General features: G+C 42.1%; 1 protein-coding gene and 1 non-coding gene across 2 annotated transcripts; both read right to left on the bottom strand.

Moving 5' to 3' along the window:
- Nucleotides 1–11,923: 11,923 nt before the first annotated feature.
- Nucleotides 11,924–92,134, bottom strand: Pawr (pro-apoptotic WT1 regulator). Its single transcript, XM_055626107.1, has 6 exons — nucleotides 91,564–92,134; nucleotides 45,348–45,479; nucleotides 37,083–37,117; nucleotides 21,893–22,040; nucleotides 19,311–19,415; nucleotides 11,924–17,835 (listed from the first exon to the last, which is right to left on the bottom strand). The coding sequence occupies exons 1-6, from the start codon at nucleotides 92,059–92,061 to the stop codon at nucleotides 17,749–17,751; spliced, it is 1,005 nt and encodes a 334-aa protein (XP_055482082.1). The 5' UTR covers nucleotides 92,062–92,134; the 3' UTR covers nucleotides 11,924–17,748.
- Nucleotides 29,736–29,876, bottom strand: LOC129690564 (small nucleolar RNA SNORA48). Its single transcript, XR_008722317.1, has one exon. It is a non-coding gene; the product is annotated as a small nucleolar RNA SNORA48 (small nucleolar RNA).
- Nucleotides 92,135–113,173: the final 21,039 nt, after the last annotated feature.

Here is a 113,173-nt window from a genome sequence, read left to right as displayed (position 1 = left end):
TATCTATCTATCTATCTATCTATCTATCTATCTATCTATCTATCTATTTATTTATTTTTATCTTTTACTTTTTTAAACCAGCTCTGCCACTTTTTATGTATTCATACTTGAGAAACAATAAGACAGTTAAAGATAAAAAAAAGTGGGATGGGAAGTGGGGGGCAGCTGTGAAAAGCAAAAAAGCAACACCTGGATAAGCCCCAACCCCACAGAACTACTGATACAGTGAGCATTGGCCACACAAACGTCTGTTTCAGAGCTTAGAAAGTGGAAGTCCATCACTCTGGAGAGTCTCAGGGCCTAAGCGCAAGGAATCAGATGGCGTTAGAATAAAACCTTACCCTCATGGGAGATTTTTACAGCCAGCGTTTTGAAACTGAGATAAGAAGAATGCATCCGTTGATTTATAAAAAGGGAGGAGATGCACAAGGAAACTCCATCAGCGTGGCAAAACATCTACACACACACACACACACACACAAACTGCCTGGGAGGGTTGGAGGTGTGCCTAAGAGCAGCAGTGCCCGACTAGTGTGAACAAGGTCACGGGTTCAGAGTACTGTAAGACAGCCCGAGGTATCCGCAATGCTAGTGTTCCATCCACCATGTCACACGTACCCGCCCAGTCTTCCACAACTCTCCCCTCTGAACCCTGACAAACGCCAGACCCTTATGTCTTGTTGGTGCTTTGTGCTCATTCACCTGTGTCCATCACTAATGACTTAAGCTTGTTGTAGACGGATGCTGGCATTCATTCAGACGTTGCTTTGGACATCCAACGTGGTGCCCTAACCTGAGGCAGTGGAGTTCATATGAGTGACTTTCAAACTCTAGGCACATTAGACATTACCGGATTTTGTTAAAAGGTCCCTCGACAAATACTAGTTACTGTATCCAAGTAACTAATTCCAATGGTTAATAAACATTCATTAAGGACCTTATAGGTATTTAATGCCCTTTTATAGATAAAGAAAGAAAAGCCGTGAGTATACAGAGCAACGTTGCAAAAATGTATAATGCATCATGCAGGGTTTCTAAAGGACAGTGAATCGAAGTGAAACTCATAGCTATTGTTCACTGTTCACTGACCATCCTACAAGGTTCTTCCCCACACCCAGTAGCTCTGGAGTCCACCTGAAAAAAGGTAGAACTTGAGAAAGGGTGTTCTGGCTTTATTTCTAGAAAGCACATCCCCTTTTAAGGGCTAGCCTTTTTTCTTTCTTTCCTTTGTTCTTCTTCCTTTTTAAAGGCAGGGTGTCACTATGTTGCCATGATACTCCTTAGTTCCGGGCAAGCTGGCCTTGAACTCACAGAGGCCTCTGCCTCCTGAGTGCTGGGGTTTAAAGCATGCACCACCATGCCTAGCTCACTGAACATTTAGTTTCCTTTTTGTAAGTATCTATTTTATGTGAATTAGTGTTTTGCCTGCATCTATGTTTGTGTGAAGGTGTCAGATTCCCCTGGAACTGGATTTAGAGACAGTTGTGAGTTGCCATGTGGGTGCTGGGAACTGAACCTCAGTTCTTTTTGGATGAGCAGCCAGTGCTCTTAGCTACTGAGTCATCTCACCAGCCTGAACATTTATTCTAAAGGAACTACACATATATAGCATTTCCTATAGAAACCACACACACACACATAAACAAACAAACAAACACGTATGTATGTATGTATGTATGTATGTATGTATGTATGTATGTATGTATGTGGGTAGGGGAGGTTAGCCTGGGATTCATTATTTGCTGAGGACAACCTTGAACTCAAGATCCTCCTGCTTCTTGCTGGGATTATAGGTGGATGCTACTATTCCCGTTTATGAAGGTACTGGCCACTAAGGGGTTAGACCTAGGTTTTCACACATGTATCCTACCAACTCAGCTATATCCCCAGCCCAGAAATCATTTTCTGTGGCAGTGGCTCAGCTGGCCACATTACAGCTGTTCAAAAAGAGGCAGGCAGATTGCTATGAGTTCAACGCCAGCCAAGTCTACAAAGGCTATCCAGGAGAGCCCGGGCTACACAGAGAAACCCTGTCTTGAAAAACAAAAACAAAAAACAAACAAACAAAAGATTGAATACCTGTTTTTCTCTTAATTTCACTAATCAGGGATGGAGGAAGTCCTAGTATTTGTAAACTAAAGTTAAGTAAGAGATTAAATTTTATTTTATTTCATAAAAATCACAAGTAAATCCAGCATGTTTGAGATGAAAAGAGTTAGTGTGTAACTCAGCTATATTCTTAAGCTGTATAAGGAAGGTGTGAAAATGGACAATATGAAACCCAGAATGTTTGAAGAATGCAGCACAGAGGATTTATCCTGTGTCTCATTTCAATAGTGCAAAATCTACATTCCAGTTAGATCCTTTTTCTAGGTCACAGGGCAAACACTACTTTCAAACTTGCCCAATTCAGCAGCAAATACAACTTGTTCTGAACTTTTTTATGTATCGTGTGGCCTTCTGCAACAAGGACAGATCTTTCCTCGTGCCAAACTTCTGCCATTGTTTTTCTTCAGTCTTGTACTTGTCCATTAAAACAATAAAATACAGGAATAAACTCATCCAGGAACCATGTCTTGCTTTGATCTGCTTTCAGGACACACTGATTGCTAGTAACAAACAAACCAACGAAAAGCCCCAAGTAAAGAAAGAAATTGTCTTGTTACTGCCCCACCTGGATCCAAGCTAATTCACCTGTTACTTTAGTTTCCATAAGCCTGTCAGCTAATGACATAGCCCTGGGATACATTTGCTTCCTAGTCCAAGCAGAGAGGCTTCTCAAGAGGGTAGAAGACCCAGATTGTACCTAGGGAATCTGTGGGAAAGAATAAGGTAAAAGGGAGGATGCTGGGAGATGTGCAAGTAAATTAGCTAGAGGCTTTTTCTTCTTCTTCTTTTTTTTTTTTTTTTTCAGACAGGGTTTCTCTGTGTAGCCCTGGCTGTCCTGGAACTCATTCTGTAAACCAGGCTGGCCTCAAACACACGGAGATCTGCCTGCCTCTGCCTGCAGAGTGCTGGGATTAAAGGCACACATGCCACCATCTCCCAGCTTCTGTTGAGTCTCTCAGGACAGGCTTTTCCTAAGGAAGCAGAAACAAAAGACCAAATGGCAGTTTACTTTCTGCAGTCGCTTCTTTATGCTTATTTTTCATTTCTGGAAAAAGGGCCATTGTAATATCCTCAACTTCTCTACTGGTACAGGCCACACCACGATGTTACATCACTTCGCTATTTCATTCTTCACATTGAAGATGAAACTATAAAGCAACCTGCGCACGGTCACACAGCTGAAGTGGTGCGCCTGGGATTTGGATTCACGTTGGTCTGAATGAAAAGTTGGTACCCAAGGTGTCTAAACTAGGACCAACATATCATGAAGCAACACATTACTGAAGAATCATAAATGTGGCACTCAGACACAGCACGGTGGCTCACCAGAAACTGAGTGCCTTTTTCTGTGTTAGTCTTCCTGACTAGTACAAATCCTAGCTGAACTTTTTCAGTGCTTGCCTCAAAAGCTCGATTCTAAAGAATTCTCCTTCCGTAGTGTATATGTGTGCATGCATGTGAGACAGAGACAGAGATAGAGACAAAGAGAGACAGAGTTAACATTAGGTGTCCTTCATCAGGCACAAGTGTCCTATTTCTTTGAGTCCACCTGTCAGTTCCAGGTGACAGTTGTATTGATGAAAGGACAAGAGGGACTCTCATACTTAAACATTTTTTTCCAATGGTAACAAATGTAAACCAGTTTCTAAAGGGGGCAATGGATAAAATGGTTAAAACCAGGGCAAACTTCCCACTCTGCTCAACAATACTTTTTATAGTATTTTTAAATCTTTTGCTTTCCTTTTAAACAGGAAATTTTGTTTTGTTTTGTTTTCAAAGCAGGGTCCCTCTACATAGCTCTGGCTGTCCTGGAACTCACTATGTAGACCACGCTGGTCTCAAACTCAGAGAGATCCACAAGCCTCTTGCTGCCAGAGTGGTGGAATTAAAGGTTCTGAACCTGGCAGAAAACAGGATTTGGTTTTACCATCATGTGACTTTTTAAGGTGAACAACCCCCTCTCTCAGTTCTCATTCCTCATCCTCAAAGAGCCACATCTTTAATTTTGAACATGTTACAACTGAATCCCTTAAAACCAAGAAGAGGACGTTCTTATGTCTCCCAAAGAAGGGGAAGAAAAATTTCAGTTGTTTTCAAAACATTCTAAGTTTGTAAGTAAATCCTACAAACTTCATCTAAAGCTTTCAAAATGTTCCCCCACCCCCACTCTGGTGAAAAAGAAACCCAAAGACAAGAATGACAAGAAAAGAATAAAGTGTCTGCTGTACTCAGTTACAAAAGAAAAGAAAGTAAAAGGAGGATTTCAACCATGGTAAGATTTTTGAAGTAACCAGATACAAAGCTTGTCAAGGTCTCTCCTTAGTTCCAGTTCAGCTGCAAAGCTCAAACAGATAGAAAAGTGTAAGAAACACTTTTACTTCACAATAGTGGCTGTGGGAATTTTGTGAACTATACAAACACAGATATTTGGACGCTTATTGCAAAATTAAGAATGTTCTGAAACTATCCTAGTTCTTGAGATGATCAGAATGTACTAAAAAATGTGGGACTCTGACCTCTACTGAGACCTTAAAAAGCAACGGTCATTAAAAATAAGACAGCTGGGCAAAAGTAAAATTCATGTCACAAATTAAATTAATGGAAACATGATTTTGTTCTCCAAATTCCTATTCCCTCTCAGTTTCTCAAGATTGGGGCATTCTGGTTATTTCCAAACATTAAGACTATCAGGACAGCCTGGCTTGATGGCGCATGCCTTTAGTCCCAGCACTCAGGGAGGCAGAGACAGGCTTGGTGATTTCAAGGCCAGCCTGGTCTACAAATGGAGTCCAGGACAGGCAAGGCTACACACAGAGAAACCTTGTCCTGAAAAACAAAACAAAACAAACAAACAAACAAACAAACAAAAGACTATCAGCAACTTCTTACAGCACAAACCACAGCCCGGGAGGAGAACTAATGTGGTCTCCATAACTGACTTGAGTGCTCACCATTCAGAAAAGACCAAAGGACTTACTGTGAGAAACAAGCCCTCTTATCCCCAGGTTAGGACTCTTTCACTGCGACAATAAGTTATAAAATGGCACGAGCTACGATTTTTTGTTGGTGTTGTTTACTCCTAAGTAACTGAACTGAACCTACCACAAAGAAGGCATGACAGTGGATATCTATGAACCAATCTAAGATATAAAGGGCAAGAATTCTAGACTGGAGTTGGTTTTCAAATCAGTAAAAAAAAAAAAAAAAAAAATACAGTGGCCCTTCCTCCTCCCTCTTCTCTATGCAGAGGTCCTAAGTAGTAGAGAGATGGGTTTGCCAGTTGTCATTGCCAAGCGCTCCCCTAGGAAAACTGCCAGTAACTAGGTTTTATGCTGAGCCCCTAAGAGACCCTTGATTCATGAACCATCACAGCAAAGGCTCAACCTGCTCCCGTCAGCAGACACTCCTGCCTCACAAACGGAAGTGAAAAGTTACCAGTGCCTGTACTCCATGTATGTGTTTGCGTGCACACACTGAAAGGAGACCTTGCTATGAAGTGTGGAATCTCTAGTAAAACCTACGGGTTTGGGTCAAGTTTTAATGAGGACAGCACACTTCGGCATCGTGTGTGTGTTCGTGTGCTGGTGTGCATGCCCAAGCATATGCAGCCCCGAGACTGACATCAACTGTTTTCCTCAATCCTTCTCTAGCAATTTTTGAGTCATTTCTCTCACTGAACCTGGAGCTCAGTGGCTGATGTAGGCAGGTCACCTCAAGTCCCAGATTCTCCTCTTTCTGCCTCCCCAGTCCCACTTTCCCGAGCACATTGCCATGCTGGGCTGGGTTTCCTTTCCTTCCTTCCTTCCCTCCTTCCTTCCTTCCTTCCTCCCTCCCTCCCTCTCTATTTTTTCCTTCCTTTCCTTTCCCCCCCAAGGCAGGGTTTCTCTGTGTAGCCTTGGCTGTCCTGAAACTCACCATGTAGACCAGGCTGGCCTCAAACTCATAGAGATATGCCTGCCTCTACCTCTCTAATGCTGGATTAAAGTCATGCTTGGCTTTCTATGTGGGCTCTGGGGATTCAAATTGAGGTCTCCATGTTTTCACAGATCCACTTTTTCTTTAAACTGTAGTTTCAATTTTTATATACTTTGATGTCTTTTCATATGTAACTCAGTTATCTATACATTTTTACAGTTATGTGGCTACATCCTAATTTACACACTTTATAAAATGCTTTTAACTTTATAAACACAGCAAACACAAAACCCTCAACATTTATGACCAATCCCTTGATGTTTGCAATACACTTGGATATACATTTTCAAAGAAAAGTCACGCTAATCCTAAGAATGAGAAAATAAATGCAAAATTGCCAAAAGATAAACCAAACCAAAACAACAACAAAACACACTTTGGATATTTACTTGAATTTTTTAAAATTATAGTAAAAAAAAAGTACAAGCTAGAAAATGTTTCAATATCATCTACATTTCACAGCTAAAAACAACATTAATACTACGTGGCGTTCACACCCGACCCCTCAGAGGGCTAGTGAGGTTTTCATTCTTTATGACAGGAGCAGTTCTCCATGCCATAGCCTCAAATTGAAATGTACGCGATGAAGCTGGACCAGCCTATGCCAGAAAACAAGAACACTAACTAGAACTGGAGGGATAAAGTAGTTCACTCGAAAGCTGCCACTGGCTCAGGATCAGACAGTTTGGACATAAAAATGACCATGGCCAATTAAAAGCACAAAAACAAGTAAAACAAAGTTGTGACTTACCTTTGATGGTTGCTGAGACCCCGGTCCACCATGATTATAAAATTGATAAATAGTGGGGCTGGAGAGATGGCTCTGCAGTTAAGGGCATTGGCTGCTTTTCCCAAAGGATCAGGGTTTGATTCCCAGCACCCTTGTGGATACTCACAACCATCTGTAACTCAGTACAGGGATCAGATGCCCTTTTCTGGCCTCCACAAGCACCTGGTACACAAGCGGTATGTGGACATACATGCAGGGAAATCACCCATAACACATAATTTTTTAAATAAAAACTCAACAAGACCTTATTTTGTTGTATTTTGGGAAACGAACTAGTACACCCACACACTCACAGGATTGTTTTATGGTGACAGTTTCACTGTGTTGCCCACTATCTAGGCCTTAAGAGCAAGATCGTCCATCCTCTCTCTTCAGTGCTGTGATTATAGGCATGTGCCATGATGTTGAGCTGAAAACTTATTTTAAGAGTTCTAACTAGATGCCAGCACTCAAAAGGCAGAGGAAGGGGGTTCTCTGTGAGTGCCATGCCAGCCAGGGCTATATAGTGTGTACCCCATACCCTTAAAAAAATGTACATACTAAAGTAAATGGAAAGACAGAATTAGAAAACCCCTTCACAAAACCTGGTAACCATCTGTTTCTTGAAAACACTGGAGCATTAGGCTGCAGCTAGGGATGAATCTTTAATCTCAGCGGCTGGAGCAGGCTGAGGAAGAATTGCTCGCTGAAGGCCTGCCTGGGACTTCCAGGCCAGCCAGGGCAACTTACTTGCCTAGCCTAGCATATGTGAGGTCTTAGGTTCAATTCCAAGAAAGACAGGAAAGAAGGGTGGGAGGAAGGGAGGATGGATTAACGAAGAATTCATAACCGAGCAGCCAAGCTGGTAGCATTTGAGTAAGCAGTCTTTATATCATGAAACAACAAGCAGAAATTGTGGCTTCTCATGGCACTCAATGGGGAATGCAAGCTTTCTCCTCAGTCTATCAACTTACAGAAACAAGAGGGTAGTGGAAAGATTCAAACAGTCCCATCCTGATGGGGGCTGGGGAAGGGGGGAATGCTACAGAGCAAATCACCCAATCCCTTCCATTTAAAAAGCGGTGTTAAATAGGATGTGGAACTAATTAGCAGGCTAAAAAGACTGAGCTATACCAAGTACAATGGCTGCTTCTCAAAATACATCCTTACCAGAATAAGTCAACAGGCCAAAGGATCCTTTTTCTTTATTCCTTCCGTATCTGGAGGAAATCTGAACATACAGTATTCGATTGTGGGACGGCCCACGACAGTGAAGTTGAGGAAGGAGAATTGCTTTGAGGTGTGTAGCTAACTGAAGGCTGGCTGTGCTCTGAATTCAGGATGGCCTTCAGCTGAGAGCAGGCTTCTCTTAGGCTATCAATGAACAAAGCAGGAACTCTACAGCAGGCCCACTGCACCAGGCCCGAGGCCCCTCAATGACAAGCACCTTCAGCTGGAGTGCTCTTCATCAGCTTTAAGAACATCTCTGCAGAACGTCGATCATTCCCCTCTTGCCTTCACCTCCTCAACCTTCTCTAGCTTCCTCATTTCCTGAGAAAAGTTTTCTTCTAGGAAGTCTGACATGACTGTTTCTCTGAGAACCCCACCAAAATACATACTAAAAATATATACTCACTTCAGTGCCATGACAATGCTGTGGTTATTATTTCTCACTATAGGAGAGCTGTAAGAACATATTTATAGGAAAGTAAGACTTTAAAACACCACAGGAAAAGTGGTTGGGTGGTAAAATAACACCAGTCAGATACTGAGATTTCCTGTACTTTGTGCGATACCTAAAGGAAGACGTGGTCAATCTTGGAAACTGCTGAAGATGTCAAAATGAAGAGACATTTGAGAAATGGTCACAGCCAGGAAGAACCCAAGACGTAAAGAACTGAGTGTGATTTGCAGTTGGACTAGCTCTTGGCACATGCACGTACAGACACCAGGGAAACAATGAAGAAACGGGAACTGAGTGATGTATTAAGACTGATTCATTGTGAGCAATGTACAATATAAAATGTAAGGTGCAACATGGGACAGACACAGGCCATCTAAGAATTCTCCGTATTACTGTAATTTTGTAAAGCTCAACATGTCCTAAAACTTTTTTTTTTCCTTTTTCTTTTTTAATTTTTAATTGTTAGTGCTAGGATAAATCTCTAATCCCAGCATTTGCAGGGCAGAGGCAGCTGGATCTCTGTAAATTCAATGCCACCCTAATCTTATATGAGTTCCAGACTAGCTAGCGATTATACATGGTAAGAGCCTCTAGAAACATGTTTTTTTTTTAATTAAAAGCTTATTTTAAAAAATCATGTTTAAGAAACTAATGGCCCAAATTGAGTGTCTATCTGTACTCACTAGAATGCCAACTGTGTGTCACCAGTAAGCCATTAGCTAGAAAGTGTCATTTAATTTTCTGAACTCACAAGAAAAGTTGAAAAGCTTTAGACTCCCCAAGCCCCACCCCCGCCAAGTGCTTGCAATGTACATGCAAAACACAAAACCCAGCACCCTGAGGCATATATTTAAAACTTGATGTTGCAATCGAGTTTTAAAATCTGATACAAATGTGCGATTGATACTTAAACACCCTTTAGGAAATAACTGTTAAGAAAGAGAACAACCAAGATTATGTTGCCTGATTTTTTGGACTTGTGAACCGAAACTACTCTGAAGCAGTGCATCAAGCTGCCAGTGTGAGGAGGGCCTACTGATAGTGTCTTTATCAGTGAGAGCAACAAAGATCAAAATTCACATTATACTCTTTAGACAGTAAGTCTAAAACAAAGCAAATAACAAGAAGAGATAGAAATCTCTGCATTGATTAAAAAATAGCAGTGACTTAAAACTTTTCACAAGCAGGATTACCTGAAGTCTTTGTTATTAGACAAATCACCTGGCTTTCCCCCCCAAATTTCTCAAATTCAGGTGTTAGGTGGGGCCAAAGACTTTTGTATTCCTATCAGGTTCCCAAGTGAAATGGATGCCGGTGCTGTGAGAAACACTGAGAACACAGGCCAAACACTTGGCAGGGCCGTGATTACAGCCCCGTAGGAAGTCCAGGTGTTTACAGATTGCAAAGTCTTGTAGTCAAACGCAAGGAGTTTTGTGATGTCTGGGAATCATGGGTTTCGAAGAACCAAACAAAACAGTCTCTAAAGCAAGGAACGCACCGCAGGGGACAAAACAGTCTCTACAGCACAGACCGCACTTCGGGGGGACACACCCGTCTCCTTAGTCATCAGAAACTGAAGCATATGATCTTGGAAAGGGCTACAAGCGGAGGCATCCCAGGCCGCCTGGGAGCATCAGCGATTTTAAGGTCCCGCTTATTCATTCCATGAAGACGCCCGCTGACCTCACCGATGGCAGCTGCTGAACCTGAATTTGAGTGGCATTATCAGACTTTATGTCAGTATTGTTCGCCATCCTTGGACATCTGCTCACAAAGCCCTCAACAGCCTACAGAAGGCTGAGCTTTCCAGTTCTGATACCAGCTAATGAGTGTTTTCTTATCAAAAGCGATTTTCTGATTCTTCTGTGTGGATCTCTTTGCCACTGACAAGACAGCTTTTGTTTAGGCTTTTTCACTAGAAAAACAGTCAATGAAACCTGATGCCTTCCTATTCTTTTTTTTTTTTTTCAACAATTTCCTTTTATAAAGTTAAAAAACCGATGACAGCTTCTACCTCTGGTTAACGGCAGCAGAGAGCTGAGACTTTAAATGGAGACCAACATTTCTTTGGCTAGAAGAAGCCTGTAACATAAGTACGTGCATATCCCACAGTATGTCTAAGAAAGAGTAGCGACTGACTTATTGACAGCATGCTTTAACATGACCAAAAAAAAGAAAAAAAAAAGACATTATAACAGCTATAACACAAAAGCTCATTTTTCCTTTTTTACTGGATGCCTATCTTAATCCCAGCACTCTGGAGGCAGGTGGAAGCAGAGGCAGGTGAATTTCTGTGAGTTCCAGGCCAGCCTGGTCTGCAAAATGAGTGCTGGGACAGCCAAGGCTACACAGAGAAACCCCGTTTCTGAAAGTCACGTTAATTTTTCCATGCTGCACCCCTAACACAGAGTGCCTTTCTCTTTGTTTAAAGGTGTTATTAACAACGGCTGGGAAGCTCACTGTAGCATATATGAGGCACATACACACCCATTATGACTCAAAATTTTCTAAAGTATATTTGGTCCAAGATTAAGAAAAAGTTTCACTTTCTAGCTTTCTTTTTATCCTGTTAGACATTATATATAATATATATATATATATATATATATATATATATATATATATATATATAATTAAAGGCTGTAAAGATCTTCACCAGCCCTATGTGAAGATCTAATGTTAAATATTCTTTTCTGAGAGGCAACTGATAATAAAATGTGCAGATGCAGAAGAGGAGGCATAAGGCCAGGGAACCGAGGAACTATCAGCTCAGCAGCTGACTAAACATAATGCATGCACACCTGCACACAGAGCAAATCGCACACTAAAAAGCACAGAGTTTTGGTGAAACCAACAATAAAGGTTTCCATTTCAATTAAGATTATGAGACCTTTGAATTTGGAGGAGGGCAGAGGGCTGCATGGGAGGGTTTGGAAGGAGGAAAGAGAGAAATGTAATTATATTATAATCTCAAAACAATGGAGATCTTGCAAAAACCTTTTCACTGGGTGTGCTAATTAAAAGCATACCTTCTTACGAAAGAACTTGAGATGTTAGCAAAATACTCTTGCCGGGATGCCTGTGGACTTGCTAGAGATGGACGGTGTTTCAGAGATTACTTAAGTACAGTCCTCCGGGAGGGAAGGCTGATTAGCTTGTGCAGGTGTCCACAGACTGACACCTTAGCTAAAAGGTTATGTAAAGCATTTGCTGAAAAAACAAAGACTAGATTTTTACACCCCCAAAACCTGTTATCTGTTTTAAGCTAATTGAGACCTGAAATTCTTTGAATAACCCAATTGGGTTAGTAACAGTTCCAACTCTGAATCAAGAGACTGTTTCTATAGTTTTAAAACACAAAGAAAAGGGGAAAGAAATAACCAGTATTGAAAAGATGAAAACATGCTTTTTATTGAAGATTCATTTTTTTCCATGCAAAGCTTATTGTAAGAGTGAATCTATTACATTGAGTTCACTCTTCCATGATGGAAGCCCAAACAATGGGATGGACCAAACCTATTTACACAACACTGTGTCCAATTATTTAATCCAGATAATTTTCATTAATGTTTGGGTTCAGTTGATCTTAATCAAACTGTAAGTCTTAGTTGTCTTGTGACTTCTACTGGTAGCATGCCCACTTGCTTCTTAAATTTAGAGAAAAAAAATAACAAGCAAATAAAACCCTCGAAGAATGAAACCAAATTTTTAAAGGACTAAGTTGACAAACAAAAACCATACACACAATTTGGCATGCAGAGAAAAAACAAAACAGGGCAGTCAATCATTGTCCACCAAGTGACTGTCATTGCCATTTTAATTACCAGAATGTCTACCGACAACTGATCCGAAGGTTTGACAGATGGCATGCTCAAAAGCACAGCAGTGACCAATATCGAATACAGAAATACTAATTTGAACATAACCAACAATTCAATTTGAATATAACCAACAACTGTGTATATGACATGCATTAAACTCTTTATTTTATTACATTTCTTTTCTTCTTTTTTCAAGACAGAGTTTTTCTGTGTGGCTCTGGCTGTCCTGAAACCATGTAGACCAGGCTGGCCTCAAACTCACAGAGATCCCCCTGCCTCTGCATCCTGAGTGCTGGGATTAAAGACCACCACCTGGTCTTTACGACATTTCATAATTATCACTTCCTAATGCATACTTACACAAAAAGATAGTAAGATACTTTCTGGTATTCGCCAGCTCTTCCCTTTACCGCTCAGAAATGTTGCAGCAAATGAAACAGTACCTATTAACTAGACCTAACAGTCAAGGGCAGGATAGGAATGAGACCTGCTTTGGAATCACCTATGCAGATTCAGCCGTTCAGCTCCCTCGAGCTGACCTTCACGCTCCTGGCATACGCTACTTAGACTACACATGGAAGAGTCAGCAGATGGTCACCTAAGTTTCTGCTTGAAATAGGTAAGAAAGTTTAGTACAAAGAGGCTCACGTAACTATTTGAGTTGCACTATGTTAGGAGATATAGCTAAGCCAAAACCAACGAAACACGCACAAAACAAACAAAAAAACCTCACAAGGCTAAGGCAGGAGGATGATGACTTTGAGGCTGGCCTGGATGACAAAATGAGTCTCAAGCCAGGTTAGGCTACAATGGGAGACCTTCTTAAAAACTCAAAATAGAAGACTAAAACAGGCTCAGGTTTTCTTGACCAACGATTCAAGTCTTATTATTTCCGTTTAGTGTGAGGGTGTCTGTGTGTCTGTGTGTGTGTATGCATGTGCACCACATTACAAATGTAGATGTCAGAGTGACAGCTTGTGAGAGTCGGGTCTCCTTCCCCCGTGTGGGTTCTGAAGTCTGAAGCCTGGCGTTCAGACTTGTGAGGAAGCGTGTTGACTAGGTGGGCTGTGGAATGCCCAGCTGCTTCAAGTCTTTAAGCACAGATGGGAACTATCACCGTGTCCACATGGAACACAGTGGGCACCACGGGGGCGGGGGGTGTCGCTCGGGAGTGCCTGGGCAGGGATTGGCCAGCAAACAGCTGTTCAGTAGGGTTCTGTTTTCAGTTTGATGGAACAAAACCGCATCACACCGTGTTCAGGTAAATACTCTAAGTTAAAATTTGCATCCACAGGATGTCCTGTGGAGTACACACAGAGCTCGGTGGTGCTGTGCTTACCTCGGTTTTGGGTTCAGTTCTCAGTACCGCAAGAAGTAAGAAATATCTTTCATCTTAAAGATGAAAACAAGATGCCCTTTAGTTTCAGGTACAAAAACAGAGCCACAAAATCTGGGCCTAGGGGTCTTTTCTGAGACTGATAATGCAACCAGGGACCATGCATGAAGATAACCTAGAACTCATACACAGATGTAGCCCATGGCAGCTCAATCTCCAAGTGAGTTCCCTAGTAAGGGGAATAGGGAGGGACTGTCTCTGACATGAACTCAGTGGCTGGATCTTTGACCACCACTCCCTGATAACGGAGCAGCCTGACCAGGCCACAGAGGAAGACAATGCAGCCAGTCCTGATGAGACCTGATAGGCTGGGATCAGATGGAAGGGGAGAAGGATCTCTCCTATCAGGGGACTGGGGAAAGGGCATGGGAGGCAAAGAGGGAGGGAGGGTGGGATTGGGCTGCAGCTGGGATACAAAATGAAAAAATTGTAGTAAATTTTTAAAAATAAAAAAAAAATAATCTTACTATCACCCAAAAAATAAGAGAGGCTGACCTTTGCTGGCACACACCAGGATGTGGATGCTTGACACTAATTGTAACTTACAGAAAGCTTGCTTGGACCTTTAAACATTGGTTCTGTCTCACTTTCCATATTCCCTCTAAGGCAAAGCTGGTGCACCTGGGTTCATATACTGCAATAAAAATACATGGCTAAATCCTAGAGGAAATTAATAAAAATTATGAATACTTATTAAGTAAGTGCCACCTTTCTGGCTAGGTATCTGAAACTTATTGTCACTGGTTGAAGTCTGCTGAGGAGGAGTGGGAGGGAGGGGGGCCTGCCACTGTATTCCTGAAAGTTGTTCAGGCTACCAGATCACTTCTCCAATCCCAGGACTCTGGACAAAGTCTTTTTTCTTTTCATCTTGTGATGTTAAAGATGCTGATGTTTTTACTACACTGATCTGTTCTGCTTAAACACGGAAAAAAAATGGACTCAAATGTTTACATTTTAGTTTCTAATTTGAAAACTCCAGATTACTCCAGAAAACAGACCACATACAACCGAGGTAGATTTGTGTTGTTGTTTTTAAATCTTAAGAATGCATCCTATCACTATTCAATTTTTTTTAATTACTATGGGATAAAAAGACTACATTGCTTCATGTTTGGTGTTTAATTCGTACATCTGAAATTACTTGAATAAATGTAACAGTTCTAATCTATTATTTAATGTCTCTCTCAGATTAACTGAAAAAACCTAGCCCATCCCCTTTCCTTCTTTTCTAATGCAAGCGCAATATAACAAAACTACCAGGAAATCTAGAATGAAGTCAAGATTACTACAGCAATTTTCAGTTAATTCTCATCAGCACTGGGAAGGCACACCATGTTCATTTGGGGTGATAACAAAATTTTTTTAAAAGTGTCACAAATCTATCAGGACTTTGTGTATGGCTTACTATGCCACAAATTACCAGGAGACTTGAGAAATACTGAGTGACAGAACTAAAATTCACAAATCTTTGTACCTTAAAGACACTAGTCAAGGCTTCTCGATCACTGCACATATACTAAAGATATCTGTTACAAACTCCCCTGAACACTTATTTTTTCACTTTTGGAAACAAGGAACCCTAGCCGGGGCTGGCTTTGAGCTCACAATCTTACTGCCTCTGCATTCTAAGCTATGGCATTGCAGATTGTGCCTGGCTCCAAATTCCAATTTACTGATGAGCAAAAACTGCTCTTAGTATTGTTTAACATTTTTATAAAAGTTGAGTTTAAGAATGAATTTAAAAGGAGAACTGTAGTTGACCCTGTTGTTTTCAACAGTGTGTAAAAGTCCGTCTGTGAAATAAATCCATATTTTAAGGAGTTGGGGAAAGGGCTCCAATGACATGGCCCACGAACCGCCAGGCTCCTGTGACAAGTGCACCTGCTAGTATTATTTAAGAAAGAAAAAACATGCTGAAAGTCCTCCACATTATCTGAATGGGAGGAACTTCAAAACAGCTCAGTTTTTTAAAAAAACGTTCATAGCTGATGTAATTTTTAGAAAGTGAAATTAAATGTACCCTTATATACAAATTAAAAAGAAAATTCAAACTATCTTATTGAAAAATCAATATACTAATGTATTTTAGGGTTGGATGCTGACAGCATTTTTACAACCTCTAAAGGTAAGTACGGAATGAGGCGCTGGGGATGCTTCCGCCAGACATCTAAAAGAGAAGAGGACCTCATAGCCAGGGGCGACAGAGTCGGTCGGCTAAGACCTTCACGTGGGCTGCCGACCACTGCTGGGGAGGCCGGGTGAACCGCTAAGTTAAAGCGGGAAGTTAAAGCGGGAGGTGGGGGACAGTGAGTCCCAGCTCCAGTGACTTCGTGGGAAACAGCAGCCCTGACTCTCAAGCCAAGTGATTTAGAATCAGCAGCTGAGAAACTGTCTGGCTTCTGGAAACCAAGGTCTAAACCATGCTTCTCTGGGAGCTCCAGCAGGAATTCTATTTACTTTCCTCAAGTGATTATGAACGGTCAATCCCAGAATTTCTGAGGTGAGGAGTTGGGGAGACGCTCGTGGCGAATAAAGACACCTGTGGGAAGACAGTATCGGTGTGTGTGACGCTACTCCACACCTGCCCCACCTGTCTCATCGCCCCTGTTCTTCCAGCAGAGGATAAACGAATGGGTTTGGTAAGTGGAGTAAAAACAGCTGGGAGGGAACCCAATAGGGTTTTACTATGTTCAAGTTCGGAACACTGGTGGACAGGCTGTCAGCATGTCCGCCTTAAATTCACCTGTCCGGACTGGAGATGAGCTATCCAGTTGCTCAGAATGCCTGCTGGGTTTAGTCCCAGCACCATTACAAGGAGGAACCAAAAAGGGAAAGAGATTCAACTGTAAGGCATCCATGTTTGGGGGCGGGGGGTTCTTAATATGAAAATATAACACAAAACAATCCTAAATACTAAGGACACTTAACAGAAGACAACTTTATTTTATAAATCTTCAAATATGGTTGCTTTAAAATTTTCAGTGTTGGGAAGAAGTAGCCCTTGGATATGTGACTATTCTCTCATGAGAAAAAAGGCATCCCAGTGCTTCGCCCACTCAGGAATTAGCTGGGATTATTCTGTGTTACCTCTGCTTACATGTGCTAACATATATATATATATATATATATATACACACACACATTTTTTAAGCATGAAAAAGATTTTGGTTCTGATTTTGAAGCACATGATATTAAAAGCATCAATTTTCTTCTTCAACACTGAAAGTGTACACAACTTGAGGACTGAAGAATAAACAAATTTTTAAATATCCCATATTTACTAATAAACCCTAGAGCAATAAAAAAGTACCTACATAAGAAACTATACATTAACTGTTTTTCAGAAATAATCGAAAAATTTTAATATTGAAACACAAAATAGTAAATTTTCACTTACTATAACACAGTTCAAGTATTCTCTTGAGTTTATATTTAGCCAACTAGACCATATTAAGTAACTCTGTAAAATAGCTTTCCTTTGAAAGATTATTGCTATACAAAATAGTGTGCCTATTACTACTCAAAATCATTAGAGTGTGGAAAGAACAGATGACAGCACACAGGTCTTTCTGAGTAAGTATTAACAACAGAAGGCTGCACACATTAGTAATAAGGCATTTGTAGGCAATTCCTGCAAGTATTTGAATTCATGTAAACAAAGACTATGCATATTCCTTTAGGGAGAATTCGTACTAAGATAGATAAAATATATGCAAATGGTTGTTACTTTGAACCATACATTATTTGAATATAACACAAAACCAAGAGGCACTGCCTATCATTTTAAAAACTAAAAATGTTACTTATCTGTGAAATACAAGGTTGATACTTTTTAAAACAATGAAGAAGAGTAATTTTGAAAAGAAATATCCATGTGTTTTCTAGAAATAAATATACAGTTATCGCAATGTATTGAAGCACAGGAGCGTTGTCTTAGCCTTGACATTCAATCAGTAGTTTCAAACAGATTTTTCCACACCGAGCCTTGAATCTTCTACCTTGTCAGCTGCCCAACAACTTTCAAAAGAGTTTTATTTTCCTGCTTTAGTTGTTCATTTTCATCTTCTATGTCATCAAGGTCCTGAGGGCAGGAAGAAAATAATACTTTAAAAATGCTGAAAAATACTGTAAAGGAGAACTGAAATAGTAAAACACAAAGATTTACTCAATTATCTCTGAAGTGGTAAGTTCTAAAAATTACATGCCCTAACATTGCTTGAATAGGCCACTTCTGAAATTAAACAAAAAACAAACAAACCCAAAAAAGCAAGAAGTCAAAGTTTTAAAATTTCAAATCTATACAGAGAGAGAGAGAGAGAGAGAGAGCGCAATGGGTTCTCTGGTTAGAATTCTAGTCAAAAATGCATAGCCTTATAGTTAGTACTAAAACCATAATAGCTTTTGATCACATGAAGGAAAAGCACACATGTATAGACTTAACTTTGCAGTTTATAATATTGAGCTTTGACAAAGTCTACCTGTGTCTCATATGACACAGAACCCCAGCATTGATGTGAGCTTACACTCTGCTCTTGGACTATAAGGCAGACGACCAAAACTTGAGCAAAGTCAGAATTTGCACTTATTCACAGACTGGATGATGCTAAGAAACCAATCTGTTCAAACTGGTGTAAAAATGAGGTTCCTAAAATTACTACAACTTAGATCTGCCTACATTTAAAATTAAGTGATAAAATACATTTGTGTATTATTACCAAACTATACACATGATAAAGGTTCCTAAAATTTAAAGTGTTAATTTAGTCATGGATCATGGATCATGACTAAATTATAAACTGGGAAGGCAGAGGTTTTCTGATTATTCTGAATGCTCCCGGTGCCTGAGACAGCACAAACACATCATGGACATCGAAAGTATTTGTCCAGCCTCTTATACTGAATTCCAGCACAAACAAAGACATGCTTATCCCAGGATCAAGATGAAAAACTACAAAAGACCCAACTCAAATACTGGCTCCGCCAACTACCACAAGCAACTTTGAGCAAGTTAAACGGGGTGTCCTCATCTATAACTCAGGTATTGCCCTTGAGGCAGAGGCTCTGCCCTTGGGGCAGAGGCTGGCACAAGGAAGTCCTTTGGAGTCTCATTTAGTCTCAAATGAGACTAAACCCAGGGCACTGCACAAGCTAGGCAAGCACTTCACCATTTAATTATTTGGTGGTTTGAGTTAAGATGGATTAGGGGGCTGAAGCGAACTTTTCTTGCCTCCATCTTAGGTAAGATCCCGTAAAAAGCAGAACAATGGGATCTTTTCTCCTCACAGCCACCTTAGTAGATTACTCTGGCTTCCGGCACAAAGTAAATTCTGGGGTTGAACAGAAAAAGGAACAGCTCCCAAATGAACACTGCAGAGCTTGGGACCTCAACCCAGAGCCAGAAATGTTAAGTATCACAGGAAGAAGCGGAGGGTCTCACCATTAATAACTGTCTGATTAACCAAACCGTACAAGGCAACACACAAAGTCTTCAGCCTCACGTGCCTTCACCCAATTAGCAAAAGAAGAACCCCGGGATAGGAATGCAGAAATACTTACTCTATTCAACAAATCAATCTCTTCCTTGAGTTTTCCAATCATTTCTTCTTTATCTTGCATCAGCCTCACGAGTCTAAGGTTTTCTTGCCTTTCTCTTACTACTTCCTGGTAAATAAAATCACACAGCATTAACAGGGAACCAGCTGATTACATAGTTTAAAATGGCAGACACCTGTCAGTAACAGTGAGATTCCACCAGAGATTAGCAGGGTCTCTTCCACGCATATCTGACTCTGAAGACTTGATGGTGACAATGACATGTACGTACGTGTACACACACACACACCAACTTTGTAAAGGAAGAAGAGAATCTACATAATTTTTTAAAGAGCAAAAATGAAAACTTGTGAATTTTGTGAATGAACAAGGAAAAGGTGTATTTGCTGCTGCTGCTCCTGCTGTTTTCTTTTAAAAGAGATGGTATTTCCTCGGCATGGTGGACCATACTTAGTGCGGCAGTCTGGGGCAAGAGGATAACTTGAGCTTAGGGGTTCAAAGCTAACTGCAGCACCATAACAAGATCCTGTCGGGGGAGGAAGAGGTATTTCCTTTAGTGGTGAAGGCATTGATAAGATGCCCATAAACAACCCCAATAGAACTCGCAGAAGTGGGGCTAGTTGGAAAAAGGATTAATGGAAGTGGCAGGGAGAGATGAGGATGGACATGCAGAATACATATCTACACATATGAAATGTCATAGCGAAGCCTGTTAGTATATATAATCAGTGCACTCTAACAGAAAGAAGCAGTTAGGAGATGGGTAAAGCACACCAGGGTGTACTTATATGGAACTTAAAAAAGGGGAGAAGGAAGTGGGGAATCCCCATCTTGCTCCTCTTCTCTGCTTCCTGCCAGAGGTGAACATCCCTTCCCTCACGCCCTTGCTTCAGCAGACCAGAAACAACAGGATCGGCTGTAATTCGAAAACCACGAGCCACGATAAATCTCCAAAAGAGAAAAACAAACAACAACAAACCCTTACAAAGCATCTTACTCAAAGAACAGTCAGACCTGGAAAATACTGTACTGCGGTACCTAGTCTCATAAAGACGGAAATCACACATTCCCTCCCACTTACAGACTCCAACTTCCAATGTATGCAAACGGAGGTATGAGAGTTGGCACAGGTTAAGAAACCAGGTATGGGATCACTAGAGAGCAAGAAGTGTTAAAAAAAAAAAAATAGGGGAAGATGACATGTGACAAGAAAGAAGAAAAGATACTGGGAATGATGGGGATACAAGGAAGGAAGAATAAGGAAGAAAAGTGAAAAAAAAACAAAACAAAAAACAAATTTTGATTGAAAAACACCATAACAAAATATGATACTTTGTGAGCTAATAACAATGCCTTTTTTTTGTTTTGTTTTGTTTTTGTTTTGAGACAGGGATTCTCTTGTGTAGCCTTGGCTGTCTAGGACTCGATTTGTAGACCAGGCTGGCCTCAAACTCACAGATATCCACCTGCCTCTGCCTCTTGGAGTGCTGGGCGTGTGCCATCATGCCCATCTATTTATTTAAAAACAAACAAACAAATCTTAATTTAGACATTCTTGAATTTAGGACCTCCAGCATGGTGTTTTGTACACAGCTATAATCCTAGCTCTTGTGGGGTGGAGACTAGCAGCTCAGGTCCATGATCATCTTCAGTTACCTGGACTGTATGAGATTTGGCCTCAGTACACCAGTAACAGATAAAAGACTCCAAGGGCTTCCTTGAAGAGCTGGAATGGGCTCTAGAAGGACTCGCTTTTCTCCCAGCCCTCAGAGGATGGAGCAGGCTACCCACAGCCATCAAAGGCTGCCAGCAACTCCACCCAGAAACCTCCCGGAGCCTTGTGGAGAAACTTGTTAAAAACTAATGTGTATTCTCTAAGCCTTTAAATTTAAGTAATGGTTCCAATCAGAAACAGGGGTTAAAGCTTAAATGCAACCTAACAAAACAAAACAAAACTTTGTGTAAGCAGTAAATTAAAAGCTAATCGCTGTAGCACAGAGAATAACTTCCATTTACTAAAACAAAACATATTTCAACCAATTCAGTCAGCACCAGTAATCGGTTTCAGGTGTGTCTGTGGGAGAGCCTATGGTTTAGTTCTACTGCAATGTTAATCTGAATTGTCAGAACATCTCTAAGCAAGGTTATCCTCTTCCTACATGAGAATGGCTCAAGCACCAGATATGGACCCAACTCAGAATCGCTATAAGGTCTAAATCAACAGTGTGTTCAGACAATGTAGCACAGGGAAGTACAGCCCAACAGCGCAGACATCTAAGCACTCAAGACACTGCTCTTCATACTGCAAGAAAGACTTGACAGGACAGGAATGGCTACTGGATTGACAAGTTCAAGAATTCAGCTCATTCCTCACGTTTTGCCATCACAAGTGGACAGAAAAGCACTGAGGAAATGGGGGTATACCTAATCAAGAGTATCTAGGAGCTGGTGCAGAAGGAGCCAAAGTTGCTCCTCGAGTAGAGCCAGGCCTCTCCTGCCCAGATACCCCCTCCCTTTCTACTTGGGAGACTGAGAGAAAATGCCAAGAAGTGTTAATTTTATTTTGACTAATTTACAATTCATACCTTTTCAAGATCTTCGATTCTCTTTTCCAAGGTGCTACTGGAGGCGAAGTTTCCTGCCGAATTTGCATCTCGGCTCTGCCTGCTGAACCCACTTCTGTCCATGCGGGGATATCTACTTGAGACTTCATCTTCTGGGGCACTGCTTGTGCTGTGAAAATAAAAGTGAACATTTCATAAACATCTGCCACACTCTAAAAGAAAGATGCCAAGGCTGTTTTTCTCTTTCGTCTGATTAACAGTCTTTGAGGACACACAAAACTGCAGAATTTAACCCTTATTCAAACACAATGGGAAAAGAAACCATAAAGGCACATTGATTCTTTCAGCTAATTCCAAGCTGGCTGTCAGTGTCAGGCAGAGTTCTAGGTTCTGAAGATGTTGAGAGCAACCACCAACAGGGACTGTCCTTTCAACTGGGAATGCCAACAGATATAATACAGTAAAGTGGCCATCACTTCTCAGTCTCAGGCAGACATAATAGGGACTGGAACATGATCTCCTAGACCATCTGTGGTGAAAATTCACTTCTCTTCAATTTTTTTCCTTTTTTTTTTTTTTTTTTAATAGTCAGGTGGTGGTGGTACACACCTTCAATCCCAGCTCTTGGGAGCAGAGGCAGGCAGATCTCTGATTTTGAGGCCAGCCTGGTCTACAGAGTGAGTTCCAGGACAGCCAAGGCTACACAGAGAAACACTATCTGGGAAAAAAAAAAAAAAAAAGAAAGAAAAGAAAAGCTTTTTATTTTCAGAGTTCAATGTTTCATTAAATTCCAAAACATAACATCAATATAATTTTAACTGAAAAAAGTAAAGAACTGATAAACTCGCAAAATTGTAACTGAAAGTGTGCTAATATAGGCAACTACTTCCACTCTGGTAACTTATTCATACTGCAAACTTCACCAGCACTTCCTCAAATTCAACACTAGCTTACAGCAGATTAATAGCACTGTCAATATTTAATGTATTCAATGTAACAGCTGTTGCTCTGCACTCTGTGTTATCTCCTACTACATAAAAATCACCCCCAAACTTTATGGCTTAAGGTAGTGCACACTTACTGACTCAAAGTTTCTGCTGTTGGAGAATTCAGAAGCAGCTTAGAGAGTAATTAAGGCTATGGGTCTCCTGTGAGAGTTTCTGAGAGCTACAGTCACCTGAAGGCTTGACTGAGCTGGAGAGTCGGCCTGCAAGCCCACTCAAGCATCTGTGGGCAAAAGTATTCAGTGCCTCCCAGCTGTCAGCCAGAGGCCTCAGTTCCTCCACTGGGCTACTTAACACATGGCAGCAGGCTTCCAGAGAGATTACAGTTTAGAAATCAGACCAGAGGCTGAAGTGTCTGCCACAACCCAGTCTCAAGGTGGCAAGCCATCACACCTGCATCCTTTTGCTACCTGTAAAAGATCACCCTAGTGAAACACTGAGAGGGAGTTACAGAAGGCTTAAGTAACGGGGAGGGAGGGCTCATCAGGGGCCACCTTGAAGGCTGGCTACTGCATTCGGTGATTCATCTATATTAGATCACAGGAATGCTATCTGTCTCAATAGCACTTAGAAACTAGTCTCATAGAAGCAAGTTGACAAAATTATTTTAAAGCAGCTGCAGAAAGCTCAGCATAATCATTTTAAAGCACATTGACTGAGCCTGACATTGGTGATGCACACCCTTAATCCCTGCATGTGGAAGGCAGAGTCAGGCAGGTCTCTGTGAGTTTGATGCCAGCTTTGTCTACAGAGTTCCAGGACAGTCAGGACTACACAGAGAAAACTTGTCTCAAAAAACAAACAAACAAACAAACAAAGCAAACAAAAAACCAAAAATCCAACCCCACCTCCTCAAACAAAACAAACAAAAAACATTAATTGAAAATCTATAAATTATGCTTTTAAAATTTTGTATTTTCAATCTTTCATTAGTGGCCACTAGAAATATCTTATATGCAAAATTATTGTGAAATCTAAAGTAGCTATGGTAGATTGATTGTAATTGGCTCCCAAAGACACACAGGGAATGTCATTATTAGGAGGTGTGGCCTTGATGGAGTAGGTGTGGCCTTGTTGGAGGAAGTGTGTCACTGTGGAGGCTGGTTGTGAGGTCTCATATATGCTCAAGTCATGCCCAGTGACACAGTTTCCTGCTGCCTGCCGACCAAGATGTAGAACTCTCAGCTCCTTCTCCCACACCATGTGGATACTGCCATGCTTCCCATCGTGACAATAATGGACTAAACTTCTAAAACTGTAAGCCTGCCCCAATTAAATGTTTTTCTTTATAAGAGCTGCCATGGTCATGCTGTCTCTTCACAGTAATAAAATCCTAAAATAGTAGCTTTTAAAGGAAAAATGGATTCCTAATTTATGAACTTCCCACTCAGATATTTTCATTCTATTTGGCCTTATACCATCCAATGGTAATTTTCAAACATGCAATACCATGACAACCATTTACTTCATTGATCATTCTAACTTTATTATGAACCCACGAAGGTGAGCTATAGGAACTTCACCATATAATTACTACCATTTTTTTTTGTTCTTTGATCTTATCTGCCATTGAAAAACATCTGACATTCCTTCCTTGCACAAAAGGTTAAAATAATTAAAAAAGAGAGAAGTATCTGTGTGTGGAGGGGAGGTACTCGCTAGCAGCCAAGTAAGTCTAAGGCACATACTTATAAAGTGGGCCACCAAAATACTTTCTTATCTTGCAAAAACACCCAAAGTTCACCTGAAGTTCAAATACTTCTGACTGAAATTTTTCCTTTGAAAGCCAACCTATAACCACTTAGCATACAAGAGTCGATTAGCCTGGATGATAAGATCAAGCCCCAGCTAACATTTTTCAGGAATTTCAGATTTAAAGCATTAGCATTTTAGTCCTCTGTGCCTTTAGTGAACTACTGTGCTGAATGTTCAGCTGATGGAGCTTAGCTGACCCAGCAATACATTCTCCAACAAAAAGCTTACATTCGGATGCAAGCTCCCGTATCAGTTTAAAGACCACACTAGGAGCAGGGCTATGCTACAGTACTTAAACTTAAATTGAGAAGAATAAGGTACAGAGTACAGAGAGCAGCTGAGAAGGGCAGCCCAAAAAGGCTACGACATAAAAATGTAAACAGAAGATGGTAAGAGGACAGAAAACCAAGCAGAAAACTGGAAAGCTATTTCATACAGTTCAAACTAATTCAAACTCAAAATCATTCTCCATTTTTTTATTAGCACACCCATATTGGAATGGGTGTTCACTTAACCATTATTTTATGGGATTTATGATCATAGAAATGTAGTAAACATCTGTTTTGCCAAAATATAGTATACAAAGAATTGAAAGAGCCTAAAATTTGTTTTACTTACTTATGCTACAATATTCATTCTTACAGAAAATGACTATTTAAAAAACTTTAAAAATGGGGAATATGCTTTATTCTGAGAATTTATTTTAATACCTCATGATATAGAAATTCAAAGAATGATCCATTTATATATCTGTCTTTAATGGTTATCACAGAGATGTAAAATCTGAAAGATGATGAAGAAGTTTACTTTTTTTTCTCTTCTCGAGACAGGGTTTCCTTTGTAGCCGTGGCTGTCCTGAACTCACTTTGTAGACCAGGCTGGCCTTGAACTCACAGAAATCCGCCTGCCTCTGCCTCCCTAAGTGCTGGGACTATAAAGGTGTGTACCTCTGTTCTCATATAAGAAGTAAAAGATCTCAAAATAGTTTTTAGTCTATGAGAACAGACTTGACTTTGTACATCTTACGAGATGAACAACCATGTGGTCATATTTGCACTTAGCAAATTTGCTCATGTTTTCTCCACAAAGTTCCTAACCTCGGACTTACTTATTTTGTGATCATTACCTAAAGTAAATAATTTTTTTAAGATTTATTTATTTATTTGTTATGTATACAATGTTGTGTTTGCATGTACACCTGCACGCCCGAAGAAGGCTCCAGATCTCATTATAGATGGTCGTCAGCCACCACGTGGTTGCTGGGAATTGAACTCATGACCTCTGGAAGAGCAGCCAGTGCTCTTAACCTCTGAGCCATCTCTCCAGCCCCCTAAAGTAGATAATTTATAAACCCATTAAACAGTCTAGTTTCAATATTGTGCAAGAGGGACAAAGTGAACAAAGGCTATTGCTTTCTGGATACCTTTAGTGTTAAGTGGCCGTGAGACAAGGGGTCAAGAAGGAATGCCTAAATAACCATGCACAGCGATGGCTACCAAATAGCCATGTCTGCTCCCCACCCTCAGAGAAAAGGTAAACATAACCAAGATGGGGGTGAACATCTGTAATCCCAGCTCCTCAAGGAGGCTGAGGTTGGAGGACCTACTCGGGCCCTGGAGTCTGAGTCCAGCCTAGGAAACATAACAGAACACCATCTCAAAGCAACAAATAAATACATTTATTGAAAGTAACAGAGATTGTAATAATGAACACCTGCACGCTGACAGATACTCTTGTGTACAAAACCTACTTGGGAAACCACTGACACATGTAGCAGGAACTGGGAATACAGTGTGGCAGTTAGATGCCCCGCCCCACATGTGTAAGGCCCTTAGTTCAATGTCCAGCATCCAAACCAAGTAAGGCAGGAAAGGGAATAGAATGCCTTTTACAAAACATATTACAAAACAGCAAAGACAGCACAGCGGCCAGCAGTTAGGTTAGGCTACCGTAATTATCCAAGTAGGATATGGTAGGGCAATAAAAAGACTTCAGTTAATCTCAATAAGGATTGCATAACCAGGTAAAGATGAGATAATGACACGAAAATGAATAATAAAGCAGTTCTAGGATGTTTGAGGCCCTGGGTTCACACCGTGTCTAACTCTAGTGTCAGCAAGAATAAACATTCATGCACTACTGACACCTACCGTGTAACATTCATGTTTGAACACCCTGAGCTTAGCACTCAGCAATCTCACATCTAACAGTTGCTGGCTACTTTTTCTAGCACATAAGACAAGACAGAAAGAAAATAATTTCTAAGAGACTCGACTACTAATCAATGTAATAAAGGAGGAAGAACAAGGGTAGCTGAGACAGGAAGAAATCCAAGGCAGGGCTCTCACAAGGAAGTCACGCTGAGATACAAAGGAACACTGAAACCAGCTTAGAGGGTCCTTTAGAGGCTCTTTATTTTATTTTACTTTTATTTACACATTTATTTATTACAATTTATTCACTTTGTATCTCCGTTGCAGCCCCTTCTCTCGTCTTCTCCCAGTCCTACCCTCCCTCTCTCTTTTCCCCCTATGCCCTTTCCCTAGTCCCCTGATAGGGGAGGATCTCCTCCCCTCTTTATAGGCTTTTTTAAAGTCCAGATTTTCTGTAGCAACAAGAGATATCCAGGGAGAAATGACAACAGCTTGGACAAAACACTAAAATATGAATGTCTCCCAGTGGTTCCAGAATTGCTCAAGGAACAGCTTAAAAGAATGTGTTGGACAGACTGTCCTCCTCACAGGAAAATCACAGCATCTCAGGGAGATCGACAGAGGGAGTGTGAAAGCTCAGTGAGAGACAAGAAATCCAGAGACCTGGATGGCATTGTGTAGTGTAAAACACTGCATTATAAATGTGACTCCTGCCCCAAGCTAACTCCGTGGTCTGCGACTATCGCCATGTACTACTGCCCTAACAATGAGATGGGTACCTCAGTCCTCACTGGCTCTGAATCTATTTTGAACAATGGTCCAATGTCTCTGATTGTGTTGACTCAGAAGGAACTCACTTTGGACCTCTCTCCCACCTCCTAGAGACCACATTGCCATATAACATGTAGCAATCTGAAAAACAGAGCCACTGACCTAGGGAACAGTAGCCACTGCGTGACATCATCCCTAGAGTCTCACGAATGTTTAACATGTTCGCACAGAAAGCTCCAATTTCATGAACATGGCCAGATCAGTTGTAAAACCGTGACCTTATAGCACAAGTCTACACACAGCACTGTTCTCAGGTGCCCTGGCATGCTCAGGCCTAAAACGCTATCTTCCCAACCTCCTACTTGGTGCTTCAACTGAAGCTGCAGTCATCAGCATTCTTCTGAGAGGCCTAATAAGCCTAGCGCAGGCCTACTGGCCTATGAGTGCCATAGTGGATACTGACACCAGATGCCTCACCATTACTTTTCTTAACTTTTTATTGATTCTTTGTGAGTTTCACATCATGCACTCCAGTCCTGCTCATCTCCCCATCACCTCATATCCATCCTTTGCCCTTGCAACCTCCTCTCCCCAGCACACACACACACACACACACACACACACACACACACACACACACCAAACAAAGCATAGAAAACAAGTCATCATGGAAGGTGTAGTGTGTCACAGTGTGTCCCACAGTAAATCACTCTGTCCATGCATCTTCACTTGCAAATGTTCATTTCAATGAGTCATTAGTTTGGTTTGAGATCTCTGGCTTCTGTGACACCATCAGTATTGGATCCTCACTAAGTCTCCCCTGCAGGTATCCTACTGTCCTCTGTCACAGAGATCCTGCAGCTTTGCATCAGCAGGACTGGCCCTTTCAAATGTCCCAACCTTCCACTGATTTTTGGGGAAGCCAACTCAGAGCCCTGGATCTGGGCCTGGGTGGTAGCTGAGCTGGCCAGCCGGTCGGCTCTCCCTTATTTGCACGCATCACCAGGGCTAGCTCTCCAGCATGCTAGAGCGAGGCCGATGCCACCAAGGGCAGGAGGGAAGAGTCAGCTCTCTTGCTCTCATGCCCTCAAAGCCAGCTCAGTCGAGGTGCTGGGCCCACCCTCCCAAGTCCTGCAGCCTGTGAGGGGCTGTGCCAGCACTGTGCTCTCACACACTCAGGGCTGGCTTACCCACACCTTCACCATCAGGACCAGCTCCACCATGTTGCCCAGATGAGGTACAGGGCCCACTATCCCAAGCGCTATAGTTAGGGGGCCAGGCCAACTCCCCCAACTACCAAAGGTAGTGAGGAGGAGAAGGGGAGGGCCTTACCCCTGCAACCAAACCACCTCCCAGAAGGTAAATGATGGGGGCCAGCTTTCCATGTTCTCGCTCTCAGGCCTGCTCACCTGCACTCATGACCCTGTGAGCAGCTTTCCCCACTGCCAGTGGTGGCAAAGGATGGGGGCAATCACCTCTGTGCCTGCCACCCCACAGCAGACAAGTGGTAGGGTCAGCTTTCCCACACTCACGCCCTCTACAGGGCCAGCTCTCTAGAGTGCCACATCCAGTGAGGGGTTGGGCCAGTTCTGCACACTCCCTGCACATCCACATGGTCCCTGGTGGCTGTCCCGACCAGAGATGTTCTCAAGTCCTCTGGTGGTAAGACCTACACCTACCCCTGCCGCTGCATAGCCCCAGACCTAGTCATGGTCCCACCAGCTTGGGGTAGGACCTCACCATGGCCCCAGGTGTGGGTCTGGCCACTCACAACAGGCTACTTCTTTCCACCCTCGCGTCTCCAGTTCCATCTCTCTTTATAATGCTCAAGTTGCTCCACTTCTCTTTTTCTCCCATCTGTCCACCACACACTCACACACTGTGGTGGCTCCACTGCAGGCTGGCCCCTGGGTGACATGCTCTGGCAAGAAGGTGTCTACAGCCCACCTGTGCTGTGAGCCAGGGGGCAAGTCTGTGGGTGTCATGGCATTCCACAGGTCTCTGCCTTCCTCCTCCTGCTCTGCGCTGCACTGCACTGTGTTGCTGCTCTGTGTGGTGGTAGGTGGGGCAGAGGGCAGGCCTGGGCGTCCTTCCCCTCCTGCACCGCATGGCATGGTGGAACTCGGGTCTTTATCAACCTCCTCCTGTGCTGCACTGCCTGGACTTGCTTTGTTTTGCCTTTTAAATGCCCTGGGCATGAAACAGCGCTGGCTGCCAAGCCAGGCCTCAAGCTAGGATGAACAAAGGACTGCCATCTGTTCTGCCCGACTGATGTAAGAACACCACCACCACCAAGTGTCTCTTTGCCCATTGCCAGGGGGACCACCGTTACTTCTGACCACTGCTACTCAGCATCCTGAAGCATTACAGATCACACTGACAGAGGGCTTGGTGCCATCAGCATCTACTTCTGCAAGGTCCTAGATATACTCCTCTGTAACTGTCTTCCTTAGCATCATGGCTGCTGCCACTACTATCAACATTCACTTTTGCATGCCACTCTGTAAACAGCATCCTAGCCTTGCAGCTAGATCACTGTCATCAGTACCTGTCTTTCAGCAGGGCCGGTGGTCCCTCACTCCTGGTACCCATGTCCATCACAAAGGCACACTACTGCCACCACAAATACCTATGGTTTACACAGCCCAGACAACGATGACTATAACTGAAAGAAAGATCATATGGAGTCCAGACCTCTGCACTGATAGCCGATGCCATGGCATCTATATAAAATGACACCTACAATTTACGTAAAGGAAAATGTCTTCCTCTGGAAAACCTACTGCTCAAAATTGAAAGAAGACAGTGCAGCAGCTGTACAGACAACACAGCAACACAAGAGACATAAAAAGGCAAGGGAACATACATCCAATAGAGCAATAGTATAGAATAACTCTAGAATATCAGTGTGGGCATAACCCTTTGGGGTCAAAGGGCTCTTTCACAGGAGTCACAGTTCAGATATCCTGCACATCAGATAGTCACAGTACAATACCGAAGAGTAGCAAATTTACTGCTCTAAAGTAGAAATGAAATAATTTTATGGTTGGGGGTCATCACCACTTGAGGGGCGTAGCATTAGGAAGGTTAAGAAACAGTTTTCTAGAAGATCCCAACATGAAAGAAATCTATTAAGTCCTTGAAAAAAAAAATCAAAACAATGATCCTAAGGAAACCAAGTGAGATACAACAGAATCTAAGTACATAATCCAACACATGAAAGGTCTAGCCATGGCATCAATGAGAAATTCCAGAGATAAGAAACAAGCAGAAACTGAGAAATGGAATCATTAAATCAATAAAAGGGTCACAGGACTAAAAGAAAGGCAAGAATGTGAAAACAAAATAAAAGGATGAGGACAGGGAGATTAAAAGGGTGGTAGAGATAACGAAAAGACAAGGGTGGGTGTGTATATATATATATATACACACACACATACACACACACATATATACATATGTATATATGTATATATATATATGTATATATGTATATGTATATATATATATATATATATAATGTTATATGCCTGAAACTATCAAAGAACTTTGATTAATACAAAAGAAAAATAAATGCTGCATAGGTACATAAAAGTGCAATAAAAAGAACAAGCTCATGTCCCTTGTGGAGAAATGAAAGATATGTCAGATGAAATGTGCAGTAAGCCAGGCAACAGAGGGTGATTTCTGAGGACACCGGAGAATAGTGGTCACTGAACACTAGGAAGGGAGGAGACATGGAGGTTCCATAATGCACACAAATACAGTCACATAAAGGAATTAGCTACGTTGTTCTGATCACAGCAGGGGAACTCAGTCCACAACAGTGTATGACATACTGTAGAATAAATGAGTGCAGAGGTCCCTAAACTAGGCAGATGACAAGCAGAAGGGATGCATATTCCACTGTGCGCAGGTAGTGAGTTATTACATCACTCCACTAATATGAACAAATAAACATCGACTGAAAACAACAAAACCAAGTTTTAGGCGTTTCACTTATGAGTGTAAGAGCCCTGAATGTTAACAACGTCAATAAATAAATAAAACCCTGTGCATATGTGAAAGCAAAGAATGACTGCTGAAAAGTTAAACCAGCTCTTTGACCCTCATACACACTAGATTTGAAAGAAATGATGCCATAATCAGGAAGGGCTGTGTGCTTCTTGATTTTGTTGCCAAATTTAGCTGTTTATCCTAACACAGAAATGTTTTCAACCTATTTTGTAGGCCGGATATGCACAATGGAAAATATTCAGAATAAAAAATTGTTTTATGCACTCCAAAAGGTTTGTGATGTTCTAGTTAGGAATGTTAACACAAACCTAAGATCCAAAGACAAAATTGTCTAATCTCAGCCACAGAGATATTAAATATGATGTTCAGTAAAGGGAAAGTAATAAGCAGTATTATAAAAAATAAATACCACCCTTTACTGGAAGTTTTTCCCTTCTGGGAATTTTCACATCTTCTGTGGAAAGATGAGAGGCCACTGCTATGTTCAGGAAAATAACACTGTTATTCTAAAGCTATCATGAGAATGAGATTGGTAGCATTAAGAGATTACAGTCAGAGGAATTTTCCACTAATACAGACATTTTAAAGCTCAGCAATGAGATGAAATACAAGACTCATGGGTAAAATCCTATTAAACAATGGGTATCAAACATTCAGAGGTGTTAGACAGATCATGACCTTCCTAAGTATACTGCTGGACTCCAAACTCCCAGGCTTTCCCCACCCTGCTGTGTCTTTTCCTTTAAATGCAAGCACACACAACTAAAACTCAAAATCAGCACCCAGGCTCTTTATTAACACTGTGACACATACTTAGTGTAAGAAAACTGGGAAGGTTTTATTTATTTATTTTTAATGTGCATTGGTGTTTACCTGTTTATATGTCTGTGTGTGTCTGATCTCCTGGAACTGTAGTTACAGACAGTTGTGAGCTGCCATGTGAGTGCTGGGAATTGAACCGGGTCCTCTGGAAGAACAGTCAGTGCTTCTAACTGCTGAGCCATCTCTCCAGCCTCTACAGGCAAGATCTTAAAAAGAAATTGCTTTCCTCTGCAGGACTACAGACCCATCTCAAAGTACTGATTGTCTTTCCATTTATTTATTTATTTGTTTGTTTGCTTAAAGGTTTTGTCAGGTTTCATCTACCCCCGTGCTCATGGTGACTGCTGGCTTATAGAGGAGCAGAATGTGAGATAACCTGCACAGTGCCAACTAAGGATGCCACTAAGGTCCATTTGTTCCTACATCTCTTCATTAGTCTTGAAATGCATACATTTGAGAGTGGTTCAGTGGTCACCAGTACTTGTTCTTGTAGAGGACCCACACTCAGTTCCCAGCATCCACGCGGCAGCTCATAGTCATCTTAGTCCAGTTCTGTGGGGGTCTCATGCCCTCTCCTGACCTGTGCTGGCACCAGACATGCATATGGTACACACACAGGCACACACAAAGCAAAAAATTTAAATCTAAAACAAGTGTTTGTTCAGGGTATCTCAGATCAAGCACATTCGTGTTATATAAGAGCACTCTTCCCACACAAAGGCAAAGATTTAGTTCACTAAGCCATGCACCCAGAGGGTAAGCCTCCGGCACTGCAATGTATACTTGCAAAAACCAGTACCCAATACAAAACCGCTCAACAAAGACAGAAGGATTATAGAGAACATGGAGCTAAGGACATAATCTCAAAAACTACTTTCAGTGACATATTAAATGGAAGGGAGGGAAAAGTGAAGAGAAACATAACCAATGTCATAAACATGTTAAATATTCAAGAAATACATAAATATGGCATTTTGTCATAAAAAGAGGAAGTGTGTTTCTGAAAGCTGACATCACAAGAAATTTGTGTAGCTCGCACTTGATTGTGGAGTGTGAGGAGGAGGGGGGTGGGGAAGGAGAGGTAGCCCCCCTCCCCCCCGGAAAGCAGGCTGCTATTCACACTGGGTTGGCTGATGGCTGTGGGCAGTACACACCTGTACGCTCCCACGTAGCTGAAGGTGGCTGTCATTTCACGTGCCCATGAAATGTGAGATCAGAGGACATTTGTCCCCGAATGCATCAATCGGAACAAGCCACCTCTCCAAAGCAGGCCTTACATCAGAGCTGACTCAGAAGAGAATGTCAGGAAAAAGAATCATGTGCCCACTCTGCTCAGATACAAAAGAAACAGTGGCTTCCCGAAGCAGAAGCAATGGGTTTTCTGTGTGTTCATGTGCTGTCTGTGTTGAAGAGGCAGAGCTGAGGCAGCTGAGAGCAGCCACCATTTATCAGCAGGCATCCGTGTTACACAGAGGAACTGACCGGATGCAGAACTGCACATCTACTGTTGCCCATAGGAGATGAAAAACCATTTAGAAACTTACAATAAAAAAATTTAAAAATTGGCAGTAGTGTTTGGTTTACAGGATAGGATTGTGTTTGATTAATACTAATTTTCCATACTTATCACATTCGTTAAGAAATAAGCATTTCTTTTAAAAGGCAGAAAAGGGGGCCCATAAGATGGTTCAGTGGGCAAAACCTCTCACCATTCCTGCCTGCATGGAGTTGCACCTCAGCATCCCACAGAAAGGCGGAAGGAGAATTCCTCTGTGATGTCGCACACGCCTGGCAACCTGACCTTAACCCTGGAGCCCTAAGAAAGGTGGAGGGACAGCCAATGCTACGGAGATGTGCTCTGACCCACATGGAGAAGGATTGTCAAAATTAGTTCACATCACAAAAGAGCTAAGCCTACATTGGCCACACTTATGAAAGCCCCCAGGGAGTCACCCCATAACAGCAAAGTGTCACTACCTGTTGACTGTGTTCCAAGTGTGACACAACCTAGAAAATCCCACCTTCTCTTTCTCCAAATTGTTTTCAGTGTACTAGAAACCTAATCAAGTAAACACTAGTGACAGAATCACACACTGGAAAAACAAACCCCAACACCTGCCTTTGATCCATCTTTCCTAAACTGAGTATCAAAAACGGCACTGTCCTCATGGCCAAACAGTTGAAATTTAAAATATAAAGACAGTGAGTATGTGCGGGACTTTCTGGACCAATGAGAGCCCACTGCACTTTAGGAGCACCACGTGGCTAGCCTGCTGCTTCAATGAGCTAAAAAAAAAAACAAAACAAAAAACCCTGCATTCTTGACATTAGTTAGAGAAAAGAGCACATGGGGTCAGAGATTTGAAAGCCCCAGAAACTTCTCAGAGTTACTGCCAAGTGTGTGCATATACAAGTCACTTAGTTTATAGAAAATACTGCCAAACATGTGATACAATGTTTTGTCTTTTAGGCCATTCCTCATTTTTGTCATCCCCATTTGTCAAGAGACACCCTCATCAAGAAACACCCATTTCTGATCGCTGCTACAGCTTGCTGACAGACTAGTGAAAGTAATGAACTGTTGACAGACTATATGAGATAGTCCAGTGAGATAAAAAATGGATAATTTCAGATGCGAGTCTAGGCTTCCACTGTATTAAAATATACTCATTTGAACAGATTCCCACTGTTAGGTCATGCTAGCCTCAAACTCAGCGTTCCTGCTTGTCCTCTCAGGTGTGCTGGCTGTTTAAAAGTATTCTTAGTAATATTAAACAGGGTTGAATCTTTGAAAGCCGAAAACTGCTTCAGGCTACAAAAATGAAAGTATAAGCAGATGAACGTGTCACAAGAAAAACAGTGGTTTCAAATCTCAAGAGTAAAAAATACATACCATGGGAAACAATTTCTAACTTAAGACAATGCTAATTTTCTAACAGTTTTGGAAAGGAATGTTTATTTTTGTTGCTATTTTAATTGTGTGTGTGCATGCATGTCTGCCTGAGTGTGTGCACCTAAGCGCGTGTGCTTGCGCGTGTGCAGTGCCTACAGAGGCCAGAAGACAACGATGGAGCTAGAGCCACCAGCAGTTGTGAGCTGCCTGTTAGGAATCAAACTCGAATCCTCCACAAAAGCAGTCAGTCCTCTATCTAAACTGCTGGGCCATCTCTCCAGTGAGAATTTACAGAAATTAAAAAAAAAAAAAATTAAGTATTCTCTCATTGAATCCAATTCCAGGACACAAATATAAAAGTACTGTTTATAATATAAACTTTGATTAGAATTAAATATGTATAACACAGTTGATAAATAACCGAATTTTAACTTTGTTTACCAAACAGCAACGAAAAATGATGGCTGTTTGTTTTGTTTTGTTTTTTTTAATTTGAAAATATGCCACAAGAGTCGGTGCAGCACGCCTTTAATCCCAGCACTGGGAGGCAGAGGCAGGTAGATCTCTGAGTTTGAGGCCAGCCTGGGCTACAGAGAAACTCTGTCTGAAAAACCGAAACCGAAACCAAACCACCACCACCACCCCCCCACCACCCCCAAAAAAAAGGTCAAGTCAAAGCTAATTTGGCCATGGTTTCTGGCAAAAGAAAATTTATTGTGTTGGATTAATCTAGTCATGGTAAACAGACTAGTTCACCATATTAAAGAAGTGTTGTTCTGTCACACACACCTACAAATTAAGCAGACAGGAAAATGAAAGCAGCAGCAAACATGGGTTCTTTCTACGGATCAGATGTTAGGTGCCCTTGTTTAGCCCCTGCCACACTGGCCCTCTCACCTTTCCCCTAACCACAGATCCCACCAAAGAGAAAAACACAATTATATTGTACTTGTGCTTGCTTGGTAGTAAAGCTGAGATTCTTAGTAGTAAATATTGTAACAGTAATTAATTAGGCTCACATGGGGCCATAGGGATGGACACCCTCACAGTGCGGTTAGTGCCCTTCTAAGAAGGGTAGAGAATTTGCTGACAAAAACCCACAGCAAAATGAGCATCTCCAAACCAGGTCTTAGAGACCGCCCTTCATACCACCACCAGCACCACCGCTGCACCAGGCAGCTGGCTCTAGTTTTCAACTTCAAGCCTCTAGAGACTTGAAAAAAATAACCTTTTTGTTTAACCCAAGTAGTTTATAGCATTTTGTCATTACATGTGGTCTCCTTGTATTGTCAGTGTAAAAACTACATGGAAGAAAATCAATTCTAAGTTTCTGTTTCAGACCTGGGAGGACTCAGTGCAGACAGTTTTCAAAGGCTCTGGAATCGGTCAGAAACAAGCTGTGGCTGACACATGCTGCACCTCTGTCTTAGAAATTCCTAGCTGTTTTTTTTTTTTTTTTAAATATTTATTTAGTTATGTATTTTACACATATGGGTGTTTTGTCTGCATGTATATGCACCAGAAGAGGGCACTGGATCCCATGGGACTACAGTCAAAGACAGTTGTGAGCCAACATATGGTTGCTGGGAATTGAACTCAGGACATCTGGAAGAGCAGCCAGGGCTCTTATCTACTGACCCATCTCTCCAGCCCTGGGAGCTTCTTTTTAAAAACACATTATTAAGGTTCTGGTTTCTTGCTTTTGGAAAGTGCCTGGAAGCAGGTCCAGCCAGTTAAGTCAACATTGAGACAGGCACTGTCCTCAAGCCTGTAAGGTGTAACACAAAGCTTCTTACCTTTTGTATCTGCCTGGGACTGTTCTCGAAGGGTCCTGGAAAGTAAAATACGAGAAATCAGCTGTGCGAGCGTGCGTCACTACACAACCACAGGCTTTGGAAAAACAAAACAGTCACTGCCAAAGAACTATGCGGAACAACTGCACTTAAGAACACGTCACACCAATGATCAAACAAAAAGGACCTGTATCTGGTTTTCCAGCCCAAACCAACCATGTTTTAAAGTTTAATAGTGAAATATTTTGGTTGTGAGTTTAGCCTTTAATGGCTGAGCGATTTTTCCAGCCCAAAGTATTTTAAAAGTTAGAAAACAGACATGAGGTATAACATAAGCATTCAAAAACCATAATAGTCAGAGTTTCTTTTTTTCTTTTAGTTATGGTTTCAAATAAACAAGGCTGGCCTGGAACTAGCTGGGGCCCTGAGGACAGCTGTGACCGTCTGATCTCCCTGCCTCCATCTGAGTGCAGGGATTATGTATGTGCACCATCACACCCTGATTACGGCAGGAGATTGGCCCCAGTGATTGGAGCACACTAGCTAAGCACCTTCCTACCGCTTCAACCTGCTAATCACTGTCTTATACTATCTCCCTGTCTTTATTATGCTCCCGATAAAACAAAGCTAAACAAACCAACAAACAAAAATGATAACAACACCAGGGTGGCGTACGCCTGTAATCCCAGCACCCAGAAGGCAGAGGCAGGAGGATCTACAAACAAATATGGGTGGAGAGATGGCTCAGCTCAGAGCACCGGCTCCTCCTGCAGAGCCAGAGTTCAAATCCCAGCCCAGTTCTTAGGGCCAGGGCACCCTCTTCTGGCTTCTGTACTTACAAAGATACACACATACACATAAACAATAAAAGACAAAGTTAAAGAAACCTATCACTCACCACATACACACAGAGATTAATGATTTTTAAGAGTACAGCTAAAAATAAAAAGAGAGCAAAGTACATATTACTGTGATGATCCTAAGCTATAAAAATAAAGAGAAAGACAGACAGACTCCTGAAAGTTAATATTAACTTCAAAGGTGGAAAAGTACTGTGCAAATAAGTAGGCAGTAATTGTGATAAGTCTGGGTTCCTCAGATACGTTTTTAGTTTCATCTTAACAAAACATCAAATTTAAGTGATGAGCCCCTTTAAAACGGATAATAGTGTTAAACCTAAGAAGATTATATAATTAAAGAATTTCTGGTCTAGTTAAAATGAAAGAATGAGTCACTTTATAAGATGACCAGTTGTATAGCAGAACACTAGCGACTGATTGCAGCTAACTGCATAGTGACCTGGGCAACAGTCCAGAAAACGGTTCAGGAGGAAGGACTAAGCCACCTTCCAACCAGACATGCCACTCGGCAGTTGAGACTAGGGGTTTGGGTTTCTTCTAGTGCCTTAACAGGAAGCAGAAGACATGCCCACTGTATTGTGGAACTGCATGACAGGAGTGAGCACAGCAGGCTTACAATGTAAAGTTGGTGGAAGTTTAAAAAGCTAACTGAGACATAAAATCTTTATCAACTTCTCCCACATGAGCTAACTATTCCCAATAGTTCCCCACTAAGCATCGAAAACCACTAAAAGATAATACCCTTATCGAAATATTCCATTTTTATTCCTTATTTGTTAAGTAAAAGCCGACCTTCTGGAAGCCTGCCCTTGCCCCTAAATCTAGAGAAATCACTTTCTTAGCAATCTGATGGATGTTATGGGAAAGAAAAATAAAACCAATGAAGGCAACAAAATCCCAAGCCCTGACAACAAGAATGTTATCAAAGAGGAAAAAGAGCCAGGTGACAGGATCCTGGAGTATCTGGGCGGGCCTGACCCCAGGAACTGAGTTCAGTACTACTTCTGGGGGCGTCTCCTGTGACAGCCACTGGGAAGACGTTGTCACTCGCCTGGGTATCAGCTGGTCGTAATGCAGAGAGAGCAACAAAACCTTGGCAAACAAATATTATGACATTTCTTCACCCTTTGTCCTTAAAAAGGCATCCACTAAAATGAAGGTCGGTGTTTGCTTTTCTGTAGTAATTTAGCAAAATAGATTCTCTATTTATAAAAGCAAGCTTATCTCCAGAGAATAACAGGAAAAAAACAAGGTTTATAAACTCTAGCTACTCATACTCCAGCACAACATGATTCTTTTATAAGGGGGAGAATATTCACTGTTCCTCCACATACAGATGGAATTCTACACAAATATAACCTCCCTTCCTTACAATTTCCTAGCTAGAAAATTCATTTCCATGACCACAAAAATTCCAATGCAGAGGAGCTTACTAACTGTATAATTATTAGAGAACCTCATTAATAACCACAAGTGATTACTGCTGAACTCGACAGGTCCACTTTATCTGTGACCTGCCCTTCCTGGGCTAGTGTTTCTCCGATCTTATTTCACATACGCTTCCCATCTGTTTACACAGCACAGGCCCTCGACTGCATCTCACCTGTGAGGACTGTGTTCAGAGATTTCCTTACTGACTGTTCTATGTTCCAACGAGGCAAAACAAGCTGGTGCTTTGCCAACATTTTCCAAGCTCTGCCCAGGTACTTCCCCTTCCCTTGCAAGGAAAAATAGGCTTGAAATGTGTTGTGTAACAGACCTGGGGTTTTCAAAGGATCTTGTAGCGTGGAACCTGGGACTTCCAAAACCAGGATCAAGCACAGATGTACTTTCTACAAGCATGCAGAAGACCTTCTCTGCTCTCTCTCTCTCTCTCTCTCTCTCTCTTTTCACATTTGAACTTCCTATAAGTAAACAGGCCACAACCCAAATTGTTGGCCATGTCATCAATTTATCTTCCAGTGGGTTGGGATGGGAAAGGTTGGGAAAGACCACAAAGGGCTTTCTAACTGGGGGAGAGTCACAGGCAGTTACAGCAGCAAGCGATTTTGAATTTGACTCCTCTGCTCTGCCTTGGGACAGGACTGCTGGAGCAACCAGAAGAAATTTAATGAGGCCTGAAAATGAGCAAAGTGGGCACTCAGTGTACCTTGTTCTTAGAAAACAACAACGTATTCAAGAAATGGTTTTATAAGAAGAAATGTTTTCTGTGAGTCCTTGTAACTTTTCAATACATTAAGACTAAGTAAAAATTGCTAATGCTCATTCAGGAGATGACACTGAGGACAGACAGATCCTGCAAGTAACTTAGACAATATGCAACAGGTTACTTTTTTATTCCTTTTTAATCTTGGAAATGATTTGTGCATCTTCAACACAAAAGTTTTTCTCTATAAATTTATTCAAAGAAAACAACTCAAAACAAATGGCTTAATACATACAGTTGTTATTATTGTTACTTACAAGAGTAAAAGATTTTAACCATTGATGATTACCATTAATGGCTAATTTGTGTTAACTGAAAAGAAAATTTTATGCTACTGAATAAGTTGTGTTTTAAGGAAAGGTCCATGCTTCCCTGGCTGGCTTGTCACTTAGAATATAATAGAGGCTGGCTCCTAATCTGTGCTAGAATTGCCAACACGTGCAGCCACACTCTGGAAACAAAAGTTTTGAATATAAGAAAAATGTTCATACTATAACATCTACAAGGGCATTTCAGAAAAAGCTCCAAACACAGGCAAGGTAGTGCACACAGAGGCAGGCAGAGCTCCAAGTTTGAGGACATCCTGTTTACAGAGTAAGTTCCAGAACAGCCATGGCTACACAGAGAAACCCTGTCTTGAAAAGCCAAAGGAAGGAAAAATTCAAACATACACACAATCCAGCAATTCCAGTGTTGGGATTTTATCACACATGTGCAAAGTAATATCTTTGGGGCTTCCCAATACTGCAATGTTTTCTTATTACAGCAATAAACAAACAACCTTAATAACCAAAATTAGCTTAAAATATTAGTGTGCTTATAAAATGGAAAATTCTGCATCTGTGAAAAATAATACTCAAGCTCCTACTGGACTGTTGCATAAGTCTGTGTACAGTACCAAGTGAGAAAGTTATGGTGGAAAACAGCCTGGGTAAAATACTGCAAGGACGACGGTGTGTTCGTCCGCCTTTCATTACTGTGACAAAATACCTGGCAAACAATTTCAAAGGGAGTCAGACTTAAGCTCCTTCCCAGTTCCCGAGGTTCTGGCCCATGGCTGGCTGGCTCCTTTGCTATAGGCCTGTGGTGGAGCAGAGCTTCGTGGGAAGAAGGCACCACTGCTTACTTCATAAGGATTGAAGATGGGCCACAGACCCACTTTCGGACTAAGAACTATAGCCTAATAATGCCATCAAATTATGTCTCCACCAACGAAATCATCCTTTGATGAAGTTAGCGTTACAACTAAACACTGCTGTGGGACAGACAGACAGGCAGAGACAGCTCTCGTTGTGTGGATTAGTTCTAAAGCTATATGTAGCTGCTTCCAGGAAGGCAGCCAGGCAGTTGGCAACCTTTTACCATGCACTTAGGATTTTGGATTTTGTGCCACATGATCACCCACCTTTGAAAAATTAAAAGAGTAAGATTCAAGAGTTCACAGAAAACAGCAGACCATAAACGAGTTAATCAGCTACAAAGTGTTTCTTTTTATGCTCTATTATTGTCTAAATTTAATTTAATCACAAAAGTTTTACTTAAGAAGCAAGCATGACCACATTTAAAAGCTGTACGAAGGCACAGCTAAAAAAAATAAGAGGGGCTGGAGAGATGGCTCAGAGGTTAACAGCACTGGGTCCTCTTCTTAGAGGTCCTGAGTTCAATTCCCAGCAACCACATGGTGGCTCACAACCATCTATAATGAGATCTGGTGCCCTCTTCTGTCATGCAGGTGTATATGCAAGCAGAACATTATATATATATATATATAATAAGTAAATCTTAAAACAAAACAAAACAACCCAACAGTCTGTTTAAAAAAAAAAAAGAAAGAAAAAGAGTTTGAATCTTCATTTTCTATTAGCATTGTGTGTATTACATCAAAAATTTAAACCAGAACTAAAATACTCTAACCACCCACAAAGCCAAGCCAAACTCACATTGGCCTTTGCAGTCTTCACTCTTAAAGACCTATATCCCTGAGTGGCTCAGATCTGTAGACAATGCTAGGATGTGGCCTTTCTTTCTGTCCTACTAAACTAAAACAACTAATGATGCTAAGACTGCTCCCTTCTCCATCCTTCCTCTCCCACACAACTCCTCTAGATTTTGGTGCTGTGAGTATCTATCCTTTTGGAGCAACAGGCACTGCAAACTGAGATTGTAGCTCAGAGAGATGTCAACTATGTGAACAGAACATCTCCGGTTCCCACTGCCACCTCTGATGAAGCCATTAGGGAGGCCCACGAGAGGACTTAGCTTCACTCTCATGCTAAGCAACCGGCCTGGCAAAATACACTTGAAGCCAAGGTCACAGCCAGTGGCCAACCTTTAATCCTAATTACTAATAAAACAGACAGACAGGAACTGAAGAAATGAAGAGCAGGTCTGGGAAGACCTCAGAATAGTTAAATAATGACAGATGCATCAGGGCAGCAAGCTCTGGAAGACCAGCTCTGCTGAGCTATAAGTCCATGTTAGCGTGCGCACAGGAAATAATTGGACTACAACAGACAGAGCCTTTTCATATTGAAAGAAATCAGCCTTTGTCTAAAGACACTGTGATATTATTACACTGTTAGTATGGCTTTGTTCTTAAAGTGCCCAGAGTAAGCTGAAGGGCAAGAACTGAAACCAAGTCTAGACTTTCAATTAAAATGGTATATTTTCTCCACTGCTGTAAATTAAACCTTCATTGTGTGGGAAGTCATCATTGAAAGAGTACCAAGTTAATTTCAATTTTGTTAAACAAAAAAGCACAAAGATACTTGTAGATGATGACCGATCACAAACAGTTGAGAGAAATAGCGCTATTAGCATTATAGGGGGCTGTAGGCATACGGTTACTGTATAATTCAAATGCTGGCTTCTGTACTGACCCCCTTCCCCGACCTCTTATCTGGTTGTAATCCTTGTTCTGAGAATCTCCTGTCTCAATGTTTTGTAAACACTGCTCCCCAATTGTCTCCTGATATGCCAATAAAGCATCTTACAGCCAATCGCTGAGCAGGGTAAAGAAAAAGGCTGGACTTCCTGCCAGCCAGGGGAGGAAGAGTTAGAGGAGGAAGTAGGGTATTCTGCCACCAGCAGAGGTCCAGGAGATGTCACAAGAGAGGAGCTGGAGGAGGAAAGCAATAAAGTGCAAACAATCTCTGGGATTTACTCTGGATGAAGCAAGATTAGTTTAGAGAGTTAAGAATAGAGTACTAACTGCTCAGCTAATGTGCTATGAAGCTTATTAAAATTAAATTTTTTTTCTATTTTCCACAGAGCCATGATGATCATTACTCACAGTAAGGGATGAGAGGTCAAGACGGAGCATATTACGCTATGGATCTATGTCAGTAACTTCAGCATTAGAGAAGACAGAGATGTTCCTAACCACTTCAAAATAATCTGCCTCCCTCTGTCAAATTGTCTTCATAATGTTGCAAAAAATAGCAAACAGGAAAAAGAAATTGCAAATAGGTATATATTTAATCTTTTCATCAAGTATAGAAATGAATATACTTTCATTAAGTATAGAAATGTGCGTAGTCCTCCAAAATGCCTTTTAAAGTCACATCACAATATAATGAATTTAGAAAACCAAGATGAGGGGCTGGGGACATAGCTCAGTCAGTAGATTACTTGTCTACCCAGCACAATGGCCTGAATTCATTTTCCAGCAAAGCTGGGGGTGGTGGTGCACAGCAGCAATCCTACCACTCAGCCGTCAGAGAAAAGAGGATCTGAGGTTCAAGGTCATTCTTGCTACAAGGGAAGGGAGGGGAAAGGAAAGAACAGGAAGGGAAGGGAGGAAAAGGGAGAGTAGGGGGAGAGGAGAGAAAGTAAGTCTGAAAAGACATGATCTTTTAGGATGCAAACCGTACGTGGTGACAGCACTGGGAAGGTAGAGACAGGAGGGTCACAACTTTGAGGCCAACTTGAGGATACAGAGCAAGTTCAAGGCTAGCCTAGGCTACAGAACAAGACTTCTCTCAAAAAGAAAAGCATGGGTGTGGTGGTATGCCCTTATAATGGCAGTTCCAGTGAGGCACAGACAGGCTTGTCCCCAGCCTGCCTCACCAGTCAGCCTAGCTTACTTGTCAAGTACCAGGACACTAAAAGACCTTGTTTCAAAAAGAAGTAGACAGCGTCTGAGGGATGATGTCTCAGCTGAGTTCTAACATCTGTCCTGTGCATGTAGTGTGGAGAGAGAAATAGACGAAATGGGGAGAGAGGAAGGAGAGGGAAGAGAACAAGAGGAAGGGAGAGAAGGCAGGGGAGTTGAAAGGTAGGCAGGCAGACTTAAAATGTCACAGAAATAACAACCTTCAGACAAATTATATCAATAATATTTGAAAACACACTTAACTCATTCTAGAGATGAGAGACACATCAGGGCAGTGGACTCTGTCCTCAGAAGCATGCAAAAAATATTCTACAGATGATTGGGTTCATAGTCAAAAGGGAGAAACTAAAGTGAAACTGAGGTTTTATTTTCTAAAGTACTTTTTGGAAAGTATGGTTTTTTTTATGGTTTATTTTTATTTTACATGCATTTGTGTTTTGTTTCTATGTGTATCTTTGTGAGGGTGTTGGACCCCCTGGAACTAGAGTTACAGACAGTTGTGAGCGGCCATGTGGCTGCTGGGAATTGAACCTAAGTCCTCTCGAAGAGCAGCCAGTGCTCTTAACTGCTGAGCCATCTCTCCAGCCCTCCAAAAGTATACAGACAATGCAAGTGTTTCTGGGAACTCTTAACATGACACTATTCCCAACACTGCATCATGTCTAAACAGTTGATCGGAGAAAGCAGGTCACCTTTTTATTCTATGCGGTTATGATCCAAAAGTCTACAACAGAAAGGGACACTCACCTCAACAATTTAACTCTTACTTCTTAGTAATAAGAAAGTTATTATTTTTCTTGGTTATTTTTACAACTGATGTTATTACCTAAACTCAGTCAGTCAGTCTCAGTCAGTCGGTTAGTCAGTCAGTCAGTCAGCCAGCCAGTCAGTCAGTCTTGCTCAGGGACTAAGAGCCAAACAATGATCAAGTCTAGAAGTATTTGGATAGAAAAGATTTGGTGGCTAAACCCACAGGAAATGATTGAGTCAGCCTGATACTACTAAAATGAGACTGGAAAACTATTAAAAGCAATTTAGAAGACTGTTGTTCAAATAGCCAGTGGCTTCCTGGTCATTTTAAGGCTTACCTGAGACAGGTAGGAAGCGCCTGGATCTAAGAGGCTCGCAGCTTCGTTCTGGATGGTGTTCTGTTGGGTGAGGGCATCTTCTCGCTTCCGTTCTTTCTGTCCTGCTTCGTCATCTTCATACTCATCTAAGCACTGAAAGAAAGAACAGTCTCCAGTTCAGTCCCCATCTAAGCAATAGAATGCTTTAATTGTACGTAAAAGCACATCTGCTGTTTTAAGAAACTGTATGTGATCACACATAAGTTTAGAAAATAAAGACGTCCCTTTTCAGCAATACATACATTCCATTCCTAAGAATTAAATTCTCTGCTAAAATCCAACACCTCTATATTCTCACCCATGGCAGCGTATCTCTTCTCAAAGTTCTATTTACTAATAACAAGTTTCTCAAGGAGATGGCTCATTCATTCTCTACCATACATTCAACATGGAAACCCACTATGGCCTTAAACACAGCACTCTGCAGAGGGCAACTCTATATACAAGCATGGAATTTATAGCTCAGTAAGGAAGGTGTGCAAGCGCGCATGCGTGCATGTGTGTGTCTGTGTGTGTGCTAGTGATAAGGTCATTTTCTACCTTCACGCTGCCTCGGGGAATATAAAGAAATAATATTTTCATATGGGAGTTAAGAAAGGCTCTGGAACAGCTAGTAATTTAAAGATGGGTATAATTGGAAGCACATATCTGGACAAACGGAATTTCATATGGTGAGAACAGCATACTGAAGACGCTTACTAGAGGGTTACCAAAGAGCTGAATCAACAGCAGCAGTTATCTATCTCCAAACCTGCCACAAGGAAACAAAATCCTATGTTATTTTGGCCCTGGTTATGAGCTACTCACAGCATACACCTAACCCACATGCTGACCCAGTTGGGTTCTCTGTGAGATCCAGAAAAACATCTCTACAGGCATTATCCACAAAGACACTGACTGAAGTCCAGGACGGCAGGGAGGACACTAGGACCTACCTGCAAGATCAGAACAGGGCACTGTGCAAACAGGAAGGGCAGCTTCGAGGTGTGGAGCTTGTCAAAGACAATTAAAAAACAAGGTGGACAGTGAGAGACGTGGGAAGGCATCTATCTAGACACAGAGGAGTCTGGCAACAGACCAGAAGGGCAAACAGAAGGAGCAAGCAGGCTGAGGTGGCAGAGCATGTTCAGACCCTTCTAGAAAACAGCAGAGTGTGCTTACACGGGTGTGACTGAGCTGCGGCTCAGCCAACCAGCTGCTGAGAACTTGGGTGAGGAAAATTATGGTTGTGTGCTACTGTTGTTGCTGTGAGTCTAAACTGCTCTTGACTCCAAGCCAGGAGACCAGTGGCTTCTGCTAGGAGCCACAGGTTTGACTTACATAGGGTAAAATTTCAGCCCCACAGCTCTTGAGGAGAGGACTGGAAAGGCATAAATTCTTATCTCCAAAGAGACACAGACAATAAATAAACTGAGAAGTCTGAACTGAAAGCTGTTACAGGACTTGGAACATCAATATATGACCAAAGCTGGCTTGGGAGGTGGAGGTGGGAGGGGCCTAAGAATAGCAATTAAGTCCAAATTAACAGGAAGAGAGAATAAAAGTAGAAAAGATAGTTAACAAAATTGATAATTTGAATTCAGAAAATAAAATACAAATCCTAAGCAAATAAAAAGCATAATCAACAAAAAGAAATCCAAGAAATGGCACAAAATTGCCCACTAATCCTAATGGGAAAAAGACTCCCTTAGGAGCTTAAGGGTAGAAAGCCTTTCTTAAACCAAGAGAGACAATGTCCAAGAGTCAAATCAGGACAGTGATGTCTTCTGCCATGGTTGTTCTGGAACTACTGGGTAACAAACCAACTTGAGACTACAGGGCTCAACTGTTACAAAGGAAGCAACTATCACCATTTTATTTATGACTCTTTAAAACTGTAAACTAAAAAATATTTATCATTAAAGTTCCTTAAGACGTCTTTTCGATAAGCAGGAGGAATAAATACCTTCCCGATACAACAGCAATGGAACGGAAGCAATGCCAACCCTTCAATGCACAGGGGAGACTAAGAAGCAAGAACAAAAGATCCAGGGAAAGGGCGGGGCAGTTTAGTCCCAACAGAAGCAGGTGGATATCTAAGAGTGTGAGGCCAGCCTGGTCTACATAATGAGTTCCAGGACAGCCAGGGAAATCCTGTCTCAAAAATTAAAACAAATCAAGCAAGCAACAACAACAAAAAGATCCAGGGAGAATGAGTTGTCATCTGTGGTCTGTTCTGTTAGCAATGACTAGGCTCACTCCCAGGGTCTAAACAGCAGAAGTCCCTTGGTGCTAAGATATATCATACAGCATCAGGAGTTTAAAACCAGAATTCTAAACCACAAGCCTGGACAGATAGGAAGCCAGAGTCGGGGCAGGTAGCCATGAACTCTCTCAACACCGGATGTTCTTTGGTTCATGTTTATTTCCATTTTCTGAGACCCAGCACCTCAATTACCTTTTCCTTTGCATCCCTCCTTTAATTACGGAAGACCCCACCCCCCAGGCAAATTAAAAACAAAAGTGAAAAATGCAGTACATGTTTGAAAGTAAACCACCATGATGAGGCAAACTGAGACACCAAGTAAAGTAACTCACATTGAAACCCTGCATTTCTTCCTATGGCACAGCTGCCTAGGCACCCATTCCATCCCATCGTACCCAGCATCTCTGTAGGAGAATGTACCTTACCTTACAGGCTTGCTGGCTGCCAGCCTAGCTTTGGGATCCCTGAGGAATACTGTCTCAAAGGAACAAGGTGGAGAATGACACAGAGGACGTAAGTGAACCTTCTTCTTGGCCTCTGTGTCCCTCCCCACACCACCATGTACAAGTGCCACACACAGCAAACAAATACAAATAAAATTTCACTCTTCCCCCTTACACCACCTTCTCTACCCCTGAAGTCTCTTGAATCTGCGACAAGTACTCCAGCCGTGGTCAGTCTCCCGTCACCAGGTCTCAGGGCTAACCTCTACCAGGTCCTCCAAACAAGCTATCCTGAGGAAGCTCTATCACATTTTTCAACAAAATAATAAAAACAAGATGACATTTCCCCTAATTATTAAATCAGTCATCGTGCATTATAAACAACAACAACAACAACAACAAAAAAAAAAACACCTTTAACTATAGAAATGAAGGAGAAAATAAAATCTTCCTCCGCTTAAACTCTCAGGCTGGCAATGGGAGCCCTGCTTGGTCGTGAGCTTGCCCCTGCGCAGCAGACGCTGACTACAGGCAGCTGATCCACTCTGCCTGTGTATGACTGTAAGCTAATCTAGCCCTATCTTGCAAGCTTCGGGTATATCTGCAACTCTCACATCTCTTAAAATGTTAGCAACTTCCATCCCAAAAACCTTACAGGTTGGCTGGCGACGACGGCAAGAGTGAAGACTACTGGTAGGACTACTCTTTCACCTCTTTCTAAACCCTTAGGAAAATAATAGTTTCAGTGAGCCTCAGTTAGTAGGGTGAGCTTCCGTCACAATTTTACTCGCTTTGGGAATCTCCTTAACATCTTCACTTTCTTAGCATCTAAGAGTTTCTTCATATACTGTAAGGATAGGAAATTTGTGTACTTGGTAAGGATCTTTTTCTAGTTTACTGTGATTAACCTCTGTGACATTTTCTCATGTAGTTTTACGCTAAGGTTTCCAACTTAAAGATCTAATCAGTCACGTATTTCCTAGTTCTTGCTGTCACATTCATAAATTATTACATAATGAGCTTGGAATGTCCTGGTCTCTTTTCTCAACAATGACAAACTGTCTCGCCATGAACACTGATGGCTCCCACCAGAGCCCAGCACATTTCAGGTTCACCCAGGTGACCTACATTTACCTCCTCACCTTCCATTCAAAATGATTTTTTCAAGAGGGACACAATGGTGCACACCTTTGATCCCAGCACGTGGGAGGTAGAGGCAGGAGGATCTCTTTGTAAGTTCAAGGCCAGCCTGGTTTATGGAGTGAGTTCTAGGACGGCCAGAGCTACATAGTGAGATCCTGTCTGGGAAGAAAAAATGCTATCTTTATCATGTATTTTTGGATGAGTATGTTTTTCACTTATTCTGTTTTTCTGACCTCTCTACATTAATGTACAAGGGACCCTCCTTTTACCATTGTGAGTTAATGACATCCAGTAACCTCTGCCAGCACCATTCTTTCTCATTCATCGCTAAATCTTCTCTAGTCAACTTATTCTTTCCATTTGAATTCCGTATCTTTCATTTAATAAATAAATTATTCAGAGAAAAATTCTGGATAACACTTGTTGGGGTGTAAACTTGTAAATGGGGGCCACATCTTTGCCTCCTAAAGAGGGTTGTGGCTACCTAAGAAAATCAAAGTTCCAAGGGGTAGACCTTCCACAAATACACACTGAGAACAGAAAAACACTAACAGCAACATGGTAACAAGACAACACCTGCTCTTCATTAACACAGTATAAAGTTTAACAATAGGAAACTGAGGGAGCACGGTAGAGGACTTGCAATACTGATGGGACACAAAGTAAGCAGAGGGGCCAGAGGGACTTAAGAAAGGTGAAACACCTTGTTCTTTAAAAGAATCCAAATAGATTAACTCAGGCACATAAAGCAGAGAGCTCTAGCAGTAGTCTCTGTTGCCTGCAATGAATACAGCCTTCTGTGATGAGCAGAAACAGAATAAGGTTAACATACATGGGAAGCTTAGGATAAGGGCAAAAGGATGAAAATGAATTAAATAAAAATGTGGAAGGATTTCCTGTAGAAGGATTTTAATTTAGACCATAGCTGCTCTGGTAGATCACTTTCAAAGACCTTCTGGGTCTGTATGATCTGCTGGAATACAAACATGTCTTTAGTACAGGAGACAGGCAAGAAGATCTGAGTTCAAGGCAGCCTGGTATCAAACAAATATCAGTAAAGAAAAGCTGAGGTCCCAGCGTGAGTCAATCCCAAACAATGAAGGTAAAGATAGTTTGTAGAAGGAAGCACCCAAGTTTGAAAGTGATGTAGACAAGAGAAGAGGGGGAGAAAGAGGGAGGAAGAAGGAGAGAAGGAGGAAGGGGAAAAAGGAGGAAGGGAGAGAGGAGGCAGTTTTACTGGGACAATAACAGAGAGATAGGTTGCAGAGAAAGAACTCAGGTGAAGACTGAATGAGCCAGAGATAAGGGGCCAGAGGATAGAGCAAAATGATGGAGTTAGTTTGAGGCCAAGCAGACCAATTCAGGGACTGAGAGAGAAGCCAGATTGAATAAGTCAGCTGGGAGAGGAGTTTGAGCCAGAACAGCTGAGTTGAACAAGCCATCTATGAGCTCAGAAAGAACAAGAAAGGGTGAGTTTAGGCAGTAAGTCCCAGAGGCTGAAAACATTCTAGGCCTAGGTTAGATGGTATGGAGGCTAGATGCTTCCAGGACTAGGCGTACGTTAGCAGAAGGAGAAAGTAAGCTTCCAAGACATCAACTGAAGCAGGTGAATAAAAGTTACTTTTATAATTTCCAAATAAGTCCTGAAGGTCTGGGACAATAAATGTCAATCAGTGACAATTAGTGACAATCAATGTCACTAATCTATAGTGTTTCTAGTTGGCTGTTACTAGATTTTATTAGTGCTATGAGTGCAATTTTCCATTGAAAATGATTCAGATTCATATTTTCCACAAGCTTGCTTATTTGTTCATCTATCTATCTATCTATCTATCTATCTATCTATCTATCTATCTATCTATCTATCATTTATTATCTGTTCATTTTTGAGGCAGGATCTTGCCACGTAGCCCAGGCTAGCCTTGAATTAGCAATCAATCTTCCTGCTTCAGCCTCCTGAGTGCTGGTATCACAGACATGCATTATCAGGCCCAATTGTCTTCTTATTTTTGGAATGAATGTGGAAGAAGGTCACTGCATATCTTTTCACTGTTCAGACAGGTTACTCAGAAGCAAGTCTCAACAGGCAGGATATTAACTATGCAATTATAGTTGAACATATTTTTATTAACGGCATTTTCCAGCAACATCTGACTTTTCCCCCACTGGCATTTCTTTCTCCTTCTAAGTTACTAAATGTAATCAAGATTCTAGAACAGTGCTAGTTTTAGGTGAAAACTCTTTCCCCAGTGTTACATACTTCATAGGCTGTGCGTTATCACCCACAACAAACATTCCAACCAAAACAGACTTGTCTCAGTGCTTTCCAGTTGGGAGGTAAGTAAGCCTGGGTATTTGCAACCTAAAAATTCCTCAACGTGAGTCACACAAGCAGAGAGGAAAACCCAGTAAGCACCACTGTAAGGAAGGAGACATCTTAAGAAGAAACTGACAAACAGGCAAGATGCAGAAGCCACTCCGTCTTAAATGTATCTCTGACAGCTTTTAAACACGCACAGTGGGAAGTCACAAGGATGGCTACACTCCCAAAGCACCAAGGCTCACAACCATCAAAGAAAGAACCTAGAAGTGCATTGAGCTCTCAACTGTTAGCGTATTTACACAGTGTAGTACACAAAGCCTTTCCTTGGCTATTCCAACGATAAAAGCTGGACACTAACAGTTTATTAATAACACTAAGTTATTCTAGAACTTCCTAGTAGCTTGGACACTTAACCAACTAATGCTTCGGTTTTTCTCATCTCTTAAATGGAAACAGCACCAGCTACCACCTAACCCTTGGGATGACTAAAGGTAACAGCACTCATCAGCATGACTGGCACACAGCTCTCCATCAATGTATCATTGTCGTAATAACTGCAACTTCTATTAAAGAACACTGACATCCACATAAGCATGTTAACAACATTAATATTGCTATTTTCAAGTTCTTGAGCATTTCACCTGGAATCATCACTTTAATTCTCTGTGGGTCAACCCACAAATGTCCATTTCTTCACAGAGTAGGCCCTTCATATTGATTGACTAGATAAAAGCTTGTCCTTTAGTTTCAAAGGTGAAAGGTAAAGCCCAGATGTTCAGAGTGATGGCTTGGTGGATTCAGTGCTTGCTACACTGGCATGGCGGCCCGCATTCAGGTTCCCAACAGCCAAGTAAAAGCTTAGTGGAGGCACACACCTCCAACGTCAATACCCATGTGTGATTGAGGAAAGAGGGGGAAGGGAGACGGAGGATCCTGCAGCCTTTCTTGACCAAAATCAAGGAATTCTAAGTTCAGCTAGAAAGCCTGAAGCCTGTCTCCAAAATTAAGGCGGAAAGTGAGAGGGGAAGATGCCCCAGCATGGACATCTTATCTGCACACATACACACAGATACTGTCCACACACCACACAAAGTTTGAGTATAAGTTTTCAATTTCCTAATTTCAACAGTTTTACCCCTTGACACACGGTCTCACTATCACCCCTGGGCTGGCCTTGACATCCTCCCAACAGGCCAATAGTAGAGAGCACGCCACAGGCCCAGACCAGCTGTTTACACCCTTGACAGTCCTCTCTGCTTCCCTGTTTGCAAACTCACTTGGCCAAACAGAATTTAATGTTCCCAAAGCCACAGAACTGACCCAAGGCTGACACAGGGTCCTTTAGTCTCCACTCAGCAATTAATACCCAAAGAAACAGGAACCTAATAAATACAAATGGACATTCTCCAATTTAATATTTCTAAATATCCTAGAATAAAAAATTTAAATGACTTCAATATAAAATGTTTTCCTAATACTTCTTTCCTTCTGCCTCAGAATATAGTAAAACCGCTCTGTACAAAGAAAAATGCCTTCTGAACCTATTTCAGTTTTACTCTGGGCAATTTCCCTGAAGGCTCTCGGGACAAACTGGCCCCTGCAGCCTCTTGCCCACAGCTCCCACAGCGTGTGCACACTGAAAGGACACTCCCAGCAGTTACACTTCTCAAAGTGGATGCAGTCAGTATGAATCGCAGTATCACACCCCGTCACATTGGTTAAACACATCCAGAAGAGCTAGGTCAGGCTGTAGCTTCAAATTTGCTGCAGGAGCCCTGACACTTAAGTAAGTCCAGTCTTGCCAGCATGGGTGGGAACGTTTGGGAAAACACTAAGAATTGCCAGTGTGGGGCAGACAGAGAAGATTAAGCTGAAGGCAGAGTACATGCTGAGATTTCTCCAAGCCCATATGTTTTGCTGAGGGTTCAAAACTATTTGGAACGCCCACTGGCAGGATAAATTGTATACATACTTGGGCAGAAGGAATGACAGCACAGAACCCACAGGAGCTTAGCAATCACAGGCATGCTTTGGGAGACAAAGCCAAGCGGCTTCTGACTCTTTTGGGCAGAACATTTCAGAGAACACCATCGTTTGGTTAAGTATTACGCAGGAGAGGTCGTTATAGGGAAGGGACCCTGCACATGTCTCTGCCCTATGGTTTGGTGTCTATGCTCTCTCTTCTCCGTCTTTTCTCCCCTTACCCAGGAGAAGCTTTATCCCTGTTTACACTCTCTTCTAACTGCCTCTCCACAGGTGCATCTGATAATACTTCGATGGGACCCCATCGAAGTAACCATTCATCGCAATATGTGCTCCTGCTTAGCTTAAAACAAACCACAATCGGCCCCGAATGTAAACCACACTTAGCATGAAGGCTATACAGCCCAAGAGGTACAGCGGCAATATTAAATAAATGAATGAACAACATCACAATTAAGATGGCCCTACTAATACTTTACAGTTGTCAAGTTCCCCATGAAGGAAAGGTCCCCTTCGCTCATTCCCATAGTACGCCCACAGTCCCTGTGATACTTCCAAACTGTAAACTTCACACAATCTAGAATCAAGGCGATGGAGACTACGTTGGGCGGGGGGATGTGTCTGTGGGGAATTGTTTTCATTAGTGGAAGACCCGCACACTGTGGGCAGTAGCTTTCCCTGGGCTGTTTCAGAGTAGAGAAAGCCAACTGAGCACAAGCATGCATTAATTCACCGCTCTCTGCCCTTGACCAGGAATGTGATGTGACCAATTCTCTCAAGCTCCAGCCCCTGTGACTTGCCTGCCATAGTAGAACTGGGAGCCAAACAGAGCCTTTCTTCCAGTAGTTGTTTTGAGAGTCTTTTTATCACAACAGGAAAAACAACTAAGTTCTAAACCCTCTCTTATCTCTCACCCCTCCTCCGGCAGATGCACAGAATGTGGCTGCTGAATCTTCTTCCCCTGTCCCAGGCTTAGAACCATGCTAAGACCAAGAACATAACCACAGAGAACCTGCCTCTCTAGCTGCCACTTCTTTTGACACATACCCCTCTGACATAGGAGAAGCTGATCCCTTGGAAGAATGGAAATGCACAATAAGAAAAGTCCCGCAGGAGTCTGGGGCGGCGGGGAGGAATCTTTGCCAAGTGCTGCGTCTGCAGGCCCATCTGAGAGTCTGAGGTTAGAAAAAACCAAACCAAGTGTCCTGTCACACTGCCAGTGAGTAGATACTAAAAGACATGAAAAAGGAACTGAAGCCGTCAGTCCAATTTTATCTAAGGACTATACAGCATGGCCATCATTTAATGCCCAGTCTTCAGTTCACGTTCACTGTGTAACACTGAGCTCCCTCTCCATCCTTCATTCTTAAGCAAGACAACTACCTGATAAATCTTTTTATTGTTTGAGAATCTCATCCATGAACATAATAAGTTCTAATCAAACCCACCTCCACCACTCCCACCCCTCTAACGTCTTCCATACTCCCACCACCCACATTTCCTCCCGGCGTCATATATTCTTAGCGGTGTCGGCTAGGCAGGAGTGTAAGGGCCATATCCGGAAACACAGGAAGCCTCTCGGGGGCCACATCTAAAGAAAATGGACTCCCCTTCCGCCAGCAGCCATCAACTGTCAATAGCTTGAGGGACTTTGTGAGTCGTATGCCCCCCATGCCCACCATCTATCCATGTTAAAATCTGGACTGTCTTGAACTCATGTCGGGTCTTGACCGTGTAGCCCTAGCCTCTGTCAGTTCAGGTCTGCAACTGCCCTGTCGTGTCTGTAAAATTGTTTTGCAGATGTCCTCTGCTGTCTGGCTCACAATCTTTCTTCCCACCTTCTTTTCCTCCATGGCTCCTAAACCTTGTGCGGCAGTATATCATACAGATGTCCCATTTAGAGCTGAGCACTTCACACTCTCTTGTTCTCTGTCCTTTGTCCTGTTCTGAGTCTCTGTATTAATAGGCAGTTGATCAGGGCTGAGAACTATATAATCAATGAACATAAAGATAAGTATGTGGAAGCATCAGCTGATAATTAAAAGAAAAAATTAGAGGAGCACTTATCCAAATGAGCTCAGATACAGAAGAACGATAACAACAAGGAGTCAGTGTATCACCTATACGCAGCACACTGTCTGCCGGGGTTTGGGGGTGTAACAATGACAATGGCCTGTGTGCACTGATTACCCTCCTGTACAGTCTTGGAAGGAGTTATATGATAGGCCTGAGTTACATCACTAATAAGCAATGGGACTGTGATTTAATGCAGAGCAACCTGGCTGGAACCAGCACTTAACCCCTACACTGTATTTACAGCTTTACGATGCTAGGCTTGTTCCCAACTTTAGCAGAGCCTCAAACACAGCAAGTGTTCTATGTAATATGCAATTATGTAAAATGTGAAGAAGAGCATGACTACGGTGTGAGATAACCATCACTCAAACCTTCAACACCCAGCTGCCTAATAAAGGGAGAAAAAGAAAATGCATGACTCTCAAAGCCTGCTGTCACTCTCTATCTGTAATATAGAAGGAATCAACTAAAAGCACCTACTAAACAAGGCAGGAGGTCCTACGCTTATAAAAATCAGGAGGTGCATGAGTTCAAGGCCAGCCTGGGCTACAAAGCAGCAAGTTAGGTTGCAGTTTAGGATACACAGTGAGATCCTTCACGAACAAACAATTTAAAACTGAGGCTTTGTGGTTGAAGACATTTTTAATAAGAGAAACTGCTTTACCAACCATGAGCACAACAGAACATATGCAATAGCTTGTCAGTGCTGCCAAAACAAAATACCACAGGTCTGAGCGAAGTAAACCACAGAGGTTTATTTTCTTGCAGTTCTGGAGGCTGTGAGTCCCAAACGAAAGCGCCGGAAGGTGTGGATTCTCCCAAGGCCTCGCCACCGAGTGTGTGCATCTCTGGGATCCATACTCTCTCTCTCTCTCTCTCTGCCCTATCTCTCTTAGCACTTAAAGCATACAAACTTGGGGGTACAAAACAGTCTATAACAACGTGTAACAGCTGCTCTTCTGGGAGCCCAGTCCTAGAACACAGAACACTGTATTTGTCATGAGCCACTGCAGAACCAACAGTGATGTGAAGTTATTTCTACACTAGAAAAAAAAAAAAAGAGTAGTTCTTCATTTGTGACTAATGTTAGCAACTACATGGGGTGCTTAGAATTTTTGAAGGGCCCAATAAAATGTTCTTAATGTTAGTTCTTGCTAAATACATTATACCAGAATCAACCCAGTCTGCATTATGTAGTGGTCTTCTCTACACTAATTAAGAAAAAGACTACTGTTTTGGTTCAGCTGACTAGCACCTTGCTAACCGATCCACACACAGCACTCAATGAAGGAGGAGGAGACAGGCGAGGGCAAGCGAGGGAGATAAAGGGGACAGATATCAAATCCTTTCATAGTACAACACGTCACCCTAACATGTTTTGGTTTGGCACTCAGAAGACTGACACAAAACAATATCCAAAAAAGGTACGAGCTGAGGAGGAGTGGGAAGGAAGAAAGAGATGGCAGGAGAGGGGGAGGGAGTGGGAAAGAGAAGGAAGGAGGGTAGAAGGCTATAAACAAATATAAGCTTACTTTAAAATTAAAAAAATATATATATATGGAGGGCTGGAGAGATGGCTTGGAGGTTAAGAGCACTGGCTGTACTTTCGGGGGTCCTGGGTTTGGTTCCCAGCAATCACATGGTGGCTCATAGCCACCTGTGGTGGGATCTGGTAATCTCTTCTGGCATACAGGTACACATGCAGGCATAATACTGTATAAATAAATAATAAATTATATATATGTATATATATAATATTATATACATATTTTGAAGGAAAATGGTGATGGCCGTCAACTGTCAGGGGAAACCATCATTTGATACAGTAACAGGGCCTACACAGCGGGCATGGAACCATCGGACACCAGCTACTGGCCGCACGCTGAGCAGCAGTGTTAGCGGCTCCCTGTACGTCCTTCCTTCTCACATAAGTCATGACTGAAGCGAACAGGAGGGTGACAGTGCTACTCACCAGCCCCCAATGCATCAAGTCAGACATTAAAACACAACAGTCATTTAGAAGGGAAACATTCCTTTGATGCAAACATGCTTATTATGTGGATTCTCCTCTTTGTAACTGAAATTTAAGATTTGTCTGAATTGTCAAACTCCCATTATCATGGGGTCTTAGTTTGTCTTAAAGGTACCCAGAGTTCCCCAACGTCATGTCAGAAGGACAAAATGAAACTTTTACAATAAAGAAAGAGAGAAAAACAGAATGTCTTCAGAAAGTGAGTTAATTTGTCTTAATTTTAACATGTAGTGAAAAATATTCTTGCATAGCCTTTTGAAGAATGATAATAATAATACGCCTTTCACATTGCACAGTTCAGATCAAATTCGATGCCTAACAATTACAACCATAAATTTAGTATTCATTTCCATACCTTCCCTCGGTGTTCAGAACTGTCCCCTTCCATTTAAAATCGCCCAATGGAAGATTTAAACGGGCAGCGCACTGCATGTCTCTATGCCCCACTCGCTTCCCTGTCGCCTTTATCAAGTAACCAGTAGTTAAAGAATCTTTCTTCAGAAACTTAAAAAAAATCCTATTATTTCAGGTTAAAGACAGCAGAGGAGGGGTGGTTAGGCAGAGGGAGACGAAGGAAGGGGGGGAGGGAGAAGGAGAGAGAAGGAAGGAGGGCAGAAACAAAGATATAAACAAAGATGAGCTTCTTCCTGTTTTTATTTTGCTAGTAAAGATATTTTCACCTTAAAATTAAACAAATACTAAAAATGAAGGAAAAAGGCGTGTGGTCTCAAAATGAAACTTAAAGTTCCCTTAGATCGTAAACAGACAAGTCCACTGGTTCTGGAATGAACGATGGAAGTTCTCAATCTGAGCACAAAGGTGCCCTAATTCACGGGCTTACCAAGGTTTGGGGTTTTTTGTTTTTTGTGTGGGAAACAAATCCAGATACTGACTCACTAACTCATAGCAGTTCTGTTTGAAAATATCAGATACTTTTATATTCTAAGTACCACATCTTTAAAAGTAAATTTCTTTATGAATTAAAAAAAGAAAGAAAAAAAACCCTTTCCCAAATCACTGTGAAACAGAACATGAAGGTAGAGGTTCCAATCTGATTCCTAGGATTAAGAAGTTCTGCAGTGCCCAATACATTTATATATCCTGACACAAAGAAATCTTAGTTGTGAACATAATAAAAATAATTTTTCAAAGAAGAAATTTAAAAGGATTCACGTATATTATTTATTTAACTGGCTACTAGGTTATTAAGACACACTTGGCCTCTTTGAACCAAAGTACTAAGTAAATGAAACTAGTGTGACACCTCATAAATGACCTTTCAAACTCACAATTTAAAAAATGGAGTTTGTAAATTTTTATGTTAATTTTTACATTATCACACAAGACCTTAAAAATCGTGTCTTGAAGATTCTCCGCCTCGCTCATCTCACCCATCCCTTGCCCTCTGACCCCACCTGTAACATCTATACCAGTCCACTTTCCACTTTCATGCCCCATGTGTCCTTTTGTTTTCCCACTCCTTTGTCATCACTTATTTTAGCTATTGTAAACAGGTCAGTAATAAACATGGATACCCAAGTGTCTAGTAGGCTATGTATATCTATGTATATGTATATCCTGTATATGTCTAGTCAACACTGGTATACCTGGCTCATAGGGTTTTTTTTCTCCTTTTAATTCCTAAAGGTACGACCACACTGGTCTCTACAATAGCTAGACTAATGTGGTTTGAACAAAAATAGTCCCCATAGGCCTGTAGGGAGTGACACTATTAGGAGGTGTGGCTTTGGAGGAAGTGTGTTGCAGGGGGTGGACTTTCAGGTTTCAGAAGCTTAAGGCAGGCCCAGAGGCTCACACACACATTCTGTCTCTCTTCCTGCTGCCTGCTGTTCCAGCATAGAACTCTCAGCTACCTCTCCAGTACCATGTCTGTCAGCATTACACCAAGCTGCCCACATGATAATGGATTAAACCTTTGAACTGTAAGTGAGCTCCAATTAGATGTTTTCCTTTATAAGCTGTCATGGTCTTGGGGTCTCTTCTTACTTAAGACAACTAGTTTGCACTCCCACCAACAATGAATTAGGATTCCTGTTTCCCCACACCACACCAGCATTTGTGTCAGATTTCTTGATCGCCAAGACTTCTTTGATTACAGTCATTCTCAGCAGAGTTGTGGCATCTCAAAGGTGTTTTAATTTCTAATTTTCTGGTGGCTCTGGATAAAGAGAACTTGGTAGTAAGAACAAGAATGATTAAATGGAATTCATGGGGTCTAGGTTTCATTTTCCATCAAGAATGACCTACATTAATTGTAATAGAGGCAAAACGTCCTGTCTCCTGGTGATAATGTAACTAAAAATGGAGAAAACTATGCATTGATGATTTAGAGAAAAGGATAAGGAATCAGAACATCTCAAGTCCCCAGAGGCAAAGGGGAAAGAGTCAGAAGCTGGGGAAATGGTGAAGACCACCACCCCTTCCCTTCTCAGTCAAGCAACTATACCCTCCTTTTGGGAATAGTTTGTTTTTCCCAAGTATCAAACCCAAGGGATGCTGGATTGAGGCATCCGCTCTAGTCCAGAATAGGAGCAAGGAACAAGTTCTGTAGGAAGCAAGGTGTGAAAGTCTGTGGCTCTCCCATCCCCTTCCCCACATGGGTATCAGTCGCTAAAAAAGAGCATTAAAGCAACTGGGTCTCCCTTTATGACGTATCCGCCACACTGTATTCAGTAAGTATTCATAATGGTTCTTGTCCACCATAAAGCATACTGCATTATCAAGGGAAGAGAAGGAACTAAGCTTACAGATTAGGTGCTCAACCTGTCAGACAAGCTACACTAATGAACATGGAGATAATTTAATACAGCTTGACATAAGAGTCAAACAAAATTGTTATTTCAATATATATTAGGAAAAAAAACCCAACAGTCTCCTGAGCCTGTTAGTTTCAGGCACTGTTGCTTAGTCAGGGCAACATAGAGAGAATGGAACATCAACCTGGATACTCTGCAAAGAGCAGTTGTACATGTCTGGGACCACACTCCTCCAATGACAGTTACTGCACTGGGTTGTCAAAGCCAAACAGACCCAAACTCCTACCAACTCTCATGACCCCTTCAAATGTCATTCTAGAGACTCTAAAAAAATATTTGTTTGTTTGTTTATATAATTTAATGTGGGTGAATGCTCTATCTGAGGAGTGCAACAGATCCCAGTACAGATGGTTGTAAGCCACTATGTGGTTGCTGGGAACTGAACTCAGGACCTCTGGAAGGGCAGACAGTGCTTTTAACTTCTAACCTATCTTTCTAGCTCCTTTTTATAAAACTTTTTTTAAAAATTTATTATTTTATTTTATGATATTTTGCCTGCATGTATGACTGTTCACCACATGTGTGCTTGGTACCTGTGGAGACCCGAAGAGGGCACTGGATCCTGAAAATGGAAGAACAGATGGCTATGAACCATGATGTGGGTGCTGAAAATCAAACCCCATTTTCTCTGGAAGAGCAGCCGCTGCTCTTAACTGGTGAGCCACTGCTCTAGTCCTTAGTTCTACAAACCTTTAAAAAGACTTACAGAAGCAGATCCTTTGGCTTTATACTGACTTAACGTAGGCTGGCCACAGACTTTCTTCCTCTGGGACTTTTCCTAATAGAAGTAAACATTTAGAGAAATTAGGTCTTTGAGCTATGCTAATTTTAAGTAACTCACTTGTCATTGTGGTCATAGGGAAGAGAGCTGAAAGTGGAAAAAGGGTAAAAAAAAAAAATCCCTCTGAATATCCCTACAATCAAATTCCCAATATTTCTTTCCAACATTTCTAACCTTATGACTCCTTATAAAGATTCTTATAAAATCCACAAGGTATAATAAAATGACTTCAGATTCATAGGCAAGCAAACGGCCAATTAACTAGGTTTGCTGTTTGGCATCTCAGAGAGGTACAACCACGCCAAGGTCAGAGATACGCATGTGCACACCTACTGGTTATATGCTTTACACATCTATGGTTTGTATTCTTATAACCCAAAAGACGCTTGACAACGGAAACTTAAAATCCTCTACAATTCCAGAAATCCCTCCCCGTTTGCCTTATCATAACAAGTAGAAATTTGGCTAAACTGAAGAGAGACCCAACTATTCATGTTTTAAGTGTGCTTTTAATTTCCCCAGGCTCTGATAAGGTCACTTTGGAAACAGAACACGACAAGAACATCTGGAAGTAAAAGGAATGTTTTCACAGGCACAGCTGGTAAACACTACTACTGGCACGAGCTGAACCTTCTTTTCCAACTAGAAGCCAATCAATCAACTTTTAAAATGTCCCATTACAGAGAAATGGGAAGTCGTACTGTCCCAATTATTTCTCTGATTAACAATGATGCATTAAATCATCATGTTATGAATGAGCAATATCTATTCTTTTCCATTGTATTTTCACCTAAGTCCATATATCAACTAGTCGTCAAAATGTTCCAAAAGTGAATCCTTCAAATTATGCACTCCAGAGGCCAAATAGTACACTGCTTGAATTCATTCTGATCATGCAAACATTCCCTTTGCAAGTTACAATACAAGTGTTCTAAGGAAGAAAAACAATTTGAGGCCCAATACAAAGCATTAATGCCATACAAATAATGTCCACATTCTGAAAGAATGACTAAAGGAATAATGGTGAAGCTTTACCCTGTAAGCCTGGGCCTGGCTCCAGATCGCTGTGTTCTATGTTTTAGTTCAGTGCCTGTAAATGGAGCCACCTCATCTGCCCAAAAGATGAAACTATCCTCTTATATAGGCCAGGCATCAAAATAACAACTCATGTGATACTGAAAAAGCCATCAACAAAGAAAGGTATCATTCTTACTGTTCAATTCCTTGGTACCTCCTACAGGAACAAGGAAGATACAACATGATCAGTATTTAAAATTTGTGCTACAAAAGGAAAGAAATGGGAGCAACAGTGTGTTCACCAAGCCACGGATGCATGGATGAACCATAACAAACAGAATGTGGAAGATAATTCAGCATTAATGAAGGAGGAAATTCTGGCATGTCACCATACAGAAAACCTTAAAAGACACTGTACTATATGAAACAAGCCAGGCATAAAAGGACACAGCATAGACAATCCCACTTCTGTGAAGTGCCTTGAGAAATCACATCAACAATAACACAAAGGGTGAGGCTGGGACTTGGGGGAAAACACAAAGTTCTTAAGTTCATGGATTCTAAGTTTCTCTTTGGAAAGACTTTAGAAAAAGTTCTGCAGACAGTGTGATAGCTGTATATCATATGTGCTTCATGCCACCATGCTATAGTCAAAATGGTAAATTCGATATTATGTATACTTTGCATCACCAAAATGAAAGCAATTAAATTTACATCCACTGTAAAGACCCTGAACGTCTTTCAATAATATATGTAGAATTTAAATATTTAATTTACTAAGTGATTCAAACAGACCCACTGGCTAAATTGCACCTTGCATTACAGTCTACAAAGTGACTGAGAATTTGAGCTCATTAACGAGAAGCCTGAAATAGAAATCAGTGGGGCTTTAATATGAAAAGGCTTCAGACCAGTGATTCTGAGGGGACATGTCTTTTCAAAAGATCCTTGGAAAGAGTTCAATCATCAAATGGGTTGAAAGCACAGTGTATCATGAAGTTACTTAATTTTCCAACCTCTGTATTAACCTATGCCTGAAATGCATTTTAAAAGAATGCGTGTTTGGCCACAGATCTTTCCATCAATCATCATCTGAAGACCTTTGGCAGGGACACTGCACATTCCTGGGAGGATTTAAATTAGTTTGTGAGGGACTGAAATCTGGCTCACAAACACAGGGTTGGATGTAGGACTTGACAAAGAGTTTCCTTCCAAACGATTTACACTACTCCATCATGGTTTTCACACTTAGGTTTTTCCACACACCAGTAAAGCAACAAAATCATACAAAATCTGAACTAAGAACAGGTACTGTACTGGTGGCTGGCTATGCATTTCTGGTGTACTTTAAGTCACATTTCTACTTTCAGCCAAAAGACAGAGGAGGTAGGAGTGGGGATGAGCAGGGAGAGACTACATCATATATCTTGCTATAGGAGAACCTGCTCCAAGGCCTTAAAAACTTAATTGTTCTGCTTTTGAAAACCAGTTCTCTACTAGAAAGCAAGACAGGTTTGGGGTTTTGTTTTATCGTTTGTCTGTTTGACTGTTGCTGTTTTTTTTTTGTTTTTTTGTTTGTTTGTTTTATTGTTGCATTTTCAAACTCCTTAAATGTTTTTTTCATTTGAGGATTTTTGTTTGTTGTTTTGAGACAGAGTTTCAAGCTCAAGGGAAGGCTGGGCTGGAACTCACAGATTCTCCTGGCTCAGTCTCTTAAGTGCTTCCATTACACATACACACACCATCTCGTGGGCTCAAGTTTGTATGTTGATTTGAGTCCTCATGCTTGTGTGGCTAGCTAGCACTGTACTGAGTGGGCTCCTTCATAAAAGTCTGAGAGCTTAACTGTAGACAATAGGACTCAAGTTAGTTTGGCAAGTTTTATTTTACACATACAAATCAGACTGTGTTAAATCACAGAGAATCCAAACAGCACTGGGAATACTATTTGAATGAGACTTCCTAAGAGCCACAGAGTTGTCAAATCAGCTTAACTCATATAGTGAGGCCCCTTAAACAGTTACTGAGGGGGAGGGGCTGCGAGCAGAGCTTAGCAGGGGTAGTGTTTACATCACAAGCTAGGACCTGGCACAGTGGTACACACTTGCAATAATAGCTGTGAAGAGGTAGGAGGACCCTGGAACCTAGCAGCCTGCCTTCTGGGCCTAATGGTAAAATTCAGACCAATCAGAGATCCCATCTCTAATAAAAAACAAACAAACAAATGGGGTCTGAAGACTGATTTGCCCTCTGACCTCTACACACCAGCTGCACATGTACCCTCACCCACACACACAGACAGCTACTGCGACTCTGAGCAAAGAAAAAACACAATAAAACAAGCAAAACCAAACTGGGAATCCTTGAGAAGATAGAGCAAAACCAAGACTCCTGTGAAAAATGTTCAGTTCTTTGACTAAGTGACATAGCATCCTAAATAGGTCTCAATCTACCAGCAGTGCTGGTTTGCATTCATTTCCTTAATACAAATGTCCAACTATACATAATTCCCCTTAAAATGTGTCTGAGTACAAATACCCTTTCACCAACAGAAAGAGAAGGGGTATGGACTAAGCAACCCAAAGTTATGTGACCAAAAAATAATAACAATAACTGAGCAGAAATATAACTAACATGTTTTTAAAAGGACGGGGGAGCCTGTGCTTCCATTGAGGTAAGTTTCTCATCAATTCTAAGACTATGGCTAAAGAGACAGCTCTTTTGTCCCCTGTACAAAAGCAATGTGTTACTCCTTAACCCATGAGCCAAACAAAGGTCTGTAGGGCTGGCTTTCCTTGTTGGAAAGCAGTCTGAAAAGCAAGTGCTTCTGCACCCCATGGGAAGAGGGCTTCCCACTGGGGGTTGCACTGTCTTCTGCTCAGAAAGTCTCTTGGATCTTGCTGCACTGGCCAGTGCAACAGATGGCCTCTGAGCGAACAGTTAAGGAAGCAGAAATAATTTTATATTAAAGTCACATTACCCTTTTACTAGTTTTCTACTGGATTGGCCAGAAGCTTGATAAACTATGAATCAGATCTTTAAACAAACTCCAGTTTAGTAAAACAACACAGTTAAAAATCTGCATTGTTAAGCAGATGCTGAGCTCCAGGACTCCTACCTGGCAACCTTCATCCCCATCAGCCCCAGGCCTGCTCTTATCTCACCACTCACACACATTCAAGCTTTAGACCGGACAGGAGAAAACAGCTCAGAATCTGAAGATGAGTGCGGGAAGACCCAGGCAGTAGGCTGAGTTTGTGGGGCAGCACTAGGATGAAGGAGAGAACAGCGAGAGCATCTCCTTATAGTCAATAGTACTGACCAGCAAGTGCCACATGAGGCCATACTCTAAGCCTGAGAGGAAAAGCACCTGCAAGCAAGCAGGCATGCCCAAGCTTTTGGCACCTTAATATCTAAAAAGTCCATGTTCTAGATTGTGTAATGAAGTTGCAAAACACACATAAACACACATACACACACCACATACACAGCTCACATGATTTTATGTCAGGTTACAGACTTTGTGTAGCTGGCATTTATAATATACTGGAATCCACAGGCCAGAGGCTAGCCACATCCGTGAAGGACTAAACATAAAGAAAATTCATACAGGCAACATGGATTAACCTCAAAATAAACTTTTTAAGTGAAGCCAAACTGGGTGATAAAGGTTATAAACGTATCATGGGAAACGCATGATTGCAATCATGTAAAATTCTGGAAAATGTGGAGTAAGCCATTGTAGCATATCAGAAAGTTACGGTGGAAGGGGTAAGAAGGTGTCGCAAAAGAACATAGGAAAACCTTAGGGGAACTGACCCTTGAATAGCTCAAACTCTAGTGATAGCTATATGGTTTTATTTATGAGCTAAAACGAGTCAAAGTGCACTTCAAATGAATGCAGGTTGCTGTGTGCTAATTGTACTTCAGTAAAAACCTTGAGAAACTTACTAGCATACACAAAGCTAACTAGTTATGGAGGTGGCTAAAATCCTAAGAAATCCCATGCAGCTTGAAAAGAGCGACCAGAACAGGATAGTTTAAAAGAGAAACAGATAATAAAACAACGACAACAAAAGCAAAAAACAAAAACAAAAGAACCCACCCCTAACATTTAAGAAAGTAGCAAAGAGATTAGGCAGGAGTCTCCAAAGAGCTAGAACTGAACCTTGGAGGGTTTCATATCTTTAAAATAAAGAAAAAGGTGGTTTGGGTGTGCGTGGGGGTAAAAATGAAAGTGTTATCCAGTGTCAAACATGAGGTGAGACCCAAATTCAAAGCAGAGGAAGGAGAATAGGAGGCAGAGAGGATGGTGTAGGGAAATAGGTGTCAACAAACAATTCTCACCCTGTATCCAGTTGTTTGTCACGTTACCTAAATACATAGGAAACCCACAGGATTGGGGGTAGAGAGGATTAAACTCAGGGTCTTGCCCTCACTGAGAATGCTCTCCCGCCAAGCGGCATCTCCAGCCCTGCTGGAGGAATTTTTAGTTCATATTCAACAGTTAAGAAAAACCATGACTCCAAGATGCTGAAAGCTTCCTGCACTGGCCTCTTAACGTCTATGCTATATTCAACATAAACAAGAATTAATTGTCCTTAATTGAGTCTTCAAGAGAAATTAAATCAGAATTATGCAGAGTTATTAATGCGTACACTCATTAAGCATGAGGAAAAGTTCAATCTGGAGGGCTATCTTTTCATCTAACTGTAATAGGAAACTAAATACTTGAAATCCTTCCAGTTTTTCTTTTTAATGAGTAACAGGGATATTTATTTTCCTATCAGACAGGGAGAAAAGGTCTTGTTGTTTTTGTTTTTTTTTTAACACCACATGCTATAGTAAAAGCCTGCTTACATGTAGATGCCCATCACCAGTGCCTGCTACTTTATCTCCTCAGATTAAATGCGATGAGCAATCTTCAAAACATGCAGATTCCTGCTACAGAATGCTTAAAACTTAAAAGCAAATGTGGCAAAGTAGCTATGCTTATTACCTTATTTTTTGTTCACATTCAACTTACTATGTATAGTTTTATAAAAGAGATACCTAGTCTTTGACTCTCAGCAATCACTTAAAAAAAAGGTTTAAACGCAAGCTTAAAAAAAACTCATATATTATGAAGTTTTAAAAAATGGCACATATCAAAATGAGTCCAGGATAGCCAAGGCTACTCAGAGAAACCCTGACTGGAAAAACAAAACAAACTAACAAGAAGTCATATATTATGGCAGGGAGGATATTTTAGAATGACTAAAACAAACGAATGTGGGAGGCAAAATAAAACCAAATATGGTCACGATGGCTGGCTGTATTTGCTGATGTCCTTAAAAACACTGCCTTTGATCTCTACCCCGTGTCAGTAGCTAAACCTCCAATTACACAGAGGTGACACTAAAGAAAGGCTATGAGCCCAAAGCTACCCCTAATAGCCAATCCCTGAATAAGATTTAAATGTTAACAAAATGTTCACAGCACGCCCCATTTCACAACCATGCACATTTTTATCCATGATTACTCAGAATATTTACTGCATTCTTATGCAACTAAAGAGGGAAATAAATTGCTGCAGCCTGAGAAACCACATTAATAAAAAGTCTATCAATGATAAAATGTGATGGAGCTTTTTAAAATTTTTGTTGCATTTAGGAAAGATTTTGTCTATGGTCCATCCTGCTCATTTTCTCCGATACTTAACAAAAGAAAATACTTGGGCTTAGAAGACTACACACTTCCCTGAAGCGGGTTTACAAACTGTTCAAAAGATGAAAGTCGGCAGAGGAGGAAACAGGACATGGTCAGAAGCACCACTAGTTGTCATCGCTTTATTACACAAGGCTGAAAGAAGATATAATAAAAAGAAAACACTAAAAACAATACATTGCCTGCTGAGTGCAGTGTCAGGCACCATGTTAACAGTTTAGGAGCCATATTGGCCACTAAAATATACCCCAGACATTGCACTAGAAAATGGTATTTAGAGCTCAGACTGACTCAAGTCTGACAGTTTTACTCCAGGGAAAACGAGATGAAGGAAACAGCAAAGATAAGACACTTGACACTTTTTCCAAGGATATACCTCAAAGAGGACTGGACAGAAGGCAGTATGGTCCTTCCCTGATCAACTCAAAGCAGGAAGCAGAGAATGAAAGGAATCATAGTTACACATCACTTATGAGCAACCGACAGGCTCAGAGGCTGCATTCAGAGGAGATGAAGGAAGAACGAACAATGGAAGCAGGGCATAAAGATGACTTCCTGCAGAGGGTCTGTGAATGCAACCACCCCCACCAAGAGCACTTCTCCCTCACAAGAGCAGAATTCCTCCCTGTTACAGACTTGAAGAAAAGCCTCTACCAGCTCTTAACTCCAACATGCATCAACAGTGCCTGGAAAGTTTGCTAAAAGAAGTAGTTTTGAGGCCAGGCCAGAGAATTTGCATGTCTACCCAGCTTCTAGGTGATGATACCTTGAAAACAACACACTGAGAGGTTCAGCTCTATACTTAACCTTCTGTAATCTACCCCCAACTCGTGACCACTGACTAATGTCTGTCTTCGAGAGTGGAGGGACTCTATTACATCACTGTACGGACTGAAGTACACCATATCCAAAAATGTACTGAATGAAGACCACGGTAAAACACATGGAAGGTGAGGGCAAAAAGAGGGAGGAAAATACAAAGATCCCAAAGAAGAGATAATACAAATTTATGAGTGTCTACACCAAAAGCCATTCAAGTGGTTTTTTTTAATGATTTGTTTATTTTTATTTTATTTACATTAGTGGTTTTCCTCCACGTATGTCTGTGTGAGGGTGATAGATCCCCTAGAACTGGAGTTATAGACAGTTGTGAGCTGCCATGTGGGTACTGTGAATTGAACTGGGATCCTTTGGAAGCGCAGCCAGTGCCCTGAGCTGCTGAGCCGTCACCCCGGGTCCCTAATTCAAGTCTTAAGCAGCAATGGCTCTAACTGGACACTGATTTCAAAGGTAAGGCCCAAGTCTGAAGTCTAGGTGACAATGAAATGAAAAGCAAAAGTTAGAAGAATGTCCTATAGTTTAAAAAACACTTCTGGGAAGAGATAGCTGTAGAAGAGGGACTTGGGTTTGATCCCCAGAATATACATTAAAAAAAAAAAAATTAAAATTGAGCCAGGCACAGTGGCACATGCCTGTAATCCCAGGACTTTGGAAGGCAGAAGCTGGAAGATCTCTGTGAGTTCCAGGCCAGCTGGTCTACAAAGCGAGTCCAGGTCAGGGAGGACTACACAGAAAAACTGTATCTCGAAAAACCAAAAATAAAAAATAAAATAAAATAAATTAAAATAAAAAGGGTATATACAGCCAGGCATGGTGGTGCACGCCTTTGATCCCAACACTTGGGGAGGCAGAGGCAGGCAGATCTTTGTGAGTTTGAAGCCAGCCTGGTCTACAAATTATTGAGTCCAGGACAGTCAAGGCTACAGAGAGAAACCCTGCCTCAAGAAAAAAAAAAAAAAAAAGCTAGACATATGGTAGTGCATATTTGTGATCCCAGAGCTAGGCAGGCAAAGACAGGCCTGGCCAATGATCCCTGGGGCTCAGTGGCTAGTCTTTGGCTCTTTATGAGTTCCAGGCCAGGAAGAGACCCTGTCATGAATGAATGAATGAATGAATGAATGAATGAATGAATGAATCTATCCTAGGAATGACCCAGAAGGGTATCCTCTGACCCACCCCACACATATGTATGCACATACACCCACGCAGATACAAGCATGCATGTGTACACTCAGGCGTCCACACCCAAAAGAGGTATTTCCACAGTGTAAAGCTGTATTGATTTTTAACGTGTGGAAAACATCCGATGGATGTGCTGTCTTTGGGTATCTCATGCCTCACTCATCACCAAGTTCATTGTCTGTGGGTTGAGTACACACAGGATTAACCTCCCCCTCCAACACAGTCATTCTCCACAGCTTACAGATAAATTATCTTGGCTACAGGTGGTCCAATCATTTCCTTGACAGTAAGACCAAGAACTCTAATCTGAGGATGGAAAGATAGCTCATCCCTAATGGCTATACTCTGAACCCAAAAGTCTAATTTGTTTTTCTGTTCCTACCTCATCCCAGTAGAATGACCCTGAACAAAACTTCTCACTGTTTACCTAAATGTCACTTTGTTTTCCATTTTTTATTTGCTATCCTTCCTAGTAAAACATTTTTCTGTGTGTAATGGTTTTATTTGCATTTAGTTTTAATCTATTATTTAATGATTATTAGTGAGGTACCTCATGTACTAAAGGATAGTCCAGCTCGTAGAGTATAAACTCATGAGCACAGCAGTTCACAGGTCTGAATTCCAGACAGTTTCTGCATTTAGAAAACAGGAACAAGGTATGATGGCAACTAGAGTCAGCAATACTACTGGCTTCTAATATTACTGCCATTGCCATTACCAATACTAATGCACATGTCAAGGCACAGATAGAGGTTAGCCTCATTTTACAAACAAGGAAATCGAAGTGAGGAGACTTTAGAGTGTGAGGTAAAAAGGTCAGTTATATTTGCTTATGTTTTCTACTGAGCTTAGTTTTCTATCCCAAATCCTGTCAATTCAAGTCAATTCTTGACAAGAGCTGAGGAATGTGAAAGAAACTGAAAAGAAAGCTGGGAACAGCATTCTGTTTCTCACGACTATGTTCAGGGCTCAGAGGAAGACCCTCAGGACAGACTGGATCTGACAGAGGTCCAACTCTACTCCAGGCTCTCCATATTTCAGGTGCTCAAAAGCTACACGTGGCTCTTGTGGCTCAGGAATCAGATGCGAAATGAGAAGAACAAAGGTTTCAGTGAACAGAAGGCTCCAAATTCCTGACCTTCGCACCCAGCTAAGCTGCTAAGCACTTAGGAAAGACAGAAGGCCTTTATCCACCTCCTCTTTCATCGAGTATCAGAGAGAAACTGTGAAACTGAATGCAGTAGCAAAATCAAAACGTATCATCAAAGGCATTAACCTTTACCAGTTAAGGTTATCTGGTAGAAGTGAAAATGTATTAATGGAACACCTACTGTGTCTTAACATTCATTCATAAAGAAAACAAAACAACAACAAAAAGACTAACAGCCTATTTCAGGCAGTGAATCCTGAAGACTAAAATTGAAACACAAGTAAACTAGCTTCCAAACTGGGAAACTGCTAGAGGCTGTTTGTTGCTAACAGGTCCTTTTGGTCATAAACCCAGATAATATGCCTTTGGCCTCTACCACCTGCCATCCCCACCTCTCCTGTCCAAATACAGGGGATTGATGTGCTAGCTACAAACCCTTCTTATTGCTCTCCAGACAGCTACAACATAATTTTGCTTTGAACGTTTCGCTTTTCCTTCACTGGGTTCTCAAGCCCTTCAGTGTATCTGAATACACTCTGCTCCTCCAGCTCATGACTTTCCTCCAGCTCACCACTTTCCGACTCCCTGGGCTTAACATCCTCTGCCTTCGGCTTTCGTATCTCAGCTTCCTCCCCGAGGATCTTCCTATTCTCCTGTGGCTTAAATAATGTAATTAGTTCTCAAAGGACATCCCTGGAGTAACAGCAGAATTACTTGGGAACACGTCAGAGATGCAAATTCTCAAACGCACATCGATGCTTACTGACTGGGAAACCGTCTGGGTAAATGCCAACCACAGGCAACAGCCCCAAGTATTGTTGATGTGTGTGTGCAAAGAGAACCACGGCCACAGGCTGATGAACATGAAGTGCGATATCTCATGTCAGACCCTCTCTCCCCTCAGCTAGACTTGACATATCCAAGAAAATGGCCAATAGCATTTGCCCATATTTTTTAAGATGATGGGACCATACAGACGACGCAATTAACATGAAGAGTAAGAACAACAACAAACAAATCTACCCATAAGATCTTACATTCCCATTCTTAAGTGTAATTTAAGATTTTTTTTCATAACTTTAGTATGTATATGTGTCTGTGTATAAATATGCGTACATGAGTGCAGGATCCCTCAGACGCCAGAAGAGGGTGTCAGATCCTCTGGAGCCGTAATTAAAGGTAGTCACAGACAAGGGCACTGGAAACCAAACTCCTGTCCTCTGTGAGGGCAGTAAGGGCTCTTAACCACTGAGCTGTCCCGTCAACCTTAAATATGCATACTGCTTCTAACCTGCAGAAGATTTCAAATCCATTATGTTGAATGATCACAATCTTGACAGAAAAATCTCTGGGAGGCCAGGCCTGGTACGTATACACAATAAAATAGCATCTAGCTATTAAAAAAACTGTAAAATTCTGACATTTGCAACAGGGATAAAAACGTAGAGTTTAAGGGTGGTTCCAGATGTGGTGGTGGGAACCCAACTCAGGTTCTTCCTTTGGAGGAGTGTAAATGCCCTTATCTCTGAGCCATCTCTCCAACCCTTATGTACAGTACTTTTAACCTGCAAGAGATTTCAAATTCATTGTAAAAAATAGAAAACATTAAGTAGACAATGTCTCTAAAAGGTATTTAAGATGGTGTTTGAGTAGATACATTTGAGATTACAGATTATTTTGAAAATTTTTTTTTACAATACTAACATTCTCAATGTAATATTAAAAATAAAGTGCTAAATGTGACTCAAGATCAGAGTACCTTTTTTGGAGAAGGTTCTCATATATCCCTGGCTGGACTTAAACTAATTACAGATGAGGCTGAGCTCAAACTTCTGACCGTCTTGCATCTATTTCCTGAATACAGGCATGCTCCCCCAAGCCTGGTTTCTGCACTGTTGAGCACTGAGCCAGTGTTTCATGCACTGTAGGCAAGTACTCTACCAACTATACTTCATCTCTGGTTCCTGAGTACCTTTTTTAAAGCTCCAAAGTAAATGAAAGGAAAAAAAAAAAAAGAGGACCTAAAAGTTGATAGTTACAATAACATGTAACCAAAATCAATTCCCATGTACTGTTGAGCTTGCTGATTGCATTCATCACCTACACGAGACAGTAATCCTTCACTTTTCAACTTTGAAAGAGGGAACGTTCACTAATCCCTTTTCCAAAATTCAAGAAAATTTACAGTTTGGGCCTTGAACTATAACAATTTGCTCTATACCCCAGTAAATATGAAACAGACTAAAAACAATGAAAGAAGAGATTTAATTTCTTCTCCAATTTAAGACATGTTTCCATGGAGTGATTACATTATTTATAAGGTTCTCAGAAACACCTCTAATTCTGTTTGCTTGAGACTAGGTCTCACACTGTGAACTTGAGGCAATCCTCCTGCCTCAGCTTCTAGGTGCTGTGATTACAGACATAAGCCACCACAAACCAGCTTCATTTTTGTCAACTTTGTAAACACAAAAACTATTTTGATTTCTTTTATTTGCTTATAGTCTACAAATATCTAACTTAGAACCTTCTTCCGTCTATTACCATGCTATTAACTGCTTATCTCTAAAACAATTTTCACCAGTTCCAAAAACAACAGAAAGTAAGTCTAACTGGAAAAGATTTATTTTGCTGACAGATTATTATACTTGGTTTAGCTTCCTTCCATCCTTTAACTCATATACTTCCCACTGCTGGCCCACATTAAATAGCTATTTAAACTGCCAAACATTTTCAGAGCTATATATAGTTAGCTCAATAAACTTGTCTCATCTATTGTATCATAAAAATTCCAGAAGTCAATTGAAGTACCAATTTTTAAGTACAGGAAAACTGATTTTACATTTCCTCTCAAGTATACACAAGTAAGCAGTTAAGATGACCTCTTTTCGTTAGCGGCTAAGAAAAAGAATGGAAATTTTATTATGTCTAATTAATCTGCTGCTTCCATTGCCCTGACACACACCTCCCTCTCTCCACTTTATTCCATTCCAAGTTTTAGTCTGCGTTTTATCATGTATGCCTTCCTGTCTTTACTCAGAAGTACTCGAGTTTGGGAAGTAATTCTAGAAGCAGATTAAATAGCTCAGATTTTTAAGACCAAACTGTAGCAAAACTCTACATCCTGTAACAGAATCTGCGATTTTTTTTTCCACTATGGAGTTAACAATTATCCATCCCATAATAAACAAGCTCTTTAAACTGTGAACACACACTATCTTGCCGATCTTTACAACATTTCTATAAGGAAGCCAACAGATGACAGTATTTAACTGAGAAGATCCTGTCCTTTTTAGATTCCTCAAGCAAGTTCCTTAGATAATGTTATTTGATATGGTATTCAAACACACAGCCTGTGAGGTGCAACTCCATCTTAATAATCCAAGAGAGCAAAGCAAATGGATCTGTAGCCTTCCTTTACATGGAGGGCGCTCTCGAGTGTATGTTTCAACACAGCTTTATCCTTATCCTTCTCTTACAGGGTCAAACAAACCTAGGAAAGATTCTAGCTCACTTAAAAGGACCTTATCTTTGCAAACTGCATCTCCATAACTAAATGGCTAATCAAAGGAGATCACTAATGTGCAAAAGAAAAAAGGAATAGAAGAAGAGGAAGAGAAGGAGGAGAATAAAAAAATAATTCCATTTTGCAACCACTAATAAAAAATGGACCAAACTGGGCAATGGTGGTACATACCTTTAATCCCAGCACTTGGGAGGCAGAGGCAGGCAGATCTCCAAGTTCAAGGCCAGCCTGGTCTATAGAGTGAGTTCTGAGAGGCCATCTCAAAAACCATAAATGAATGAATGAATGAAGAAATAAAAATGGACCGAAAACGAACAGCTCCAGAAGCATAGTCTAGGCACTACGTAGATCCCATCTTCAGAGTCAGCCACATCAACACAGTTTCCACAATACCACTATGTACCTGGCCACCTCTCACTCACAGGAATGCACTTCAAGCCACAAAGGCTCCGTGATATATGATTTCACAACAAGCTGAGAAGGCAATGATGGGAATCCAGCTGTGCTTTGCAGCTGGAGAGTAAAGACAAAGAAATGCAGAACATCCGCCTTTGGAGTTTCTGCCTTAGAAAACAGTCTTTACAAAGATATTGTTTGTGTAAACACCACTAGACAGTTTTTTCCTGTTACTTCTACATAACAGAAACTTCTAAAGTTTATCAGTCTTGAGTTTCTAGTAAGACAAACACTTGTAGACATAGTAATATTTAAACATAGACCCCAAAAAAAAGTCTCTGAGGGCACTCAGTTATTTTTACGAATAAGAATGACTCCTAAAAATAAAGTTTGGTGACAGGTGTCCAGTCAACTCAGTCACTGAAGATAGAGCCACCTATGAAGAAGCATTCTTCCTACAAAAGCAATGACTGAACCTGAGCTGAAATCTAACCTACAATTTACAGGAAATGATGAATTCCAAGGGTTGCGTTAAACTTTAAGACAAGTACTACCAAGCAAATGACCATCTCCATTCAACAAATAAATTACAAAGACACACAGCCAGCCCTGCAGTATACAAGATCAATATATAAAATCACTAGACACAAATAGAAATTTGAACTCCGGCTGCCCCATCGTAAGAGATTTATATATAATAGTGGTAGTGTTTATCTTTGAAAAATAAGTGTATATATCTTTCATAAACTCATACTATTTGCAAGTGAAATGTTAGGAAATCTAGAATCATCGCAAAATAATAGGGTTAAAAATAGGTGAAATAAGATTGGGTATAAGTTGACAATTATTGAAGATATACAATAGCACATCTATACATAGATTCCTTTATACAATCTTGTTTTCTTTGCTTGTTTGACTTTTCTTAATTACAAAAGTGTGAGATATTTTAATGTTTCCAGCAACAACAACAAAAATGTATTTCCCTAGGGTAAGCGAAACAGTTCAGCTTCAAGCCTGGGGCATTAGAGACAGTGGAGGTTCTGGAAAGAGCTAGCGACATCTGCTTCCAGGCACCTGAAGTGCTCTAGATTGCCAGTCCTCCCTCAGACTCTCAACACCTGACTGGAAAGGAAGATTAGAGAACAGGGATGGTGGTGCAGTTTGAAGAACCAGGACAAGGATTGTGGGGATGCACTATTCCCAGTAAAGAGACTCATACAGGTTCTGCCTGCCATTGTCCAGACCATGAAAGGAGGACGAATTCAGAAGTGACAAGCCCAGGGTCGAAACCTGTAGTACACGTTAAGATAATTTCTTCCATCTTGACCTATATATTTCAGACAATTCAAAGACCCTGACTAGTTGTGTTAGAATGACTTTGGTTTTTGAGATGCTGGAGGACCTGAGGTGTCTACAAAATTCCCTAGAGTAGAGCACTGTGTAAAATTAAGGAAGGCCAATAAACCTTACATTCAGGATTTTGTGCACAATGATTTTAATGCAACTTAAAACAACAAAAGGTGATTTACACTCAAGAGAATTCGAACACACACAAAAGCAGAAGTCTCAGAAGTTCTCTGCAATGGCAGGAGAAAGGGAAGCTCTATCGCAGAGCAGGGGTATGTTTATTCATCCAAATTACCCATACTGTCCTCTGACATTATATACTGATGACTGGTTCAGGTCCCACAATCTGCACAATCATGGACTTAAGTAACACAGAAACACGATAATCATTCTAACAGGTATTTTCTCCATCCATCCTTAGTTTAGGGTCTCTTAAAAGTATTCCCTTTTAAAACATCTAAAGATACATGGAAAAAGAAAATATATACTGAAACTTAAATACATTATTTAAAAAATGATAAACAGTGATTCCTTTCTTTGTTTATACTGGGACTAATTTCTTAAAGGACAAAACAAATGTCCACTGAAATTTTTCATAAAAAAAAAATAAGTTTTGTTTTGTTTGTTTTTTTTTAAAAAAAAAAAAAAAAAAAAGCTCTTGGCCAATTACATTCTAAAAAGGGCCACACTACCTAACCATCATCATCATCAGGCTTCCCAAGGCAGCAAGCACCACCTGGGGATCAATTTGCATACTATCAGGGCTAACAGCAATGGTTGCAACTGGCTCGTTCTGATGTCCAAACAAACAGTTGGCAGGTATTTCCTAAAACTCAGTAATAAAGCTACAGCTCACAATTTTCAAAGAAGGATATCTAAGTCTCACTACTTTTTTTTTAAGATTTATTATTATGTATACAGTGTTCTGCCTGCATGTACACCTGCACACCAGAATTCACTATAGATGGTTGTGAGCCACCATATGGTTGCTGGGAATTGAGCTCAGGACCTCTGGAAGAACAGCCAGTGCTCTTAACCTCTGAGCCATCTCTCCAGCCCTTGCTACACGTTTTAAGTGTATTTCTCAACATTTGTGATTTTTAGAGAACTCTAGGATAAAAAAATAATAATAATTTAAATAAAACCATTACTCCATCTGGATATGTATCCTATTCTTCTAAAATTCTTCGTAATCTTACATGGCAAACAAATATTAAGGATCACCACCACCAACAATAACAAAAATAATTACCTTCAAATACTCATAGTCAGCAACCTACAAAGTAGATGATTTTGTGTTCACACTTTAAAACCATAACTCAACAAATGGAGGTGATGGGGAACGTGATGGCCAAAAGTAGCTTTCTGATGGAGCACTCACCTAGAACACCCTGGCTCAACTGCAGCCATTGCCCCCCCACAAAACCAGCCGGGAGATCAACCTCTAGTGAAAACCTATGCTGCTCCCTGCTGCGCTCTACTTGCCAGGACCCTGAACCTGTCGCTTTCTTTACACATATGCATCACCCAGGTAGGTAGACCTTTCTGATACACTGCATAATGCAAGATCGTTTCCCTGAAGCCTGTTCTGTACTCTTTTCCACCACAGCTTTTCCCTCAGCTCCTTCCCTTAATGTGTACACAACTTGTTCGTTCCCCAAAGTCAGCTCTCGATTCAAAAGCCTTGTTTCACCAAAGCCTTCACTGACAATCCTAAAGTAGGACGACCATTCTGTAGCCCTCTCTTCTTGCTTAGGCTTCTCCATAATACTATCACCAGACTTTCTATCTGCCTTTGATCGTACACACCCTTCTGTCACAATCAGTTTAAACTTGCACACGCACAGACATACACACATACACACACACACACACACACACACACACGTGTACCTAATTTTTCTCTATAAAACTGCAAACACATAGGAAGTAGAGAAGATAATAAAATGTGTCCTCATTTGTCCATCACTAGTTTCAATTCTAACATTTTCATTTATTTACTGATAAATGACTATGACTCTGCAGCCATAGTTCATCTAAATGTGGCAATCATAAAAGAACACCTTCAAAATACACACTAAACCATTATAACAACTAAAACTGTGATCAATATTTCCCCAATACTTTGAAACGCCCAGTTAGGGGCTGGCGGGGTGGCTCAGTGGTTAAGAGCTCTGGCTGCTCTTCCAGACAACCTGTGCTTGATTCCCAGCACCCACATGGTGACAGGGGATTCTCACTTCTGAGGACAATGCACACATGTAGTGCAGACATACAGGCAGGCAAAACACCCATATACCTAAACAAACAAATCTTAACAACAACAACAAAAAGCCATACCCAGTTAGAGGATAATATTCTCAATTACTCTGGCCAGTGTTACATGAGCTGTTCCTTTGCCTTTGCTTGCTGTCCTGTCCTGCCTGCCCCTGTTCCCATTAGTATCACCTGAACTGTTCTTCGTTACCATGGCAGCATTCCTTCACTTAGCATCAGAGATCAGCTTTGCAGTGCCCCCGGACCCCAGGACCCCAGCAACAGACAACTGGAGGCACCATTCACAGATCTGAGAATGGGCCCCTCTTTGACAAGCCAAACACTACCCTCTTCTCAGACAGAAGTCTGCAGTCCACAGGCCTCTGGACAAACCTCTAAATGTTTACATCACTTTAACTTTGTCCTCGGTAAACATGCAGACCTCTTAAACTATGGTTTGTACTACTAAAAGCTGAAAGCATGCCCTCCAGCTACACATTCATGTACCAGTAAGATACAGTTCATCTTTCTGATACATGGCTAGCAATTCTCTAAATTAAATTCTCTGTTAATAGTAGGAACCACTTCCCTCTCATAACTGGAGATTAAAACTGAGACTATTCCCTAGCTCATTAGTGAACATATATTAATATAAAACTAAACAACTAAATCATTCTGATATAGATTTGGTCTATGAGTGCTGAGAATAATAGCTAAGAATAAACAGAAGACTGTATGTATTGGTATTCTGGACTTTCATACAAGCACCTCAGAAATGGGTAACATTAGAACTTCCAAAACCTGGGGTCTGGGATTGTAGCTCAGCTTTGGGCACAGGCCTCACCTTTGTGTGGACTTAGGGACATCCCCAGCATGGAAAAAGAAAAAAGAAAGAAATCAACTGAGACATCCTGTGAATAAATAATACCATTTAAAACCTGAAAGCATGCATGATATAAGGATGTCACATTGCTCAGGTTTGACTGTAAAAGGTGACTGTCATCCTGTGGTGAAGCCAGACTCTAGAAAAAAAAAAAATAACAGAGAAGACAGACCATAGGTGGTGATGAATTTCCCAAGTCAGAAATTCAGAATGGCTCTTTTCCTCTGGGTCATGCTGTTATAGCTGTTAAAGATGTACAGGACAATAACAGCACTCTCCCTGAAGACAGTCTAAAGACGAATAAGTTAAAAATGTGCAAAGTACATAGGAGAGAGGCAGGCCCGTAAGGAACACAGGATCACCTATTGTGAATATGACCTGCTCATTATAAAATACAAATACCTAAGTTACTCCATGATCAAAACAATATTCATCGCCCATGTGTAGTGTGAGCAATTTTTGTGTGTTTGTTTTTGTTTTGTGAGACAGTGTTTCTCTGTGTAGCCCTGGCATGGTGGAACATGCCTTTAATCCCAGCGGCTGGAGACAGAGGCAGATGGATCTCTGAGTTCAAAGTCAGCCTGGTCTACAGAGTGAGTTCTAGGACAGCCAGGGCTACACAGAGAAACCCTGAGATCTGTCTGCCTCTGCCTCCTGGGTATTGGGATTAAAGGGATGCATCACCATGCCTGGCCGATCCACATCCTTTAATGTTCCAGAATCATCTTAGGCACACACATGATGTGCATGGACACACGATGGCCAAACACTCATTCATACAAAATGTTAAAAATGATGTAAAAATTCATGAGATAATGTCAAGTTTAAAGGAAGGTTATTAAATATATACATAAAACCTAACACAATATGTAAAAAGAAAATATATCAAACCGGTAAATTTTAATCCATAATTAATCTTGCACAACCCTCATTTTTTTTAAGTACTTTTCTGTTTTGTTTTTTTTTTGTTTTTTTGTTTTTTTGTTTTTTTAGAGTGAGTGTGTGTGACACAGAGTACATGTGGTGGTCAAAGGACAAGTATTGGGAGTTGTTTCTCCCCTTCCTGATCACCTCTGTCACTGCTGGGGAGATGGCTCAGTGGATAAAGCACTTACTGTGCAAGCAGGAGGCACTGAGTTCAGCTTCACGGTGGTCAATGCAAACCTCAGTTTGCTGATGACCACCTGTGACCCCAGACCTGGGGCTGTAAAGGGAAGGGGGTACCCAGAGCCTAACAGAGCCAGCCTCATCTACCTCCAAGAATGGCAAGTTCTCGGTTCAAAGGGAGATTGTCTTGAAAAATAAGGTAAAGGTGGGAGACGGCTCAGCAAATAAAAGAGTGCCTGGAATGCAGGCACACAGACTTGAGTTTGGATCGACGGCAACCTTAAAACAAACAGCATGGCCACATGAACCCCAGCACTGGGGCAGACAGAACAGGTGGATCCTGGGGCCTGCTGGCCAGCCAGCCTAGCTAAAGTTTCTGGGAGCTCCTGGTTTCATGAAAGACTGAATGGGGCAGGGCCCACTAGAGCAGGCTATCTGGCATCCTCCTTTAGCCTCAGTACATGAATGTGCAGGCGTGCACGCTCACATACACAGCCACATACACATCAGGCTCTTGCACACGCGAGACAAATATCGTATCTCAAACCATGATTTGGAAAAGCACCAGAGTTCTTCAAAAACACAAACAGGAAACAAAGGAGAGGAAGGAAAACGTGGAGAAGCTGCACAAAAAGAGAGAAAAGATTGCAAGGTAATGGTTATCCTTTAAGGAATCGTATTCCAAGAAGAACGGGAGGCAGTTAAGAAAGCAACAGATCCCTGGCTTTCACAGCCCAGGAAGAGGAAAGTCCAAACTCGAGAAACAATAGCAAGCTGTAAACTTCTCGGTGACTTATGTTCAGATCACATTCTGGCAATAAAAAAAAAAATAAAATAAAATAAAAGGTATTACATCTTTTTATTTACTCATTTATTTGTGTGGCAGGAGAGTGGAAAGTATATGTCATGATATATATAGACTTGAAAGTCAAAAGCCAAGTTGCAAGAATCTGTTCTCTGCTTCCATCCTGTCTCCCTAGGGAGCAAACTCAGGTTTTCAGACTTGGCAACAGCCTCTTTACCCACTGGCCCAGATGAAGGACATTTGATATCCCAGTCTCTTCACCTCACCTCCAAAGTCACTCACAAATGTAGTCATCATAAAGCTCCATTTGTGTCGGAGTCTATCCATGAGTTACTACTGTCTCCCCCACCACCCTTCTTAAGATTTTTTTTTTTTTTTTGAGACAGGGTTTCTTTTTGCAGCCCTGGCTGTCCTAGGACTCACTCTGTAGCCTGGCACTGAACCCACAGAGATCTGTTTGCCTTGCCTCAGGTGCTGCATTTAAAGTGTGCACTACCACCACCTGCCCGAGTTACTTTTTACCTCAAAAATTTGAAATTCCTTCTCTTACTATGTATCTATTATTCGACACTACTTTATATAGTTCATTCCTCTTCAGGAGATTTATCTGTTCCTGAACAAAGAGTCCTCTTAGTAAGGATTTCACATTAGGCAGGTAACCTTCTTCCTTTCCAGAAACTAATGAGAGGTATTGTATAAACAGGTATGGACAGAGGAAGGAAGCGCTGTGCCAAGTACACTGACAGAGAGCAACAGAATCAGTTGGATTCCTTGGCCTGCCCCTGGGATCCATCCCAGGCTGAGCTGCCCACTCCTCATTAACTGTTCTCTACTCCCTGCCCACCACAGATTCTCTGCACATCAGTTACTTCTGAGAGACAAGACCCAAGGTGTTTCCAACAATGACAACCAATGTGCGATGTGCGCGCTGTGCCCAAACAGACTACAGTCTGCCAGGACAGCCTTTGGGCAAGACACAGCTTCTTTGAGGCTCAAATTCCTTGTCTCCTACAATGATGGAAAAAAACCCACCTTCTGAGTTAATGTGAAGACATACCGCGGGGAAGCCCCTGCTCGGAAATGCACAGACAATAACCGACATAAGCAAAAGTTATCGTCTCTCTGCTCCGCATCTCTGCTCCTGCCTTGACACTCATCAGTTAAGAGTCTACCTGGATGTGGTAGAATATCAACAAGTTTGTTGAGGACTTAAATCCTAAAAGTAACTTCTGTGACTGCTTTGGTGAGTACAACTCCACCGCATCTACCAAAATAAATGAATCGCCTACACCTTTTCTTTCTGTTCCATGATCAAATCCGGAAGTTTACTGCTGTATCACTGAGCTACACTCCTAACCACAAGCTTAAAAGATCCATTTTTATATTTAGTTGTGTGTGTGTATTCAAGAACATACAACCACAAATACCCCCACACACGGACACGCACACATGCACACACACACAAACACACAGAGGTACATGCACACGTTTGAATGCAGGATCCCTTGTTGCTAGAGCTACAGTTGTTTTTGAGGTATGTGGAAAAGAGGTATGTGATCTTACCCACAGGGACACCTGTCCTGCCTCCAAACTGTGTGTACTTTAAAGAAATAAACCTTATATGTATTTTTATATGTGTGTTTGATATTAACTTATTTTTCCCTGTTAATTGTCTGAAACATGAAACGGTTTGTTTTGTTTTATTGTGACATCCTGACTATTTTTTAATTTTTTTATAATTTATTGACTTTTTATCTCAATTGTAGGCTGTTCCCTCCCTCCTCCCCACCTCCCCTAGACCACTGGAAAGGGGAGTCCTCCTCCCCCATCTGAACCTAACCTATCAAGTCTCATTAGGACTGCCTGGATCCTCTTCCTCTGTGGCTTGGCAAGGCTGCCTTGCCAGGGGGAAGTGATCAAAGAGCAGGCAACCTAGTTTATGTCAGAGATAGCCCCTGCTCCCCTTACTAAAAATATTCTGCAACCCCTCAACTGAAGAATGGATACAGAAATTGTGGTACATCTACACAATGGAATATTACTCAGCAATGAAAAATAAGGAAATCATAAAATTTGCAGGTAAATGGTGGCACCTGGAAAGGATCATCCTGAGTGAGCTGTCCCAGAAGCAGAAAGACACACACGGTATATACTCACTCATATAGACATATAATGTAGGATAAACCTACTAAAATCTGTACATCTACAGAAACTAATCAAGAGGGAGGACTCTGACTAGAATGCTCAATCCCCATCCAGAAAGGCAAAGAGGATGGACATCAGAAGAAGAAGAAAACAGGAAAACAAGTTAGGAACCTGCCACAGAGGGCCTCTGAAAGGCTCTGCCCTGCAGACTATCAAAGCAGATGCTGAGACTTATGGCCAACTGTTGGGCAGACTGCATGGAATCTTATGTAAGAAGTAGGAAATTTAAGATCTGGAAAGGACAGGAACTCCACAAGGAGAGCAACAGAACCAAAAAATTTGAACACAGGGGTCTTTCCAGAGACTCATACTCCAACCAAGTACCATGCATGTAGATAACCTAGAACCCCTGCATAGATGTAGCCCATGGCAGTTCAGTTTCCAAGTGGGTTCCATAGTAATGGGAAGAGAGACTGCCTCTGAGATAATCTGATTGGCCTGCTCTTTGATCACCTCCCCCTGAGGGGGGAGCAGCCTTAACCAGGCCACAGAAGATGACAATGCAGCCACTCCTGATGAGATCTGATAGACTAAGATCAGAAGGAAGGAGAGGGGGACTTCCCCTATCAGTGGACTTAGGGAGGGATGCGTGAAGAAGGGAGAGGGAAGGTAGGATTAAGAGGGGAGGGGGAGGGACTATGGGGGGATACAAAGTGAATAAAGTGTAATTAATAAAAGTTAAAAAAATAAAGTCAGTACTTTTTAAAAAAAATATTCTGCAACTCCAGAAATAATAAAAATAATTCATATATAGCAAGAGTTCTCAAAGAAATACTGGTTTACATGCCTATAGATAAGTTTAGTCATGAATTAGATTATAAGACATTAGACATTGGTTTTCACTCTATTTCCAACTTGATTCTATTTTCAGTAATCCCCTAAATGTTTATTACAGATATAAAAACAAACTGATCTGCAACATAAACTTTCATATCCATTAATTCCAGCAAAACCCTAACAAAATAATGCCTTTCAAAACCTGACAGTCATATTTCTTGATATTCAACGTGAAACAGAAATAACACTACTTAAATCAGACCTGAGCTGGGCTTACAGTGCTTGCCTATGATCCCAGCACCTTGGAAGCAGAGCAGGATCTCTGTGAGTTCAAGTACAAAAGGCTCTACATAGAAAGTTCTAGGCTAGCAGAGACCCTGTTTTCTCAGGAAAAGAGAAGGAAGGAAGGAAGGAAGGAAGGAAGGAAGGAAGGAAGGAAGGAAGGAAGGAAGGAAGGAAGGAAGGAAGGAAGGAAGGAGAAAAAGAAAGGGAGAGAGGGGGAGGGGAAGAAAAGAGGAAGAAGGGGAAGAAGAAAAGGGAGGAAAATTAGATGAGTATTTCTAAAAACATCAAAGCATGGTCTACTAGCTGCAAATCACATATTGGGATTTGAACTTGGAGCTATCTCTACCTTTGAAATGTTAGATATTTAGTGTTATTATAGATCTCAGGTGTCATGGTACCAGGTGTATGAGGTAAGTTAAAGGAACAGATGGCTGTGACTGATCCCATACCAGCCCGTGCCCTGGTTCTAGCACAATTGTCTAAAACAACCAGGAAGTTCCTTCTTCTCCAACCAAATATGTAGAAAATCAACTGCTAGTCCACAAACAAAGGAAAACATTCTGCATCTAACACAAGTTTTGATAAGAAGGCTAGAAAACCATTAAAGAGTTTGAACTGCTGGTTATTAAAAGTATCCATAAATGTATTGTGTGCTTTCCCTTAATCATATGTAAAACTTGAGTGGCAGTTCAGTTCTAGTTACATATAAATATTTATTACATGTGCTTCTCTATGGTAAACCATACAAGGTTTACCTAAAGCTAAAAGCTGTTGACAAATGCAGGACAAGAAGCAGATGCATTTTGCATTGAATACATGGCATTATATAAATATTTAAAGTGATATAAATTTCCAAGTAGATCAAATTATCTCTGTGAAAGTATCTGCAATAAGTTTTAAGAGGAAAAAAAATAATTACCATCCTTGTATCAAGTCCACTAGACAAGAAGCAGTTATCAATGTAATTCATGTAACTACCATTTGAACATTTTTATAACCCCCCTTTTTTTGAGACAATGTCTTCCTGTAGAAGTCATGCTCATCTCAGACCCCATCCTCCTGCCTTAACCTTTTCCACATTAATTAATTAGAATCACACAGCTACTCCGCCAGATAACTAGTATTAGTTTAGTTCAATAAATGAGTAAACTATAGTCTATTCATGTCAGTTCTTCTCAAACTTACACATACACACACAAATGCATACATACACACACATACAAACATATACACAAACATACATACAGACTCACATCAACACATATATATATATATACATATACATGCACACATGCATACACATAGATACATACAAACACAAAACACACATACACACTAGTCACTCAAGAACATGTCAAAGCACAGTCCCAGGCACCTCACTCTAATCAGGTGGATCTGGTAAGTCTACACTGAAAAAAGCAGGTTTCACACAGCTGGTCTGTTCCCTACTTAATCCACATTTTTAAAGATCTCCTTTTTTCGCTAATACAGTTCAACCTTCAAGCAATCTAAAGCCCCACTGTTTTCTCAATATGGATCAATACTCTCAAGTGGTTATGTAATCAAAACTTTGCAGGTCTTCATGAACATGAAATAACTCAAAATATACATAATATTCCATTAAATACTCCTAGCACCAAATTCCAGCAGAGATTAGGTGCCTAACTTAACATAAAAAAAAAAAAAAAGTAAAACAAAGGAGTACATCAGAATTTCTTTTCTGTGAAACATGGGAGAGACTGGTGCTAAATTACTTAAAATCATTACCTTGTCACGGTTTGAGTTCTATTGCCCTTTATGGAGTGAGAGCTAAAACCTAGCCAACCACACGTTCCATAACGTGAAGAAAATTCCAGATGAAAAGACAAAAGCACTTATAGAGCACAGCCTATGCGCGCAGTGAAGGAACAGAACTGCCCGTTTCTTTTCTGTTGGAAGTCAGACCGAGGGCCTCATGCATGTTAACAAGTGCTCTAGCAATGAACAATAGGTCCCCAGGCCCGCAGCTACGCTGATAAAAGGATGGATTTTATGGTATGCGGATCACTCTGCTTTTAAAAGACTAAAGGGGAACCTGAGAAAACTGCGAGCCCAGATATTTAGCAACAATTTTAAACCTACAAAACATTTTCTATCAGCACTCTTACTAAACCCTCCGGAAGATTAAGAAAAGTCCCTTGGTATTCCCATCGTGTTCCAGACTGTCCACCTTTCTGGGTGATGAATCAGGAGAGACACTAGCAGTGAGTCAGAGATGGAGAAAATCTGACACGTGAATGGGAGTACAGTGTACAAACACTGCAGTCACTTAGGACACTGGGCTTGCTACGTAGTAAGAACCATTTCCTAACCTACCAGGATTTATAAGGTTCACTAAGTTGAACAAACCCCATGCGTGGGTCGGCAAATCTGCTGAATAACTGCCTCCTGGACAGTACTCACGTGAAAGCACTCTCAATAGTAAATGATCCTCCAGCCTCACCTCTGAAGGCCTGAGTTCAAATTATGCAGTAGCAACACTATCTTGACAGGAAAAAATATGTATCATTTAAGTAGTATTAAAGTATACATTTTTGAATTGCTAACAAAAATAATTTCATATTTTTTTTAAATTATGATAGCACCCTGTTGTTAAAAAATCTTGTTCAGTGCTTCAGAAGAGGCAAACTACAAAGGATCAGAAAGCAGCCTCTGAGCCTACAAATTTGGCTTAATTTCTATTCAATTCCAAGCCTTTATGGGCTCTCTTTCAAAGGCCTAACAATTAATGACAACTTTAATAAAACATGAGGGGAGAAAGATAAGGAAATATGCTAAATAATGCAAAGTTAATTCTTTTAACAAATCTGTCTTTCTTACACACACATACACACACAAGAACATTAAAACACTGCTCTACCACTGTGGCATCTTTTTTTAAATCAGCATATAATAAGTGTCACATTTACGTCTGTATTCTCTGAGTCATTTAAACTTTACTTTCTTCTCTGGTACTAGAATAGAGAGCAACGACATAACAGCGTTGCAATGACAGTAAGCACTTTAGCCAAGCACTATGCAGGTAGTAGGCTGAAATAGACATTGGCTTTTAACATAAACCAAGCCTTCAGTGCTACCATCACCTATTTTCTGTGGCAACTGTCTTCGGGCAGTTGCTTGGCAAACACAGCAGATAAACAACTGTCTGAGAAGCCCTGAGCACTTCTCTGAAGGAAGTATGCTGCTTAGGGATGAAGCTATGCTCACCATTCCTAAGCATGTTTCCCTGTACTCGGGAATGCCTGTGGACAATGCTGTGTTCTAGTCACTTCTGTAGCCCCACGCTGCGACCCGATGGGTTTAACCCTGACTCCCATTAGAACTACATGGGGAGCTTATAAAAATATTAATGCCCGGGCTCCATTCCCAAACCCATTAAATCACAGGGGAGTGGGAGTGGAGGGCAGGAGGGCCAAGAATCAGCAGGGGGAGCATTTATTTTTTAAGTTCCGTACATGATACCAACAGGCTGCCAAAGTTAAGAACCACTATGCTTTGACACTTAAAATACCACATTTGTGTGCAAGCATACATGAGAATATGCACGTGCATATTCTCAACCCAAAAGCCTCATCCTCAAGTTGGTCCCAGCTCAATCCTCTTTTCCCTCGAAATGTAGAGCATCCCAGCAAACAGCAGGCTGCGCTCCCATGTTTTTCCCAATAAATCAGAGCTATGGCTTACCCCTCTTCCTAGACTCCAGCCTTGTTCTCTCCAAACACACACTTCGTTGTTTTGCCAAGGTTGTTACACAAGGCAGTGAAGACAGGCATGTAATGATCATTTGTCTGATTTGAAAAACCTGAACACTAGAAGCAGGTAGTATGCTATGTCCTAATTATCCAACTTAGAGCTCGTCACTACTGCACAGGAATAGCAGAAAACGTAAAGTCAGAGGAATTAAGAAAAGAAAAGACAACTAATTATGAAAAGTAAATTTTGCCTCATGAAAGGATATCTGGAAATTTGGACTTTTAGACTAAACTCCCACAGTCCTGCCTTGTCTCCTATCCTGCATCAGGTGGTTTTAGCTTTTAACCTGTTTCCTCGATAAATTACCTCCTGGTTGATACTGGAATGTTTCCCTGTAGCCTTTGTGGCTAACACAATAGAATAATAAAGTGAGTTGTTGAAAGCCAGAATAAATATAACACATGGATGTTTAGTGTGTCCATATTGGGGGTGGGGAGGGTGCTGGTTTCACTGTGTATTCCCGGCCTCAACCACAAAGAGACTGAAAACATGGACCACCACAGCCAAGAGTACGGACTTCTGGAAGGAATAATGTTTTTCAAGCTCTGAAATGTGTCTTCTACATACACTCCAGGGTAATCTGGAGTAAACCTGGCTGGGAATACTGTGTGAATGAATGCAAGCATCACTCCACAGGAGACAAAACATCTCTTTGTTTCACTAGCAACAGGTTGGTGGTATCTAAAAAGTTTATAAAATACAACTTACTAAAACAGGAGAGCTAAACTACGGAACCCATGAAGCCCTTCAGCAAGTGGCTTTCACTGTTCAAAACTAGAAGGCATCGCATACAATTCTAAAACAGCAACAACCCGAAAGATATGAAAATGGTTCAGCTTCAAAGTTCTGCAATATATATTCTCCAACTGTTAAAGCAATCTAGAAAAAAAAAAAAAAACTGTTCTAAAATTCTAGAACCAAGGAAAGGAGACACTGGAGAAGTATGCCTACTAATTAGATACTGTGGTAAAATATGACTTTGTTTTGTTGGGTCCTACAGCTTGAAACGAAGCCATGGTTACCACTAGAAAGAAAGCAATCCTCAATTCCCTATTCAATAAAAAAGGTTCAAATTCCACAGACAAAAAAAAAAAAGGTACCCTGCATTGTTTGTTTTTAAGGAAGATTAAATTTAGGAGTTGCCAACACCCAAACGAAAAACATTCCAGAGTGTTAGACTCCATTGCAACAGGGAGTCATCTACACCCTCACATTCTCAGTGCTATGTTCCCTTGCTCAGTGGAGGACCCATTAACAAAGGATGTTTCTTAGGCTCTCAAAAGATACACCCTACTTATTTTCCCTGTTTTGGGGTTTTTTTTTTAGTAATTAAAAAATAATTTTAGCACAAGCAGCCAGACCAAAAGAATGAAGTTTAACATCTGCCAACATATTTACCAAAATAAGATCCCTGTCAGATGAACCATGAGGGGGAGAAAAAAAAAAAAAAAAAAAGAGTAAAACTGACAAGTTCTTTTATTTGGACCATAAGCTGCCTTTAAAAATAAAGCTGAGAACTGTAGTCTTTCCAAAGCTTTGTCTTCAAGTCTCCTCAATTTTCATATTTTTACATTAAGAAAAAGAAACCTGGAAATTTGATTACCATTCTTACGAATTCCTCTGAAAGCAACTTTAATGAGTAACAGATATCTTGAACAAGTAGCAAACCACAAGGACAGTTGCTCTGGCTGATAAAATTCTCTGAAACATTCACATAAAAGTACAAAACTAGACCCTACAGAGACATACTCTGATCCCCTAGGTATGAAAATCGTATTAATAGTTAAATTTATAATTCTAATACACTACTTACTACAAATTACCTCAACCACAATTAGAGTTAGTAAACTGGTGGGGGTTGGGTGTGGAGATTGTCACCCTGAAGAGTCTCAAAACTGCCCATCTCTCCTCCTCAGCCACAAAGGGCTGGAATTACAGGTATGAGCCCCGATGCCTGGCTTTTAATGTGGCTTTGTGTTTTGTTTTGTTCTGGTTTGGTTTGTTTAGGCAGTGCTGGGGATCAAACACTGGGCCTCAATGCACGCTTTGCAAACGCTCTATCACCAAGCTACATTCCCCGCCCAAAGTCAGTAAACGCTTTGTCAGTCACCTAATGGATAAAAAGGCCAAGTATAAAGAAGTTGTGGGCGGAGGGTAAAAACTAAAAAGCCACCGAGTAAGAGATGTGGCTTCCTCGAGTGAAGCACAGTGGTCAGACCGCTTCCCCCAAACGGTTTTGGAGTTGCTTTCTTTCAGGTAGATGGAGGGGCAATTACATACTTCCGTGAAGGGAAAAAAAGAAAAATCTTTAAAGCAGTCCTCTAATAAAATGCTCCTGCTGCCGCCTGAAGACATGTTTGGTGAAATACCAAAAATACCCCCCAAACACAAGAGCACACACTCCCCTCGCAAGTATTTCCCTGACAGTTCAATAACCGCAAGAAGTCTCGGAGCCTTCGGAGGGGTGGTTGCTCCGGCCTCCCTGCTGTCCAGAACGTCGCTGGGGCAGGGTGGGGGCGGGGACGGCCGTGCTCCCCCGCGGACTCCTATCCAGACGCGCTCCTCTCGGGTTTACCGCGAGATAAGCCGCCTGAGCTACCGCCAAGGCTACGCTTTGCTTCACAGGTGTCCTCCCGGTAAACACTGCTAGGGGAGCCGAGATAGAACAACCCGATAGTCCGAGGTGGACACGTGGGAGACCAGAAGACGTCATCCCCCCCGGGACTCGGTTTTCCTAACTGATCACCTCCACACGGACAAGCCCGGGCTGCCAAATCTTAGTGTGGGGGCGGGGGGCACACGCTGCCCGTCACTCTAAGGCAGTGACCGGGTTCCGAGGGGAGGGGGGGGGAAAGCACGTGTCCTACTAATGGGGGGGGGGGGGACACTTGCAGGAATGGTTTGCTCCAAGTCAGACCCCGTCACAGCGGCAAGCTTCCAGGGAACTCGGGGACCGGGCCGAGGGAGCTCCCTGCTGGAAGAGTCGGGAGGCGGCCGCGCTCCCTCCGCGCCCCGCCCCGGCCCGCCCGCCCCGGCTCACCTCGGCCGCGGGGATGTTGACCACGCCGGTGGAGCGCCGCTTCTCCCGCAGCTTCCTCTTCTCGATCTGCCCTTTGCCTTTCCTGGCGCTGGGCCCCGAGCTGCGGCCCTTCTCCGGGGCGCCGTCGGGCTCCTCCTCGTCGGCCCGGCTGGCCGGGGGCCCCGGGACGGCGGCGGCGGCGGCGGCGGGGACGGGACCCTCGTCCTCGGGCCGCCGCGACCCCGGGGGCGCGCGGGGCAGCGCGGAGGGGCCCAGGGCGCAGTTGAGGGCGGTGGGCCCGGGGGCAGCAGGTGCGGTCGCGCCCGGGGGGCCGTGGTTGAGCTCCGAGGTCCCGGCGGCCGCGGCGGCGGGGGACTTGGCGGCTGCATCGCCGGCGCTCGGACCCGGGCCCGCGGGGTTCTGCTTGGCGCGCATCTTCTCCCGCTTCGCCTTCCACTCCTCCAGGAAGTCCGTGGTGGTGCCGCCGCCGCCGCCGCTCCGGTAGCCGCCCGTCGCCATGTTCCCAAGAGGGGCCAGCGGGGGCGCCCCTCACCGCCGCGAGTCCCGCCGCCGCCTCCCCCGGGAGCGAGAGGGCGAGTGGGACCGCGCGGGGCGGCCGCGCGGCGCGACCGAGGCTCTGCAAGGAAGCACACGGGGCGGGAGGGCGGAGGGGAGGGAGAGAGCGAAGTCAGGTCCCGGGGCGCCCCCGGGGCGGCGATCGCCGCGCCCTCCCGGCTACCGGTTCGCAGGGCGCACCTCTGCGCCCCGCGCCCGGAGATCCGCGACCCCGGGGGGAGGGCGAGGAGGAGGAGACGCGAGCCCGACCCGTCCCACCCGGGCCCGCCGCCGCGCGCCGCTGCCACCTGTGTGCCCAGCTCCCCCGCGACTCCTCTCCGCCCGCGCGGGCCCGAGCTCCGCGCTGCTACGGACTCCTCCTCCATTCCCGGACGGGGCATGGAGCCCCCAGCCGGCTGGAACCGGAGGGGACACGAACAGCGGAGAGGGGTCCCCCGCGCCCGTCCCGCGGCGGGCGGCCGGGAGAGCCCCCTTACCTCGGAGGAGTTTAGGTGGGACGAGGCGCGGGGCGGGGGTGGGACGGGGGTTGTCCAGGTGAGCCGGAGCGCACGGGACGCGCGCGACCAGCTGCCGCCAACTCGCCCGGCCTGAGCTCGGGGGCAGTCCCTGGCCGGAGGGAGGGAGAAAGCGAGGGGCGGAGGGGGGCGGGAGCCGAGCGGGGCCGAAGCGGGACGGAAAGGGCCGAGTCGGGGCGGCGAGGGAGCGGGCGGGGGCGGGAGCGCCGCCGAGGCCCCGCCCCTCCGCGCTCAGGTGCGCCGCGCCCCGCCCCTCCCGCCGCTGGGCCTCCTCCTCCCTCCGCGGGCGCGGCTGGGGCGCCCGCAGCGCGGACAGCTCATCCCGGGGCCCCGCAGCGGTTCCCGGCCGCCGCTCCGGACTCTTCAGATTCTGGGGCGGGGACGGCCGGTCCACGCCCCTCTCCGCACTCTTCCCCGCCTCTCCGGTCTCCCACCACTCTTCCTTTTAAGTACAAGAGCGTGTTATTTTAGGGAAAGTTGTGACTTGCTGAAGGAAAGTGCTACCAGAGAGTGATGATTCAGGACCTGGCTGGCCAGGGTGGGGAAATACCCTGGCGTCCCTCTCCCCTCGCCAATTTCCTCCTTTTCTTATGCAAGGGGTGGCGGGTAGGGGGCTGGGAAACCCAGCGAGCCCCTTCAGCCACGGCGAGGGTCCTGGCAAAAGGGAGGTAGCGGAAAGAAGAGGCTGAAACGATCGACGAATTATCAGGAGGTGGTTACTCTCTCGAGCTCTTAGCCGGTCGTGATTCCCTTCCGTGCCTTCCTGTGTGGGCCCTTCAGCCCATCTTCACGCTGTCTCTACGCCGCTTGTAGGCAGAGCAGCATCAGATTTCCCACCGACGGCGGAGAGCTGCAGAGTCTCCTTTATTGCATCCCTGCTATGCCCAGGGCTGAGTCCATCCTCACCTGCGAGTCGTCAGGGCTGAGTGGGCTACCGCTGACCTCTCCAATCCGAGTAAGGTCGGGGTGCGTGGTTGTCAGGGGCCGCCACACCGTGCCTTCGTTTTCCAAAAAAAGTGAGAGTCGTGGGCTACACGGGCTGACCTAATCACACCTCTTTGTCGTTTTGCTCGGGTGGCACGATGCAGGTCCGGAGGCAGCGGCTACCTGCCACAGCGATGAGAACAGGCAGCAGTGACTCACCGGCTCTGCATTTCTCAGGAGCAGTTCCCGTCTCTTTGGTCGGCCTGTTGGGCTGGACAAACGGTTAACTTGCAGAGAGCTTAGAAAGTGGCTTGGTGAAAGGCCTCACCCTGAGAGAAGAATTAAAAACAGGCTGACTGTGAGCCTAGCTGCTACCAACTTAGGTGTGCCACAGAAGTTTCCCTCCTTGCTTTGTTTTCTGAGGCGAGATGGAGACTGACTATAAAATGTTGACATTCGTGCGTTTCTTAACACTTAACGGAGTTCGCTCTTGGAGGCACGGTCGACTGTGCGGGGAGAGATCAGGCTCGGCCTGGATACACATATGTAAATCACCGCACAGATTTTTAGCTTATGTTTAAAAATCTCTGAAATTCAGTAGCTTTCTTTACTATGAAATCAGTAACAGTACCACATATTTTAAAGCTGTTTTAAGAGTTGACCCTGATTATAGCGTGCTTGATTCAAGGACCACTCCTGTTAATAAGATATCAACTGTCACGGCTTTCTGTCTGGAAAGGCAGGAAGTAAAAAAGAAAAAAGGGGAGGAAAAAGACGAGGTAATGAATACATATTAACTCGAAAACGATATACCTTGAACGAACAAGGGTAACACTTATGAATATGAATTTATCACCGCATCTCTTAGCATGAATCGTGTCTGAGTCAGGAGTGCTGGCTTGCTAGGCTTTGGGTAAGTTGCTTAACCTTTGTGCCTCTGTTTACCTGCATATAAAATGGGATAATGATACTTCCTACATCGTAAGCGCATTGTGAAAGTGCCTCAGGTCCTTAGATAAAAGGCAATACGTGAGAACCATAGCAGTTACTAGTCTATAAAGTGTCCAGGGAATCACGGATGAAAGAGATTAGTAAGGTACAAAGCACCCTATTTTGTTATTGTTATCGCTTATTATACCTTTTGTCTCGGCTTTACCATTCTCAGTATTCCCAAAGATACATTTCACAACCCGGCCTCCTACCAACGTTATATTTACCTGAGTCAGCCCTGAACTACAAGACGTTTGCGTATCATCATTATGTAGAGACTTCTGATGAAATAATCCTCAAAGACTTGGAGCTCCATTTCTCAGCCTCCTCACTGTTGACATTTGGGTGGAGTTTTGTTCTGGAGTTTGCTTCATTCATTGTAGTAGGCTTAGCATCATCGTGGACTTTGACCTTCCAGATGCCAGAAGCATCCACCAGCCCCTTTGAGGCATCGCCAAATGTCCCTGTTCAACAGTAAAAACCCTCGGAGTTGGCCTAACATAACTCATTTTAGTGAAACACTTGTGCTTAGTAATTTAGGAAAATGATCATGCTAACCAAAGAGGCAAGGTTTTATTTGAAAGTGTCAAAGTGAAAATAATTGTAAATACTAACCCTCACTTATATTTTCCAGGCACTAGACTAGCTGTATCATGAACTAGCCTGTTTATGTGTATGGAAATAGTGAATAGTATATTAGAAAAGTATCCAGTTTTTGTTTTTTATTTTTTTTTTGCTTCAAATGCAAATATCTCTAGAACTTACAGTTTTTCCTCAAATCAAAATACTAGACAAGGAAAGTATGAGTTAAATATTTCAGTTTTACAAGGATTGTAACAACATAAATTCCTCCTGACTCTCCCCACCATCCATACTGCGACAATAAACTCCTCACTGTGTCTGATAATAGAAGCAGTCGTGAAAATCAGTGCTCCTGCAGCACATTAGAAGGCAAATAAATAGGTCTACTGCCTGGAAAAATATGTGTTTATTGTTTAAATATGCTGACCTTAATATTTCCCTTTTGGTTTGACCCCCTTTTTTGGGGATGGGGTGAGAGTTCTCTTACACTAGCTATGTATACATTTTTCTTACTCCTAAACTCTCAAGTGTATTTATATCATGATTCTTACTGAATATACATTTCGTTTTTATAGAGTTATGGCAACACATTGTAACACGGGGCTGTGTGATGTGCTATGATTCCACTTCTTTTATTCTTTGTTATAAAACTGTTCCTTTGCAGCTAAAGCTTGCTTTTATTTTCTTTTTCAGGTCCTGGTGTATTTTTTCTATACGCTGCTTATAAGTTGACACCCAAACTTTCCTCTTCTCCATTTTAGCACAACGTGCAATTTAGCACATTGGCTAATTTATTGGCTTTGTTTTGCCTTTTCTTGGGAGACATGTCCCCTGGGCCTCAGTATGCCTGCAGTACTGAAGTCTGAGCCCCCATTATTCATCTTCTGCAGAATATGAATTTCCAGTCCTCTCTCATCAGGTCAGACTGCCTCCTTGCCCCAAGCCCTGCTGAAGTCACTTGCTTGTCAACTGACCCAGTTTCCACATGGAGGTTTATACTGCGGCTTCCAGTTTCATCTCTGTGTGTATGGTATATGTATGCATGTGCGCACACACACACATTCATGTGCGTGAATGTGGGCACATGTATGTCATAGTTCATATGTGGAAGTCAGAAGACAACATCAGGTGTCAGGTCATGCCCTACACTTTGGCTGGGATAGGATCTCTTCATCATTTACCACTGGACCCCATTCTAACTGGCCCTTGATCTTTCAGTCTCATTTCTCTGCTTCCTGTCTTGCTACAGGCGCATTGAGTTTTACAGCCACTGCATCTGGCTTTATGTGGCCAGGGTTTTCCAACCTAGGCCCTCATGCTCCTTTAGTGCTTTACTCACTGAACCGTCTTCCCAACCCCTGTTCCCAATTTTTAGCCTCCTTTCAGGAACTGCTAAAACAAAAATTATCAGTCCTGTTACCTTTGTCTCCTGGCCAGCATTAGAATTCACCTTTCTCTGCCGAAGTCTGTCTGTTTTCCATCTCTCATCATCCAAAACTTTGTTCTTACACCCAATCCACTTGCCTTTATTGTTTTAGCATTTTACTTTTGTTTTATAGACATTACTTGAAGAAGTAAAGGTGAATATGTGTGTTTAATCTGTTGTGTTCAATAGGAAACGGAGTTCACCTGCTTCACAGATTTCCAGCTACTTTGAAATCTCCGTGTTAAGTCTACATCAATAAACACCTCACCATCTTTTTCATTATTCATTGAATTTCATCAAAAGCCCATATGAAATAGTGATAATTAATCCTACAACAAAGAACATCTTAAATGTTTTTGTTTCTTACACACACACACACCACAGAAAATTACTCACCACAGAAAGTCATCACACAAACCAAAGTAATGATTTCACCTGAAATCCAACTTGATGAAGCAGTGAGTTTTAACTGGGGTTGCTAACAGGAGCATGGGCCAGGAATTAGTTATAGGAGCAGCGATAACTCCGAAGAGCAGATACATCACCAAAAAGCCTATCCAAACATGGGTTGAGGTTCACAAAAGCTGTATCCCTGGAACTTTCTGCATAGCTGTGGGTAGCTCAGCAGTCCCAGAATGTCTCTTTTCCACAATTCTCTCCATTTCAGGGTCAGTTGACTATCAAGGTTAATTTCCCCTTCTCATGCCATTTAATATAGCCACACGCTCCATGAATAAGAGCCCGAAAGTCTTTGGGCGCCATACCCTACCATACCTTTTAAAGAATAAAGTTTCTTTGATTCCAAGATCCAATCGTGTCAGTGTTGTGTTTCTGAGTTCTCATGTTCACTGTCAACAGTCCTGAAAGAACCATCTCTTGCCATTCTTCTGACAATGTCCCAATGGTCTTTGCTTCTTCTTACTCCACGTATGGACTTAACTACTTGTCAAAATTATCAATGAGCTTTGTGTTGACACACTCAGCACTTACATCATTAAAAAACAAACAAACAAACCTACTTAGCCTTTTTTTCATTATTTGGCATAATGATTCTTTCATTATTTTCATTTTCCCTTTCATAATTTAATCACCAGAATAATTTTTATTTTTCCCACCAGCTTCCCCAAGGCATCTTCTTGTCCTTTTCTACCCAGTGCTCTTCTGTGTAACCTCAAGCAGCCAGGGTCATCCCAAAACATAGTTATTGTTCTTGTTCCCATTTTCCTCAGGCAATATTCTCCCCAGACGATTCCATGGAATCTCGTGGTTTTAGAAATCACTGCCAAATTAGTGCCTTGGAATAACCTTTTCCTCCCTAGATTCCAGGCTTTCATGTTCCATTTCTCTGGGTGACATTTCCATGCAGCTGTCTAACCATCCCCCCCCCCCAAAGTGAATACAGCAAAGCAAAGCTCTCCATCCACTTCTCTATTTGATCCAACCCCCACTCCTCTCCCATTTCTTCCCCATTTTGATCAAATAGACTTGCCATCAATGCGGTTGTTCAAGCAAAAGCCCCAAAGGCTTCCTTGGTTCTTGCCTTTCACTGGCTACATAAATCCATTGCCTCATCTTCTCAGCAACCATCTCAAGATTCAATCCTTAGAGCTGATTGAATCATCTTCTCCAAATAGAACCAGATACAGGACTGCCTCAAGATTTCCTTCTTTGTATCGACACCCCCAAATGCTCTCTGTCTTCAGTTGTGCTTCATGTCAGTACAGTCCTCGTCAGCAACCACTTGTTCTGCAGGTGTGCAGAAAGCAAAGGTTTGGAGCCCATGGCCCCTTCCCCTGAGATTTCAGAGACTGGGAGGCAAGACAGAAACCTGCTGCCGAGCTGCAACCCCAGCAGACAGCATCCACAGGGTAATGAATGCCTTGTGAAAGGCATGGGTATGGTAGTATAATGGGGACCCCAGATGGTAGAGTGTTGCAGACAGCTGCCACCATCATTGCATAGTGTGAGGGAGCAACCATGTGGGAAGCAGCTAGCAAAGCCTACAGTGTTTGGGGCTCCCACAGACTGCACTGTGCAGAGGATTGAGCTACAAGTATCTGCCTTGTTGTCTGCCTTGCTGGAGTTTGAGGTTAACGTTGTAGTTACTGTTCTATTGTTGTAAAGAGACAGCATGACCAAGGCAACTCTAATAAAAGAAAGCATTCAACTGGAGGCTTACTTAGAGCTTTAGAATTCATGATCATCCTGGCAGGAAGCAGAAAGGCATAGAGCTGGAGCAGTAGCTGAGAGCTTTACATCTTGATCCACAGGCTTAAGGCAGACAGCGTGAGACTGGGCCTGGCAGTGGTAGTGGTGGAAGGGGGGGGGGCTTTTGAAACCTCAAAGCCCACTCCCAGTGACACACCTCCTCCAACAAGGCCACTCCTAATCCTTCCCAAACAGTTCCGCTACCTGATGACTAAGCATTCAAATATATGAGCCTATGGGAGCCACTCTCCTTCAAACCACCACACTTAGTTTGAGCTAATTCTTTCTACTTACTCATTTTCCCTACTGGAACAGGAACGTTTATCCTGTCTCCATCTCACAATTATGTCTCAAAAGTAACTAACTTGCTTCTTTTACTTCCCAGGGATTTCAATCAGAGTTTTGCCTCAAGGCTCAGAGGAGACTTTGGAGTTTTGAGGTATGCTGGGATAGTTAAGATGCTGGGAGTATTGAGGATAGAGTGAGTATCTTTTGCTTTGAGAAATGAGCATGAGGCTTGGGGGTTCAGGATGAACATGATTTGGATTTGAGTTGTCTGCTAGAGATTCATGTGTTGGAGGCATGATCCGTCTTTTTCTAGTGACAGAAAAGGTGACAGGGACTCTATCATTAAGAATGTTAATGAAGCTGGGCATGGTGGTGCACTCCTTTAATCCCAGCACTCAGGGAGGCAGAGGCAGGCAGAACTCTGTGAGTTCCACGCCGGCCTGGTCTACAAATCAGAATCCAGGATAGCCATGGCCACACAGAGAAACCCTGTCTCTAAAAACAAACAAAACAAAAAGATGTTGGAGGTTTACCCTTGCATGTGAGTGTGAGACTCGAACTCCTTGGCTTCCTGTTTAGTTCCACAATCTTCTCGACCATTTGCCCACATTCCTATTGTGTGCTATAAGGTCCTCCCTAGCTAAACTAACACAGTGCCATGCACCTCCACAATTTTAAACAAAGTAAGTCACCTTGTCTTGTAAAGTTACCTTACCTCAGGTGTTTCATTCTGATAACGAAAACCTCACAAATGCAGACCCCAGTCTATTTAATGCCTGCCTTCACCACGGCTTTAAGTCAGATGATTCCCTTTCGAATCAAGTTCACCTTTTTAAACTATCCCAACCTCACTCCTGTCTTATTTCCTAGATATGACAAGATTTTCTGGTCATTGAGATCTCAGTCAACTATTACCTGCAAAGTCTTACCCTGATCGTTCAATCTGAAAGAAGCCAAAATCCATGTCATATACATAAACCAATGTCATTTTATAGTTTATTATACCACATTATTGGGGATCACCCATATGTACTTACTGTGCCTCTCCTATTCTAGAATAAACATCTGAACCTGACATCTTGCCTATTGACGCCACCTTTGTATCCTCAAACACAAGACATCTCTAATAAATGCTAGGTATTCACTAGAGAGTAAATATTAGCTATCTAATCTAAGTTCTGTGGGAATTTGGAAAGCCCTACAAACCAAATAAGAAAATATATTCCACTGGTTGGCAGAGAATTTGTATGTGTGCAAAGAAAATTGTTTAGAATGTCAAATCATGACATTGTGGAATTAAGGAACATACAATTTTCATGTTGTGTCCTCCATCCATTGTTTGGACATTGAACATGTGCTGCTGTATAATAGATATCTGCCTCTGTTTACATTAAACTTAGGTCAAGCACCCCACCTCCACCATAATAGAGATTCGGCCTCCGGATTATGCTGGATTACACAAGTCACAACACAACCCTTTTTTTATATAGAGATTTTTGCCAATGAAAACCACATTTCAATAAAGTTGAAAGAGTGCCTTCCACCTTGGATTCCTCAGCCAAAAGAAGAAAATATAAAGGATAAGAGATAGATGGAAAAGATGCAATGTCTTAAGACATACTTTAACCAAACAAAAGAGGCCAATCATGACAAAATGAAAAGACAGCAGTGTGGGACATAAGGATTCTGGATAAAGAAATTTATCCAGAGTACTGGAATAATTATGACAATTTATTAAGAAGAAAAAAAAGACAACCACGAATATGAATATTCCACTCACAGCATTCAAATCAATAGGAAAGGATGATCATAAAGAAATACCTCAATACACCAGAAAGTATCATTTTATACTTACTATATTGGCACAACTCAAGTCTGAAAATACCAAAGGTGGTGTGAAGTCAGAGGGAAATGGTTAGTGCTGAGTAGTAATTGATCTAATAGTTTTGGGAAAATTTTGGCAGTATCTAGTGAAGATGTGATTTCCCACAAGACTATTTGCTTGTAGGCATCTACCATAGAGACATCTTGACTGCTGGCACTAACAGTAACTGAAATTGTGGGAAAACTACCCACAATCCATAGTCAAGTGGACTTGTAGGTGATAATGTTTTTCTCCCAGCACACAGCAGGCCAAACTGGGAGGATGGTGAGTTTGAAGTGAACTGTGATTTTGTAACAACATCCTATCTCAAGAGGGCAAAAGGCAAGTATAAAAAATAGGATGTTTTATAGCACCTCAAAATTAAAACAAACAAACAAAAGCATTTTCAGGCTAGGAGTGGTGGTGCAGGCTTCTAACCTTACCATTCTGGAGGCAGTAGCAGGTGGATATCTATGAGTTCAAGGCCAGCTGCGTCTACCTACAGAGTTCCCAGCCAGCCGGGGCTATACAGTGAGACTCTGTCTGGAAAAAACCAAAGCAAGACAGTTTTCACAAGCTGAAGTGATGGCTCATCAGCTAAGAGTACACACTGTTCTTGCAGAAAAGAACATTTGGATCCCAGCACCTATATCAGGAGGCTTACAACTGCCTGTGACAACAACTCCAGGGCATCTGATACTACTTCTGGCCCCTGAGGGTACCTGCTCTCACATTCACTTCTCCACCCACAGACATATAATTAAAACTGATGGATATCAAAAGCATTCACTTATGTAAATTTCTAAAACATATAAGCAATAACAGACTGTTGGCTGATACGTACTTCTGTTGCAAAAATGAAACTACATCAAATTTACTAATTACTTCTCAGAACTGATGAAGGGAAGAAAGTTTAAGTGCCACAACAGTTCCTGGCCTTGGGTGATATTCTGGGGACCACACCTGGGGCTTTGCACACACTAGGGAAGGGTGCTGTCATTGCTGCATTCCCAGCCCAGCAATACTTTTTTATGGCATTTTTTTAAACAAGGAAAGATAGCTAAGATAAATGTTACAATCTGCTGAATATGAGTATCCATCTATAAACTGTTATATGATTTTAGGTGTGTGTTTGTGTTGGGAAATATGCTAGAATCTAAAGTAAAACTTGAAGGGAAATATCTGGGCTTACAACCATCTTTCCAAATGCAAAGGGAAATGACTGCAACTTGAACAAACTTGGATATGGCCCAAGTTCTCAGGAGGCACCCTGAACCCTAACCCCCTGCCCTTGACAAGTAAACTCTCCATATCGGAAAGAACCGAATGGAAACCATGTGCCCTGGAAATGTTTAAAATGGTTTGTGGTTTGGAGCAAAACAAGAGGACAGAAGCCAGGCCAGTTCAGAGTCCCTTCCCCTTTAGCAGCGCTGATCCTCTTTCCTCCCCGCCCACCCCCCTTGTCACTGAGCTTGCTAGTAATATCTACAAACAGATCCCAGAGCTGCTTTTTGGGCCTTCGCCTGGATAGGCAAAGAGCTGGATGAAACTTGTTGTGTCTTTTCAAGCCTACTTAACTCCCATCCTGTATCTGTGTGCTGATGCCATGGCTACGGCCACGGAGGAACCATTCCAACTTCTCTAAAAGCTTTTCTGAACTCTTTTTTTTATTTTTGAAACTCGACAGGTCATGTTCTTCTCTGACAGTAGTATAAAAGCACCTCCATCAAGGAAAACTGTGCAGGCTCGGCCCACACAGAAGGAGCCCTTAGAAACTCCTGGATGAGCTGCTCGCTGAGGGGGCTCCTCAGCCTCTGTGGGCCCTTGTCCTTTCCGCAAACAGGGTGGGCTTGTGCCAGCCAATCGCGTCCCATCTGCTTCTGCAGAAGTCATCAAATTCATGAGGGCCCAGTCCTGGCTTCAGCTTTCCAGAGAAATCTTGCCTAGAAAAAAAAAAAAAAAAAAAAAGTCAGACTAGAAAGACACACGCGTCTTTCCACGGGATAGCTCTTCAGATCCTTGATAGAACCTCAGTAGCAGGTGGGTGGGGGACATGTTCAGAACACTTTAGGACTCACCCCTGGTTTTGTTAGAATAGTTTCCTGAGAACGAGGGTTAATCTCACCTTGGGTCCTATGAAGAGCGTTAGGGCTGCTACTGAAGGGCTGCGTAGCGTTTCTGTGGCTCAAACACCATTTCAAAGGCGTAGGTGACACATATAATTCCTTTTCAGGAAGTACTTTCTCTGTCTTGAACCCCCCGGGGTTCTCACTAGCTTCTCTGCGAGCAGAGATTTCCACCACCTAAAAACGCCGCGGAATTCGTTCCAGTGTTACTTCTGCTCAGCTAAATTTAAAAATTCAATAATCAATTTATCATCTCTTTTGTCCAGCCCCCCCCCCAAAAAAAAAACCTTCAAAGCTATATACTTCACTAAGTCATATTCTTTTGCCGCACAAGAGTTGAAGCCGAGTCATGAAGTCATTTCATGACGTGCAGAAGATGTTTGCATGAATGAATGTTTTTCAGTGTTTTCTGAAATCAGCTAGATGGCACCAATGACTTAACCAGCTGGGCAAACAGAATCCGTTTCCACCACTGTTGTTGTACTGTTGAGCAAAATTAAAAGTTGGCTTTTATGTTTTGACATGCTTGAATTAAAATTCCCAAAGACAATATTTTTATATAATAATCATAGCAGGAATTAATTGTCCACAATGAGTTGAAAACCCTGCTGCCCACTTTATGTACAATGCCTAATTTAACACTTTTAAGAGTCCCAGGAGAGAAACATTTCTATTGCTTTTAACAAATCAAAAAAAGAAGGTGTTGAGGTTAACAGCTGGGGCTGTTATGCAAAATATTTTGCGAAATATTTTGACTTATCTGGTTCCAGAATCCATCCTTCGTTTATACACCAAAGGGTTAATCTTCAGCAAAATGAAATAAGAGCGCAAATAGCTCTTACTTTGTGTGTCTTATTTGCTTTTCATCAAAATTATAGGACTTCATAGTGAGTAAATAAATGGCTAAGAATCAGTGGAGTAGAGAAACCACATTATTTTGGCTCACCTAAGAGGCTGTCTTTGAAGGACCATGCCTTCCATGCTGCAGGTGTTAGACTGTCAGACAACATATGTCAAACAGCACGTCGTCGGGCTCGCCTCCGAGGCTCACTGTCTCCTGGGTTTTTACTTGGGAAGTGGAGACAGGCCAGCTTTGCCAAATATTCTGTGGATATGCGATCATCAAGCTAAGGAGACTGATACCCTTGTCTCAGCATCCTTCACCTGCAGTCTGCTTCTGATTTCAGTCAGACATCTTTCAGGTGAGTTTTCTTATTTCTAAAAAGGCCAGTTGTTTTGAGCTTTCATTTTTTTTTATTTAATCTTTATGCAATATATTTTGATCATATTCTTTTATTTTTGCCCCAGCTCCTCACAGATCCTTCCCACCTCCCTATCCACCCAACTTTATGCTCTCTCGCTCTCTCAAAAAGGAAAAACAGCAACCAAAGCTGTACAAATCAAAACAAAAAAAGAGAAGAAAATCAATAATACAAAAACAACAACAAAAAGTACACATGTGCGCACACACATACACACACACACACACACATACATACACACATGCGCGCGCACACACACATGTGGAGTCCATTTTGTGCTGGCCAACTAGTCCTGGGCCTGTGTGGTTGATATACCCAGTGACACTCCATTGGAGACAGTTGGTTTTGCCTTTCCCAGCAGGTATCAGTTGGAGATAGCTTCTTGCTTAAAGTGGGACTTTGTGCCAACTTTCCCTCCTCAGTGCTGGGATTTTGTCTGGTTTGAACCCATGTGCGCCCTGTACGTGCTGCCAGCATCTGTGAGTTCTTGTGTGCATTAGTGTTGTGTCTAGGAGACACTGTTTCCTTAGCTCTGGCTGTTGCCTTACTTTCTGCCTCCTCTTCAGCATAGATCCCAGAGCCTTGAAGGGAGAGAGGTTGAGCTTTTTAAGTTTGAATCTCTCCGAGTACTTGTTTTTTGTGGTGTGTGTGTGTATGTGTCTGTCTATGTGTTTGTACTTAAGCCTACCCATGTGAATGCTAGAAGCAGATGTTTGGTGTAGTGTCTTTCTCCCCCCCCCCCCCCCCCCCCCCCCGCCTTTTTTTTTGACACAGGCTCTCTCACTGAACCTGGAGTTTCAGTGCTTTCCACTTGTCTGGCCAGCAGGTGTGGTTCCGGGCGTGTACTGGCATGCCTGGGTTATACTTAAGTGTTAGGGATCTGAACTCAGGTCCTCTTGTTTGGCAGGAAGCATCTCACCCAGGAAGCCATCTCCTCAGCCTCCTTCCAGGGCACTTTTATTGGGTGACCATTCTAATATAACTGTAGAGTATTAGTCACTAATATTTTCAAAGCCCCAGGAAGGACCTCTGACCCCTTCATCCTTCATGTCAGCCGCATGAAGCAAAGGAATATGGTCCTTTACTCAAGGACATTTGTGCCAATTTTTTTTCTATGAGCTGTCAAAAATATTACTGCACACTTAGTTATAAATCTGATTGGTTAGTCAGGATTCATCAGTCACTGTAACCTCTATACCACTCACAATAGGACAGAGCTCCCACTGAGCAATGCAGAACTTCGGGTTTCCTAAGGTGGGGACGGGAAACAGAACAATGGGGGATGTTAACATCAGCTTCTGCTTTGTTAGGATTAAGGCAGGGACTTCCTTATGGCTCTGACTCAGGTAGGCTGAATCTTCGAATCTTCAGGGAGTCTTCAGGAAAAACTGGTCTGTTTTGGGATCTACTTCCTTAAAGTCTCAGTTTGCTTTTTGTGGCATCTGAGCGCAAATGACACCACTTTGATTTGGTTTGATCTGTTAACAGCCATAGCAAGACCTCCGGTCAAAACACTGTCCTCAGACCTTTCATTCAAGCCAAGTGGCTGTAGGCAAGTGGACGCAGTAGTGGCGGCCCCACCTTCACAGAGCCTGCAGTTGGGGAAACAAAAGCAGGTGTGTAAAGAAAGACCTACAAAAACCAGGGCAGTAGCCAACTCCATAGAGAAAACAAAACACACTGCAGAGGGGAGCTCGGAACAAGGAAAGAGATGCTTCGCTGGGAACGAAAAGACCTTTCAAGTAGACAAGACAGGCACAGAGTGGCAGAGTGTCTACAAAGAATGGGGACAGTGGTGGCTTTCGAAAGCTGGCATTGGGGATGGGGTGAGTGTTGCAGGATATATGATCACACTGTGAACCCCAAAACTGTGTTGTTTGCTGGAAAAACCTGTTTCTAGTTGTGGTAAGGTTCAGCCCTAGCACACTCCTTTAACCCAAGAGTATTGCTTGAGTACTGTAAACAGGATTAAATAAAGTTAAACCTAGGTCAAGAGGCAGCAAGCAACTGGTCTACAGGAAGTGAACATAGGGAAAAAAAAACATTGATAGTAAGAGGAAGTCAGGATGATGGAAAGAGACACACAGGAAGTATAAAGCAGGGACATTCAGTTTGAGAGGTTTTTTGGAGAAGGCCTGGGGAAGGAGCATTCATCTTTTGGAAGGAAGAAGGAAGGTCAGCTGGGTGCCTTATCTGCCTCTCTGAGCTAGCAGGCTTTCACCCCAGCATCTGGCTCCCTAGTCTTTATTGGTAAAATCAAACAATTGGGATTTGTTAAAAACAACAGGTGAGGTCACCAGCTACTGGGGCAAGGCACTGGAGACCCTTTCCACCTCCAGGTAGGGTTTTGTTTTGTTTTTTTGTTGTTTGTTTGGTTGGTTTTTGGAGACAGGATCTCTTTATGTAGTTCTGGTTGTCCTGGAACCCACTATGTATACCAGGCTGGCCTTGAACTCACAGAGATTTGCACAACCTGCCTCTGCCTCCCAAGTGTGGTAATTAAAGGTGTATGCCACCATGCCCTGCTACACCAGCAATTTTTAAAAAGTGATTCATTTTTCCTTTATGTGCATTGGTGTTTTTCCAATGTATGTATGTTTGAATGTGTGTTTGTGTGGGGATGTCAAATCCCCTGGAGCTGGAGTTACAAACAGTAGTGAGTGCCATGTGGGAGCTAGGAATTGAACCCACATCCTCTGGAAGAGCAGCCAGTGCTCTTAACTACCGAGTCTCTCTCCAGCCTCTTAAACCAGAAGGCTATAAAGGCAGTTTGGGATGTATAAAGCATGCATGTGGTCCAATATTCAAAGCTACAGGGGGAAGAGGGGCCAAGGAGATTCCACTCCAGATGCCCAAGTACATAGTTCTGTTGTCTCATGGGACAACCAGCGGAACAGTCCTGGATCTCAGAGAGCCTCTGGGTGGTCCCACATGCATGTGTTCAGAGTTCACATGTGTGTTTACGCACTTTGTGCATACACTTTTACGCAAAGGATAGACAGCCACTGAACCTTGGAACCTTGCTTGTTTCACTTGAACATAGATTTTTTTTTTTTGAGCTTGTCCATCTAGATTCATTCTGTAGTCATCTGCTAAGTTCTTATGTAGTACAAGCAGACTGCCAGATATCCATAGGTACTGTGAATACAGCATTAGACCAAATCCACAAAATGGCTGCTTGCTTGCTTACATTCCAGCAGAGGGTCTCAGAGAAGACAGACAAAACATGAACAGTGAAACATGTAGACACACATCATACGGTGACAGGGGAATTTCATTGGTAAAAATTTCACTTTATTGCTCTGGAACAGCTGGTTGATTAGCAGAGGACACCAATCAGTAACACAATTGTCAAATGTCAAGGATGGGGAGGGGGTGGGGCTCTGTGGGGCACGCCTGTAACCAAAGCACTTGGGGAGGCAGAGGAGGCAGATGGATCTCTGTGAGTTCGAGGCCAGCCTCCAAAAACAAAAGAAAACAAAACAAACAAAAATGGGCAAGGGGTACAATACCCACATTATCCAATAGCGCATTATCTTACCAGCCTTTAACTGGCCCAAAACTTCCCCTGTCCACTCTATCAATGCTCAAAATACCCTGTTGAGAAAAATGGCTCTGAAATTGTGCAAAGACTTTCATTTTCATCCCCACAAATGCCTTAAAACTAATAGATGTTAAGGCAATCTGTGGAGTGAGTGATTGTCAGGTGATTAGTGTGCCTGGTGTGGTTTTCTGTCAGTGAAATGTTGCCAGGTCCAAGGAGTAAATGATGGGTTTTAGTCAGTCTCGCATACATCATCTTTTTTTTAAGTTCATGAATGTGGATGGTTTCAAAATGCCCTATTACTACCAAAATATCATGTTTATAAATTGCTTAAAAAAATTGGATTGCTACTGAAACTCTATCAACCATTATGGTTAAAATTTATTCTATCCTCTGCAATTTAATTTTTTTTTCTCTTTTTGAGACATTGCAAAGGCAAGGCAAGCTTCTAAATCTGTTATTTATTAACAGCACACATGCTGAGCTAAGGACATTTCTAATGCCCCAAATTGCTGACTTTCAGATGTTTTGGTCTCTGTTTGACTCTTCTTTGAAGTTCCCGTGGAGGGGTGAGGAACTGAATGCATGTGACAGTATAGGCTCTACACGTGACAGGAGAAAACGTAGAAAAACTTAATCTTCTGGAAAAGATTATTTAAAACAAGCCCTTCAGTTTAATGGTCCAACTCTTTGAGTGTTCATTGTCTATGACCCATCACAAACGAAAGAGGCTGGAGCTTCATCCTACAAGCACCATAAATACGGAGTCCTCAATTCAATTGGCTAATACGTAATAATTGACATTAAGGGAATAAAGTCAATGAAGATTCCTGTTCAGAATTCTGCCTTACCTACTACCATCTATAAAACTGAATTAGTTGACTAAAAAGAAATATTTCTCAACATCTGACATCTCTTTAACACCATCAAGAAATAAGATGACCTAGCTGCTAGAGAGATGGCTCAGCGGTTAAGAACACTGAATGTCCTTCCGGAGGAAGGTTCAAGTCCCAACACCCACATGGCAGCTCCCAACTGTTTTAACTCCAAGATCTGACACTGTGAGACCTTCACTCAGACACAGGTGTGTGAAGCAAGCAGCACACCAATTCATGTAAAGAAAAACAAACTTAAAAAAAAGAAGAAGAAGACGGAAGATGACACAGCACAACGGAGGTTTATGAATGGCTCATCAGTTTGATGATGGCCAGTCATCAATGTTCACTTAAAGAAAACCCTTAACCACTCCGTTAAGTGGAGCAGGCTGCAAACACACTGGAAGTTACCTGACACAGGTTTCAGGACAGCTTCATCTTGACTGGATTCTTAGTGTTCTTATTCCCCCGCCCAACCCCGTATGTGTGTCTTGGGGATGTTTGTGTTGTGTCCATACATGTGTGGGTGCGTGTGAGTGAACATATGTGTGGAGTCCAGAAATGAACTTCTTGTGTCTTTACTCACTGCTCATTTTAATCACTGAGCCTGGAGCTGGTCCACCATCCCCAGGGGTCGTCCAGTCTCTGCTTTCCCACGCTGAGATGACAAGCGCCTATCACTCCACCTAGCTTTTCCTGAGTGCTTACAGGCTGAACGCGGGGCCTTGTACTTGTGTGCTGAGCACGTTACCCGCTGAGCCATCATCCCTCCAGACTTTTGCTTCCGCACTGCATTAACAATCTGATCTCTCTCAGCGGTCAAGCCCTTGAGAGTTCTATAGGTGAGCCCCTAAACCCCACTTTCTCTCCTAGGCTTTTCACAGCTACTGCAAACACTTGCCTCTACCTACTTGGTGCCCACGGCCATTTTAGAAATGACTTCTAGCCCAGTGAGAAAGCCCACAGAGCTTAAAGAAGTATGATGTCCATGTTCTAGTCTACACCAGGCAGCAGCTCTCGTAGCGAAGCATGGATTCCAGGATTCTTTAGTTCTGTGTGTGTGTGTGTGTGTGTAGCCACCTAGAAGACATCAGAGGGTGCTTTCTCACATTTTATAAGGTAGTGTCTAGTGTTGGGCTCTTTCTGGTTTGCCAGGGAGAGCTTTCTATTCATTGTCTGTCTGGTGGTGAAGACCCAGTAAACTGCAGCAGCAGCTTCTATGATCTGACAGTTTACACTTATTGCCTCCTCTTTTTTTTCTCTTTCTATTTTTTTCTTCCCAGTTCATGTTCCATGGAATATGTTACACTAAAACTTCAGAAGAAAGAAGATCTGACTGACGTTATGGTCACAGTTCATTATCACTTTCCTCCAGAGGGTATTTCTTAACTCAAGTTCCAGCTACTCTATGGGTTGGAAGTATCAAATAATTTGACTATAATATGCAAGAATAAATATATTTATAAGTTATCTAATGCATACAATTTAAGTAATGCTTACCCTAATTATATGTTTTACATTAAGATCTTTCTATTATTAATCAATCCTATCCTCTCCCATTCCATTTTACAAAATTGGCATCAGTGATGTGCCAAACGGATTTCTTAACTCTGAGTTGTGAAAGTCTTGATCGGTATCTCCCAGACGTTAATATGCATGCAAATAACAGGGATATTGTTTAATATGCAAAGTCTAGGCTGAAGCATCTCTGTGGTAAAGCACGTATTGCGCAAACACAAGGCCTTGCCTTCAATCTCCAATATAAAACAAACAGCAACAATCAAATCCCCACCCCCTTCCTATCCCTCACAGCTGATGTTCTCCCTCTTGCCCAAATCTGATTGTCTTCTTTGAAAATTGCGCATCTCCGCAAATTATGTTAAACCAAAGGTATCTCCATGTGAAAAATGTACCACAGAGAAAGAGGAAAAAACAAATCAATGCTGGCAATGAGGGAGACAAGCTGTCAAGCATGATATGTTCTCAAGTTTGGGCATGCATTAAAACCATGAAAACAAAGCACCGCTTGAAATTGTTAAAATGTGCGTTGCTATCACTGTGTATCTAGTTAGAATCCACGGGGTCACACCAGGCGGCACATGCCCACCCAGCTCTCACATCTTGTCTACTGAAACCTTACCTTCCATTTTGAAAATTCTTATCTGTTCTACCCAGGATAGCTCCATTGATGAGTAAGTCACCTTCCACAGAAAAATTAAAAAAACAAAAAAATCAGAGTGGGCCATAGGAGGCTGAGTTCATAGTAGTCCCCCCTCATGCCCTCCTCTTCACAGTTCTTCCATTTCACTCCCTGTTTAAATTTTTCCCTCTACAGTATATTTCTTTAATCCCCTGCTATCTGTGCTCTACTAATGCCTCTCTTTGAAATGGCCCTTTCTAATTTCTAGGCATCTGTGGATGAGATTGAAGAGGGTAACCCTGCATGGCTAGAGAGTGCTAATACAAGAAGCAGTGGGTTAACAGACAAAACTCTAAGACGCCGGTGTGGGATATCTGTGCAAGAGATAGAGAAAGTAAGCTGTAAGTGAGCTGGAAATTTCCTCCCTCTTGGCTAGCTGTCAGTGTCATGAGGGTGCTATGTAGGCTTCTGGAGGAAAAAAGACATCATTGGTCTTACCTACCTGTGAATTCTATGAACCGAAACAGAGAGACAGAGAGACAGAGAGAGAAGAAGAAGAAGAGGACAGGAGAGAAGAAAGAGAAAAGAAAAAGCAACTTGGCAGAAAAATGTATACAACAGTGGCACAACTACTATGGAAATCACCAACTCTGATTGGGCATAAGGCCTGTTCCATGAAAGGGAACCCATGTCTGCAACTGTAAGCCTAGCTAACAACTCATGTCTGAGGCAGTTAGAAGCCCAAGTAGGGTAACTAAATTGATGCGACATCAAACTGTTTTCTAAATATGTATGTTATCAACTATTTTCTAAATGTGTATATTTCTACCCATAGACAAAAGCTACTCTCAGCTTCATTCAGAGAAGCCTTTCTTTATAGACTCAGAGCTATGCAAGATGCTAAGAATAAGTGATAGTTTAAGGCTCATCCATAAACAAAATGTTTTTACACTACTGCCTCTAAGGCTCAGGGAACATTGCAGAAGAGGGAACAAGACACACGTTAGGAGTTATAAGAAAGAGTGGAGGGCTGTGAAACCCTGTCTTCTAGCCTGAGAAAAAGCCATTGCAGTCACGAAGTGATGACTGCTTACTTTCACGGGACCTGCAAAAGACAGGTCAACAGTCAACCATCAGGGAAGGGGGTGGGCTTGGAGGGTCATACCCATCACTGCTGAGATAATGGCTCTGGACAGTTTCTGAGAGCCGGGCAATCATTTTCTCCAGTCCTGTCCTCATTGCTGAGCCCATCAGGCTCCAGCAGATAGCTCCAAACCTATGATCATACTGATAGCCTTGGGTCCACAACAACATGAGAAAAAGGTTTGTAGGAAAGAAAGGGAGTAGACAGGGTGAATAGGGAGATGGGACAGTGTAGGGAATGAAAGTGATCAGCATGTATTATGTACCCTGTGAAATTGTCAAAAATGAATAAAAATACTACAAAATATCCATCTGATGATTACACTACTAAAATAAAATGCTTCCTGTAGGTTGCTGTAGAATAAACTCTAATCTCCACTTCTTAAACTTATTTTTCAATCTTGTTTTTATTTCTTTTTCAGCTAGGGTTGGGTAACAGAAACAGAACAGCATTCTGTAGTGGCTTTTCCTTCTCTTTTTTCTGCCTTGAAAACATCACATTTACTTTAAGACTCAACCCAAACATTGCTTCACCAAATATAACCTTTCTCTAATGTCCTTCATGCCCACTGCCCAAGGACCTAGTGTCTCTCTCTCTGTACTTAGCCTTTATAATATTTAATAATCGCTAACATTTCTTTACTGTAAGCCACTCAAGGTCAATGAATATATTCTGTACACCGTCATTCCCTTCCATATATAACACTGGGCTTGATAATTTGAAACATTAGCAAATGTTTGCCAAGAGTTTAAGCAAGTCATGGGGATATGAAGAATAGCCACCCTTAATAAATATAAGAGATGTAAGGGTTATGAAATACACATCACTTCAACCTTGAAGAACAAGTCATGGACAAAGGATAGTCTTGATCTCTCTTATGTTTCATAGCTCACAGCAAAAAGTTTAATGGTGAGGTATAGGGCCCCAGTGCAAGAAGGAAACAGATAACTGTCTCTATGTAAATTGTTCTGTTACTGCTTCTAAGGCCAAAATAAATCTTCTTTCCTTTTTCATTTTCTGTTTTATTGTGCCTTAGCATCTCAAGGAGGGCCAGCATCTTGTGGGAACTTAATATACACTGACTTTAAAACATTGAAAAGAGAAATGTACATTGAAAAAACTTCTTCTTCTTCTTCTTCTTCTTCTTCTTCTTCTTCTTCTTCTTCT

This window comes from Psammomys obesus, unplaced genomic scaffold (genome assembly GCF_907164565.1).
Source record: "Psammomys obesus unplaced genomic scaffold, mPsaObe1.curated_primary_1811, whole genome shotgun sequence".
NCBI classification, from domain to species: domain Eukaryota; kingdom Metazoa; phylum Chordata; class Mammalia; order Rodentia; family Muridae; genus Psammomys; species Psammomys obesus.
This window is presented reverse-complemented; position numbering and strand designations above follow the sequence as displayed.

What these genes read in the sequence shown, in the direction of transcription:
- Pawr (XM_055626107.1), bottom strand. Translation starts at nt 92,061, where the DNA reads ATGGCGACGGGCGGCTACCGGAGCGGCGGCGGCGGCGGCACCACCACG. An exon ending in TCAACATCCCCGCGGCCGAG is followed by an intron (nt 45,480 to 91,563) that starts GTGAGCCGGGGC and finishes TCTTTCTTTCAG; the next exon opens with TGCTTAGATGAGTATGAAGA. An exon ending in GTCCCAGGCAGATACAAAAG is followed by an intron (nt 22,041 to 37,082) that starts GTAAGAAGCTTT and finishes TTATTTTCACAG; the next exon opens with CACAAGCAGTGCCCCAGAAG.